Source organism: Procambarus clarkii, chromosome 67, assembly GCF_040958095.1.
Source record: "Procambarus clarkii isolate CNS0578487 chromosome 67, FALCON_Pclarkii_2.0, whole genome shotgun sequence".
In the NCBI taxonomy this organism is placed as follows: domain Eukaryota; kingdom Metazoa; phylum Arthropoda; class Malacostraca; order Decapoda; family Cambaridae; genus Procambarus; species Procambarus clarkii.
The window spans coordinates 29,557,580-29,701,758 of NC_091216.1; the positions used below are offsets into that span (position 1 = coordinate 29,557,580).

General features: G+C 38.9%; 10 protein-coding genes and 1 long non-coding RNA gene across 16 annotated transcripts in view; 4 read left to right on the top strand and 7 right to left on the bottom strand.

Moving 5' to 3' along the window:
• Positions 1-3,285, top strand: part of LOC138355473 (uncharacterized) — a 15,847-nt gene extending 12,562 nt beyond the window's left edge. The window contains exons 4-5 of the mRNA XM_069310588.1: positions 352-508; positions 1,804-3,285. Of these exons, the coding sequence (XP_069166689.1) occupies positions 352-494 (143 nt within the window). The 3' untranslated portion in view covers positions 495-508; positions 1,804-3,285. The remainder of the gene's footprint in view (positions 1-351; positions 509-1,803) is intronic.
• LOC138355475 (uncharacterized) overlaps positions 1-19,438 on the bottom strand; it is a 406,464-nt gene extending 387,026 nt beyond the window's left edge. The window contains exons 1-3 of one of the 3 annotated variants that reach the window (XR_011223943.1): positions 19,404-19,436; positions 17,569-18,167; positions 16,532-16,650 (exon numbers count right to left, since the gene is read on the bottom strand). This is a non-coding gene — a long non-coding RNA (uncharacterized lncRNA). Of the gene's footprint in view, positions 1-16,531; positions 18,168-19,403 lie in introns of all 3 variants that reach the window. The other 2 variants (XR_011223944.1, XR_011223942.1) reach the window with 2 other exon arrangements.
• On the top strand, positions 5,730-12,553 carry LOC138355474 (proteoglycan 4-like). Its single transcript, XM_069310589.1, has 3 exons — positions 5,730-8,066; positions 10,824-11,027; positions 11,406-12,553. Exons 1-3 carry the CDS (start codon positions 5,811-5,813, stop codon positions 11,685-11,687), a joined length of 2,742 nt encoding a protein of 913 aa, XP_069166690.1. The 5' UTR covers positions 5,730-5,810; the 3' UTR covers positions 11,688-12,553.
• An 877-nt stretch (positions 19,439-20,315) lies between the features above and the next one.
• On the bottom strand, positions 20,316-20,825 carry LOC123767489 (magnetosome-associated protein MamJ-like). Its single transcript, XM_045757172.2, has one exon. The coding sequence runs from the start codon at positions 20,823-20,825 to the stop codon at positions 20,316-20,318; it is 510 nt and encodes a 169-aa protein (XP_045613128.1).
• A 53-nt stretch (positions 20,826-20,878) lies between these two features.
• On the top strand, positions 20,879-23,448 carry LOC138355423 (uncharacterized). Its single transcript, XM_069310315.1, has 4 exons — positions 20,879-21,426; positions 21,992-22,162; positions 22,536-22,746; positions 22,852-23,448. Exons 1-4 carry the CDS (start codon positions 21,244-21,246, stop codon positions 23,004-23,006), a joined length of 720 nt encoding a protein of 239 aa, XP_069166416.1. The 5' UTR covers positions 20,879-21,243; the 3' UTR covers positions 23,007-23,448.
• A 236-nt stretch (positions 23,449-23,684) lies between these two features.
• LOC138355476 (uncharacterized) lies at positions 23,685-31,278 on the bottom strand. Its single transcript, XM_069310591.1, has 6 exons — positions 31,153-31,278; positions 30,696-30,784; positions 29,468-29,638; positions 28,376-28,486; positions 28,046-28,226; positions 23,685-27,111 (listed from the first exon to the last, which is right to left on the bottom strand). Exons 1-6 carry the CDS (start codon positions 31,262-31,264, stop codon positions 26,939-26,941), a joined length of 837 nt encoding a protein of 278 aa, XP_069166692.1. The 5' UTR covers positions 31,265-31,278; the 3' UTR covers positions 23,685-26,938.
• A 4,033-nt stretch (positions 31,279-35,311) lies between these two features.
• LOC123767567 (TBC1 domain family member 16) lies at positions 35,312-58,575 on the bottom strand. Of its 2 annotated transcripts, none has more exons than XM_045757309.2 (14): positions 58,432-58,575; positions 56,237-56,415; positions 55,913-56,093; positions 55,714-55,819; positions 53,782-54,457; positions 53,044-53,205; positions 51,731-51,950; positions 49,463-49,550; positions 48,983-49,158; positions 47,416-47,601; positions 46,510-46,654; positions 46,174-46,280; positions 44,458-44,674; positions 35,312-43,697 (listed from the first exon to the last, which is right to left on the bottom strand). In XM_045757309.2, exons 2-14 carry the CDS (start codon positions 56,334-56,336, stop codon positions 43,497-43,499), a joined length of 2,565 nt encoding a protein of 854 aa, XP_045613265.1. In that variant the 5' UTR covers positions 56,337-56,415; positions 58,432-58,575; the 3' UTR covers positions 35,312-43,496. The 2 variants fall into 2 exon arrangements, with proteins under 2 accessions (XP_045613265.1, XP_069166693.1); XM_069310592.1 differs by having other exon boundaries at positions 58,472-58,553.
• A 16,771-nt stretch (positions 58,576-75,346) lies between these two features.
• Positions 75,347-84,040, bottom strand: LOC138355478 (target of rapamycin complex subunit lst8-like). The gene is made up of 6 exons (XM_069310595.1): positions 83,778-84,040; positions 82,952-83,166; positions 81,214-81,364; positions 80,285-80,487; positions 78,983-79,125; positions 75,347-75,851 (listed from the first exon to the last, which is right to left on the bottom strand). The coding sequence occupies exons 1-6, from the start codon at positions 83,895-83,897 to the stop codon at positions 75,730-75,732; spliced, it is 954 nt and encodes a 317-aa protein (XP_069166696.1). The 5' UTR covers positions 83,898-84,040; the 3' UTR covers positions 75,347-75,729.
• A 2,078-nt stretch (positions 84,041-86,118) lies between these two features.
• Positions 86,119-93,326, bottom strand: LOC138355477 (BUD13 homolog). Of its 2 annotated transcripts, none has more exons than XM_069310593.1 (3): positions 93,198-93,326; positions 90,012-90,127; positions 86,119-89,156 (listed from the first exon to the last, which is right to left on the bottom strand). In XM_069310593.1, exons 1-3 carry the CDS (start codon positions 93,243-93,245, stop codon positions 87,059-87,061), a joined length of 2,262 nt encoding a protein of 753 aa, XP_069166694.1. In that variant the 5' UTR covers positions 93,246-93,326; the 3' UTR covers positions 86,119-87,058. The 2 variants fall into 2 exon arrangements, with proteins under 2 accessions (XP_069166694.1, XP_069166695.1); XM_069310594.1 differs by lacking the exon at positions 93,198-93,326 and adding an exon at positions 92,979-93,101.
• Positions 93,327-98,283: 4,957 nt separating this feature from the next.
• Positions 98,284-109,896, bottom strand: LOC138355479 (nitric oxide-associated protein 1-like). 2 transcript variants are annotated; one of them, XM_069310596.1, is made up of 10 exons: positions 109,774-109,896; positions 108,695-109,590; positions 107,493-107,726; positions 106,695-106,913; positions 104,738-104,889; positions 103,250-103,385; positions 101,560-101,741; positions 100,913-101,061; positions 100,044-100,261; positions 98,284-98,680 (listed from the first exon to the last, which is right to left on the bottom strand). In XM_069310596.1, exons 2-10 carry the CDS (start codon positions 109,554-109,556, stop codon positions 98,502-98,504), a joined length of 2,331 nt encoding a protein of 776 aa, XP_069166697.1. In that variant the 5' UTR covers positions 109,557-109,590; positions 109,774-109,896; the 3' UTR covers positions 98,284-98,501. The 2 variants fall into 2 exon arrangements, with proteins under 2 accessions (XP_069166697.1, XP_069166698.1); XM_069310597.1 differs by lacking the exon at positions 98,284-98,680 and having other exon boundaries at positions 100,042-100,154.
• A 20,735-nt stretch (positions 109,897-130,631) lies between these two features.
• The window catches only part of cysu (Curly Su), a 95,912-nt gene continuing 82,364 nt past the window's right edge, over positions 130,632-144,179 (top strand). The window contains exon 1 of the mRNA XM_069310601.1: positions 130,632-130,743. The gene's annotated coding sequence lies outside the window, so the exon portion shown is untranslated. The remainder of the gene's footprint in view (positions 130,744-144,179) is intronic.

The window sequence follows — 144,179 nt, forward strand, 5'->3', positions numbered from 1 at the left end:
ATGTAAGATCTATGCCCCCTGCCTTCATGTAAGATCTATGCCCCCTGCCTTCATGTAAGATCTATGCCCCCTGCCTTCATGTAAGATCTATGCCCCCTGCCTTCATGTAAGATATATACCCCCTGCCTTCATGTAAGATCTATGCCCCCTGCCTTCATGTAAGATCTATGCCCCCTGCCTTCATGTAAAATCTATGCCCCCCTGCCTTCATGTAAGATCTATGCCCCCTGCCTTCATGCATAAATTATTAACAATAATTCTTGAGCAATAGTCACAATGTAGTTGAGTACCAGACGCTCAACTCTATATATTGCAACAATTCTTATACCTAATTACCATCAATCATCGCAGGTATTCAAATTCCGGACGACAACGCGCTGGCGAAGATGATAAAGTGTTGTGATGATGATCTATGTAACTCTGCCGTGAGCAAGCTCATAAACCCTCTCCTCCTCCTCCTCGTGCCTCTCATCATGTACTCCTTGCAGTACTAAGAGTACATCTAGAGGTAAAACATTACAAAGATTGTATTGCATTATTTTTGTCAGGGGCACGCTACCCACTTGCTAGCGTAGGGGGGCAGTATTTAGCTAACACTTTGTTTTTACAAGCCTACCCTTGTTTTCTTGTTATAAATGGTAAACACGAGGATCGTTATTAGATTTTTTTTGTTTTTGAAGATGATGTATTTAAGGATTATATAAATAAATGTCCATTTGCATTTCAATTAAAGCAGTGTTAAGGAATAAAATAAGATACTACTTAATGTGGGAGGGGAGGGGGCGGTGGAGACAAATACCGAACTATATTAGGTTATAATTATTAAACGGGTTGAATTATTGATGCGATGATTATTTATTGACTAATTTTTTTTATGATAGACCTATCCTTCTTCACAATACAAAACCACCACATGGAAGCCATAAGAGTTAACATATGGAAATACACTGAAACCATAGTAAGCAGTGAAATAGGCAGAAACAAAAACTGGGAAAATGAACTCTTCTATAGAGAGTTCAAAGCATCTTTTCCTGGAACATTTCAGTTTGCTTACCCAGTCACTTGCCATAGTTAGTGATGGATCTAAATCCGTGGCTGGCGTGGAATTTTGGGTTGTTGTTCCCCCCCCCAGACACAACACATAAATCATATCTCTTTAGTATCATCGCACATGATATAGACATCCTCAAGTAAGTAGGACAAGAGGACATGGGTGCACGCTGCAAACACAAAGGAATCGAAGAAATGCAAGGGAAATACTTGTGAACTGTGCGGGTCGTAAACAAGTGGAATGCACTGAAAGACAACGTCGTGGAAGCCACTTCTTATCTTCAACTTTGAAGGCCAGAATCGGGAAAGAACTCGAACAGCAGTAAACTTAAACAAATAAAAATCAGGTGCATCAGTGCTAGTCGATGGGTATGAAGCGCTATACCTGATTCCCCCCGCAGTTACTGTTATAAAAGTACGCTATACACCTCATTTCCATGTAGCCTAGTACAATACAGTGGCTACGTAATACCTTATACACAGGGCGCCTACCTATAGACCCACCTGCACAAATAACCCCCACATACCACCATACTTTCCACCATACACTCCTCATTCTCCTCTCGCTGCCCAGCTTGCACAATACTCTATATACACAGAGTAGAATCTTAGTTTTATAAATTTTATGTTCGTATTAATAGATCGTCTATTAATAGATCGTGTGTTCATAGCGTGGGTGTATTAATAGCTCGTGTGTATTTCACAAATCCTTATTAACATTATCATTCTTAAAACAATTAATTGATTTTGCAGAACCAAGGTGTGCCCAGGTGATTAACTGCTGCGATACAAACTCTTGCAAGGTTGAAGCTGCTCACGCCTTCATTTCTTCTCTTAATAATTCATATTAGATTTCGAAACTGTCTGGTCACCCAATTCCAGGAGTGATTAAAGGTTTTACTATACTATCATTTATAGGGAATTGCAGAAATTATATAAGACTGCATATGGGAAAATGCGTACTTTTAAGCGTATTTAAAGTCATTGCTGGAGAAATAATAGTCTTTTTTATTATTATTAAGCGTATCATAAAGGTTAAGACTTGATTCTTTTACTGATTTTCAATACTGTATTCCAAATTTAATAAAGTGCTTGTACGAAACTATGATGAGCAATTTGTTCATGAAGTATGGGATTTAAACAAATATATATAATGTAAGTAAATACTTTTATGTTATTTTTGTATAGCACAATGAGCCATTTCATAGAGTTCTATTGTAGCAAATATTATGTATATCTAGAAAACTATATAACTAGCTTCCAAATTAATGTATTAACCTGTACATATAATAAAAAAGTGTATTATAAAATAACTGAATAGAGAGTTTTGTGCCTATTGTCAAGCTTACAGCAGCAATTACTTTCTAACATACAAGTTTGTACCTCCATTAACCACTTAATGGTAAGAGATGTTGTTAGTGCTGTAATCTGGTAAGCGATGATGTCAATGTTATAATTACTGTATTTTCCACCTAGAGATGTCACAGGATAGACTGTGTACTTGGTGAGCTTCATGTGGGTTCAACCAGTTAATGTGCCGTTGGTTGCATCATTCCTCTATTCTCTAAACCAAATTTATCGAAGTACACCAGAAATATTTTCCTTTGAAGAATATAGTAAAAGGTGTACATCAATTCTTGACAAATTGTAGCAGTTTAGTTGATTGTTTGTTAATTAAAATTTCAAATAATTTCTAGCGCGGAACTGGCAAGCAAATTTACCCATTTTTTTAGTATAAATAACTCAGTGCATATGACCGCAGAAAGTGTTTATAAACAATTTGTAGAAGAACGGTTTACAAACCACCTATTACAAGCTGTTGCTTGCATTGTTCATTCGCATTCTTTGAAAGGTCATCATGAACCATTAGACACCCAGCCCACAAATCTGAAAATAAAAGAACTGGCGACATTTCGGCCCGTTGTCGATCACTACACGACTTGATAATGGTCTTCCTTTATCTTCAGATGTATGGGTTAGGTGTTTAATTTTCAGCCACATTAGTGTGACTGTCTGCCATGAACAACAATCATCTGGACTAAGTTTGTGCTGGTTCCTCTTCTAACCTAATGTTATCATAAATTGCCAGTTAGAGTTTAAGTGTGATAATTTAGTCCTTCAAGACAAAGATGCTCCTGACACAGCAATGTGTATAAAATTATTTCAAAATTTATACTAATTTCTTATTGTAATTCTCATGTCTGTGTTTCAAAAGCATTTAAATATTAAATTCTATGTATTTGTTTGATTCTCCTAGTTGAAACAGCTGACCAGCTATTATTAAAGGTGGGCGTGTTATTCAGTGCTAGTGGACTACTGCTGTTCACTGTTTAACTCCTGTTGTCGAAGGCAAAAAGCCTAACACTGGGTTATCAAGGTATCCCTTTAGCCTCAGCCAAATACTGACCATCTCCAGGATGCAACCCACAAAGGTTTACTAAATTCCGAGTACCAATTTACAGCTAGGTGAGGGAGCAGCATCAGGTGAAGGAAACGTGCCCAACCATTTCTGTCCTGTCCAAATTTTAACCTAGATCCCTCGATTATTAGTAAAGGTCGAAGACCACCGTATAATAATAATTATATTATTATAATAATAATAATTATATATATATATATATATATATAATATATAAATAATATATACTGTATATAAAATGCACACATTTGAAGCATAATACAGTGAAGTTTTCGAAGGTACATAATGTAAATTATATAAAGCCACTAATAATTTCATTATTAGCTTGTATTTCATGCACAAATAGGTGAGTATACACACGCGCACACACACACACACACACCTCACGTGATGAGCTAGAAACCTCAATATCGCAAAGATTTTTTTATTGATAGAAGAGATCCCTCAACCTCAATGATAATATGGGGTTCAGATGTTATATTAAAACGTATTTCAACCTCTCGCCAATTAAATAATTGCTGCAGTTAAATCTAATGCTTCAGTATTTTAGAATTCCTGAGTCTTTCCCCCCCCCCTTGTGTAGCAAGCCAGAACACCATAAAATATACTGCAATAATCAGTAAGTTTGCTTCATAAATTGTGGAGGAAATTACCTGTCCTACCTTTAGGTTACCCTTATGTAGTTTTGAGGATAAATGTTTTATCGGCCCGGTCTCTGATCAGGTCTCCTTGTTTGTGGTTTGGCTAACCAGACTGTTAGACGCCGCTTCTCGCAGTTATATTTTTTTCATCCATGATACATACACGAATGGTAACCACAATACCATCAACATACACGCAGTGACAGCAACTACAATAACCTCAATATCCATGCACTAACAGCAACTACAATACCCAAAACCATCATCGCGAGCTCCAAAACGTTACACCTCCACTAAACGTTCAGAAACATCACACAGCCATATTCTTAGAAACATTGTTACTGCACATACAACATCTGGTGTGAACCCGAATCCTACCACCTACAAACATTTCAGGCTAAAGTGCCTGAAACTATTGAGAAAAAATAAGCTCGTTTGCTATCTTCAAGAAAAAGTATTCTCAACTCCTAATTTGTATTGATGTTTACATCTCGCTTCTACGAAAATTGTGTTATCGGAAACATATAAGAAGTAATCGGAAAATATCGTATTTCTCAGTGGCCACAATATCCACAAGTAACCTTAATTCAACGTTATAATTTAACGTACAGTTAACGATATAATTCAACGTTAAAATCAACGTTATAGTTCAACGTTGAATCCACGTAACTCATGCATGTTTTGCCACCTGGTTTGCCGGCTTATAACAAGCACCTAATTTACCAGGTTATTTTGTGGACAAAATTTGTATCATAGTATCATTCATAGTTCTCGATTCGCAATCGGGGATCCAGGGTTCGATTCTCATTGGGAACTAATGGTTTTATACAACTGATGCCTCTGTTCACCTACCAGTAAATAGGTGCCCGGGAGTTAGGCAACTGTTGTTCGACTCTGGGGAAATCTCAATATAAACCTAAAGTACATATTTACACAGGCTTCCAATCCCTGACAAAACGAATTATACATTTATTAAACATTGATGATCAACTGATTTTGTAAAGGAAATTTATGATTTTGAGCATGTAAATATATTTTCTTCTTTACGATGAAGGTGCAGTTTGCGTGAAGGTTCCTAGTCACAGTGATTACACGAGTGGTAATGTTGAGAGGCGCGTCAAAATGGCACGTCAGTGTATATTTGGCAAGGCAGGAATGTAGTAGTTGTTTTCAGGTGATGCATGACGACTAAACGAGACGTGTTTTAGAGTTAGACTTGACATGCTTGGCGGCGATTTATTGTCCCAGTGGTTTGAGTTATATGAACTAGTCATATACATTATATATATATAAGGTTGATGGTGGACCATAGACACGCGTCCTGTCCGCCCGCAAATACGGTTAGCTTTCTCTACCACTTTCATTCAAAGATCGGTCGCTTTCCAAGCATTCTCATTTCAGTCTGAAATGGCACGAACGAAGACTGAACAGTCACAACTGTTAGACGCATCATGATGGCCCCGCGCTATCAGTTTGACAGGTATGATAACGAGACTGATCATATGATAGTTGTATGATCAGGCTAATGGCTATTGCACCTCCTATCTCTTTATCTAGTGGAGCGATCTCACATCACAAAAAGTACCACGATAAGGCTGCACTCCCACTACGAGACACCATGACACAGTAGTCTCATTCATTCAGTGTCCGCGACAGTCTCTCTCTCTCTCTCACACTTTGACTCTGGGAAGTTAGCCGTGATGTTGTCCAAATCAAAGAATGCTTCACATTCAGCGACATTTATGACACCAAAGAATCTAGAAATCATCACAATACAGAAGTCTCCAGTGGCTACCAGGACACGGAACGGCACAGCGATCACCGGTACACAGAAGGCCCTATGGACCACCACAACACAGAAGGGCCAATGGACCACCACGACACAAACGACCAAATTGGCCATCACAACGCAGAAGGCTCCGGTGATAACTGATACACAAAAGGCCGCATGGACCGTCACGACACAGAAGGCCACAGTGGCCATCGCACCACAGAAGGCATCGACGAACACTTGTACACAGAAGGCGCCGGTGATCATCGACACGCAGAAGGCCCCATGGACCACCGCAGCACAGAAAGCACCAGTAATCTTCGACACACAGAAGGCCCCATGGACCACCACAGCACAGAAAGCACCAGTAATCTTCGACACACAGAAGGCCCCATGGACCACCACAGCACAGAAAGCACCAGTAATCCTCGACACACAGAAGGCCCCATGGTCCACCACAGCACAGAAGGCGCCAGTAATCCTCGACACACAGAAGGCCCCATGGACCACCACAGCACAGAAAGCACCAGTAATCCTCGACACACAGAAGGCCCCATGGACCACCACAGCACAGAAAGCACCAGTAATCCTCGACACACAGAAGGCCCCATGGACCACCACAGCACAGAAAGCACCAGTAATCCTCGACACACAGAAGGCCCCATGGACCACCACAGCACAGAAAGCACCAGTAATCCTCGACACACAGAAGGCCCCATGGTCCACCACAGCACAGAAGGCGCCAGTGATCATTGATCCACACAAGACCCCATGGATCACTAAGACACAGAAAGTCCCAGTGATTAATGATAAACAGAAGGCCCCATGGAGCACAAAAACAGAGAAGGCTCCAGTGACCACCACGACACAGAAGGCGCCAGTGACCACCACGACACAGAAGGCGCCAGTGACCACCACGACACAGAAGGCGCCAGTGACCACCACGACACAGAAGGCGCCAGTGACCACCACGACACAGAAGGCGCCAGTGACCACCACGACACAGAAGGCGCCAGTGACCACCACGACACAAGAGGTCCCAGCGACCAATATGCCACAAGAGGCCCCAGGAACCACTATGCCACAAGAGGCCCCTGGGACCATTACGCCACAAGAGGCCCCAGGAACCACTATGCCACAAGAGGCCCCAACGACCACTATGCCACAAGAGGCCCCACCGACCACTATGCCACAAGGGGCCCCACCGACCACTATGCCACTGGAGGCCCCACCGACCACTATGCCACAGGAGGTCCCAACGACCACTATGCCACAAGAGGCCCCACCGACCACTATGCCACTGGAGGCCCCAACGACCACTATGCCACAGGAGGTCCCAACGACCACTATGCCACAAGAGGCCCCACCGACCACTATGCCACAAGAGGCCCCACCGACCACTATGCCACAAGAGGCCCCACCGACCACTATGCCACTGGAGGACCCAACGACCACTATGCCACAGGAGGTCCCAGCGACCACTATGCCACAAAAGGCCCCAGCGACCACTATTCCACAAGAGGGCCCAACGACCACTATTCCACAAGAGGGCCCAACGACCACTATGCCACAAGAGACCCCAACGACCACTATTCCACAGGAGGCCCCAGGAACCACTATTCCACAAGAGGCCCCACCGACCACTATGCCACAAGAGGCCCCACCGACCACTATGCCACAAGAGGCCCCAGCGACCACTACGACAAAGACCTTGGTCGCCACCATGACACAAAAGAAACAAGAGAGAACAACAGGAAGTGTCCCAACAACCACTCGTTTAGTCAAATCGACCACAACACGGCGGGTCCCAAGGACCAAGGTACGAAGGGCCTCAACGACCACGGCAAGGAAGACCCCAGTCACCACCAAGGTACGAAGAGCCCAGACGACCATTACAACTAGGTCAACGACCACCACGATACTGAGGGCCCCATCGACAATCGCACCAACACGAAAAGCCTCTACGAGGCAGACACTTCGTAAGTCTTCCACAAAATCCAAGCGAAAGAAGTCTTCGAGAAAGCCTCCAGTAGTTTGGAGGAGACTGCTGGCTGTAGGCGAAGAAGGGAGTGGGAGGATCAGCTTGCTGGAGGGCATAACTCGTTGCCACACCAACGACAACAGCAGCGCCCATAACAACGGCAGCTCCGACAAACAGGCTCCGCTCAGCGTCAACGGTACACAGGTACAGTGATGTCTGATTTCTATAAGTTATTTTTTTTTAATATTCCGTTAATACAATGGGCAAATATATAGATTCTTAACCCTTAGGCAGTGATTCGCGTCCCCGAGCGTTAAGAATAGATTAGATTCACAATGTGGCTAGTGTTTGTGTTCTAATACTTAAGTTAATGAAGATTAAGTCAGCTGATATATCGTGAGTACCCGGAATCAATACTGAGAAGTAAAGATAACCTCTTGTAATCATGCTGATCTCCCAGTAAATGATTGCAGAGGAGAGCAATCGAACGGCGCACTGGTTAAGATGAGATAGAACCATGAAGGGAAGGTCCATACCAAGTAAAGAAGGCGACCCTGCTCGCGGTCGTACACATACAAATCCCGGATTGGTAGATTGGAGAATTAAAAAGGAGGGCTTCTGAATTAAGGAGCATGACAGTATTGATCACTACGGTCCTGCAACGATGAGGCGCATGACAGTATTGATCACTACGGTCCTCCAACGACGGAACACCAGTTTACACATACAAACTCTGGATTGTGAAAAACAGAACGTTCCGTAACTGAGGCGCGAGCCGTATGGTGCAGAGTATCATAACAGTTAAGGGTCAAGACAACAGCTGATATATACCAAGGACACACATGATACACACTTGACAGTACCAGGGACGAGGGTAATTTGTTATGTGTTTTTCTATTTGAATCCTAGGATGACAAGATTTTGAGTGAAGCAAAAGCTTTCCTTTCTTGAGATTCTTGAGATAATTTCGGGGCTTTAGTGTCCCCGCGGCCCGGTCCTCGACCAGGCCTCCACCCCCAGGAAGCAGCCCGTGACAGCTGACTAACTCCCAGGTACCTATTTACTGCTAGGTAACAGGGGCATTCAGGGTGAAAGAAACTTTGCCCATTTGTTTCTGCCTCGTGAGGGAATCGAACCCGCGCCACAGAATTACGAGTCCTGCGCGCTATCCACCAGGCTACGAGGCCCCCTTTACTCAAAATGAGCCTAAATCACATTAACTTATATGGTTTGGCTTCCCATTGTTGGGACCAAGAAGCCAGTTAGGCTAATCTAGGTCCCCCTAAGTCACCTGCTGACCTTCCTCAACATGTAACCCACAACAGTTGCCTAACTCCCGAGTACCTACCAACTGCTAGGAGAATAGAAGCATCAGGTGACAGGAAACATGCAGAAAGTTTTCGAGAGTGAAGACTTTAAAGCCGTTCTTTGGTAGCCCAGGATGATTTAGTAAATTACAAGGTAGAACGAGTGTTGAATAACGGGAAATCGACACTACAAGAGCAAGTAATGAGGCGATGAACAATGATTAAGGCAGTGCTTAAAACACTGCCTTACTCCCTCATGTTGTCAACAGGTCGAGTGTTGCTCCTTGAAGGTATGGCCTGAGAAGAAGCTTTAAAGAAGTGAACAAAGCGAAATAGAGACCAGAATGAGTAATAGATAATTTGAGGCGGATTGGCAGAGTGGAAAGTCCAAAGGGCATGACTCAGCATGGGCTTTATGGGCCAAGCAAGCAAGTAATTATCATAAGAAAGTGCCAAAGACAGGAAGGTTATATAGTACCATCTGTGTCTGAGAATATTCAACAGTTTCTAGATGTTATTCAGGACACCAATACGAGAACAGAAATACATAAGAACATAAGAATAAAGGTAACTGCAGAAGGCCTATTGGCCCATATTGGCAGCTCCTATTTATAATCACCCAATCACACTCATATATATGTCCAAACCCACGCTTGAAACAATCGAGGGACCCCAACTCCACTACGTTACGCGGAAATTGGTTCCACAAATCAACAACCCAAATCCCGTGAAGAGTGATGTCACAGGAATCGGATTCACAGAGAATGTTATCGAGAGATAAAATTCTCTCGTGAACAATATATATCCCGTGGTTCTTTACCGGAAGCAAAACTTCAGATCATCCTGAAAATCAGGAACAATTTCCGAGGAAGTAAAAAGCTATTAGATGACAGGTCGTAGCAGTATTACTAGTCCAAATTTACAAATTTATAATCATTTCCTTTTTCATGCATAACGGGGGTGGGGGGTGGTTGGGGCGGGGGGGAAAAAAAGAGAGAGAGAGAGAGAGAGAGAGAGAGAGAGAGAGAGAGAGAGAGAGAGAGAGAGAGAGAGAGAGAGAGAGAGAGAGAGAGAGAGAGAGAGAGAGAGAGACAAAGAGAGAGAGACAAAGAGAGAGAGACAAAGAGAGAGAGACAAAGAGAGAGAGACAAAGAGAGAGAGAGAGAGAGAGAGAGAGAGAGAGAGAGAGAGAGAGAGAGAGAGAGAGAGAGAGAGAGAGAGAGAGAGAGAGAGAGAGAGAGAGAGAGAGAGAGAGAAGAAATAAAGGGAAGAAGAGAGAGAGAAGAAATAAAGGGAAGAAGAGAGAGAAGAAATAAAGGGAAGAAGAGAGAGAGGGAAGGAGAGAGAGAGAGAGAGGGGGAAGGAGAGAGAGGGAGAGAGAGAGGAGAGAGGGAAGGAGAGAGAGGGGAAAGGAGAGGGAGAAGGAAAGAGAGAGGGAAGGAGAGAGGGAGAGAGTAAAAAAAGATGCATTATTTTGCATCAATTAATATTACATTTTGTGCCTAAGTTTACGAGGTGTAGATATAAGAAAACAAAAACAAACAGAGAACCAGTGAACTGTCTGGAAAAATCTACATACATCAGCTGTACAAATGTAAACATAAGAGTTATATAAATACAATGCTGATATTACGGCCATTGTCCTTCGCCACAGGTGCAACTCTGGTGCAGTCGAGGGTATTTCGCCAGAGATCAGGACAAGAGGCTCGATTCCTACAGCTACCTAGGCCACCACGTGGTGTTAATCTGCTTCTCCATTGCCTGCCCCGAGTCGCTACGCATGGCTAAAGAGAGGTGGGCGCCTGAAGTTGCCTGGTTCATCCCTGACACGCCCGTCATCCTTGTTGGCTGCCACAAGGTAAGTCTTTGGCAGATAAATGTTTCGTAAGAACATTTTAAGAAACTGTCATTTTTACCAAATAAATTATCCTAGTTATCAATAAATTATGTTGCAAGAGTTTAGCCATGTTTATTCAGCCGGCATGATACTAATTACCCTTAACTATTCACAGCCAATTCCTCTTAAATATTTATGCCACTCAGTAATTGACGAGTATTGTCTTCTACACACACAGAGAGATCACACTAACGTGATGCATCAAATGAACAAATCCACAAGGGATTTGGGATCTGGGATGCTCCCGGACGCAGGTTCGAATCCTCGTCACGGCCCTTGTGGATTTGTTCATTGTCTTCTACATTACCCAAAAGCCTTTACTTTTTCCATTACCCACAGGAAGTCCGAGAGGCCACAACGACCACGAAGAAACACAAGCAAAAGAAGCAGAAGGCAGTTGCGTACGAGGAGGGTGTGGCCGCGGCTCAAGATGTGGGTGCGGTGGCCTATCTGGAGTACAACTCGTGTACTGGAGACGGCATGGCAGAGATCATCGAGATGGCCGCCGCGCACGCCCTAAAGAACAACAGTCTCGAATACTCTCCTCTCAAGCGTTGCCGACACGCAAATTGTGCACCAGAAACCTGTCCACACCGTAGGGACAGGTGCACTATCCTGTAAACCTGTCCACACCGTAGAGACAGGTGCACTATCCTGTAAACCTGTCCACACCGTAGAGACAGGTGTACTATCCTGTAAACCTGTCCACACCGTAGAGACAGGCGCACCTCTATCCTGTAGCACTTTTATCTACATCATCGACTCATAATCGAGGGACAATCCACGGGCAGGACAGAACGGTAGGACACGTTTCCTCTCACCTGATGCTTATATTCACCTAGCAATGAAATAACTACCCGGGAGTTAGACAACTTGGGGAAGGTCAATAGTTGCCCTCAGAGATCTCACAGCCAAGGTACAGGCTTCCTGTACCTTGGCTGTGACAGGCCTTGGTACAGGCCTCGATAAGCCAAGGTACAGGCTTCCTGTCCCAGAATAAGAGAATTATGCTCTACTGACATGTGTACTCTCACAGAAGGCGTGTCCACGCCCGTAAACACAGGTGTATCTTTAGTAGACGTGTCCAAGCCGTGGACAGAGACATGCTCTCCTCCATAACAGACCAAACCGAAGGCAGACATAATCTCACGTAGAACCGTCCACATCACAGGGAAAGATGTACACAACCCACTTGAGCTATTTAGTGCATCATAAAATGCCATCTCATTAATTTACACATCACACAGGAATCCCACTAACGGAAAATATATCAGCTCCAATCGATTGGCGCAATGGATTCAGTGGAATCCCCAGGTTGTATAACTTGCCATGTCATGGTACAGGGGTAAGGTGCGCGGTTAGAGTACCTTGATCGCTGGTTCAAGTCACCTCATTGCTCCAATTGATTTCTCAATCTCCTCATTATTTCATCATATTCTATCAGAGTAAACAAAAATCATAAATATATCTAAAACTCACTAAACCTAGTCCTGTGTTTTTGTTATTCCCGTATATCTAGTCCTTAAAATTGTTTGGTATTAAAAAACGCAGAAATTGATACATTAACACAAACTATAATATACACTGAGTATACTGAGAAGTAACTTGGTCTCCCTCAGATATCAGACTAGTTCTCAAAACCAGATATCAATATAAAGAAATTTAGGTGGTCCCTAAGGATACCAATACTCTATAATATATATATATTTTACTTGTATTGGTTGAGTTGTGTATGTGTCAAGGCCACATTTGTAATCAAGTAATCTTGTAAATATATATATATATATATATATATATATATATATATATATATATATATATATATATATATATATATATATATATATATATAAACAAATTATTCATTTAATTTTTGTACTTGTGCTCTTGTTTGTATCATTATTTTAACATATATATATATATATATATATATATATATATATATATATATATATATATGTTAAAGTAATGATACAAACAAGAGCACAAGTACAAAAAATAAATGAATAATTTGTACAAGGCAGTTATTTAAGTGCCTCTGATCTTATCAGTATAGATAGCCCAGTAGGTCACTTAATGGTGTTTATTGGTGACGTTACATAAATACTGCTGCTATTATGTAAAATTATATTTTATCGCATTTCTTTAAAATGTTATATGCATGTCATTGCATCTACTCAGCCAGAGACCAAAGAGTGGACGATTATAGTGCCCTAAGGTTTCAAGTTTGCATCCAGAGTAATATTTCTTAGGCTTCTTACGCAGTATTATGAATTCAGTGATAATTTGAATCGAAAATATAACAAACGGCATCTGCTCCACGCTACGAATACTTAGGCCAATGATTTTCCTATAGATATAAATCGTTGTGATTTCTTTGTGTACACAACTATGTAGCACTTGGAAAGGAAATGAGGACAAATATAGGATGGGATGGGATAGGATAGAGGGAAAGAACGGTGCCCAACCACTTGGACCATTAGGGATCATATGCCAACCTGCAAGAAGCGAGGCCGTGACTACCAACTAGTCCAAATAGATGGGCCCCAGCACCAGTAACTTGCTTTACATAATCTTATGTACTTGTAAGGCTGACGTGGATGACTCTAAAGGTACTTGTACAGGCCGCCGAAACTGTTTTGAATTTTACGATGTGTAATATCTACATTGGAAAAGAATACACAGATACATTCCAAGCATTAGTGGCAGTAAAGACTGACTAACTTGCTTTTGTTATACTGTAAACTACGTTTGTGCCTAAAACCAATCTAAAAATTGTATATAGAAAAAATTCCCCGCACTTGACAACGAAAAAATCAAATTGAATTGGCAACTGTATAACAATTGTCAAAATTTCTTCATTTTAAAGGACGTACTTTTTATTTATTGTATCATATAGCGATAAATATGATATTTTCGACAAATTTAATAAAGGTTAATATAGATCTTCTCGCTTTCACCTGTATATATTATCCCAAATATTATCCAAGTAAAATTATATATGTAGAAATTAATATTAGGTAAAAAGGGCTTTAATAAGTTTATAATGACTCTTACTATTTAGGTTATGCATCCGGTCACGCTAATCTTATCCAATCCTAGATAGATGTCTTCAAATCATACCACAAGTGAAAAATGTGTTTGCAAGATTCATCTCGAGAAATCAAAGATTAAGAGATGCCTCTACATGTGGCTTTGTATCTGCCTAATTATGATTGTTATTATTTTTAGACATCAGCCTGATTATTACATTTCAAATATTAAATTTTCTGACAATTTATATAATATATAAATTTATATAATTATATAAATTTATATATTATATAAATATATAATTATAATAAATATATATAATTATATATAATTATAATAAATATATATAATTATATATAATTATAATTATATAAATTTATATATTATATAATATATAATTTATATAATATATATATATATATATATATATATATATATATATTAACATTCGTGTCCATTGACAAGGAAATGTTACTATTTATTAGCTTATTAGATATTAAAAAATATTTTCACAAAATGGCTAATTAATAAAAATGAACATAGGAGACTGCAATTGTTGACCCATGCGTGACTCACTGTGGTCCAAACACGACCTATTAAGTAGGTTAGAGGACAGGTTGCAGAGCGTATCAAGAGGAAGTATATGGCTTTCTCAGAGCAAGGGGGCTCCCCCATGCCTACCTGGCTATGAAAACCATCCCGCGGATATTACAAGCACAGGATGTGCCTAGATACATATTAAACTGTACCGGTACGACGACAAATCAAGTTATATACTGTATATCGTTTTCTGTTAAATAATGTCATTTTATAATTAATAAGACAAATTAAGCTAAACGGGGTGAGAATAGCTTGAGATACCTCATCCCTTTGTGTGTATTTTACCTCAATAAACTTATTTCAATTTCAAATTAAGCTATTCAGAAACGTTTAGTTTCGAACTAAAGCTCCTGAAGTTCTAAACGCTGTACTATTTAATAATACTTAAGCCAAATTCAAGAACAATAAGTTACGGAAAGAAATTGGAAGGAAATAAAAAATTAACCAATCGTCTTCACGATGATAATTTGTGGTTCCCTAAACAAACCGCGTTTAATTACCAAACGCATCCAGTTCAGTCTGGTATATTACGTGTGAAGTAGTCAATAGCATGAAGAAGTTGTTAGTGAGGTTTGTTGTTAACGTGAGTAGTTGTCAGTGTGAAGTAGTAGTCAGTGAAATACTTGTTAGCGTGAAGCCGTTGTTAGCGTAAAGCCGTTGTCAGCGTGAAGCCCTTATTAGCGTGAATTGGCTGGTAATATGCAATAGTTGGCTTCGGGAATTAGTGTCCCTGCGGCCCAACCCAGGTCACCATGATCGGTAAACTTCGTTGATGCTGCGACATAGCTTCATGTGAGTTGGTAAACTCAGCAATGGCTACAACAGGCTAGTGCAGTTAAACAATAAAGGTTGGTAAACCTGGGTCGGTAAACTGCTGAATCTTCGGCGTGCAGATACTAACTTCGGTAAACTCCCGGATGGCTACGATGTGCAGGCGCCAAAGTCGAAAAACACGGGATGGGCAAGGCGGTATCCTCCCCTGGGTTGGTAAACCCCGGATGGGTACTGGGGCGGCACCGACCCTCGGTAAACCAAAGATAGCAAATAATTGCCCACGGCCTAAAAAACAAAAACTGGAGGTTCCAGTCACTCTCCCTACTAAGTGAGGCTGGTATCTGGCGCTATTGGAAATTGGTATCATTTGTTGTTACATGTAAAGTGGTACATGGTAGGGGGGATGTGAACCCCAACCTGCCTATGACCATTCCCTAACAAAGGCCAGTTAGCCTGCAAAGTTTGGTGAGGCTTGCACCTAGCGTCTGGCCTCCAACCTCGAACAGAAACATATAAATTCTCTTTTACATATATAATGGTGTACGAGGTTTGCAGGAAAGAATAAAACAAGTCAAAAGAGAAAGAAGAGATATCCAATGCTGGACATTTGGATTTTAACAAGAATCTATTGTCACAAAAAGACTGCTTATTGACAAGCATTTTATATCCTATTGAAATAAGATCTATGTTGTATGAGCTGTTCTAAGTAACTTTGATCCAAGCTAGTCCCTAAATTCTGTATGTAAAATGGTTTGTAAAGGTTTGTAAATTTCTGTAACTTCATTGTATAATTAGTTTAAATTAACTATCCATTAATTTGTCTTAATCAACACAGGTCTGGACATAGTCGTTTTTTCATCGCACACAATATTTCCCTAATTCCAATATCAAAACTTCTTTCAACTAAGTAATTTCTCTCGTGATTTTCCATAGACTATCCGCTGAATCATCAATCACGAAGTTTATATGAATGGCTGAAAATAATATAATTAAATCTACAAGCACATTGACGACTCAATTACCTGAAATGTCTACAGCAATGTTAGGCTTCCACCTACCTTACTGACGAGATGTTGGCAGTCCGAGCACACGACTTCACTATATTCACTATTTCCTAACTTCTTCCATTTTCATCCGAAAACTTTAAAACACTTGGGCGTTCCCACACACTTAGTACCTAGGAAGGCAATTGCAATTAATAACACTTAGATTATACAACAGATTAGATATACACAAATTAAACCTCAGACTGGCCTACAAGTTTTATATAATTCATGTTATATATGAATGACAACACTCTGGTCTCTGTCTTCTTAAGATATATCGTTACAGTTATACAATATGACAATCCATTCTCCTGTTTAGATAGTAGTTTTTGTAATTATATGCATTATAGTACAAAGATTGCCGTTCAGAAATTAGATAGTAGTAGCAGGAGTAAGCATGCATCAGTCTCAGGACAATATGGAGTTGTGCTCTGGTTGTCGGTCTGGAGTGGCCTCTCCAGTGCGCAAAGCCAGGGTAGGTTGATACGGAGGAGAAGCTGTCACCCAAGCAGCAGGTCTGTATGGTTTGTACGAGGTTTGCAGGAAAGAATAAAACAAGAGTCAAAAGAGAAAGAAGAGATATCCAATGCTGGACATTTGGATTTTATCAAGAATCTATTGTCACAAAAAGACGGCTTATTGACAAGCATTTTATATCCTATTGAAATAAGATCTATGTTGCATGAGCTGTTCTAAGTAACTTTGATCCAAGCTAGTCCCTAAATTCTGTATGTAAAATGGTTTGTAAAGGTTTGTAAATTTCTGTAACTTCATTGTATAATTAGTTTAAATTAACTATCCATAAATTTGTCTTAATCAACACAGGTCTGGACATAAGTCGTTCTTTCATCGCACACAATATTTCCCTAAGTCCAATATCAAAACTTCTTTCAACTAAGTAATTTCTCTCGTGATTTTCCATAGACTATCCGCTGAATCATCAATCACGAAGTTGATATGAATGGCTGAAAATAATATAATTAAATCTACAAGCACATTGACGACTCAATTACCTGAAATGTCTACAGCAATGTTAGGCTTCCACCTACCTTACTGGCGAGATGTTGGCAGTCCGAGCACACGACTTCACTATATTCACTATTTCCTAACTTCTTCCATTTTCATCCGAAAACTTTAAAACACTTGGGCGTTCCCACACACTTAGTACCTAGGAAGGCAATTGCAATTAATAACACTTAGATTATACAACAGATTAGATATACACAAATTAAACCTCTCAGACTGGCCTACAAGTTTTATATAATTCATGTTATATATGAATGACAACACTCTGGTCTCTGTCTTCTTAAGACATATTGTTACAGTTATACAATATGACAACCCATTCTCCTGTTTAGATAGTAGTTTTTGTAATTATATGCATTATAGTACAAAGATTGCCGTTCAGAAATTAGATAGTAGTAATAGTAGTAGCAGTAAGCATGCATCAGTCTCAGGACACTATGGAGTTGCGCTCTGGTTGTCGGTCTGGAGTGGCCTCTCCAGTGCGAAAAGCCAGGGTAGGTTGATAAGGAGGAGAAGCTGTCCCCCAAGTAGCAGGTCCCCCCCTCTCCACGGCGCCGAAAGTCTCCAATGGAAAGGCAAGCGCCAATACGATTGGTTCCAGCGCCGTCGCAGGAACTGTGAGCTGCGGAGGTGACCTTGAAGTTGGTGAAAGAAGGCACAGGGACTCCAATAGATAGTAGACATTAGATAATAGAACTTTGTACTAGTCACTTCAGTCGGGAAAAAATGAAGATAAAAAAGACTTAAATATTCCTTGGCCTAGTATAGCACACATATGTACTATATTAGGCTTCAGATAGCGTGTCTTAGGTCTAGGAAGGTTAAGTTAGTTTAGTTTCTTTGCAACATAAGTAGAAAATAGGTTTCCAGTCTGTCCAACTCAATAGTGCCGATTTGTACCTTATAATTTCATTGTACATCGGCATAAATATATATACTATGGTATGAGTGTCAGACCACGGAGGAAAATTGAAACAGGAATTTCCTTAAGTACTTTCGTATATTAATACAGCTTCAGAAGGAGTCCTTCTGAAGATGTATTAATATACGAAAGTACTTAAGGAAATTCCTGTTTCAATTTTCCTCCGTGGTCTGTCACTGTCACATTTTTAATCACGTGTTTATTTTTCGTGATTTACATACATACTATGGTATATCCTGGTATATATTCTGGTATAACCTGACCTGACCTATACAAATACAACATTAATTAAAACGATATAATTCATTTAATTTATCAACATCAATGCATTTCCTTCAAGTAAGTAGTTGTACACATATTAATATACTTATAAATGTCAAGTATCATTGGGCCAGTCCACAGTTGATCATCCACCAGACTTTCAAATTTTTACTGATATTATTGATAATAACTAATAATTTACTGATAATTATATATTTAAATTACCGAATGCAGACGATGAGTCACAATAACGTGACTGAAGACATGATGACCAAACCACATAACATTAGACAGAGAAAAGACGTTTCGGTCCGTGCTGGACCATTACCAAGCACAAACGGCTTTATAATGGTTCAAGACGGACCGAAACGTCGTCTTTCCTCCGTCTTCTGTTGTGTGGTTTGGTTGTCATAAATTACCAAATGTTATCTTTAAATCTAGCAGCATAAAGCAAAAAAGTGAGGCAAAATAGCAGTAATTGTGGACCAACATGCTAGCATGAATCCATGTGGCTGCCGTCCGTGGCGTCTAGATCAGTGCCTCCCTCATTACAGAAGGCACGAAAGGTCTTAAATCAGACCTCAGAGGATATTTTACATTAGCCTTCACAATATATCTTCACTCTATATAATTAATTGTAATGATAACTAGTAAAAACCTTGGATCGCAACTTACAGAAACTTCCGCGTCCGTCTCGTCCGGCCGCCGCTGGGCCACTGACACGCACAAGTTTCCCTCCAATTTTTTGCTCTCATCTCAGGGATTACAATTGTGTACCAACCACGTCTATTCTAGGCTTTTCCAACAAGTAATGGCACTGATAATTATAGGATCTAATTTAAAATGCATTATTAATCGTTATTCAAATCAACTGGTGACAATTAGTAGCAAATGAAAGACTTTGGTCCGAAAACAAGTTGACTCGCTGCGTCCTCCGACATTGGCGCGCTTTGGCCAACTGTTAAATAGGAAATATTTCATTATTCCATTGCCTCATACTGCCATATATGAGTATACTGCGAAGTCATACTTATGTTCAGACTTCGCAGAATGTTATAGATTCTATCTAATACCTTATTTACAATGTTAACATCTCCTGCTGTCCTTAAAAATAGATTGAACTGAGTCTCCAGATCCAGCCTATTCTGAGGCTAGGCTACTTACCGAGGGGGCCGAACATTGAGACTTCATCTTAAGATTAAGATGTTCAGACTTCGCAGAATGCTATACATTCTATCTAATACCTTATTAACAATGTTAACATCTCCTGCTGTCCTTAAAAATAGATTGAACTGAGCCTCCAGATCCATCCTATTCTGAGGCTAGGCTACTTACCGAGGCGGCCGAACATTTAAGACATTTTAATAAATTTTAGCGTATTGTATACTAAAAATACGTTTTTGTCATGTATAAGTTAATATTATTATATATTAGAGTTGTACACATAGTCGTAGGCTAGATTAGAGTAGATGTGGTACATTCTTGTTGGATAAAGGTAGTACAAGTGTGGTGTGTTGTAAGTGTGGTATAGGTGTGGTGTGGTACAGTTGTGGTGGTGTGTTCCAGCTGTGGTACAGGTGTGGCGTCTTACAACTGTGGTGCAGGTGTGGTGTCTTGCAACTGTGGTACAGGTGTGGCGTCTTGTAACTGTGGTACAGGTGTGGCGTCTTGCAACTGTGGAACAGGTGTGGCGTCTTGCAACTGTGGTACAGGTGTGGCGTCTTGCAACTGTGGTACAGGTGTGGCGTCTTGTAACTGTGGTACAGGTGTGGCGTCTTGCAACTGTGGAACAGGTGTGGCGTCTTGCAACTGTGGAACAGGTGTGGCGTCTTGCAACTGTGGAACAGGTGTGGCGTCTTGCAACTGTGGTACAGGTGTGGCGTCTTGCAACTGTGGAACAGGTGTGGCGTCTTGCAACTGTGGAACAGGTGTGGCGTCTTGCAACTGTGGAACCGGTGTGGCGTCTTGCAACTGTGGTACAGGTGTGGCGTCTTGCAACTGTCGTACATGTGTGGCATCGTGCAACTGTGTTACAGGTGTGGCATCTTGCAACTGTGATACAGATGAGGCATTATGTGTGATGTAAGTGCTATACATGTTAAAATATATTTTTTAATCTTTCTGGTCTGTTCTTATTGAGAGGAACAAAGTAGTGTCTCATCCTACACTTGAAATCCTCAAGGTTCGATACTGACCCGCATTTGGGGATATCTGGTTATGTTTCGTCACTTGCCCTATATACTGGCCACACTTCCCTGCCTCTTTGGTATAACACAGAAATTTCTTAGTAGATTTTCTTCAAGAAACGCCACAATTAGGCAACAATGTCAATCCGGCATTTCAGTTCCGAGGATTAAGACAATTGTAGGTCACACCCCGGAAATCTTACCAACCCTTGGACAAGGTGTGTACCGGGTGTATATATACTCGAGGTGTAGGGCCTCTGACCATCAGTCTACACCACTACACTTGACGTTCCCCATACAGCTAGTAGTCACGCTTAACTCCGTCCACCATGAATGGCTTGATATCAAAGATAATATTAGTGGTGATGGCGGGTGTAGGCGCCGTGCACGCCCACGGGTACATGTCTTCACCCGCCGCCCGCAACTCCGCCTGGAGGTTTGGCTTCAGGACGCCCACCAACTACAACGACAATGAGCTTTTCTGTGGAGGTCGAGAGGTCAGTGTTGATGTGGTATTGCAGTTCGTCTCAATCAGCTACAATAACTCTAGGTGGCTAGTTTGGTGTTGAGTCTGTCAAACGCAGGAAGGATAATAAAGTCACCTCAAGAGATTGCAGACCAGTCAGTAAGTTTACTTTAGCCCTGAACATAATCAAAACCAGAAGTAAACTCAGTGTATGTATATCGAGAAGCAGAGTTATCTTGAGATGATTTCGGGGCTTTAGTGTCCCCGCGGCCCGGTCCTCGACCAGGCCTCCACCCCCAGGAAGCAGCCCGTGACAGCTGACTAACACCCAGGTACCTATTTTACTGCTAGGTAACAGGGGCATAGGGTGAAAGAAACTCTGCCCATTGTTTCTCGCCGGCGCCTGGGATCGAACCCAGGATCACAAGTCCAGCGTGCTGTCCGCTCGGCCGACCGGCTCCCCTCAAGAGTACACACTCTTGGTTTATATATCTCTTGTCAGTAACTGATATCTTCTGAAAATGGCCACTTCGTGCCAGGCCTTTTTCCCCTATAAATTGTCGGCCTCTCAGTATAACAAACATGTCAGTATGACGCATCTGCACTGACAGGTGCAGCACAGGAGGAACGGGGGCCAGTGCGGCGTGTGCGGGGACAACTGGCGGGCGCCGGAGCCGAGGCTTCACGAACGGGGAGGACAGTATGGCGGCGGCGTCATCACCGCCAGCTACACTGAGGGTCAGGTCGTCCCCGTCACCATACACATCTCTGCCAACCACCGGGTAAGTCCTCCTTCGCTTCGTGCTGCTCACGTCCAGCATTCGTCAACCATTTCCACAACCACTTTAGAAACATGTATATCTTTCAACAATCACGGCGGTTATGTTCACATTTATTAAACATTTTACGAATTCGAAACAAGGTTATTGTTGTTATAAACAACTTCGTGTTGTTTCGCAACTCATAAACTGTTTAATAAATGTAAACAAAGCCGTCATGATTATTGAAGGATGCACAGGTTTCGTAAGTGGTTGTGTTAATAGTTGAATCCTGGCCTAGGTTCGCATCCACAGGCAGGTGTTGTTAACATACCATGTTATAATCATTGTTGAATGAAACTGAGAGGCATCCAAGACGGCAAACTGCGTGTTGCAGGGATGGTACGAGTTCAGGCTGTGCAACAACAACAACCCCATGGCGCGGGACTCTCAACACTGCCTCAACAAGCAGTTGCTGTCCTTGGCTGATGGCTCCGGCACCCGCTACACCCTGAACGGTTCAGTCCACGGCGACCACCTCGTCTACGTCCAGCTGCCGCCTCGCCTCTCATGCACCCACTGCGTACTCCAGTGGACTTGGGTCGCAGGTAAGAAGCACTTCGCCTCGCGATTTACTCCTTGGTTTTTGTCGTTATATTTATTTAGCTTCGTTGTTCCGAAATTTATACCTTGCATTATATATATATTTAAAGGAAACTCTTGGGGTACCTGTCCGGACGGTTCTGGGAAAACTGGCTGCGGACCTCAAGAAACATTCGTTAACTGCGCCGACATCAGCATCCTTCCTAAACACTACAGCGTGAAGCCTCACTTGAGCGTCAAGCCCACCTGGAGCAGGTGGGGGTAATGGCCGACCTGGTATGCTTCTTGCCCTTGTCTCCAGCACCCTCTCTGTATTCCACCTGTAGCAGTCGCAAACTAGCCCCACCTTCACGCCTTCAAGGCGTCCTACACATCTCCAAGACGTCCTCCACATCTCCAAGGCGTCCTTTACATCTCCAAGGCGTCCTCCACATCTCCAAAGACGCCTTCACGCCCTCAAGGTCGTCCTCCACATCTCCAAGACGTTGTGTGTGCTCTTCTTGTAACTTATTTTAGCCGGTCATGAATATTAGCACTTTAACTCCCAAGTTTGTTTTCTTATAATTGCTGAGCTTTGGAAAACTGCACTTACTGCCTTCGAGTGAGTATGATCATTACTGAGGGCTGCCCTCTGTGACTGTCACTCCTGATATATACCCCATGTTAATGTTATGTACTATACTGTTAATGTGATTAGTTCTATTATTTAAATTTGTATGGCATTATTTATCTATATATTTATGTTATACATATGTTGTGTTAAATAAATTATTTAAAATATATATTTCCTTTAATTTATCATGAGAGCATCACTTGCAGTGAGGAGTGTGGCTGTGGGATTTGTTGTTAAGAAACTCAATGATTGTGTGTAACTTTGTTTACTGATAAAACAAATTTTCAACAATATATAAGATAGGCTACCTTATTAAATATCATCGAATTTTAGTAATATGTTAGAAATACACGTGTTATTTTAACGCCAAAAAATAAACTCGAGAGAATACTTCGCTTTCGCTTTGATGTCCAAAGGGATTGGAAAGGATGGGGGAGGTAGAGGGATGGGGAGATGAAATTCAGGAAGAGGAGAGAATACTTACGAATGCAAATATTTTAGTTTATATTTACATTAAAGATTTGGTATTCGTGGATTCGATTCTCTTTCTCTAAACATATCCTTCAACATCATGTGCAATTTGCAAGAGCAAAATATAAGTAAGAAAGTCTGTGTTCGTCTTTTTTTTTTTTACGGTGTGAAGCTTACTGTGTTCAAGTTTATCACTCGAGATAAACTTGAACACAAGTTCATTCTATTTTTTATTTTTTTTTGAGATATATACAAGAGTTGTTACATTCTTGCACATTCGAAACAGAACTGTAATACCAGCCTGTCTATTTACAACAGGCCGTCCTCATCAACAAAACGCATATGCTCGTTGATCCAGCTGCCAATCCTCGTGTTTATGGTTTAGTTTAGTTTATTTATTATGCACCCCATACTCTTCTTGTGGGCGGTAGTGGAAAGGGTTACAGAGGCACATAATGGGCTCAGGGACTGAACCCCACAATTCATTAAGCTAAGCAAGTTACAATCTTGATGAGCTAGTTACAAAATTAAATATAAGTCGTCACATCAACAATGGGTTGATGTGACGACTTATATTCAAGAGGCCAGGGATGTCAGGCTCGTTTAAGTCGCGGCCGTCCCTCAAGATGCATTCTTCAGTTTGAACGTATTGTGTATTAACAATAGGTTTATTCTGATTTATATATTAATATGATTAAATATTAAAGTTCTGTGTATAGTTATGCGTAGGTTAGGTGCTTAGGTTCTGTTGCCGATTATTTGTATTTGAAGCACGTGGGGTTTAATTCCCGTAGTCTCTCCTCGTAGCTCATACCCCTCAGTTCGGGTACTAGTCTAGTGGCAAGTTCTGATAGTGTGTATTCACCTAATTGTTCTTGCGGGGGTTGAGCTCTCAACTGTTAATCAACCGTAACTAACTACTATTTTTTCCACGCACACACCCAGGAAGCTGCTCCGTAACGGCTGTCTAACTTTCAGGTATCTATATACTGCTAGGTAACAGGGGCATTAGGGTGAATGAAACTTTGCCCATTTGTTTCTGCCTGGTCCGGGAATCGAACCCGGGCCACAGAATTACGAGTCCTGTGCACTGTCCGCTCACCTACTAGACCCCTAAACTTTTGATTTTTGGTGTGTGTGTGTGTGTGTAGAGTCCAGGACGCCCTTGAGGGCTGTGAGGTGACGCCTCTACACCGAAGACTGTACTCCCTGCCGTGACCAGTGCCAACACGGGACTCGCCGTCTGGAGAGCGCGTACCCCCACCGACCTCCTGGTTATCGACGTCACTCGCTGAGGATCTCATGAGCCACGTCAATGAGTGTGTGGGTCACTCGCTGTGTTCTCCAGGACTTGGAGGTTGATGTGGGCGTTGACGGGGTGGATTGGGACACAATAGGGCTTGCCATCGTTGACTATTTCCTACTGCTGCAGTAATAACATGTTCGGCAAAATATATATACCCTTAATGTTCCATTTTTGGTTTGCCAGGTAGTTGAGGCTTCTCATGTTCTTGTCTATCTTGAGGTAGAGCGCATTCTTTACACATTATTTTAAGCCAAGTCGTTATACTTTGTCTATGTTAATTGTTGTAACTCATGATGACTATGTTCTAACTCCATCTATCGTCCAGATGTTATTGTTCCCACTTGAGGGCTAAATCCCCTATGCTAACACTACCTTAAGTTAACGTGTCTTTGTTTTCTCATTATTCAAAGCCCAGGCATTTTCCCTTCCAACTTTTCTTAAACTAATGCATTTGTTTTATTGCCTGTTCGTTAGCCATCTCTTACATGAACTTAGTTTCGTACACTTAAAGTAGGAAGCCAGATGCTTAGGTCCAGCTTCACTCAACTTTTCAAGATGAAACATGTAGGGTATGAGATTGTCGTAGGTTAGAGAGAGAGAGAGTGGGGGGGGAGGGGGGACATACAGACATATATGGACCCCGCCGGTTAACCCAGCGGGGTTATACATTATACTATATATATATAAGGATTCCACCTCTGGTGCAAGTGTAGGGACCCATAGCATCGGAGAAGAAAATAATGAGTACTCAGAGAAGACCTTGTGGATCCTCACTGAACACTTTGATATTTTCTTCTCCTACCACCCCTATTCTTTTAGTGTGTGTGTATATATATCTAACTTTATTTTAAAATTTCATTCCACAAAAAGGGTTACAACATTGGTTACATGCAAGGTACAAGACTACTTGTCACAGGTTGTATAGCTCCTCCAGTTCCTCAGATGGCGGGCAGGAACCATGGATGCAGTGAGCATTTCCTCTCTGGATCGCCACACTAAGGCGCTGATATACAAAAATATTGTACTGTATATTGTATTGTATTCATTATAATTTTTCAGAACGTGTCGAAGCCTACAAGGTTCATTCTCAAGTGAGGAGTGACAAGGCATTGATTGATGAAGATTGACACGGCATATGTTGTTTTAGATTCAACTTCTCAGAACATAAAGTTACAAGAAGTTCCGTCTTATGTGAAATTTGACCACCATACCCTGGTGGCGTTCTCCGGACAAGCCGCCGCACCCAATAGTTTCTTGGATGTTCTGAACCACCATCACCGTCTCCACCAGGCGTGCCCAACAGCTTCCAGCTATCCATAATTAAAGACACGTAGCTGACTGCGACTCTATGCGCTTGGGTTTCCAGGAGCGAGGAAGTGTTGCATCAGCTTGAAGACGATGTTACGGGTGGGATATCGGCGTGGGAGGTCGCTTGCCCTCCATCATGAGGTCAATAACACATAAGTCCAGAGGAAATTACGCTGCGTTTATGACCACACCTCTCAATGCCTCACAACTTTTGATACCTCACCCTACACCTCTTGTTATAGTCCTGTGTACATTTTGACCAGCCTCTACACCTCGTAGCTCTTGACGTCATACCCTACACCCCATGACCGCTTCTGTATCCATTCTACAAGCCCCTTACATAGCCTTCCCGGCTTGGTGCCTTCTTTTCATAATTACTTTCACTACAAGCCCCCTACACCTCTTCACAGCCTTACATCTGGTTATTCTCACTTCCAACTGCCTTCGCACTCACAGCTTCCCTACACCTTTTTCTCACCAGTAGTGACCTCTGGGAGACTCACCAGTAGTGGTGACGGGCCCACACCACCTCGTAACAGCAAGACCGCACCTGGCCTCTGAGAACGAACCGCAGGTGAATGACGGGATTTATTTCACTAAAGATAACCTTGAACCCAAAACAATCCAGAAGCTGGAAATACTTCCAGAGTTTCTCCCTCACAACAGGCATTACTGAAAAGATAATATATATGATTAAATTATATCTAAGTACATAAAGTATATATATAAAACTGCAGAAAGTAAGATAACGACTATAAATATATTTCATTTAAATTATTTTTAATTTTTTAATTATCAATTTCATTATATATATGTTCACAGCGTTACATATAATTAAATACTGTATTAGTCATTTAAATGTTTCTGGTCTTTATCATATCCCTGTCCTCCACCAACCTATAACTTCCCTGTGACACTGTCCTCCACCAGCCTATAACTTCCCCTGTGACACTGTCCTCCACCAGCCTATAACTTCCCTGTGACACTGTCCTCCACCAGCCTATAACTTCCCTGTGACACTGTCCTCCACCAACCTATAACTTCCCTGTGACACTGTCCTCCACCAACCTATAACTTCCCTGTGACACTGTCCTCCACCAGCCTATAACTTCCCTGTGACACTGTCCTCCACCAGCCTATAACTTCCCTGTGACACTGTCCTCCACCAGCCTATAACTTCCCTGTGACACTGTCCTCCACCAACCTATAACTTCCCTGTGACACTGTCCTCCACCAACCTATAACTTCCCTGTGACACTGTCCTCCACCAGCCTATAACTTCCCTGTGACACTGTCCTCCACCAACCTATAACTTCCCTGTGACACTGTCCTCCACCAACCTATAACTTCCCTGTGACACTGTCCTCCACCAACCTATAACTTCCCTGTGACACTGTCCTCCACCAACCTATAACTTCCCTGTGACACTGTCCTCCACCAACCTATAACTTCCCTGTGACACTGTCCTCCACCAGCCCTCTGACCTCCAAGAAAGAATCCAAGAGCACAATATATATGATAGCTCTAGAGTGCAGCTGGACCGTATGGCGAGAATTATCCTTTCAGAACTGTTTTGTAGAAAGTTTCATGATAATTAGAGACTCACACACAGATTCACTATTGTGGATCTCCATGCCGATCTGCTTGACATTCTTGAGCAAGTTTGGGGTGTTGGCGAAGACGTCGTGGAAGAAGTTGAGTTCAGCTCCCTCCACGTCGATCTTGAGGTAGTCTATGGTGGCGTTCTCCAGACCCAACATCTTCAGAATGGTCTCGTACCTGGCCATCTGTGGCGGGTGATTATGCAGCAGGATACAGCTTTAACAAAATACAGCATCACTATACTGCAGGGCACTAAGAAAAATATATACACTGTATCTCTGTGATCTGTCTTGGTTATGTTACAGGAGGAAGTATCGTCACTGTAAAGACATACCTTGGTGCTGTTGATGTGAGCGTCGGTATCAGAAATGCCCAAGTCGTAGAACATGATGTTGTCGGAGCGCCGGTGAGTCGCCTTGTTAATGGTCGGGTCGAATGCGAACACCTGCAACAGTTTGTTAGTTTACATGTCGGTGTACGCCGCCGGTAATGTACAGTTGTAATGTACTTCATAGTGCCAACACTCGTGTACTTCTGACACATTTACTCGAGCCGTCTGTTCCACCTCAGCAACTGTGCTTGACTGTTCTACACACTGGAACTCACTATTTAAGTCTCAACTATTATTAGTTCGTTAGTACATTTCTTTATTGCTATTAACACATCTTTGTGCCGAAACTTGTTATATGGTGTGAGAAATAACGCAAGAGATCCACAACGGAGACTGGTTGAAGGAGGCGACAAGGAGAGACAACTTGAGAAACATATGAAGTTTGACAATAACATTCAGCACGAGACCTCTGCTGAACAAGTCGCTGGACAGTTTACTGAGAGTTTACCTTTGTCACGAACTCTGCTCCGGACTAAAGTATACTTGTTGATTGATCAGTAAGCTATTAATATCCCTCCCGCGGTTGACAGGCCTAAATTATACCCAACAACAAACCAGTTTCAACAACTCTGCTTTTGTTTCTGCATATTCTCTAACACTCTACTTGTGTTTCTCTGTTAGCTTCAGAAGCCTAGACTGGTCGATTATTATTGCAATTTATATAACAGAGATGACGAGAACACATTGTGCATTCTATTAACGTTGTCAGATTGACCAAGGAAGTAAATTTATAACACTTGTATAACCATTTCTCACGACTCAGACCACAACGTGCAATGGGAAACCGTCAGATATCTGTTGCATGAACTTTACAGCAGTTATAGTACACAACTGCAGGGACGGTTGACCGCCATAGGAGAAACAAGGCTGTAAGTCACACATAACAAGGCTGATATCGAGATTGCAAAATACCGAACAAGTTGGAGGGTATTAATCCAGACACCTTATTTAAAAAGTCATATGTAACACCTACAAGGAGTAATGGCTTCAAGCTCAACAAGCCACAATATAGGGCCGAAAACAGCCAGCCCTCACCTTACAGTTGAAGCGCTTATCCAAGTCGTCATCGAAAGAGAAGTCTCGCTCGATGCCGAAGGAGAGCGCGATGCAGTTGCCCGGGACAATGTTGTATTCCTTGCTCATACACATCCACTTCTCCCCAACCATGTATGGAGGATGAGTGCCCAGCTGCCCGCCCAACATCACCTGTGGAGGTAAGCGGGCCCCTCTGGTATTACATGCTCTCCTTCCCTTATCACTTAGGTAATACTATCGATTGTTTAATAGCAAAGAAGAAAGGGTGACTAATTATATTATTCACAATTAAGGACCTGCCCGAAACGCTGCGCGTACTAGTGGCTTTACAAGAATGTAATTACTATGCTATGTATCCTCACAATCCCAATGTACCTTCTTGTATATAAATAAATAAATAAATAAATAAATAAATAAATAAATAAATAAATAAATTAACATAATTTTTTATAAACTGTGGCACTATGTATTAGATGCCATATAAATCAAGTGCAGACAATCCTAGTAATGACAGTTTTCAATTAATTAAATAACGTTATTAAAAATACAATTATAGTGTTCTGACCTTTCTAATAAGCTGTGTTACGAGGCTTTAATTTTATATTATAACGTAAATTTTAGCGTAATTATTAAAGAAACAGATAACTGTCAAAGGACATCAGTCTCATCAATACAAGACTATGCTAATTATGTAATCCTTTTCTAGTGTTTGTTGAAAATGGCGTTTTGACTCTGAACCTGAGGCTCTACCCAAACCTAACACAGGTGGTTCTAAACCAAGGCTTCTACCAAAGCCTAACAGGAGTTTATAAACCGGGGCTTCTACACAAGCTTAACAGGTGGTTATAAGCTGGGGTTTCTACACAAGCCTAACAGGTGGTTATAAACTGGGGCTTCTACACAAGCCTAACAGGTGGTTATAAACCGGGGCTTCTACCCAAGCCTAACAGGTGGTTATAAACCGGGGCTTCTACCCAAGCCTAACAGGTGGTTATAAACCGGGGCTTCTACCCAAGCCTAGCACAGGTGGATAGAAACCCTGAGTACTACACCCAGCCTAGTGATGATGGCTTAGTAGCTCCTGGACCTTCCAGCCACCAGCACTTCTATAGAGACTTTTAGCAAGATAGGACATATTGTCAATGTCAAAAGAGCCTTGCATGATCCAAAACTAGTTTATAAAATTAAGTTTCTTAAACTTAGATTTTAAACAATATGGAGCACTTACCAGCTTGTCGCAATGGAGTTTGCGGTGATCGATGTAGTTGTAAAAGTCGTCCGCGTTTTTCATCTTCTTAACGGGGCATGTCACCTTTTCTGGGAATAAAAGATAAAATAAAGATTAAACTCCTTATATAAAGATAGATTATATTAGGTTCTGTGAGACGAGGTTAAGTTAGATCATGTTAGGCTACAGTTAGGCAAATCAATGAAAAGGAATTTAATATGATTTTTTTTTTTTTTTAAATATGATCCGACAGGCGTAGATAAAGGTAAACCAAGCTCGCGAAATTAGGGGGTAAAGCGTCAGCTCTGGTCAGACTTACTGAGGGGTAATAATACGTCAGCTAGAGTCAGACTCATAATTTCATAGCGAATAATGCGTGTTCACCAGGTTTATTTTATTTTATTTATTATGTGTTCACCACCCGTATAAAATGTTACAATTTGCCCAGAAGTCTTACCCCAGTCTTGGTCTTGGCGAGCCACTTCCTTCCATCCGTCATCGGAGGCACTTTCTATTGCTGTCTCAGAATTTTCATCCAAGTTAACTGGTTTACTCGTTTCTAGCCACATATTAGAGTAAAAGATCCTGAAATAAACGTCATATTTTTTAAAATATATATTATATATCTGACCACACCACACTACATAAGGGACAGTATATTTTAAATAAAATCGCCAATAACTTTCTCAGAAAGTTGAGTTCTAGCCTAATCAACTTGATCAGAGACTAAAGAACTTCTTATTCCCTTTTTAAAAGTATACATTTGCAAAAGGGACAAACACATTTCCTTTGAATTATACTCTCTTCTCTGAAGCTGTGGGTCGTCAGCTGGCTTTAGTATGATGTAGAGCATGAAGCTCAACCTCTGTGATGAGCTCAGCAAGTGTGCTTTAGTCCCAAAGCAGACATTCATGTGGACACATGCTATATATATATATATATATATATATATATATATATATATATATATATATATATATATATATATATATATATATATATATATAGATATATATATATATATATATATATATATATATATATAGATATATATATATATATATATATATAGATATATATATATATATATATATATATATATATATATATATATATATATATATATATATATATATATATATATATATATATATATATATATATATAAAGCATAAAGAGAGGTGTGGAGTTATCCTGTCGAGGGGACCGGATAATCTTGCGCTGCAATCTCATTGGACTTTGAAATTAAAATGATATTTCTCTTTGTCCTGGACCCTTATACACATCATTCAACATCTTGAAATTTTACCATTTTACAGGTACTGGTATTTGCACAAACATGAGCAGCAATTAGACAAATTCTTACCCGACGATCACCAGAAGACCAACAATCACTGCAATGATGGTCTTCTGCGGTGAGACGCAAGTATGTATCTTCATGGTCCTGAGAGTCGCTCTAGACCCTTCCTGATAGACTCGGTGTGCCGTGGGTCTACTTTCAGTGGAACAAAATAGATAAAACAAATATATATAATTGGGTACACTATTTACATACCACTGAAATATCAAGCTGGCAGGTCATGTTGCCACATTTGCACTTAATGAAGGTATGTAAAAATAAAATAAATATTGTCCAATGCTCTATTATTAATTATTTGGGATACAATTAATATTATAATACTCTAATTAACATATAGAAATAGCATGAATTATGCTACATTTAAATAACCCATGCTTACGAGAGCTTAACCAGAGCTCAACCTTAACTGACGAACTTTAATAAGAGAAGGATGTACTCCTTGAGCAGAGGCTGACCAGCTACAGTAAGAGGATGTATTTCTCGAGCAGAGGCTGACCAGCTACAGTAAGAGGGGGACTTACTCCTCGAGCAGAGGGTGACCAACGCAGATATGACACGGTCGAAGACAATATCAACAGGCGAGTTCCAACTCTCACACCAGTTGCTCCAAGCCTCTCTACGGATCAGACAGCCAATCTCACCCTCATCCAAGCTCTCCACCCCGGCTTCGTTCAAGCTCTGTTCGCGGCTCCAGGCCTCTCTCCAGCTCTCTGCTCGCGTCTTCAGGCTTCTCTCAAGCTCTTTTCTCGAGAACTCTCTCAAGCTCTCTGCTCGCGGTTCCAGAACTCTCTCAAGCTCTCTACTCGCGGCTCTAGAACTCTCTTAAGCTCTCTGCTTGCAGCTCCAGGCCTCTCTCAAGCTCTCTGTTCGCGGCTCCGGGCCTCTTTCAAACGCTCTGTTAGCAGCTCCATGCCTCTCTCTCAAGCTCTCTGCTTCCGGCCACCTGCATCACTTTGTCCTGCCTGACCCCGCCAACAGCAAGTAGGAAGCATCCTCGTCTCAACCTATCAAGACACCGTAGCACCATTTCCAACATTCAACTACTGTAACCAAACTGTTTACAATAAACATAAAAAACACCGTACTCTTTGAATATTGTCACCCAAGAACTTATGGATATGATCTTGTACCGCATATTTACTATGCTACTCTTAACAAGTGCGGCCTTATGAAATCCTCGCTCAGTAAAATATGACATTCGTATGACAAATGGTTCTCCACCCCTAGTGTAGAGGGACCGCGATAAGCACAACAGGCTTCCTCTCTAATAAGGGAAATTATATCACATACGTCAGACCAATCCTGGAATACAATGTACGGAGAGGTTGAAGGTTCGGAGATATACCATTAGATTAATCTCAGAACTAAGAGGAAAGATTAAAGAAATAAAAATCTTTTCTAGTAATTTTGGGGATCATTTGAGTACTCAGTTTCAATTTGTCTCCTTGCTCGAGTACCATCTGTGCTTAATAGTCTACCCTAACAATTCCTCTTAATAATTCTGAATGTGGTAATCACGCCTTCGATAATTCCATTGACATAAGGTCTAATTCCTGTAGCCTTTCTTTATAAGTTATACCTCTTAGTTCTGGAACTATTTTGGTGGTATATCTCTGAGCTCTGTATGTAAAGTTCAGATTGGGGGACAAATGGTGAGTACATACTGAAGATAGTGCCAACCTCACTACGGCAGTAGCACACCCAAGAGCAGTATTACACATTCTACAATAGTACCAAACTCACTACATCAGTACTACATACTCCTCTATATAGTGCCAAAATAATGACGACTCTACCACGAGCTCTACGATATTGCATAACTCACTACCATAATATAAGAAAAGGAGTCGCGGTCGCACCACGCCCACCAGGAAACTGCCACTTATATCTATGTGGACCGAACTAAGCGTACTGGCAGTCAGTCGATGGAGGACGCGAGCGTGGCAAGCAGATATGCACACCTTTTCCTTGTCAATACAATTTGTTTTTCACTTCCTTAAACCACCTCTTCCTTGTAAATATAATAAGTTTTTTACTTCCTTGATCCACGTTCAAACATTCCTCGAGCGGGGCTTCGTTGACGTCATTGACCAGCAGTTGTATGGTGCCCAAATCTCAAGCAGCACATAAAGAAACTGGAAAAGGTGCAAAAGCTACAAAATGGCATCCGGCGCTGAAAAACAAGTTAAGAGGAGAAACTAGAGGCGTTAAACATGCCATAACTAGAAGATAGAATAAAAAAAAGAGGCAATATGATCACTACTTACAAAATACTAACAGGAAATGACCGAATTGACAAAGAGGCATTCCTGAAACCAGCAACTACAATTGCAAACCACCTAAAACCAGCAACTACTGAGGTGGAGGCTGAAATTGTCAGTAGTTTCAAAGCGTTATACTACAAAAAGTACTGGGAAGACAGGACACCACGAACGTAGCTCTCATCCTAAAACTACACTTAAGTACATAGAATGCAAATATGTCATCAAAACATATATGGTACATGAATACATGAATATTTAAACAAATGTTAAAATCTAGAGACTCTGGGTAAAAAAAAATTATATCCAACTATGTGAAGGGGAAGCATAGAGGCTGACTTCCCTTCAAGGGTGCAAGAGGGGGGGGGGAAGGGAGGGAATTTTCAGGGAAAAGCACTAAGCCATTATGACTAGCACTGGGAAGGGGTCAGGATAAAGATTAGGGATGGGACGGGGGGGGGGGGAGGAAGGATGGTGCCCAACCACTCGGACGTTCGGGGATTGAACGCCGACCTGCATGAAGCGAGACCGTCGCTCTACCATCCAGCCCAGGTGGTTTGGTGGTGGTGGTGGTGGGGGAACCACAACTCTATGACATTCCATACAATCACCAGTAATACTGCGAAATTTAATGAGCCTTACCAAAAGAGTCTGGCCTTCAACTATAGACAGACATTCTATGCAACATGTTTTTATCTTTAACAAATATGACTAGTTTATTGTGAACCTAATATTCATTCTGTAATTAGCAGCTTATTGTGAATTCTATGCTTATCCAATGAGCAGTAGTATATTGTGCACTCCAAGCACTCATCCAGTGAAAAGCTGTACAAGACAATTACTTTTGGTCATCAAATCACTCGAGCCCAAATCCAAGTTATACACTGACCATGAGAGGGGGGCTTTCTGTGATGAACAATACTGTACTGTAGTTACAATACAATATTACCAATGTTTCTGAATTTCACTCCTTAATAAAATGGAAAATTAAAAGATTTTTCCATGTAATTCTTAGTTTATTGATATACTGTAGTAACAGAACCTTCAGAACATTCCAGACAACACACAAGAAATCATGTTTTCATCTATTCCAATATGTAGGGTATTTTCTATTTTAAACAATGCCTACATACAGTGTATTATAAATGTAAGGAAGTGCATAATACAACTGCACAAATAATAACTTAAATTGCACCCAATAATAGTTTCAACAATTCTGATGAAATTCTTAAGAGTACTGTACTTTTAAATATTGCTAGGATTAATTTTCTTCGGTAGTTTAGTAGATTGATATTCTCGTAGTTTTGGAAACCAAACCCTCTTTATACAGTTGAAATGCAAGTTCAACATAGGTTTAAGAAAAACACTACTTTTATAAAGACTGTATATACAACTTTCCTTGTGAAAGGTTCCAAAAATACTTTAAAAACTACATTCAAAACCATTGGTAAATTGAAATCTTTGAAATATTTTCTATCAGTTATGAAGCTTTCTAAGCTTACACTTTAGACTGAATTGTGTGTTACTATATTATGCTGTATAGTCTCAAAATTAACAAAAATAGTACAATAATGTGAGGAAACAAAATTGATATAAAATATGAAGCACCTTAAATGATATTGGTTGCACTCCAATAGTAGTAATGACTAACTTAAATTCAACCAAGTGAGATCTCTACCTTTATAAAGACTTGTGTAATACCGTAACTGAAGGTATTTAGGTGTACCAAAAACGTTTAGTCAGTGCATGTCTTTTCTCTAACAATGCTTTTTATTTTAATTTGTTAAACTTTTTCTATGACAAATTAGTACTAAACTTGAAATAGTTGAAAAAATGACAAAATACATGAAATTAAGAAAAACATATAATTATAAAAGAGCACAATACAGTAAGTACTAAAGTTGCAGTACTGTCATATATCTGCATCATTATACAAACTGCTGGGGAATGATATGAAAGTGGAATGTTGAACTGTACCATAAGATCACCAATACCAAATTAATCATTTGTATGTAACAATGGCATGGCTATGTAATTTTATTAAAATAATGTATCTAATTATGTACAGCTTAAGCATAATACAACATATTGGCTAATAGTGTCTAGATCAAACAACTTGCTAAGAAGCATTCTAAATTACATTCTCAAACCATAATAGAAAACTGACAATCAAATTTATCACAAGCTGCAAATACAAAGGGCACCAATATGCTGATTATCTATTAGAATTATTCAAATATAACAAATTTTGTATTATTTTATAAACTCGAAGGAACAATTCTTTAAGGATTAAAATATTATATTAAAAAATAAATAACATTTTAATGACTTAAGAAGATATCTATTAAACAAATTTCTCGGTCACTTTAAGATATTTTCATGGCACCAAAGAGTTGGCATTCTGACAAGCAAATTGGGTTAACCAAGTCTAGAGCCTTCACATGGTAAACATGACCAGGGTTATGCATACAGTACTATAGTAAGTAACATTCCGTTACTTGCCTTGCTCTAGATTGATACTTGGGATTGATGGGCTATGAATGTGAAGCATTACCACCTTCACCTTGATGAACTACTGCTACCACAATTCATCATTTCAACATCACCTAAGTACCCTGATGAATGATAAAATTTAACAAATTTATAAATAAGCCCCACAGTTGTGCTTATCCATCAGTTGCTGTCTATACCACCAATCATAAACCTAGACCTACAAAATCACATTTATGAAAGCAAGTTTACTGCAAAATATGACATTAGTAATACATTGATCTTTGGCTACAATTACAATGTTAAAAATTGTTCTTTGGCTAAGATAATTGGTGGTTATATAAATCGCTGCATTGTCTGAATAATGACATGTGTTCAGTATCCATATTTTGTTCAAATATTGAAAGGCATCCAACATTACATTTTTTCTATTGAAATGAAGTACTGGTATATAATAACTGTGAAGTGATTCTTAGTTGTATGCAACAATCGATTTTCATTTCACTTAAATTGGAAGACTGAAGCACTTCATGACAAAACTATTAATCTGCTAATGTTGCTAACAGCCATGTTCATATTTTTGTTTACTTTTTATGCTATATACCATGTCTAACTCTTACTGTACTTAAAAATAATTTAACATTTTCAACACAGAATACAGTGGAACCTCTATATTTGTCATTAATTCATTCCTGATGAATATTGAAACCCGACGAATATTGAAATAAATTTTTCACGTTCAAACTTGGTAACAAGTCCTTTTTCAACTCTATTGCAATTCTCACAGCTTTTTTTTTTTCAATACACTGTTGGAGCCATAGTCACTTATTTTTACAAAGATAACTGCAAAAAATTGCAAAAAGAACACAAATTTCCAAGAGAAATTAGAAGGAGATGCGAGCTTCATGACTGCACAAGGCTGACTGGGTGAGCTAACCGACCACGTGATGATCCTGTACTGGGCAGTGGGCGACTAATATGGAAAATTTGATGAATATCGAATCTGATGAATATAAGGCTGACAAATATAGAGGTTCCACTGTATCATAAAAGAATGTGTTGTACATACAAATAACACTGTCTTCTTGTTTGTGCAACATATTACCCATTAAAAACAACACTACTGTTTGTGTAGAATCTACCTCTAGTAAATAGCTAAATTACTACAATATAAATTAAAATACAGTACTGTAAATACTGTATATGAAATATTTACTTCATATGAATTAAATTAGAAAAAATAACTAACATTTTGTTTTCTGTACAACGAGAAGTTATATTGTCATTTCAGGACCGAATACAAAATTAAAAAAAAAATGTCTAGTGTAAAACAGCTTATATGTACAGGATGTCGACATAAAAAAATTCAAACTTTAAAAATGCAAAACAATTTATGGTATTTACTATCATACATGTACTTTATTATTACTCTGCACTAAGTAATTTGTTTTATGTTACTTTCCATGAAAATTACAATGATGAGTTATTATACAATAGTTATACAACTGGAGCAGCAGCTTATTTACTGAGCAGCAGCTCCCCACTTCACGAGAGCATCAAGTCTTCATGGATACCGAGACACCACTGCAGACAATGCAATATGCTAGATAATGAGTTTTGTACTTTTAATACAACCAGACAAGTGTTGCGAGCCATCTTTCTTTTTGTCTGAACACTGATTCTGAGTGTATTTATGTTACTATTATAAACAAAATGCCAAAAGCTAATGACTAGAATTTAAATACATTTGGAACAATCACTTATAAAACTTGTCTTTGCAGTTGCCACCACCAAAAACAGACCATAAGCCGAGGTTAGACTTACATGGCTCCAGTGAGTGCATAAATGCCAAGGATAAAACAGCAAACCTTGTTTGAATAGAAGAAAACTTAAAACAAGATCACTTTTATTCCTACAAGACAAACAGTGCCAGTTTTAAGTGTCTCGGAGTAGGGACAAATTATCACGATCATTTATTTACTGTACAGTATGCTCCTAATATTTCACTGATGCTGACAGTTAAATAATTTCAAAATGCTGAAACTAAATAAAAAATTGTATGTACTAGAGTGTATATATGTAAGGCTCAGTAAGTTCATTAAAATAATATACTGTATTAGCCAAAAATAATGTAAACAATTCTTAAAATAATTCAAGTTATCCGATTCACACATTAATAAAAGTACCTGGCACATCATTAATAAGGTTTATAATAAAAACAGCTTCACAAAAATGCGCATATTTTAAAATGTATATATCTAGTATTCAAATAAATTCAAACTAGACCCATTACAACTTTTGAGCCTTGCATAATAAAATGGATTCATAGTTGAAAATTTACAAAACCTTTCTAAAGTATATGTGAGCAAAATAAAATTAATATGTAATGTCAAACACACTGAGAAAATAAAAACATTTGAGATGGAATCATTTGATTGCAAAAGTGTACATAGCAATTTATAGATGAAACTAAGCTTCAACTGTTTTCAATGTAATAACCATGCCATATAAAGCTGTCCACAATATTGTCAAAATCTCAGTCTTGGTATTATTGCTCATGCAAGTGTTGCAAATGTTACATTTGTAATTTTATTAAAGACATACATACTCTACTACCTATTTCTAATTGCAACATGATGCACTAATTAATTAATCAATATGTGCCATGTGCAGTCTGTCCACTGTACATTTCAAGTTTACTTATTCCCCCTAAACTCTCATTCATGTAAACACCTTCCTTACTCTGTCATCTGGGGAAACTTCCGAGCAACTGTTTTTCCTGCTAGCTAATAATGCACTAAAAGACGACTTCATTCCAATTTGTGTTAATCATTCTTTTACTATATTTAGCATTGATAATTTCCTGATCTGTATTTTGAACTTTTGAATTTAAATATAACAAAATTCCAATATTTGGCATGTTTCAATAGGTACTGCTACATGTCCATATACAATGTTCCTGCATCTAATTTGTTACATAATGACAATAAATACAGCCATAATGGAATAAAATATTTATGCTTTTTGTAACTTTCTTTAATCATCAATAATTTCCTCACAATTTCATACTCAACAACTATATCAAGTATCCATTTCCCTTGCATTCACTAAAATTCCTCCAAGTAACAGTTTAATTTCCTAAAATTTAAAAATTTTCCAATCTGATTTCCATATAATTTTACAGCAATGCTCTTGTAATGATTGACATACTTCTACTAACTAGTCTCTCCAGAGTACAGCAATCATCACGTACAGGAGCACTCTAAGGATATACAATACTCATCTGTTCTTTTCCCCAGTGTTTCTCTTCATACATCTATAACAGCTTTCCTTTCTGCCTCATTCTGTTTGAACTTCTCACTCATCACACTCAAGCCTTGACTTACAATTACACAGCTAATCATAATATAGAAGATTATCTCAAGTACTATTCATTTTCAAACTTTACATACCTGTACATTTATTTAAATTATATGAGACAGATAGATATACAGTATATATATATATATATCTTTAGTTTTGTTTCAAGTAACTTTAAGATACATGTATGCTTACTATATTTTTGAAAGATTTCTTCTGCTATTGCCCATTACATAAATCTGCTTTAGTTACTGGCTACAGTATACACCTTAAAATCTGTATTGTACCTGTGACAACTGTAATCTTCAATCAATCTTCAATCGATCTTCAATCTCCATGGTGAATCCTCACCACCCTCTGCATGGACTTTATTGGCTATGGATGATAAAAATGGAACTCTTAATTTCAAGTGCAAAATCTCTCCCAAATACTTTAAACTACTGTAAATCCAAATCTTTCTCCACAGTCAAGTTGAAAATTAAAACTTCTCACACAGGAAACAAAGGTGCTGAAAAAATATAAGAAAGATTTCTTTTGCAAACAGAGTGGTAGACAGTTGGAACAAGCTAAGCGAGGTGGTGGTGGAAGCCAAAACCGTCAGTAGTTTCAAAGTGTTATACGACAAAGAGTACTGGGAAGACAGGACACCACGAGCATAGCTCTCATCCTGTAATTACACAGCTAATTACATAACTTACAACAGTGAGAATACTAACAATGCTCATCCTATCTCTTGCACGCATCACCTGATGTCTGCACGAGTTCAATAATTTTGCTCCACATTACCTTTCGCTAAATATTATGGTACAGTACTTAACAGAATTATATTACTCTTATGATCCACTGTAAAGGAGATATGACAAATGTGTAAAGCTTTTTAGTAAACATAATGAGCATTTTTTGGTCCAACTTGTATCATCATAAAAGTTTTGGCCAAATATTGTTCAAAGAAAGTTTTTACTTTAAAACGGTGATTAGACATAATACGTGAAACCTTAAATGAAGTTTCCAAAGTAAATGACTAGTACAATTTTCACTCACTGCCACAAGGCTCCCATAAAATTAACTCCACTCACACAAATCAAAAATTAAAAAGTTATACTGTGATAGACACAATGTGTTTTATTGTCACAATCAAGAAAGCAATATAGTAAAGCCTCTAAAATTTTTGCGTTCATAATCTAAGTTGATGAATGTCCAGTACATGAATTGCTTTTTAGTGTTGGCCATGTCGATAAATATTATTTCTTGCTAATAAGAAGAAACTTTTTAAAGTGTCTTTTTAAGGTAAATTTTCTTAACTATACTATGATAGATATCCATGAGCAACAGAACAAACACCACTAGGCCCAGTGGTATTATCACACTAGTGTATACAAGAGAAAGATGAAATGGTTAAAACACCATTTACACTGGTCATAATGCACACTTATTCCATAGTAGCAGTGTCAAACAATGCCATTATAGACAGTGCATACAGTATTTTCTTTACCCTTGTCAAACTAGAGATTTAAAACTTGTTGGAAAGTGTGTTAAAATATAATAATATGCTATAGATGATGCCCAGTACAATGTTTAAGAGTAGCATGTCACTGCAAAGACATCCTGAGTCAAGACACAATGAAGGTTAACTCCACAAAAAGGCCTCGACACCTAACGATACTTTACCGAGTGCAATGACACAGAAGGAATAGCATGAACAGGTGCCCAATTTTGATCCATAAGTAAAAGATTTGCAGTATTGAGGTAAGCATGTCTGTATTTTGGATTTTCCAGTAAATTTACCATCACCTTGCTAAAAGGATGCCTTTTAAAGGCATAGTTTCAGGCACAACAATTTAAAAGGTCTGCCTATGACATGCCGAGATCATGTCCACCTTTATGATAATTGATGCTTCACTCCCTGATTAAGCAGAATTGAATGAATAAAATCTACGGCAATTTTGCCAAAATGAATTAGGGTTCAGCAGCTGCTTCAAGGCTCAAAGTGAAAATCTATGACGAGATGAACACACTGTATATCCAGTGCAAGTTACCTTAAGACTAGTACATCATCCAAGGAAGTATTATAAAATGGTAATTCAAAGAAGATATGGTTGACATCAACATGAATACAAATGCAAAAAATAAATCCTTATTAAGAAATTAAAAACTTTAATTTAAGTTTTACTTAAAAAAAATCCACTAAAAATATAACTTATTGTTTGGTATTATGTGAAAAATTTCAGAAGCTTTACTACACTGCAATAAAAATATCACAACACAAAAACGTTTCAGCGAAACAGTGCTCAACATTAGTGGAATTTCCATAACTAATTTAATGAGCGCCAATTCACTTATAACCATAGTTCCATAAATTATGTTTTGATCACAATTATAAGTTAGTATCAGGTGCTGTATCCAGCATGTTTATTGTTTCATAAATCATATTTTCAGCCAGAATACTGCTGTACTAAAAGATATTTATTCCTTTTGGAACAGTTTTGGAAAGTGTCATTACACCATTCTTTAAAAAAAAAAAAAAATACTTACCATTCTTCAGGAATTTTGCACTGCATAACATTCATATAGGCTCTTTCCAACAATATTACATTAACTACATTAACCAAATCAGCTTATGTAATTCTTGTTAAAACTCAAAATCCATCTCTGTAACCGACACTTTACTAAACTGATCATTACCTCACACAATACAATTCAAGTATCTTGACTTTCCAAAAGCAGCCGACTGCATACCAAAACACCGGTTTAATTATTTTCAGTTCTTCACAATACACTATTACACTAACTGGTCTGATGACCATTTAGTCTGTTAGCATATCTATGTACAACATAAAGGAAAAAGAACATGAAAATCAACACTATTTTATCATATTCAGTACATAAATTATCCCTTATACCATACAGTATTATCATTCTCTCTCTCAATTATGGATTTCTATAAAACTCTCTAAAAGCCTATTTTACTTATGTATCAAATGCTAATTGCAAGCCAAGTTTTTACAATGCTCTAATTATCTAACTTTAACTTGTGCTCATCAGGACAGTATGAATGAACTTGATAGCAAAATTAAACGACATTAATGTTGTGTTCAACGACGACAAGTATTTCATTTGCATAATTTATGAATCAATGTTCCTAATTTTGTATTAAATTTTTAAAATTCTGCCTCGTGAATCTCGTTCGGTCCCAATACCTCTTTTGTTAAATAAGCTTAACGTTCCCCTTATCTTATAAACTGGTTTCTGCCACTCATACTAAATCATGTTTTAGTATCCTCTATCTCATTTGCACAAAACCAGTTGATGGAGAACTTTCCTGGTGGTGTGTCAAGAAGCAGTGCTGGAAGGATTATTTGCAGTGGTAGATGACTGGTTAAGGGGGCATGGTTTATCATCTGGATGCCCAACACATGCCACAACTGGAACATGACCAGAGTCCCACATTCCTGGGCCACAGAGCTCACAGAGTCCCACCAGCGTGCAAGGCAAGTGGCTCATACTGCGATACTGATGTAGAAGTCCTCGAGCCTGTGAATAAACCAATAGAGCTATGTGACAACTAGAAGTACACACTTCCATCACACGACTAACGCTTTAAAGCTTAAGAGCCAGATATTTCTTGGCCAAAATGAAGAGTGGAAGGCACCTTTCCTGATATCCACAAATCCTATTTTTGCCACTGACTTTACTCCATTATACTATTCCTCTATATCCTGTGTGAAAACTATGATACCTGGTTGATACCTGGTTGATGGGGTTCTGGGAGTTCTTCTACTCCCCAAGCCCGGCCCAAGGCCAGGCTTGACTTGTGAGAGTTTGGTCCACTAGGCTGTTGTTAGGAGCGGCCCGCAGGCCCACATACCCACCACAGCCCGGTTGGTCCGGCACTCCTTGGAGGAATAAATCTAGTTTCCTCTTGAAGATGTCCACGGTTGTTCCGGCAATATTTCTTATGCTCGCTGAGAGGGTGTTGAACAACCGTGGACCTCTGATGAGCCTCTGATAATGCCGTGGACCTCTGATGAAAATACATCCCCTGTCTATACACTGCCTGTTCTCTTAAATAGCCACTCTATAAAAAAAATCCAACCACACAACCTAACCAGAAAGGTATGAACCCAAGCAACCAACCTAACCTATCATGCCTGTTGTATAGAAAATGTAGATATTTGTATTTGTAACATTGGTTGCCATAATGTATGTACAAACTGCAACCTATTATTTGAGAGGAAAGGTTGCATTATAAAATATTATCATCAAAGAACATACATAAAATAGCATAACTCACTTTTTTCAGTGCCATCTGGCCATCCATATGATTGGCTAATGAGGTGAAATAAAGCAAGGTCTCGTCTGGTCGCAAATTCTGGTCCACAACATCATTTCCATACATGCTAACAATGGCAACCACCAGGAAGAGATGGAAATAATCTGTCTGATAGTTGCTCCAGCATGCCTCCCACATAGACAGGGCCTGATCCTCTGTGAATTCTCGCTTGAAGCAGCTTCAGTAGGCCGGTGATGATGGGGTGAGCAAAGAAAAGAATACTAAATCATCATATGCAATAACCTTAGGGATGTAATATAACTCGTAAGTATTATTATTTATCAAATATTATGTTTATTGTCATTCTTATGTTACATTTAAAGCCAGACTAAAGGGAGTTTACTTAAATTCTTTTGCTGTAATTACTGATAATGGAAGTAAAAGTCATCCTCCTGTGGTAATTAGCCTGTATTTAGGTACCTTGAAAATGTTTCCAATTCATGTAATGTTCTACTAGATCCTCTCACTGACCTTCATAAATTGTGTGTGGACCCAGTATTGTATGTACTGTACTGCACTGCCATTTATTGGCAGCAGAATCAAATCTTACCCCAGGCGTCTGAATTAAGAACTACTAAAAATGTCTCCCTCAAACCCTACACTTACACCTCTTGCCTATCTGGGCTAAACACATGCAATATGGTTGGAACTAAGCACAATCATGAAATGTAAATTAGAACAAAAACAAAATAGTCCTCCCACAGAGCTGTAATTTCAACATTGCTAACACCATTTAGCTGATTTAAGAGCAATTCAGAAGAACCCATAAAGAGAGATGCACCCTTAACGTTCACCAAGTGAGTGAGTAATGTGGGTGGCTGGAAATATTCCAGGGTAACTTGGCTGACCATCTGATCTATTTTAGGATAACACAAGTCACTTAGTTGAACAGTTCTGCCCATATAACCTACTGCTGGGACCAGTCATGTAAGAATAAAAAGAGGTAATTATGGGGCTATTGTTGTGGTGGCAGTCAGTGAAAGTGTCCTAGCAGGGTATTCAGTAGTTAGCTAGGGCACTGCTTGGCATAGTTTCAGTAATGCTAAGTAGCAACTGAAAAGACCGAGTTTCATGAAAATGCACTTTATGGTTAAATTCTGGATTGAACCGAGTAATTCTCCAGCATCTCCCTAGCATCAGTATGAAACAGTGGGGGACAGTTTGAAAAATTTTCTGTTGAATGTCAACCCGGCATAACTGCACTAAATTTTAACCAGGGATCAGTACAACACTGGCTTAGGGAGCAACTGAGTAGGATATCTCAGAAACAGTATTTATTAAAGAAGAAATGTAGTGGAGGAAATAATACCACCCACTTGTGACACTGTGAAAGGGTATCTACCTTTTTTTTTCCAAAGGCAAAGCATTCAAATATTATAAAAAACAACTTGTCTGCTAACCAAAATGTCCCAGTAATATACATTTATAACAAAATGCCTTGATACAGGTACTGAATTTACCAGAAATCCTTTGTACCAGTGATTTCTACAGAGGTTCTTGAAATCCCATTTTTTCCAAACTTGATTTATGTTTTACCCAAATATTAAGTTCTTTTATCATTTACTCTCCACCTTATTAAGCTACCCTTCTCAGCCTATTCCAATTTCACCACCATTATATGTATTATTAATTGTCTTTAAAGCATGTAAATAAAAAAGTTGTCAAATAATAACATACAGGAGTATCCAACGATGACAGAAGAGCAGATCCATCCCATCTTGTTGTTTGGTCATGTGACTGAAGAAGCGTGGCGTCATTAGCCGTAATAACTCTCTCAAGTAACTCTGTAAAATGTTCGTGGTCAAGTCATTAACCTTGTATACAATTTGTTGCTCTAGGGAAAAACACAATTATATACATGTATTAAAATTAAAAGCCATATTGATTAGTATGGTATTAATAAGAATGCAAGATTAAAGTAAACAGAAGAAGGCCTATTTATGCATACACAAGCATACATACAAATAAATATACATATATATATAGAATAGCCATCATTTAATAATAATTTACCAAGTTCTTTTCCATGTCTTCATCCTTGGGTGATGTGACGAAGATGGTCTTACTCATAAGACCAGTGAAGCACCAAAATACGTCGGCTTCATTACGCACTTCAGCCAATATTGGAGCCAGAATATCTGACATTCCTTGTGTATACCTGCAAGAAAAAATAAAGTTAATGCAATGACTGGAAATATATATATAAATGTACTGTACACAGTATTGTATAATGAAAATAAACTCATTCATTGAAATTTAATCTGATAAAACCGAGATAATTCATAGACTAAAATCACATATAAAATGAAAATAAGATTAGAAATAAATTCTTTCCTAAAAGCAAATTTAAAAGGCTCAGATAATTTGTTATGAAACGTGTTATAAAGAATATAGTAGTCAGCCTTGATATCTCTTCTAATTTTAGAAAAATAGTAAATGAATATAAATCAAGCATTGAAACACCGTTTTGTTGGCCTCCCAGTAGTTCCTTGAGCATAGTTCTCATACCACCAAGCATTACCTAATGAGAACCATCAGGCATCTACAGAAAGCCAGAACCAGAGTCTGGTTAACTCAATAGCGCAAGAGGAGCAAGAAATTGGAGATTGAAACAATAATACAAGTGACTACTTGTAGGAAATTTGGTACCCCTAGGTCAACATGACAAACACGTGTTGCCATGAGGTAAATACCCAAATGATGATATGTCTGCCACCATAGGCCTAGAGGAGTCTCAAGAGGCCTGGTGTGTTGGGCTATGGCTTGGTAGTATCACAGTTAAGTTTGAGGAGTTACCAATGTGTCTCTCCCTGAAGAAAAACTTACTTGGCAACATTTGCACGTAGTCTGAAAGGTATCAAGAAAATTTCTTGTAAACTCTAAACTTGCAAATCATTTAATCATTCTGGGTACACCTACCCCATGACTGGATTGTGTACAGCAAAGTTTAAAAGAATCCTCTTCATCTTGTCCAAGTTTGGGTTATCATTGCCAGCAAAGCAAGGGTTGGAGCGGTCTGTACGCACTACATCTTTCTCCACGGTGCATTGAACATTTCTCCTAAACCAGTCCAATTCTTCACCAGACATGTTTTCTCTCATTGTACTGAAAATGTATTAATAAATAAAAGTAAGTAAGTTTACTGCTGTATAAATGCAGCACATAGTACATTCAAATAAAGTAGCACTGAAATTACTACATCACAAACTGAAACCAACAAAAGTTATGTGCTGGAAACTCATCATCACTGTTACCCAATGTTGTGGGAAGGTATTTATCTGGAGAAAATTAGAGATCATTATTGGGAAACAAGTTTAAAAGGTGTTTTAAATGACATTACTTAAAAATAAATCTTGGAGCCAATTGTGAAACCCTCCAATTTTCTCAACTTACTGTTGTGCAGTGGTCTACTTTGTTGGCACACTTGGGGAAGACATGTGTGGGAATGAGAATATCTGAGGGATCACTCGGAAAGAATCTTTTTACAACAGTGAACACAATTTCCAAGATGAAGTTCCTCAGATCCTGCCTCAGGCAGCTCCCATATTGAGTAAGGCAAAATGAGACAAAATAGACAGGGTATTTACTCAAGCTGGAGGCATGTAGAGGCAGGAAAATATGAAATTGGAGTGAAAGCAGGAAAACAAGTCAACATACCTAAGCACCCCACCATCTCGGAAAGAATTCATGTGGCTCAGAGAAACATATTGGTGTTCCTCCCCAGTTTATCAAGATAAACTGGGGAGGAGTCGGGCAGCAGATGTCATATTCAATGTCCAAAATACACAGGTCCAAATGTCAGAGCAGAACATGACAGAAAAGAAATCAGTGAGGATGTAGTATTTCACGAGATTAAGCATCCAAGAAGTCACTTTGTGATTAACTCGAATTAACGGTCCAGTGGTTAAGCTGGGACATATTTTATAACAAGGCACCATGGCCCATGAGTTCAAGTGCAGAGTAGCAGTGCAATGAGTACGAGTCAGCTTGACATACAGAGGCAATGCAGCTGCTGGACTGAGGGTATGATGAATGATCTAGCCTCCTAATCTGATACAAAAAACATGAGGCCCTCAATGAAAAACAGACACTTCATTCTTAGAAAGGAATGAAGGACAAGGCTAAAGCCGATCAAACTTATTGCCTGCAGGATGCCGAAAATGGTAGTGAAGCTTACCTACACAATGACTACTAGCTACACCCTTATTTGGGAAGGGGTATGATGCATTAAAAGCAATTACTAATTTTCTGTTATTTACCGTTGAATAATAATTATTTGTCATTTTATTTTGTTACTGTATTGTTTGAATATTTTAAAATCTATTTTCAATGCAAATTATCCAGATTCACAAGACACTTGGGAAACCCTAACTTATTATCCAAATCAGCTTCACATTTGATGATCCAGCTTCTGATACATTAGCATCTACTGTACAGTATAGCATATATCATGAGCAAAGTAAATAACCGAGGACAACAGGAGTACTTGATTTTGTAGTAGAGCTGATGTTTTTCCTCCATGATAGCTTGGCGCTGCTCAAATGAGGTACGAAAGTCATAATAGTGGAGAAGGAAGGGCCACACATTAGCTCTTAGTTCAGGTTCCACACCACCGAAGAAAATAGCTTGTCGAAGTGCAAGATCATCTTCTATTTGCCCTTCCTGCATGAAAAAGGAAAGAGATTTGTACATAACTTAGGTAAGAAAAAATACAATTAACTCAACCCATGCAAGATATGAAAGGAAATACAATTACTATAAATATTAAAATTATTATTATCATTATTATATTATTACTGTATCATAAAATGTTTAAATATATTCCTATAAATAACACTGTCTTTAATTCTAATCAACTTTGTGTGGTTTGTCTTTGATAATTCTCACAAACATCTCTATTTCTACTACCATTCAAAGTAATTTCACAAAAGCCTTTATTTCTAGTAACTTTTCTAGCATGACTCACCTCATTAAAATAGGTGATCCAAGAATCAGGATCTAAGCACTTGTATTGCCCTTCTTCTGGATGAAGCTCGGATTCACTCACGTGTGGCCTTGAATACAGATCACCACATCAGAAGTTTGATACCTCATTAACACAATGTTTGGAGACCAAATGATATATACAATTATATAGTTCCACAAAATCATATAATTTTCTCTTGAAAAACCCACTTTAAAAAAAATGTATAATGAACCATACTATAAGATATTTTTATCCATAAAAAGAGTAGCAGTGAACTAATGAATACATTAATGGAACAAGATAGGAACAATTAATAATAAAATTATGTCAGGTTTACTAAATATTTAGGGTACCAAGTGTATATCCTTTGCATGCTCCCAGAGCCAAAGTCATGATAATCCACCCAGGACTTGTATCACCAACCAAACATCAGGAGAGTAGAAAATACCCCATTTAGGAAAATATGAAAGGACACAGGATGCACTCTGTAAGGCCTGCAAACCATTGCTAGTGGCCGGGAAACAGTCACATAGACAGTACTATATCTCCTAGTCATGTAAAAGTGCACAGTTGCATCTTTTTGTTGGCTATGTTACAAATTCTTCTTCTTACCTCCAACAAACTGTTATTTGGGGTTCCCCATATGTTGCTGTCTCAACTGAGATCACTCTCTGCTCAAATTATGATTCTGGTCTCTGAGTGGGATTTTAAGCATGTGATGATTTAGACTGAGCACAGAGCACCAGACAGTGAACATCTTCACTCCATAAATTTAGACAACCAAGTGACATTTCTCGGCTCAGTTGCCTGAGGAATGTTGGTTCATGGCGCTGTTGTGATGACAAGTATCACAAACTTGTAGCAGTTAGGGAAAAATGTTATGTACTAACTAGTAGTCAGAAGTGATACTGAACTTAATTTCCCTTTGCTTTCCTAATTATTGCTTACAGAAGGTGTCAAGGTTAATCTCTATCTTGTCTTACAGTGAGATGATGTTGAGTTAGACTTGCTATTGTCTCCTTTCCCTAATCATGTGATAAGACCGTTTTAAAAGTTCCTAGCCATGGCATGGGAGTGATGTTGACAAGATCCTAGCAGGTGACAGAAGTCATGGTTAGACCATGTTGGCTGGTGCAAACAGCATTCAAGTGGCCTTAGCTCAAAAACTGTCTTTATAAAAAAACCTTTACCCGAATTTTACACTGGGTTTGGGAATACAGTAATTATCTGCAGACAAGGAGTCATAATAATGTGGCTGAAATATGTCGACCAAACCACACACTAGAAAGTGAAGGGATGACGATGTTTCGGTCCGTCCTTTACCATTCACAATCGACTTGAGAATGGTACAGGATGGACCGAAACGTTGTCGTCCCTTCACTTTCTAGTATGTGGTTTGGTCAACAGTAATTATCTTTTAACATACATCAAAGTAACTGTTTTATGAAAAGTTAATAAATGGAAAAAAACTACATATGATTTGTTTTATAAATTACATCATCTCATACTCACTAAAGCAAAGAAAAGAGTGGCAGCTCACCATGCATGTCTAGCAATAGTCATGTCTGTTGGATGACATAATATACTTCAATGTAAGAGGGCAAATAATAAATGTGTGCGTGCGAGACAAATCTATTTATTAGCGGTAGGTGTAATAAGGTAATGAACGGCATATCCATATGTTTTGGAAATATGGAGATATGCTAGAGGATTTATGCTAATAAAAGCTATGAATAAATGAGTGTGATCAGAGAAGTTGAAAGGAAATCAAGGTTCATAGAGTTAGGTTCCAGTGAAAACACAGGACGATGGAGAAAATATAAAGATCTATTTAGAGGGAGCACCAAGGAGGAATTTGTTTCAGGTTAACCTCTCAAGGAGAGTTGCCAAACGTGACGTCAGAGATATAAATTTATCGATGATCCACAAGTCAACCGTTTTTAAAACAAGAGTAATACCATATCTGCACGCTGAAATTACAAGAATCTGATATATCAATGTGAAAATATTGAAGGTGTACAAACGACCGAGCCTAAATATCTGAACCCCTCAAACACACACACACACACACACTACTGACTGGACCAAGACAGGTTAAATGTATCTCAACCTGAACTACTACTTGGCTTACATGGAGTTTGGAAGGAGCCATCCATGCAGCTTCAATATTTCCTCATGTAATATATTTTAACTAGACATTAAATTTGCCAATTTCTCCAAATCCCTTCATTCAAAAATAAAAAGTACACTATTATTGACAATGCTTACATGCAGACAAGAAACTGCTTAAGTGCTGCATCTGGTGTTGAGCACTCTTCATCCCTGGGTTTGACTAAAAAGTTCCAGTCCTCAAATACCGCTGCCAGCTTGTCTAGACCTCCATAATGAAAGTGAAAGATCTTGTATTGGCTCTCCCGGCTTGCAATTACCAGTTGGCCACATGTATGATCTTGGTCGCTGAAGAAAAGTCGAAGAGACTTGCTCTGTCCTAAGAAGTATAATTCATATGTAAATACAGGTATTGTATTATGATATGTTCAGAACAAAATTTAACAATTAATAAAATAATGATAACTATTGACCGTAGGAAGCAAACCAAAACTAGTACAGTACAGTGTAACTTATTTACAGTACAGTACAGTATAACTTATTAGCTGTATGTGCATTTTCATGCTGTTGAGACCAAGCAGAATCTTACCAAAATATTCTAACTTGGTGGGTATTCCATAAGTTGTGCATTGTAAAGCAGCCACAACCCCTTTTTCCTCTTTCTATTACCACAAAATATGATTTTCCAAGGCTGCAATCCACAACAGTTGCCCAACTCCCAGGAACCTATTACTACTAGGTGAACAGAGCCATTAGGCAAAAGAAAATATCCCCAAACATCTCCATCATATCCAACAACCCCATTACTGCAAAGTAATGGAGATTCTTCTCCCCCCCCCCCTTTACCAAATTAACATGTAATTATTCAACTTTATTTTTAATAGTAACCTTTAAACACAGCAAGTTTCCTACATTTCATCATTATCTATGACATTTCCGCTTAAGTAAAAGCCTGCGAGTGCACAAGAATCCTTTCCAACGCAAAATTGTTACTCTACCTCGGACTTTTGATTGTAATTGCCTTTATATTTCAACTGTACAATTGTGTTTGTAGAATATAATATGAAGCCTGACATAAATAAAAATGTATCACCTTTAAATATCTACCAGCTTACACGGTGTGCAACAGCAAACACTACCAAATTCAATGAACATATAACAAAATATTTATATGTTCAAATTCTCAATCTTCTGTTTACTTAATTAGGTTTTGCTCCTTTATTCTGGACACATTCATTTATTCTTAAAATCTGTATTCAGGTTTTCATTTTCCATGCAGATTACAAAAGATATACTGTATAGACAAACATACTACTGTATATTTATTTAAGCATTACATGTACAAGCATCTACTGTATTTTGAAATGTCATTAATTATACCAATATCAACCAAATATTTTACAACATCTCCATTTATGAAAATAAATTTGGTAAATGACAGCTAAATAGATAAGATATATTGTGCTACTCACTGACATCAATGCTGAAAATACCACACTTGTGTTCTCTTCTAACAGGAGAAGAGCCTCCATCAACAGGAGTTGGGCAGAAGGAGGATAAAGATGAATCTGGGAAAGCTAAGTTGGCAGAATAGGCCATAGATTCTGCACTTCTTTCAAACCAGTATTGTTCTCCTGAGGGTGGCAAAGGAAATTTCAACAAAATGTCAGACACACACACATGCACAGAAATTTCCTTATTTTCAATGTAAAAGCCAAGAAATCTCATAAATGTTACGACTTGATAAGGGTACAAGATAGACCGAGACGTCATCACTCCTATTTAATTTCATCTGTGGATTGGGTTATTTATTTTCAGGCAGTTTAACTCATTCTATTCAAAAGGACACTTGTTGCTTTAATAATGCTTATTCCACACAATACAAAATGTATCAATAATACAGTACAAACTGTAATCTCTTCAAGTGTAGTAAACTTTTTAATTTATTGGGAAAAAAGTGAGCTTAGGCAATCTAAGCAACTCTAGAATAATCAAACATATGGCATTGAAACACATGGTAACAATCAACAATACATATTCTCTAATAAACTAGAAGGTAGTCAGTAATTTGTGAAAGAAAGCTACAGCCAAGAGTTGAAGTTGAAGATGATGTTCAGAGAGTAAGGGTGGCAAGCAGTTATAGTTATGGTATTGGTGATATTGGTGCTTTACTCTAATTTTTTTATTAAGACATACTGAAAGTTACTTACCATTACCTGAAGAGAAGAAGTGAGGTGGAGGAGACAACTGGGGTTCAGGAGATGACTCCAAGCTATCTTCTCTTTCACTGGCGAGTTGTCCCAGAGAACTTGAACTTTGTATCGTCTCTGTGATGGTTAAACTTTCTCCAAGTTTATCCCCATCCGAGCTGCTGTCCGAAGAGGATATATATCTGCACTTTTTGCCTTCAATAACCTTATCAACATCCTCTTCTGTTTCTTCATGAGCAACAGATTCAAGAGGAGCAGATTCTGTATTTATCTTAGCTTCAATTAACTTATCTTTGTCAATTTTAACAACAGTGATTTCTGCAACTTCTTCTTCAACTGAAATTGCCTCATTCTGTCCACTTTCTGGTAGCTGCCACTCTTTCTGTAATTCCTGTGTACTTTGATTACATAGGTCATCATTACCCTCACTTGTAATTTCATTACTTTCCTTTGTATCATTAGTTACTTCATCAATCACTTCCTTTATTTCATTAACCATCTCTTGTGTTTCTTCCTTTGCTTCTTCACATTCTTCTTCAACATATTTCTGGTGAGCATCACTACTGCTTCCATCACTATTGGGGCTAGCTTCTCCCTTGGACTGTGTAACCTCACTGGCTGTATCCAAGGTGGAGATGCCAGAAGTAGACATTGTGGCAGCATCATCAACTGATGTCTTGATTAGAATAATAATAATAATATTATTATTATTGAAAAACAAAATACCTAGTCATTACATGCTAATACAGTATCATAGATAATAAAAGTTAACACAAGTTAAAATCTAGAGCTACTGAGAAGCCCATCTCAGAAAGAATATGCAAAACCCCAAATGAATACTGTATATGCAGAGTTAGTCTGTACAGATCAATATACAGTACAGATGAGTACATGTTTTCTGAATGCCTCTCAACCAACACTCTCCTAAAAACTTGTTGTGCCCATAATATCATTGTCATGGCTGAATTTTATTTTATATTTATTTTTTTAACCAACCACAGAAATTAGTTGTAACCAAGTATTTTTTTTAATGGTGCACACATCCACAAAAATCCTGAAAAACTTAATCTGAGCAATATTAACACATAACATTCATACCCATTATTTCCCTACTCTATCAGCAAATTTAACTTTTTTTTTTTTTATTTAATGATTATCTACCAGGAGAACTTGACTAACGTTTTCACTTGCATGTACTTTTATTTTTCAAAGGCAGCACCGTAACTTTAGGTTATAAATTGTACAACTCAAAATGAAAACCAACCATACAATTATATTTCAGTCATGCACAATAGCTTCCCCATAGTATCAAGTACTTCTTTTAATATTGTGCCTATCTGCACAAATCTTTAAAAACTTAATGAAATAACATTCATACCCTTCTTTTCCCATGCTTTATGAGCAAAGTTTTCAGGTTGAACACTTTGTGTTTATTAATTAAGTTTGGCTTGGTAAACACCAGGTCCAGGACCTGTGCCACCAGGCTAACTATACCCCTCCCTCTGGCCATACCTCCCTGATGCTTACAGTAATCTCACAACCTTATCACAAAATTTATTTAGATCTGCTCTTACAACTTTATCTGCAATTTTAGTCAGACTGCCCCAAAGCAGAGAAACTGACATTTCTGTGTAAGTCATATCCAGAAAGCATGTTTTCACCTATACTAGAAAAATACTGCTTATTCATTGGAATTGATGGCCAATTTTGCTGAAAAAGATATACCGTAAATGGAACAAAGTTGGAACTGTGTTTATATTCTGTGGACTTTACAAAATGTCTGCTATACAAACAAGAGCAGAGGAATAACTTTTTTAGGTTAGACTGAATATTATATACAGGCCATCTGTTCAACAGCAATAAGTTGATTTTTAATAATCAGGGAAATAACTTTGATTCAAAATTTTAGAAAGAATTGTGCTGTTTACATACCTTTCTTAATGTTCCACTGCTATCATGTAATACCAAAGACGAGACAGACAATGATTCAGAGTCTGATGTTGGGTATGGAGAATTACTGCGGCTGCTTCCGTCCGTGCTGATAATAAATAGAAGAAGTTGTATACAGAGTATTATAGTGTAAGACCTTAAGGTAGCTTTCATGATATGAGAAATCAACTGGCCTACTTACTTTATTTGAGATACAAGTTCATGGTTCCGACGAAGGCGCTCATTGGGTATCCAGTTCAGGTGTAGTGTGGTTCCAAAAGTCATATCTGCTTGGCACTTAATAACCAAATAGCCGGGATGATGCACCCTTTCCCCATCTCCACGGTAACGTGATGGTGGGTGGACACAAACATTGTTCTTGCCTAACAAAGAAAGGTTAATGGCTTAGACAGTATAATAATAGATTTTAGAGTACAAATAACGTACAAATTTTATGTTACTTAATATCAATCTGAAAACACGTGCGTTTTCTAATAACTGAAAACTATTTTGTGACTTGACTTACAGAAAACAATATCTCCATCTTCATAGGCTGGCTTGGAAGTATCAGAGTATGAAATACCCAAGAAGCTTGATGCTCGTCGCAGGATACCGTTGAACGACATCGTGACTGGCAAAAGTAACCTTGCGGAGACACCCAACTAAGTGCTTATAGCTTCCTTATCTTTAACACCATCTTGAAAACTGTAATAAATGAACATTGTACATGAATATGCATTTCTTGAATTTCTCTATACTTTCCTATTCAATTGCATTTATTAAATCTCATTACATACTTTTAAAGTAACATTTTGGCATTGGTTTTCTATTAATTTTAAATTATCCTTTACCTTATATTACAATACCAAGTACAGTAATGTATACTTTTGTTAGACATTTTTTTGGACAATATGCTTGGTCACAGTGAACCTCTTTAGAGTGGCATCAAGCATAGCAACAACACAGTACTGTAATTAACAAATATAGTAGTGGGGGAAAAGACAAGGATGGATGGATGGATTACTATTGTTTTGTTGTTCAAATGCATTTAATGCAAATGATCTAGAAAGAACAATTGAATGGAACTAATTAGGGTATACAAGAAGAATGCTTGATGCTGGGATATATGTAAACACTTACATAAATTAAGGAAATATGAAAAAGAACTGAAAGAAAAGGTTAAAAAAGGTGTTGCATGTGTGAGTGTGTGTGCAGGGAAAGTAGTAGTGGCCCTTTTGTTATCCCTACGGTCAATTTGGGGAGTTATTTGGCTCTTTGGACTTTTGTCTATTGCATTTTTCTGTATAAATAATAAATAAATAATAAATGATTTGTGTATGATCATGTATGAAACCATTTGTGCATCCCCAACCCAGGCCTCAGTTGGAGGTGCACAAATTTTGGGGGGTCCATGTGGCCCCCAAAGATTAGTGGCAACATATGTGATATTAATATCTAGTACAGTACCTACAAACTAAAACTATATCTTCTGTAGTAATAATTACAACTTAAAATTTGCTATTAACAACAGACCATCAACTGTTATTCAGTGCACCACTGTATATACAACAGTCCTAGAGTACAGTTCTGTGGTACTGTCACACCACCTAGTAGTAGCAGTACGTGAAGCTGTGGCATTATTGCAGTATGCAAGAGTTGGGTTACAGTCCTCTCTTAATACTGAAGCAGCTGAGTGTAATTATATGGTACTAGCACAGCTGAGTGTAATTATATGGTACTAGCACAGCTGAGAGTATAATTATATGGCACTAGTATAGCTGAGAGTATAATTGTGTGACACTAGCACAACAGCCGAGTGTAAAATTCTATTCTACTATTGCAGCAGTTTGGACAGCCTTGCAGTACTATCACAGCCACAGGTATTAAGTGGCATCACTGCAACAGCTATGAGCACAGTCCTGTGGTAGTACAGCAGCAGCCAAGAGTACAGTACTGTGGCTGTAAAACAGCAGCAGCTGAGAGTACAGTATTGGGGCAGCAGCCGAGAGTACAGTACTGTGGCAGTAGCCGAGAGTACAGTACTGTGGCAGCAGCCGAGAGTACAGTACTGTGGCAGCAGCCGAGAGTACAGTACTGTGGCAGCAGCCGAGAGTACAGTACTGTGGCAGCAGCCGAGAGTACAGTACTGTGGCAGCAGCCGAGAGTACAGTACTGTGGCAGCAGCCGAGAGTACAGTACTGTGGCAGCAGCCGAGAGTACAGTACTGTGGCAGCAGCCGAGAGTACAGTACTGTGGCAGTACAACAGCAGCAGCTGAGAGTACAGTACTGTGACACAACAACAGCAGCAGCTGAGAGTACAGTACTGGGACACAACAACAGCAGCAGCTGAGAGTACAGTACTGTGGCAGCAGCCGAGAGTACAGTACTGTGACACAACAACAGCAGCAGCTGAGAGTACAGTACTGGGACACAACAACAGCAGCAGCTGAGAGTACAGTACTGGGACACAACAGCAGCAGCTAAGAGTACAGTACTGTGGCGGTACAGCAGCAGTAGCTGAGAGAGTACAGTACTGGGACACAACAACAGCAGCTGAGAGTACAGTACTGGGACACAACAGCAGCAGCAGCAGCTGAGATTACAGTACTGGGACACAACAACAGCAGCTGAGAGTACAGTACTGGGACACAACAACAGCAGCTGAGAGCTGAGAATACAGTACTGGGACACAACAACAACAGCAGCTGAGAGTACAGTACCGTGGCGGTACAGCAGCAGCAGCAGCTGAGAGTACAGTACCGTGGCGGTACAGCAGCAGCTGAGAGAGTACAGTACTGGGACACAGCAGGTAAGTGTTGTCCTTGGCTCACGTCACTACGCGCGAGGCGCACAATTGCCAGATCAACAACACAGCTGTGGAGCCAAACATCACTTCTAAACTGACCCAAAACTTGCCCAATTTTTTTTTCTTATCGAGACTTGACTGGCCAATAAAGGCACATGTAAAAAAAAGAACTTAAATCTCAAATAAAAAAGATACCATTATACATTTCGTAAAAAGAACCATTCTAGCAGATAATACAGCCTAAATTAATGCTACCTTGGTCGACGTGTATTATATCAGCATATACATTCAATATTTTTCTTAATTTTGTCAGGGACAGACAGCCTGTATATATATATATTTAGTTTTTGTGCTTGGTCTCGAAGCATTGTTGATTTAACAATATACATTAAATATTATTACTAGCTCTTCAAGATTGTAACTTGCTTAGCTAAATAAATCTGGGGGTTTAGTCTCTGAACCAATTATGCTTCTCTATAACCCTTTACACTACTGCCCATAAGGCTGGGTATGGGGTCCACTACTGCCCACAGGATGGGTATGGGGTCCACTACTGCCCACAGGATGGATATGGGGTCCATTATCGCCCACAGGATGAGTAAGAGTGCATAATTTATAGTCTCCGTGGTGTAGTGGTAAGACACTCGCCTGGCGTTCCGCGAGCGCTATGTCATGGGTTCGTATCCTGGCCGGGGAGGATTTACTGGGCGCAATTCCTTAACTGTAGCCTCTGTTTAACGCAACAGTAAAATGTGTACTTGGATGAAAAAACGATTCTTCGCGGCAGGGGATCGTATTCCAGGGACCATAGGATTAAGGACTTGCCCGAAACGCTACGCGTACTATAGCGGGCTGACGGTCTGAAAGTAGCGAATTTATAATAAGACACACCCAATTGTCTGTTTACTGATACGGTATTGAATTTTGTAACTAGCTCATCAAGATTGTAACTTTAGCTGAATGAATTGTGGGGTTCAGTCCCTGAGCCCATTATGTGCCTCTGTAACCCTTTCCACTACCGCCCACAAGTTGGGTATGGGGTGCATAATAAATTAACTAAACTAACTAATTGATACGGGTTTCAAAGTAATATATTTTGATATATAGAGTACACTACACGATGTTAATTGTTTTATTAATATTATTTCTGCACATACACAATATATATTTATATTTATATATATTTACATTTATATTTTACAAATAGGATAAGTTACCAATATTTACTGTACGAAGCATGTGGAGGGTGTATTGAAATTGAAATTGAAATTGAAATAAGTTTATTGAGGTAAAATACACACAAAGGGATGAGGTAGCTCAAGCTATTCTCACCCCATTCAGTACAACGTGTTAATACATACATAGACACACATCACAAATAAACATATTACCAAACATCCTGAGAGATAAACATACATTTCCTCCTTCATAAGTAGTATGTTATCAGACGTACACACAAATACTTTTATGACCTAGGTATACTGTATAGACAATATGCAAGACACCTGCAGATAATTCAACAAAATATTACAATCTTGGTGCAAAATTCTTATATCTCTCAAGAATATCATCAACCTTTCCGTTGTGACACATCCAGGCTATTTGTTCAGGAACAGTCCTTATCTCATGGAGGGTGTAGGGTCCTTCCACGTCTTCACAGTTGTAGATTATCAAGAAGATCTTCGATCAAAACTGCAAATATAAAACACATATATTAGTTTAAGATGACAACTAAGTACTACCTAATTAACTCCATGTAACCTACCTTACCCTTAAATAATTACCCCTTACCGCATGTTATTTATTTATTTATATATATATATACAAGAAGGTACATTGGGATTGTGAGGATACGTACATAGCATAGTAATTACATTCTTGTAAAACCACTAGTACGCACAACGTTTCGGGCAGGACCTTAATCTAAGAAAATTATAAGTAGGTAAATACTTGCAAAATTGATAAAAATGCCCGAAACGCTTTGCGTAATAGTGGCTTTAGGCATTGTATGTACTAGCTATACCTATAAGTTAAACAATCCTTGTAAATATTTATTGTATGTATGTACCTTACCTAAATAAAATTGTATTGTATTGTATTGTATTGATAACAGTTACATAGCATGAAAAAAAATAAAAGGAGAGAAAAATTGTAGGTATATTAAAGCCCATAGGTAGCTCAGAATGATTGCAATGACAGCTTGAATGGTAGTTTAACAAAACTTAGCAGGCACAATACAGCATATGGCTAGCACTATTACTATTAGCACTACTACATGTCTACTATTAACAAATGGTCTTAGTATTTGTCTATTAGTGTTATTAGTCTATTAATTAGTATTTGTCTATTAGTATTATTAGTCTATTAATTAGTATTTGTCTATTAGTATTAGTTTGTAGTATTTGTCTATACAAATGCTGTTTGTTGACCAAATTTTATTTTTGCTGTTTTTTTGCCATGTTCCTCCCTTTTTCTCCTTTTATTTTTTTTCTTTCAATGCAATTTATACTCTAAGCTCAATTAATTAAGTTCTAGTCTAAGTGGTTTTTTCCCACCTCACCATGCCCGAAACGCTATGCATACTAGTGGCTTTAAGTATTGTATGTACTATCTCTATCTAGAAGTCCAACATTCTGCTTGTAACTTTTTGAATGTATTTACTTTTACCTGAATAAACATTATTATTATTATTACTGTATATAGATATTACATGTGGGTTGATGTGCTTAGCGCACTGCTTATATTGTTGTACTTATTATTATTATCTATCAACGAGGGCTTTGTCTTATTACAGAACGAATAGACTCAAGATGGTGCAAACAATACAACTGCAATAATCCATTGGATTATTGCATGTTTGCAACTAGACCGTAGTTGCACACTTTACAGATTTTTTGCCGCCAGAGGTGGATAGTTCATTAAGCATCCCTTATTCAACCAGCGAGTGGAAGTTTATTGTCCACCCAGAAGCCCGACCAGTTGTGTAACCGCAAGACTAGAATGATCGAACCGAACAAACACCATCCAGAGCACAAACATACACGAACCGAAGCCCGACTATGCACAACCCGAACCCCAAGTGACACCCACGGAGCCTGCCTGACCAGTTGTGTAACCAGAGCCCGACCAGTTATGCAATCGTAACCCCACCAGTTGTGTAACCGAATTCCAACCAGTTGTGTAACAGCAAGCCTAGCAAGCAATCATCTCATCCAATCCACACCAAGCCAAATAACCAGCCCCAGAGCCCAACCAAACTCCCTTCCTAGCTCTACCAAACAAATCCTTCCTTAGCCCTACCTAACAACCCCCCCCCCCCTGTCTTGCCTTAACAATTAACTTTGGAGCCAACGTAAACAAACAATTGAGCTCTATACAAAAAAAGAAACCTGGAACTCTTGCAAAAATACAACAATGAAGCCCTAGGAAATAAACATGGGCTTAGTCATAGTAAAGAAACAACCATGATTATCTAGCAAAGACACATGAGGCACTAGCACACAACCCCTGGAGCACAACTATGCATGAACCGAAGCCTGATCATGCACAACCCGAGGCCCAAGTGACACCCCCGGAGCCCGACCAGTTAAGTAACCGGAGCCCGCCAGTTAATTAAGTAACCGGAGCCCGACCAGTTATTAACCGGAGCCCGACCAGTTGTGTAACAAGAGCCCGACCAGTTGTGTAACCGGACCTCGACCAGTTGTGTAACCGCAAGCCTATCATGAACTGACCAAACAAACAACCTCTGGATCATAACCAAGAACGAACCGAAGCCCGACCATGCACAACCCGAAGCCCAAGTGATGACACCCCCAGAGCCCGACCAGTTGTGTAACCGAAGCCCGACCAGTTGTGTAACCGGACCCCAACTAGTTGTGTTATTGCAAGCCTAGCAAGCAAACATCTCATCCAACACACACAAAGCCAAACAAACAGCCCCAAAGCCCAACCAAACTCACTCCCTAGCTCTACCAAACAAACACTTCCTTAGCCCTACCTAACAACCCCCTCCCCTCCTGTCTTGTCTTAACAACTAACTTTGGAGCCAAAGTAAACATTTGAGCCCTATACAAAAAAAAGAGACCTGGAACTCCTGCAAAAAATGCAACAATGAAGCCTTAGGAAATAAACATGCACTTAATCATAGTAAAGAAACAACCATGATTATCTAGCAAAGACACATGAGGCACTAGCACACAACCCCTGGAGCACAACTATGCATGAACCGAAGCCTGATCATGCACAACCCGAGGCCCAAGTGACACCCCCGGAGCCCGACCAGTTAAGTAACCGGAGCCCGCCAGTTAATTAAGTAACCGGAGCCCGACCAGTTATTAACCGGAGCCCGACCAGTTGTGTTACCAGAACCCGACCAGTTGTGTAACCGGACCTCGACCAGTTGTGTAACCGCAAGCCTATCATGAACGGACCAAACAAACAACCTCTGGATCACAACCAAGCACGAACCGAAGCCCGACCATGCACAACCCGAAGCCAAAGTGATGACACCCAAAGAGTACGACCAGCTGTGTAACCGAAGCCCGACCAGTTGTGTAACCGGACCCCAACTAGTGTTACTGCAAGCCTAGCAAGCAAACATCTCATCCAACCCACACAAAGCCAAACAAACAGCCCCAAAGCCCAACCAAACTCCCTCCCTAGCTCTACCAAACAAACCCTTCCTTAGCCCTACCTAAACCCCCCCCCCCCTGTCTTGCCTTAACAATTAACTTTGGAGCCAAAGTAAACAAACAATTGAGCCCTATACAAATAAAGAAACCTGGAACTTCTGTAAAAATACAACAATGAAGCCCTAGGAAATAAACATGGACTTAGTCATAGTAAAGAAACAACCATGATTATCTAGCAAAGACACATGAGGCACTAGCACACAACCCCTGGAGCACAACTATGCACAAACCGAAGCCTGATCATGCACAACCCGAGGCCCAAGTGACACCCCCGGAGCCCGACCAGTTAAGTAACCGGAGCCCGCCAGTTAATTAAGTAACCGGAGCCCGACCAGTTATTAACCGGAGCCCGACCAGTTGTGTTACCAGAACCCGACCAGTTGTGTAAACGGACCCCGACCAGTTGTGTAACCGCAAGCCTAGCAATTATACATCTCATCCCACCCCCACCAAGCTAAACAAACAGCCCCGGAGCCCAACCAACCAAACTCCATTCCTAGCTCTACCAAACAAACACTTCCTTAGCCCTACCTAAAACCCTCCACTTGCCCTAGAAACGAACTATGGAGCCATAGCAAACAAAAATTGAGCTCTGTACGAAAAAATAAACCCAGATTTCTAGCAAACATACAACCATGGAGGCCTAGCAAACAAACCTGGAGCACGAGTACACAATCAACCATTGGTGTAAAACCATGCACGAACCGGAACCCGACCAAGAACAACTAGAAGTCCAACCAGCTGTGTAATCGCAAGCCTACCGAGCAAATATCTCATCCAATCCCCTACTAATGTGCTAAGTTGGGCGCCAACGGGTCCAATTTAATGCCAACCCTTTTTGTCATATACATCAACGACATCGATGAGAATATTACAAATCACATAAAATTTGCAGATGACACTACAATCTATAGTAAAGTGGGAAGTGAAAGCTATATTGAAACCTTACAAAGAAATCTACATGAACTCCACAAATGGTCAGATGACTTTTTAATGTCGATAAATGGAAGCCCTTGCAAGTGGGGCATAACAGTCCACGTCACAATCACTAAATTGACAGCACTACCTTTCAACAGATAGATGAAGACAAGGACCTTGGAGTTAGAATCCATCACGTGAGGCATAACAATACACAACACAACTACCAAATCATCAACATTATCTTGGAGTCAGAGTCCACCAGTCACTGTCAGTTGTACAACAAGTGGGAGCGGCAGTAAAAAAGCTAACCATAGGCAAGCCTGGCCTGAGGACAGGCAACTGTAAATGCTTCACCCTCCACATACTTCAAGTGAAAATAATTGCCAACAGAACCTAAATACCGAACCTACTATACGCCTAATTAAACATAAAATATAAAATTAATTTATACAAGATAAAAACTTTTTATCACACATTTACTTTACTTAACACAGTACATGAAAGTCATGTACTTTCATGATGATAATAAATGCATGTAATAAATGCATCTTGGGAGGTGGCGAGGGGTGGGGGGGTGTCGACCGCCGCGTTAACGAGCCTAGCCTAACGACGGGGTGGTTTAACACTATAGGGAAGTGTATTCTACATAATATCCTACCCATATAATGTTGGCAAATCATAATCCTCAAAAATCTTCCACAATACCCGAGAGAGGATAGACTATTTAGCATTAGTGGAATACAAACATTTGAATATTGCAGAACCCAGATGAAAAAAAAAACACGGAAACATTACAAAAACTCAATATTATAATAACGAACAAATGTATAATGCATTAAGCATTTGTTGGTGGAGGTATACTATATATATTCATGCGTACCTCCCAACTGTTCACATATATTAACCAAAAAAAATAAAATTATCAGCCTTACCTAGAGGGGGAACGACGATGCTGACGCCGCCGCTGCTGCCTGACGACTGACGGGGGTCGCAGTCAATGAACCGTTAGCCTCCCACCGACCCAGAGACCCTCTGCCTAAAATTATTTGAACGCCATATTGAAATTCCTAGCGTATATAGCGCCAGGAGTGTGTAAAATTAATATTTATATGCATTATAGGCCTTTCTAAAGCAATTTATAGATCTGAATATCATATATTGTCTAACAAACGAATTATTTAAGTTAAGATTGTAATTCTGCCAAATACAAGTCTCATCGCACACAAGACGATTCGTCAACGGATTTTTTTATTTATTGTTTTATTTATATATATATATATAAAAAAAGAGTTCTTAAATTCTTGTAAAACCACTACCTTGCATAGCGTTTCGAGCAGGTTCTTAATCCTATTTTTTTCCGCGGAATACTACCCGCCAAATCGCTTAACAACCTATTCACTGCTGGGTGAACAGTTAAGGATTGGCGCCTGGTCAATCCTTCCCAGATAGGATACGAACCTAGGTCAAAGCGCTGGCGAATACTTGTGTACCCACAGTACACAATATATATATATATAATCATGGCATTTGGTCTAAAAATCAATGAATCAAAAGATATATTGAGTTCGGAAGTAGCGTGGATGTAAACAAAGTGTTTACATCAGAATATGCATACAATTAACTATGCACGAACATTAACACAGGATGAAAAATGTGACAGTGTGAGACCACGAAGGAAGAATTGAAACAGGAATGTCCTTAAGTACTTTCGTATTTAATAATACATCCTTCTGAAGATGTATTATTAAATACGAAAGTAATTAAGAAATTCCTGTTTCAATTCTTCCTTCGTGGTCTATGGCACTGTCATATGCATATATGGAGAGTGTCACACCATATTAATAACCTGCTGCTTATGCAATGAGATTGAAGGTGAATTTCAAGCTTGACCTATACTCTTACAGGTTCACCATAGCCCGTGCTGCTTGGAACTTTTTGTTCAGCTGAAGCTAAAACAACAAGAAGCTACATACTCTGTCACTCCTATATAGCACATCTGTAACTATAGCACATCTGAGGCACCATTAAAGAGGCACTTCAGGATGCGGGCAACTGGAGTCGAACAGCAACTGTAAGCTATGGAGACACACACACACTGGGCCAACTTGTATTGATTATTGTTATTGTTTTAGATTCAGCTACTCAGAACAAAAGTTCCAAGTAGCACGGGCTATGGTGAGCCCGTAGTGGACTTACCTGGCACAGGAGCGGGGCTGTGTGTCGTATTGATTGATTGATTCTATTCTTATACGGGAAGATATAATTGGTTGTTAAAGTACATATATGGTGGATGAGTAGTACATTAAAACATAAATATAAACATTTAGGCAAACGTACATATATATAGGAGGATTATCAAGAGGTACAATGTAGTATAATTTGAGGATTATTTTTAGGTATAATGTAGTAAAATATGCGTTCAATAACTATGATATAAGATGATAGCAGTGATTACAAAGGTGAAGTTGTATGACTTAGGCACATATACAGTACTGGGGGAGTGGGTACAGTAGCACAAGATATAGTGCGAGTTTAAGGCAATAGATATAATGATGTTCGGTCTCAGGGTAAAGTAATTAGACAGTCTCTAACCTATTTTCTTCTCACACCACTTGCATTGTTATTTATATATTTGTGATGGTCTCAGAACAAATTACAGTTCCAATTAGAGTCTAATTGTAAACTATTAAGTGAACCTTTGTCTTAAACAGAGCATATAATCGTTATAATTGCATTATAAATCGATGGATTAAAATAGAAAATGTCCACGTCAAGCTCGTTTTCTTTAATATGCCTTAAGGCTTTGGTTTTCTTTTATTGTTAAATTTTAGGGGATACTTAAACAGTTTTCGACGTTCCTTATTTCAACTATTCGAGCATTAACCTGCCCTCTTACAAAGAACGTAACTTAATCAACCCTAACCTTATTATTAGTATTATTGACTTATTTACAATAAGGTACAATGGGTTTGTGATATTACAAAATATTGGCATTTTTACATTCTTGCAAAGCCACTAACTCCCATAGCATTTCAGGCAGAGACCGAAACCTAACCTAATCTAATCTAAACAGAGGGGCTGTGTGTTGTCTTAAGTTGCAATGAAAGAAGTTTGTTACTACATGTCATTGCAATTATAAGGTGCGCAGATTAGTTGTGATGGATAATATAAAAATATCTGCTGAGCAGCCGAGATCTGATCAAGATTTGTTGTGTCCTCTGCATGTAAACCTCAGAGGCCAGGGAGAATGGACTATAGACTCCAGACCTTAATTGCTCGCCTCTCTTCACCCATCAGTAATTGAGTACCTGGTTGCTAACCAATGGGCGGGTTGTGTTCCAGGGAATACCAGCAGGTAAAGCGTACCATGAGCTATGGTAAGGGGATGCTGTAATTAAGCGTGATAATAGGAGTTATAAGTCGTCTATTCCTGCTTCTGGTTGCAACAATAAAAAAACTAACCCGGGTCCCCCTCGGTTGTGAGCCGAGGACGTAGACTACTTTGCTACAGAACTCATGTAAGTTGAGCATATATCTTCTCTTCTCTATATCTAATAACTATATGTGGTACCCACTGCACCCAGTCTCTCTCCTCCCTACCTCCCTTCTCTCCCATTCCTCTCTCATCTCTCTTTCCTCTATCCATCTTTCTCTTCCAACATCTTCGCCCTCCACCCACTCCCCTCCTCCATCCCCATGAAAACTACGGTTTTCTCAACCCATGATTTTCTTCAGACTTCTTCAGACAAAAATCTGCTATTAGAACAGAGAACAAACTCTTCTTCAGACAACACACAGCCCCTCTGTTTAAGTCCCTTAACATGCTAAACATACACTCACTCCACACATTCTCATGTGCTATCTACATGTCTACAGGCCTTTCTGGGCCTGTACCCGGGCCCTTTCTGGGCCTGTACCCGGGCCTGTACCCGGGCCCTTTCTGGGCCAGTACCCGGGCCCTTTCTGGGCCTGTACCCGGGCCCTTTCTGGGCCTGTACCCGGGCTCATTCTGGGCCTGTACCCGGGCCCCTTCTGGGCCTGTACCCGGGCCCTTTCCGGGCCTGTACCCGGGCTCTTTCCGGGCCTGTACCCGGGCCCTTTCCGGGCCTGTACCCGGGCCCTTTCTGGGCCTGTACCCGGGCCCTTTCTGGGCCTGTACCCAGGCCCTTTCTGGGCCTGTACCCGGGCCCTTTCTGGGCCTGTACCCGGGCCCTTTCTGGGCCTGTACCCGGGCTCATTCTGGGCCTGTACCCGGGCCCCTTCTGGGCCTGTACCCGGGCCCTTTCTTGGCCTGTACCCAGGCCCTTTCTGGGCCTGTACCCGGGCCCTTTCTGGGCCTGTACCCGGGCCCTTTCTGGGCCTGTACCCGGGCCCTTTCTGGGCCTGTACCCGGGCCCTTTCTGGGCCTGTACCCGGGCCATTTCCGGGCCTGTACCCGGGCCATTTCCGGGCCTGTACCCGGGCCCTTTCTGGGCCTGTACCCGGGCCCTTTCTGGGCCTATACCCGGGCCCTTTCTGGGCCTGTACCCGGGCCCTTTCTGGGCCTGTACCCGGGCCCTTTCTGGGCCTGAGATAGGCTGACACAGAGAATGGCAGAAACGAGGAGAGGCAGAGACAGAGGGACAGGGACAGACGGACAGGGCCAGAGGAGGGACGGGGGAACAGAGGGGGGGGGGCAGTGGGACAGAGAGGGAGACAGGGACAGAGAAGGGGACAGGGACAGAGACAGAGGGACAGGAACAGAGGGACAGAGACAGAGGGACAGGGTTAGAGAGGGGGACCGGGGGACAGAGGGAGGAGAGGGGGGCAGGAGACCAAGAGAGAAGGGACAGAGGAGAGACAGGGGATAGAAAGAGTGGGCAGGGGGACAGAGGGAGGGACAGGGACAGACAGAGAAAGACAGGAACAGGGGGGCAGAAAGGGCGGACAGGGGGACAGAGAGAGGGACAGGGGGCAGAGATAGGGACAGGGGAACAGAGACAGGGACAAGGGGACAGAGATGGATAGGGAGCCTGGAGGAAAGGGAGGAGGACAGATGAAGGACAGCGGACAGAAAGAGTGGGCAGGGGGACAGAGAGAAGGACAGGGGGACAGAGATGGACAGGGGGACATAGAGGAACAGGGGGACAGAGAGTGACAGGGGGACAGAGAGAGGAACAGGAGGACAGAGAGGAACAGGGGGACAGAGAGAGACTGGGGAACAGAGAGAGGGACAATGGGATAGAGAGGGACAGGGGGACAGAGAGATGGAAAGGGGGGACAGGGGGAAAGAGATCGGGGACAGAGGACAGAAAATGTGGGCAAGGGGACAAAGTGAGGGACAGGGGGACAAAGATGGACAGGGGGACAGGAGGAAAGGGGGGAGATGTATGAGGGGGAATGTTTGCGAGAGATGGAGAAGGGGTATTTAGAACGGTAAGTTAGAGAGGGGACAACTAAGGCGCATCATTGAAAAGCAAAGCAAATGAGCATCATTGCAGTAGCAGGAGCCACGCACATCTTCAGCCTGCGTTGTTGAGACATTGTCAATTAAGCGGTGTCCAATAGCAGTATCTTCGGTATTTAAGCGATACCTTAAAAAATACTGGAAATATTGAAAGATATTAATCCAGATATTAATCCCCTTGTGCAACGCACACAAGAGGCAACAGCTTCTAGCTCTACAAGCGGCAATATAAAATAGAGAATAGGCGATTGTTTTCACTCATAGTGTAATAAACCCACGGACCCACCCACCCGCTGAAGCCGGAAATGCCAAGACATTACTTCCGTTTAAAATTAAGCCGGAATAATCCTCAGGTATGTGGAGGATGTGGGAGGCCTTTGATCAACCGCCGACTTCCTGCCCCGTCGACGGGGCCACCAGCCCTCAGCCAAATTCTTGTGAAACACGTATGTGTGTGTATTAAATATTTTAATTTATTATTTCCAAGATTTAGCTGTTAGCTCTTGGACCCCGCCTTTCTAAGCGTCGGTTGTCTAATGTACCGACTCTCGGCCTCTTTTCCTCCATCATATCTGTAGCGAGTAGATTATCCCAATAATATACTCGCTCCAAATATAGTGTTAATATTCCTGTCAACCTTTGGAGATGAATGAGGTGAGGCGTTGCCCGGGCAACACGGTGAGGTGTTGCCCGAGCAATATAAGCAGCAAGAATAGCAAACATTAACTAGTCTACTTTCAAGTGTGGTCTAGAGCAGACACTTGCGAGATACTGTACCAACGCTCAGTGCGCTCAACTCACACCAACGTATCACCTGTGTACTTCTGTATATTCGACCAAATATATATATAGTATCTTAGTGTCTGTGTTTATTTGTCACCATACTTTACGTAACAATAGAACCGTTACATATCTAAACAACATATATTTTTATCTAACACACACACACATCCCCAAGATGCAGCCTATAGCAGCTTCCTGACTTTCAGGTTCCTATTTACTGCAAGGTGAATAGAGGCATTAGTATGTGTATGTTTGTGTGTGTGTGTGTACGTGTGTGTGCGCGTGTGTGTGTTTGTGTGTATACTCACCTAGTTGTGGTTGCGGGGGTTGAGCTCTGGCTCTTTGGTCCCACCTCTGAACTGGCAATCAACTGATGTACAGATTCCTGAGCCTACTGGGCTCTATCATATCTGCATTTGAAACTGTGTATGGAGTCAGCCTCCACCACATCACTGCCTAATGCATTCCATCTATTAACTACTCTGACACTGAAAAAGTTCTTTCTAACATCCCAGTGGCTCATTTAGGTACTAAGTTCCACCTGTGTCCCCTTGTTCGCCTACCACCCGTGTTAAACAGTTTATCTTTATGTACCCTATCAATTGCTCTGAGAATTTTGTAGGTAGTGATCATGTCTACCCTTACTCTTCTGTCTTCCAGTGTCATGAGGTGCATTTCTCGCAGCCTGTCCTCGTAACTCATGCCTCTTAGTCCTGGGACTAGCCTATTGGCATACCATTAAACTTTTTCAAGCTTCGTCCTGTGCTTGACAAGGTGTGTGTGTGTGTGTGTGTACGTGTATAACACACACGTACTTATGTGGTACGTATGTACTACATAATTGTAAGGCGTTTGCTGAATTAGAAAAGTCGGCTAGCAGTCCACCCTTAACGACACAATTAACTCATTACATAAAAAAAATACGTGGCTGTGCAACAGTGTGTGGGAATTGGGGAACTGGCGTGCATTTAGACGACTGGTGAGGACCAACAATGACGTAGAAGGATGGCACCAGCGTCTGAATCAATGGGCAGTGAGGGACAACTTGGCTTTATATATTTTAATCCCCTTACTGTACCGTGAGGCGTCCCTGGTAACCTTGCAATACCAACTGGTTTCTGATCAAAAGCTAAAGTCCAGTCGCCGCAAGAGCAATGAAGAGAAACAGGAACATTTGTGGAAGCTTTGGGACCGTTACGAGGAAAAACAGATAAGCACCTCACAGTTCCTCAAGGAATGTTCGCGTTTTATCCCAGGAAGTGCCTGAACTAGAATTAGAAAACAGCAGTCTGTTTACTGGTTGTTATTTAACTTAAGTTAGTTGTAAATGATAATGTAAAAATAGCCACTGAGAACTGATGAGTTGCCCAAGACTTTTGCTCGTAAAGAGGGAATTGATTACAAACTTGGACTGCCTTTGAGCAGCCTGAGGGCAGCAATATCCCAGGAACATCAGCTAAATTTCGGAGACTTGAAGCAAAGTGAAATTCACACCAGTTACTCCATCTATCATCATTCTATTATGCAGGAAGAACCGCACGTCTATGGGTCATCCAATAATGTTAGCAGACTTCTAGATGTTACCACTGCTAGGCTTAGGTTCGGCTACAAGTACCTCTGGGAGTTTGTAACATCTGCTGATGTAGATTTGACTAAATGTAAACTCTGTCAGCAGAACTATTCGCTTACTTTGCGCCATTATATAATGGAATGTGAAAAAATCGCGGAATTTAGGGATAACACCATCAATAGTGTCCAAGAAATGTGTAAGTACTTCATTCATAATGATGTGCTGCTCGAAATCTTAGCGAAGTATCCAAAATTTGCTTACTGTAGGTAATGCTGCACATAACTGTAAAGCTGCCGCCCAGTTGGATGGGTGTGGAGCAAATGACTGTAAAGCTGCCGCCCAGTTGGGTGGGTGTGCAGCAAGACTAGTAACTGTGTGACTCACCATAGATGTAAAGTGCCTTGTATAGTGACTGTTGTGAGCCTCTTATTGATCACTTGTGACACAAAGATTATTGATGTGTGTATTTGTGTAGGTGATTAGATATGTATGTGCATGTATATATGTATACGTATATATATGTATACGTATATATATATATGTACATGTATGTATGAGAGTGTGTACATGTATATATATAATATTAATAATTTTGTAACTAGCGTCACAAATTGTTATTTGCTTAGCTAAACGAACTAGAGGGTTCAGTTCCTGAACCGATTATGTGCCTCTGTAATCCTTTACACCACCGCCCACGGTATAGGTATGGGGTGCATAATAAAGAAAGAAATAGAATTGAATTGGTCTGATTAAGACTTTATGACTATGTAATCTATGTTTTGCTCCACTACTTACTGGTTGAGTATGGGGTGCATAACAAATAATAGCCTCCTTCGGGGGCGCCTTGTTTCTAAACGTGTTAGTCTTAAATCCTTTAATCTCAAATCTTGCTACAATGTACCTCTTAATATATGTTATGTACTCTCGCAACCCAATGTACCTTCTTGTATATAAATAGATTTCAACTGTAAGGGGGTATGGTTTGCACCTTGTTATTCTAATAATGGATAAATAATTCTAATAATGGAAGCGCTAATTATATGAACAAATGCCATGTATTTATTCAGATGATAACAACAGCGAACACAAACCAGCGCATATACGAACGGAATGGTTTGTATGTACAAACTTCTCAGTGAACGAAGTTGTTTCTAGCCCGGTATCCGAAATTGCAGTATACGACTTGACCAGTCCCCGTTTCCTAGGGGCTGGCGGGCGCGGGCCGGGGTTCAGAGCCCGCGCGCGCCATTCACTCTTCCCGCTCTGCGCCCACAAGTCGCTCACCCTCTGGGCGGGAAGGTTATAGGCACCTTACCTTTCACCTAGCTGTAAGTATCCGGGAGTTAGTCAATTGTTGTGGAGTTGTAACATGAGGAGGGGTTAGTAGGCCCTTGGTAAATCCAATGCCTTTTATGTTTGATGCCTCCAATATTGTGTTTTGTAACCGATTTTCAATGTATGTATCTTTACCTGAATCAACATGTTATCTGTCTTATGTTGTTCATTTTATCTTGTGCTGTAATACAGTATTGGCATCCTAATTGATGGTTAGGACCCTTTGTATATTCTGCGACACAGATGGTGCTAAATAGTCTTCCGGGTTTGGTGCCGTCTTTTGATAATTACTTGTTTCAATATGAATTTTTGTTTTTGGGGTATTAAATTTAATTTTCATGTTTTATAGTTGTTATTCTCTTCGTTTCTCATCATCATTCCCAAACTTTTGTATTAAGATTGTCTTGATGATGCTTCTTCGTTGGAACTTGAGTGGCAAAGTATTTCTCACCTTTGGTTTTCGTCTAATTTTGTTATAAGCTTCCAGTGTAACTATTAGCAAGGACATACAACCAAAATAGTGCGTTCATGTAAACAATTAGGCAGACTGGATGCATTACTATCCTTCATCTAAGCTTTAGTCTTAGAATACCAGTGTTATCATCACCACTACCATCTTCTCTGACCACTAGTAAAACCTCACTTATTGCTACCAAAATGTATTTGCTTCCACTGCACCTTAACTACTACTACTACATCTTTCTACCCCTGTACATCTACTTAATGCTTCCATTTATCCATACTTCCACTTCTTTGCTTAGTTTCTAAGCTTCCCACTAACTTTTGTCACTATCAGTGATGGCTAGGATATTCAACAGTTATACAAAAGGATTGTGTTGGCACACTGTCAGTTTAGTGATGTTGTGAATGCTCTAGAGAACAAGCTGCTTAATGAAAACCTCATTGGGTTTTAATTATTAAAAATATCTTAAATGCCTACTAAATTAATTACTATATTGCTCATTGATGCATAATATTGCCAAACCTCCTATTTAGTTTAATAAATACTTTGTGACAATTTCAATAGTTCTTCTAACACAACCTTCCCAGTTGATTGCCTCGTCTATGAAGCCTTTTTGTGTTTGTATCCCACAGAGCCATCACAGCCAGGCTGATTCAATAACTAAAGAGGAAACTTGTCAAGCTCTCTTGAAAGCTCCTAATCTTTGTATGGTAAGCCTGTCATTCTTCTAGTATGAGATTGCAAGGTAGAGTTTATAGGGCCCAAAACAAGTGTACGTGTTACAGCATGGTACAGTACAAGCATCTAAATGATATACTAAAATGTGTATTTTTAGATTATTTTGCCTGAAAGATTGTGCATTCTAGGGGAGCCCACAATTAATGCCACAGAATACTGTAGCTTCCTAATATTTATAATCCCATGTACTGTGCTAATAATTTTAAGTCGAAGAAGGCAGGACAGTTTCATAGTACTAAATCATAATAGCATATTCTGTAACTTGTTTCATGACTTTACCAACTGGGTTGTAGCAGATATGTGGACCTGTGGCCCACTCCAAGTAACAGCCGGTTGGAACAAGTTATCAGGAGTTGAGCCTGGCCCCAGGCTGGCCTCGGGGAGTAGAACAACTCTGGGAACCCTCTCCAGGTATGCTCCAGGTATAACTTGTTAATATGTAACTATTGCACCTAATCAATTTTAAACTACTTGTATGTTCCTAACAATTTTGTACCTATCTGAGTAACTATTAGTATCAAGTGAAAACTAAAAAGTTTAAATTGTAATTTTGCAGAATTAAATATTCGATGTAATTATATTACAGTACAGTAATATGAAAACAATCATTCCAAAGGATGTAACACTCACTTATTCTTAGATTTATTTGATATTTAATTTGTCTGATAAGCTTAGCATATTGCAGGGTATAAGTATGGGTAATACACGTCAAATTTTTATATTGTGTACTGTATTGCATCTTTTATGACTGCATTATTATAGTAAACAGTAGGAGGATACACCATAACCATAAAATATATAGTATAATAAGATGGATAACCTGAAAGGCCAAGCATTTGAGCTAAGTATGTGTAACAGGTTTAATTTTCAAAGGACCAGTTTATTGAGGTAATGATATATTTGTGACAGATAAGTTTGTAATACAGTACTAAATTATAATCCTCTTCATAATGCAGCCAATAAACAGTTTTTAAAGAGGTGTTTGTAAAATGCAAAGAATCATTTTTATTTAATTAAATATTGAAATATGTTACAGCCAAGCAGAGAATATCGTTGGACACATTGAATACTGTATAAAAAAAGTTCATTAAATGTGGTACACTATATACAAACTATGAATAAAAATTGTATGGAAGGTCTTTAATTAAGATAATCTTACAGAATTGATTACGGTACCAAATATCTTCAGTAAGATTTAAATCACATCCATTTTAATGCTGGCAAATTGATATAACTATTTCACAACATAAATCTAACCAATGTTAACTTTGATACAAAACATCTTTAAATGCTATTGCAGAAATAGTTTTTTGGTGACCAGAGTATTCACGCTTAATTTCGCCAGTTTCTACAGACCACAGTCTTGCAGTGTTATCAGATGAGCCTGTAAAAAAAAATATTTTTAAACGGGCAAAGCAATTTACTGTTTTACTTTCTACTTTTGTTTTAGCAATTTACTTTCTACTCACTAGAAAATTCTTACTGCATATGAACGTCACAAACTAAGAGCATTTATAAGGATAGCTCATTTCTGAGCAAGGTATTCTACTGCTCCTACATGTATGTCAGCCTAGACGTATTTGGATTTCAGAATTCCTGCAGGATCATGCAACTATTTTGATGCAACAGTCTTGTTTCAGCTATATTTCCTCAGGAAAAAAATGGGACAACAAAATAATAGAAATTTTTATATATTTTTTACATTATTAGTAGCTCAGGCACTGACAAAGACAGGACTTGCTAGATATTCCAGGCACACGGGAGGCTAAACTCTGGAGACTAGAACCCTTGTAAGTATTCCTTGTCCCCCCCTCCCTAGATGAGGAGTTCCCAGTGGTAAATTAAAATATAAATTGGATAAGTTTAAATTCAGAAAAGACCTGGGAAATACCGTACTGGTTTGGAAATAGCGTTGAAGATTTATGGAACAAATTACTCAGTAACATAATATTGTAGACATGGGATTGTTTAATATTTTTTGTTTTGTTTTGTTTTGTTGGGGACATGAAGCCTGTGTGTATATATACTTTAAGCTTGCATCAAGGTCCCCTGAATGTTTAATTATTAACCCTCCCCAAGATGCAACCCCACAACAGTGCCTATTTACTGCTAGGTGAAAGGAAACATGCCCAACCATTTCTGTTTCCCCCAAGATTTCTAAATGTGAGTCGAGAACGAAGCCATCTGAACTACGAGACCCTTGTAGACATTAGAAGAAACCTGAAAACCCTGCCTAAAATGCTATGCATGTTAGTGGCTTTACATGAATGTAAAAACACCGATGTTATGTACTCTCAACAAACCCAATGTACCTTCTTGTATATAAATAAATAAATATACATGAATGAGTATGTAAAGGAGCTGCCACACAAAAATCTCATTGAAAAGCAATGATCTAGAATCATAAAATACTCAACCTCTGCAGAAAAATATTTTGACGAGTGCCAAACTATCAAAACAAAACTCTGGCAAGCAGTTAATTATTCCATTAAACAACTCTCTCAACCATCAACTGGCAGCCCGGTCCACCCCACTAACATGGGGAAACGAATAGGGTAAGGAGGGGGTGGAGCTACTAAGGTGCCACCCTGAAAGTGTCAATTTCATTACACTATACCATTTCTGGCCATCATTTACCTCCCAGTAATTCTCTTCAGTTTCACAACAATGTCTCATAAGGAAACTAATTTTATAATCAACGCAGAAATACAAGCAGTAAGGGATTTATCCATTGGAGGAGTAGGCATAACAGGACCCAGGCAAAGGTGCACTGTGTTCAGATGTGCATTACATGGTCCATCATTACACAGTCTATGGGGATGAGCCAGAACTGAGGTGACAGGCTTCAAGGATCCAATTGGAATGCCAGAAGCTCTGATTTTGGTGGAGAACATAGAAAAAGAATGCTGTCAGTGCAGTACACCTCTGTAGATTATGTACACTAGGATAGGTAATGGGTTGGCTGGCTAAAACAACCCAGCATACTCAGAAATACAAATTTAAGAGCATGGAAACCCAGAGCAAAACTGGAGGAAAAGAAGACAATAGCTATAGAACCTAGGGCAGTCCCAGAAAGCATCCCTTTGTAGTCACCAGGTACATTGTACTATGAATCCCTGGCTGAACAAACTAGGCTTCAATGTTCAGAGGACATTGATGACACGGTGTGCAGCTTACCAACATGATCACCTGGAGCAAGAACCAGCAAAAAATGCAGCCTACAGTGTACAATTATCAGAGGATGCTTGTAAGACTATCTTGCAGCCTTACGCTTATGGGGCATGAGAACACAGCATGTGATTGTATTGAATCCCTAGCTCTGTGCCACTGAGGAGGCCAGGTTCTGGCTCTGGTCTCCAGTAGGCCAACAGGACTCCTATGGTTGATGTGACTCAGCATGGGAACCCTTCTCAGTAAGAAGGCTTCAGGGAGCCACTGGGGATTTCTTCAGAGAAAACTACAGTATATACAATACATACACAATATACTATATTAAAGCAAAAAAATATAAATAAACCTTTATATATGGTTACTTTAAATTACCAGCTCCAGGAGTTGGAACTGAACACTATACATACCCAAGCTTATTGTCAGCCTCCAACTTTACAGGTCTCACTTGGCAAGTACGTTACATAGCACTACAGTACTTGCACATGGCTGACTTGAAACACATCGTCTCAAGAGGAACAACCTATAGAGGAAGATAATTCTGAAGGGAAGCAGCCTTTACCAATAGAACCATGGAAGAAAAATAATCCCCGGTGGGGCAGTGATAACACAATCATCAGTCTAGGTTCCATATCTTGCCTGGGAAAGATTGAATAGGTGCCAATCCTTAACAGTATGCCTCTGTTCATCCAGCAGTGATTGGGTACCTGGTTATTAAATGATTGGCAGGTCGTGTTCCAGGGAAACTAGGCTTACCACGAGCTATGGGACGGGAAAGCTCTCGGTCTGGGGTACAGGAGCCAGCAGTTGTCTGTTCCTGTACCCCTGTGTAAAAACACAAAAAAAAAAAAAAAAAAAAAAAAGAAAAAAAAAAGAAAGAGAAAGGGGGGTCATCCTTAACTAAGACTAAGGTAGTAGATGGTAGCAAGAGGCACACAAGATGAATAGTATACTGTACATGTTTGTGAAGCAATAAGTATAAGCTCCAACACTGAACAAATAAGTCCAAAGAAAACTGAACACTTTTATACAGCAGTTGGTTTACACAGGAACAAGACACAACCCTACTTGCCAAACTGAATGGCTAAAATGTGTAAACTTAAAGCAGCATTTAGTAAAATGTTTGAAGACAAACAAGTAAAAAAAAGGTCTTTAAACCCCATTTTTTTCCCTTTTCCCCCATTATCACGGAGATCTGAACCTTTTCATCCTTGGCACTCAAACCAACAGTTCATTTACCTGTACTGAAATAATGTAGAGTCCTCATGTTGAACATGTGACAAGATCCTTGTGTCAGATCATGCTACAATTACAACACTAGTTAAGAAACTTACTCCTGCTACCTACCTGTTATAACATGCTGTGAATCAGCAGAAAAAGCAACATCCCACACCCATCTTTGGCTGCTGTCACTCAACTCTGTCATCTGAGAGAAATCTGCTGTCTTCCATATACGAGCGGTGTGGTCAGCTGATGTTGTTACCATCATACTATAAAAAGTGATTCAGTCAATTTAAGATCCATACTTTATTCATCACAAGTTAAGGGGCTTTGTGCTAGAAAAATGTTTTCAGATTTACAGTTCTTTGAACTTTAGCCTTAACACATAAACATGGTTACTAAAAACTGTTTTAAACCTATCATATAACAAATAGGTAATATACAGAATACTGTAATTAAATCTGTTTCAGATTTACAAATATTGTTGCAGAACTATTCTGATGGTATCACTGCAAAGGCCAGACACAGTTCCATACATGTACAGTATTTGGGCAAATTTCTAATTTGTGTATAATATGTGAAAATGTCATAAAAATTGGATGAAAACTAACAAACAGAAATGGAAATTCTAGAAAGTTGACAGTTTGAAATTGTAATTTTCCGGCCAAACATACAGTGTCACAAATCCTCAAGATCCATTTTAATTATATAACTTATTTTGTAAATACTTTTTAATGACTTGTATTTAGTTACCGGATACAAGACTTTTTTCTACTAAAATAAAAATAAATATGTATCCAAGCAATTTAAGGACCTCTGATTTAGCATCCTGCTGCAATTAACAGCAGGTTTCTAGACAAGTATTTGGATCCTCATTTACCAAGTCAAGATCCAGTAAAGGTGGATTATGGTTGCTATTAAATTTACCGAGCTTGCTACTAGGTAAATAGGCAGCCATTATCATGTTTGTTGTGATACAACTTTGCCCCTGCTAGGCCAAGGCTTTCCATACTTTTTTTTTTGGAGGAGGGGGGGGGGGAATGTACCAATATTTTCCTGGAATGACTATGGGAAACTACATTTCTTTTCCTGCAGCCATTTGTGGGACAGAGGAATGTGTGTGTGTTGGTGGTGAGAGAATGAATGTGCCTATGTTAGGGACAAGAGTAGGGGGGGGGAGGGAGAGAGAAATTTTGATGAGTGCAAGTACTCTAACTTAGTACAGTGCCCAACATTGTATTCACACACCTCAGAGACAACCTCATTCAAATAACATAAGTGGATTTGTGTGAATGAAAGGATTTCTCTCCATAAATACCCAACAAAGCCATCATTGTTGTTCTACATGATTTCCAGCATATCAAATATAAACAAAGAAATTAATGAACCAAGTTTTACAGTATTTATAACTGGCAATAAGGATCTTACGTGGAATCGGGGCTAAACTTGACTTTGAGAGCATAGTTGTTATGAGCTAGAAGTGATCTTGTTGGTGTCAGGTGGATGGGCGTATCACCAGTGCCTCCAGAAAGTCGCCACACGTACACTTTTCCTTTATTATTGACAGCAGCCATGTACGTTCCTTCAGGGTCTATGGCAATGCTCTGAATACTACCATCAGGCTCTGGTATCTGTAAAATAAATATTGAACAGTTTTTAATATAAATTTCTGCATTTCATTACAGTATTTCTTCTTTCACTAGTGTTATGACCCATTGTATGCTATAACTCAGTAGCCAAGGTTAAGAGTGTAAATTCTTGGCCTCTTAAACATCATTTTTAAGTTGAATAAAAATAAAGCACTGAATGAAATAAAATGCCGTTTTCTGGTTGGCCTCTCGGTAGCTCCCCAAGCTTAAGTATTGTTGCTGCTGAGCCTTAGGATATTGCACTATGCTAGTACCTCCAGGTCTCGCTCAAGTGATTGCTCAAGCACACTGGAAGTCACAACAAGAATCTGGATATCTCACCTCAACATGGTAAGGGTAGCTTGGGGATCAGAGATCAACTCAAGACCATGAACAAATACATGTGAAAGAATAACTGCAATAAAGTAAGCAACTGATTGAAGGAAAATAGTAACTGAAGTAAACAAGACAAAGGATTTTGTCACTGGGTAAGTTCCCTTCCCATAAGGTGCTCTACTCCCACCAGACTGCAACACAGGTCACCCATACTCCCACCAAGCCATGCACCTCATTCACCTTCAATATTTTTATAACATTACCTTCAAAGATAGTTTTTAAGAGCCAGTTGAACTCTTAGTGGATTAATATCAACCTCATAAATTACCTGCAAGTCTGAAAAACACTAAAATGGCAGTGAATTTAAAACATACATGAATTTAAAACACCTACCAATTGTTCATTGTGTTCAGTTTTCACATCCCAAATATGGATGACTCCTGACTGGTCTCCAACAAATAGCTCTGCCTGGTTGGGGTGAAGGCAGGCACAGTTGACAGGGGTGCTTACTTGAAAAATTCTAGACACATTCAGGTTATATGACCTGAAAAAATAACATGCTAAATATTAAATATTATAAAACATTATCTCTTATAAAAATATTATCTCCTCTAACTCATCCATGACAACTTAGAGTTGAGAATTATTCCAAAATATAATACTGTACTCATGTTAATGCACAAACATTTATTTTGTATAGTCAGCCCTAGCTATTCACTAGTCTGGCATCTGTAAAAATGTGCTATCCATAAAGTGTTTATTTTGTACAAAATCTCACAAAACAGGAGAGGTGGTTGACCAAACCACACACTAGAAAGTGAAAAGATGGCGACGTTTCGGTCCGTCCTGGACCATTCTCAAGTCGATTGTGGACCCACCAGGTCCACAATCCAGCAGTGAAACCGTCAGTGACTCCAAGGTGTATTAACAGGATTATAGGAAGTAGTCACATGTGGTAAAAATGCTTGCTTCTTTATTGACAGTAGAGGAGCGTTAGTCTTTAAATAGCAGACGCCCAGTTTACTAGAATATGTATTGTTAAAGAGTGTAGAGAGAATGTTAAGAAATTAGAAAAAACTTGGTATAAAGTAAGATTCATGTAGATCCCTTCACATGTGGGAATACTGTTGAATGAGGTAGTTGATGAGATAGTGAAGAGAGCCACAGAAAAACTCTTGTTGATGTTGTATGTCAGATAATCTTGAAACAAATAAATACAAGAATCAAGATGATCCAAGAGGGTGAAGAAATGGTAAAGAGCATGGCAATGGTGGACAGTAGTAATACACTTAAGAATTATTCAATAATAAATACAAATTCGTCCTTCACCTATGGTACAGGAAAGTCTACTTGGAACGATTCAATTTACATGAGATTAAGATTAGGAAACAAATATATTTGGCAATATGGTGTTGATGTCAGTGAAAAAGATTAGGAGTATTAATTATGTATGCTGCACACCCACACCTTAGAACATTATGTATTAGTGTGTCAACTTATTGATAACTATAGAAATAAGGAAATAAGTAGTGTACCGCATCAAATTTTTTGGATGTGTGATAATGGTATGACAGATAGTATACTTAGAAGCTACAAGAATTTTGCCCCAAGAGTCTAACACTTATATGCTGTGCTTACTATATTAACCTACAATGTTAAATGAGATTCTTGAACTGTGATTTGTGTATTTGTACTCGCTGAATTTGTGCACCCCTTGAGGGACTTGAAGTAGAGGGGGGTAGAAATAGTCTAAGCTACTCTATCCCTTTGAGATGTATTTTTTTCTTGTCTCAATAAACATACTTGAACTTGAATATAACACAAAATTTATTTTAATTTTATTTTGTAATATGTACAAAATATACTTAAATTTGTAGCTCAGCTCCCAGGTTACCTATCTACACCTACATGTTCACCTACCTCATTTTTGATAAATAGGTCTTGACAAGAAACCTCTGTGTTACATTAATATAAAATTAATGCAACATGTCATGCATAAAAGATTTTTCTCTATTCATTTACCAATTCTTACAGATCTTTTACTAATTCTTAATCTAGGTCTTACACTACTGCAAAAAGAATTTAACAATTTAAATCTTTAGTGACAAGCTTTTAATGCAGATTTCATTACCTCAAGTCCCAAATTTTTGCAGTACAATCTTCGCCTCCTGTGAACATCCACTTTCCATCTTCCTGAAATCCAAGTGCTGTAACATTCTTACTCACTCCTTCATAGTTGACAACAGGGTCCTCATTTAATGTTTTAAGGTCATACATGCGGATGTGTTGGTAACCAGCTGCTGCTAACATGTGACGGTCAGGGGATATCTCCAGGGCATTTACTTGCTAAACATGTGGGTTAAGGAGTAATACAGTACTATATTACTTAAAATCGAGTAATGTTATCCCTTTAACATCTGGGAAACGGTACGAGGTGTAAACAGTGTGAGCATATAATGCAAGATTTTCAGATAATTTCAGATACACCATGTGTACAGGGTATCTGAAATTATTTAGAAGCAATCCAGAGCACATAAAACAACAATTATTTGTAAGAAAAGCAAGACAGTTTCATGAATCTAAGATAGTGTCAGATAAAATATAACATGTAAAAAAAAAAAAAGTCCTTGTCAAGGCCACTAGAGAAAGAGAGTGGCCTTCAGGTAAATTCAGTTCCAATCCATTTAGGAAAATGGGCCATATTGGAAAACTTTAGCACTGAGGAACAATTTATTTATATATATATTATATATAAAAAAAGGTACATTGGGGGTTAAGAGAGTACATAGTAATGATGAATTTACATTCTTGTAAAGCCACTAGCATGCATAGCATTTCGGGCAGTCTCTAATTTTAAGTCTGAAATATAAGCCCCTTGCTAACCTAAGGAATATGAATGGTGGATACAAGCCCACAAATTGCCTACGAGTAACTATTAAAGTAGTCATAAAGGATACAGATTCAGGATGTTTGAGGGTTCGTTGACAAATCCCACTGTGGGCCTGCCATAACTTGATGGTGTGATCGTAGCTGGCGGTTGCCAAAATAACTTGGCTTGACGGGTCATTGGCAGACATTGTTCATGAGAGCTCCCAAGATATTGTAAAAACCGCACCAAAGTAGGCGGAGAATGGTCCCGTTGAGGTTTGTTTACTTCTTCTATTTACAGTCTTGCGGCTCTACAGCCAGTCAGCTGGAGCGGCTGGATTCAATCTCTCAAAATCCGGATTGATAATAGTTTAATAATTACCACCTCATGGCTAGAAGAAGGGAACCCTTAGTCTCGGAGAAAAGCACACACAACGCATTAGAGGGGATTTTTAAGTCCCCTCTAATACTGTTTCAATGTTTTATTATTATTACAGTATATATTTTATTATTATTATAATTTATTTTATTATTATTATTATATTTTATTATTAAATATTTTATTATAATTATTATTATTTACTAATATTATTTATTGTTATAATTATTTAATATTATTATTTATTATTTATTCTTATTATTATTATAACATCAGGGCATATGGGGGCTTTGACAAGCCGCCGGCTTCCTATCCTCGTCGAGGCCATTATAGTGTGTTAGTGACCCTTCAGGTAAATATATGACTTCATTTGCAATTCACAATTGAGAACCCCAGGTTCGATTCCCAGGCGAAACAGAAATGGCTGGGCACGTTTAAAATTTAATAATTAATTCCTTTCACCTAATACAAATCTAAGGCTACAAATTTAAGTATATTTTGTACATATTACAAAATAAATTAAAATAAATTGTTATATTCTTGGTGCCAAGTGTTAAACCTCCTAAAAATTGCCTCTACCATTCCATTGTCACACATCGATACAATTTAATGTGGTACACTACCTGACTTGTGGGTTGCATATGGGGGAAGGTCACTAGTTCGACCGAGGGTAAACCTAGACACAGTTGGGTTCGTTCTCGACTCGCAATTCAACCCGGCTTCAGACCAAGTCCATTCCATCCAGTGATCAACCCCAAAGATGCATTCAACAATTTTAACATGCTGTTCATTCAAAACAGGAATTTTCTCAAATATAAATTAATATTATATATTAGCATATTTAGGCACTGATTAGGTTAGGTGTTTAGGTTATGTTGGAAATTATTTGTATTTGTAGTATGTTGGTGAAGCATTTACAGCATTGTGGTTGGAACAAGTCATCAGCGAAGCACTTGTTCCGGAAGTGCTCGGACGTCATCAGTTATGAGTCGTGTGTAAACTGTTTTTCATTTATAAACAGGGGGTTTGGTTGGTGCATGGAATGAACTTTGACCTTTGTTTATGAGGACAGGCTGTGCAATTGGGAATTCCATGTTCGAATCCCTAGCGGGACAGGGACAGAAATGGTTTGGCGTGTTTCCTATCACCTAATATATCTGTTCATTTAGCAGTAAATAGGTACCTAGAAGTTAGCCAGCTTGTTGTGGAGTTACTTCCTGAGGACGGTCAGTTCGATCTTGGGGTGGAGGTGACTTCGGTATAATCCCAACATGTATATACATAGTGGCTGTCTGTCCCCCGACACAATGAATTATTACTGTTATTATTATTATGTATATGCACACAATTCCTGTTCTAGAGGAGAATTATTAATTAAATTCTTTAATTTTTTCACGTTCAATTACAGTAGCGTAAGGTATGTGAATAGTTCGGCTGGCAGAGTTTACATTTGGTCAGATCTACTTAAGCAGGTGGTGAAAACTCCATGAGGTATGTGTTTATTTTCTCGTACTCTTGAAGTGATATCCAACTTCTTTAGAATCAACAGATGGGCATTGTTCTGCATTGAAACTGCAGAGACAGGTGGTTGAGCAACAAGTCCATAGCATCTCTGGCATCTGGTGCTGCTGGAATCTGTGGTACATGTGAAATATTCTTCTGATGCTAGTCCGTGGCTGAATAATTCTTAACTTTGTTGTCTTTGGCATATCGACTATAGTAGGCTCATTAAGGCCATGACAAGTTACAAATTTTTGTAATGTTTGAAATGATGAAGGAATTAAAACTATTTTAATGCATTACATTCCAAATTGAGTCATTTAATGTTGACAATGATGAAAACTCTATATGAGGTATGCAACCGATAGACATTGGAAGACTGAAATCAAAACTTACCCGATAATTAAATGAGATTAGTTCTCAAACCATTGTGTACTAACTTTATATTATACTAGCATGGTGCTACTTTATTTTCCAGCAACTGATGCTCTTGTATTGTCAGATAAATCAATTTTAAAATGCAAAACTAATCAATGGATAACAAACAAATATGCTGTCACATTTTATTCTCACTAGCAAAGTAGACATAGGCAGTGTAATTTAATTTCAAGATATGTAGGGAAATGTACATGCTGAAATTCTTTTGCCATGTGCACCCATAGACAGTGGGACAGACTGATTAATATGCTAATGCCACCTGTAGACAGGAGCTTGGTTCACCTATGATAAAGAATTTATATGGGAAATGTTTTAAAACAACCAAAGACAAGATTTAAGCAATCATTCGGGCAAATACTGTTCAAATTTCCTCAAAAGAAATGTATACCACATGAACTAGACAAATTATTATTTACAACTAAAACTAAGATTTTTTTAATACAAGATAAATATTTAAATTATATTGCAATAATTAAATTACTGAATGTGCTTTAAATACACAAATAAAGTTAACAAGTGACTGTCTAATCCTGTTTGGATGTAGATATCAGAGCTCACAAAATTGCATATGGAAGATTTTAAATTAATTGCAGGTATCACACTTCCACAGTACAGTAATTAACAAAATTTATTCAGACGTACTGAAGATCATTTTGGCTTTAACTTAAAAATATAATGCTTTATAAACAATCCTCCCTATTTTAACATTGTGTAATGGTTAACCTGACATATAAGTTGAACACTAAATATAACAAGGAGACACTAATTTAACATGCATCAGACAAAACTCGTCTTGTGTACTCAGGTTAGAAGGATGAAACTACATTTCTTAATCAAATTTCTTTACATAACTTTTTAATAATGGAGAAAATACCAATAGAGCTACAATGCTTCATATCTTTCCCTTTCATTAAAAATTCATGAAAACTAATTAAAAGCAAAATGTTGAATTGATCATTATGAAAGTGTTTAATGAAAAAAATGTGATCTAACACAAAAAAATTTTACCACTGACATAAAATCTCTCAATGATTTTGTACTTGCATTACAGATCTACATGTCAGCTACACTCCACTTGTATGCTTCTTCATCCTGAGCCTTCCTACTGTTCTGACGCTCAAACCACTGTTTCTCAAAGCCATTTGACCTGTCTACTCCATCCCACCTATAGCCAGGTCGAATATTTAGTCTGTTTGGAGGAAATGAGCCTTTATATATTGGTTTAACTGCCTGTTTATTTGATTTAACTTCCTTCTGCATAATATAGTCTAACATCGGATCTTCTTTTCGAGCTACAACTTTCAATCGATCATTCATGTCGACATCATCTGCAGTTCTTGCAAAGGCTTTACCCATTTCATGCATTTCGTCAGCTACCTTTTGTTGATACTCCTGAACCTGCTTTACACCATGTTTCCACTGTTGGTGCTTTTCTTCAGCCTGACGCTGCAACACTGCCTCTCTTTCCTTCCTGGCAATATCTTCTGGAGTGTCTTTCTTTAGTTGACCCCTCTTCCTGGCTAGGAGATATTCTTGAGTGGTCATTTTGCGTTCTGGATGCTGCCCACTTTCTCTCTGTGAATGATTATGTGAATCATCCATTTTCTTTCTGGGCGGAGAGCAATCCGAGTCATTTCTTTTTCTCCTTGGTGGTGAGGAGTCTGAATCATTTCTTTTTTTTCGAGGTGGTGAGGCATCAGAATCATTCCTTTTTCTCCTTGGAGGAGAGGATTGAGAATCATTCTTTTTCCTTCTTGGAGGTGAAGAGTCAGAATCATTCCTTTTACTCCTTGGTGAGGAAGGGCGAGATTCAGTTCTTTTTTTCCTAGGAGGTGAGGTATCAGAATCATTCCTCCTCCTGGGTGGTGGTGAATCAGATTCAAACTTCCTTCTTCCAGGAGATGAAGAGTCTGAGTCATTCCTTTTTCTCCGTGGGGAAGATGTGTCAGAATCACTACTTTTATTTCTAGGTGGTGATAAATCTGATTCAATTTCCTCCTTTCTAAGAGGAGACATTTCAGAATCACTTCTTTTCCTCCTAGGCCTATAAGATAGAGCCTCATGCCCTTTTCTTGGAGGTGAAGTATCTGAGTCATGTTTACCTCTTAAGGGTGACATGCTGGATTCGTCTTTGACTGTTCTCTGAGGTGAGGCATTTGAATCTTCTCTCTTTTTTCGTTGTGGTGGCGTGTGCGAATCATGCCTGTTCATCTGTGAGTGTGATGCATCTGAATCACGAATTCTTTGAGGTGAAATACCTGAATTATGTTTATTTCTACCAGGAGGTATAGTTTCCAAATCATGCCCTCTTCCAGAAGGTGATGTGTCTGAATCATGCTGTTTTCTGTCAGGAGATGCAGTGCTTGAATCATGTCTCTTTCTTGAAAGTGAGGTCTCTGAATCATGTCTTTTTCTTTCAGGTGAAAGGTCAGAATCATGTCTTTTTCTCCTTGATGACAATTCAGAAGAATTTGTATTTTGTTTATTTTCCATATTTCCTAATGGATATGAATCTGAATCATGTCTTGGTCTCTTTACTGAAGAAATCTTTGCATCACCTGACTGAGGTGATTTGTCAGAACTCTGATCCTGTTTTCTCACTCGAGGGGATTTGGACTCACTTCTGATAACGAGTAGTGGTGAACCAGAATCTTGTCTCCTCCGTTGCGGAGATCCAGAGTCCTGTCTTGTCCTCAGTGGTGGAGATCGAGATTCATGCCTTGCTCTAGGTGGTGGAGAGCCAGAGTCATGTCTTTCCCTCCAGGGTGGAGATCTTGAGTTATGCTTTGCTCTTCTTGGAGGTGATCCAGAATCATGTCTTCTCCTTCGTGGAGATTTTGAGTCATACCTGGTTTTTCGTGGTGGAGATTCAGAGTCATGTCTTTTTTTCCTTGGTGGAGATCCAGAACCATGTCTTGCTCTTCGTGATGGAGAATCTTTTGTTTTTCTCTGGGCATGCTGGTAATCATGATCCTCCTCCTTACCCTCTTTGTCAATTATCTTCTTCCACCTTCTGTTTTCTTGAAATTCCTCCATAAATTTCATTTTTTCATCATCATATGTAACTTCAGCTACTGTAGGTTTATCATCATCATTTACACATCCATAGGGTACATTTTTCAAATCGAGAGAATCTTCAATTATCCGCATTCTGCAAATGTAAAAGGTGTAATTATTAAGTACTGTACAGTATAGTACAATGCTGATGTACTTCACCACTACACATACTGATGTAATTCACTATCTTTTATCAACCCTAAAATTATTGAAGAGCAAAATTTGATATCCGAGAACCTGTGTCTAAAATTGTTATATTAAGAACACTCTTTAGGTATTAATAGTTTATAGTGAATACAATAATCTACTACACATCAGATTTATTTGTATGAAATAAGTCGATTTGGAATACCACATACATTACAAAAAAGGAAACAGTTAAGAAATTCTCAGCTTGCCTGAGGTCATTATTTTATGAATAATGTTACAAATCCCTTTGGTTTAGAACAGACATATTGCTAAGGAAATCTAAATGATATTGAAAAGCAAGTGACCTTCAGGGTTATACATGCCAAGAGGAGCATTTCTCAGCACATGTATGCAGAATTAACTTCAGGGCTTGACAGAGATTTCCCCAGTACCAGTCAGATTTGGCTGTCCATCTCTGGTACTATTACTTTGGCTACCACAAGAGGGTATTGAGGTACAGCTAGGGAGGCAGCCTTGATATCTCAGGCTGTCCCTATCCCTAACCAGATCAGAACCTAAAACGGCATCAATTGTGACTTCGGTCAATTGACCAAAAAGCTGTTTAACTAGCATCTTTTTATAATTTAGAAATTTTAGTGACTTTTTGAAACAACAAATATATCTGTATTGAATAAGCTCTTAAGAGAAAATCTTGTGATTCTTCCTTTAATGTAATAATTTTGTCTGAGGAAATCGAAGAATTAACCATTCTAACTGAAATTATATCTACTTGACAAAATGATTCAGAGAAAATATTTACCCTTTGCTAGAACCAGAGAGTTTATCCTTCTTTTTCTTTTTCTTCTTTTTCTTTTCAGGATCATTACCACTCAGGTACTTCTTTAGATATTCTTTCTGGCTTAATGGGGCAGCCATCTGTCAAAATAAAAGCATATTGTATTAATGATGGACACAAAATACTGAACTACTGATAATCTTGCTAAACAAAACCAACTGGTGGGCCCCCTTCGATAGTTCCCTCGAGTTTAGGCACTAGCAACTTATTTTCTTATGCATATTTGGGATCTTTTCTTGGAGTATCTTTGATGTATATGTTAGGGTTAGGTCACCAGTCTTCAGACACTTAAAGAAGTTCTTCATGTCAGTGGGTTAAAAAACTGAAATCTTTTTTGTTTAAGGTTTTAAACTTATAGTATGAATATATACATAAAAAACTAGCAGTGTCCAATGAACAGGTGTAAGCCAAAGTGATCACACAGACGTGCTGATATTCAGACAAACAGGTCTTTTACTTATTTCCCATATAGTTATGGTAGTATATACATGAACACTACCACTGTATATCACATTACCGACCATAATCATACTATTGCAGAGCAAAAACATAATGTACATAGTAAACCGAATGAATCTGGCAACATTTTCTAAACGATTTCCAAAGCAAACACATTTACAAACATTAATGTTGCCTGTGTTTGCAAAATTGATCATAGCTTTGTTTTCTTTTGTAATTTAACATATTAGCTGGATAATGTTGCAAGTGCCAAATCTGAATGTAAAAAAATAAAGTTCTTGGATGGGTAAGCATGGATTTTAAGCCAAAAAACCAGCATTGAATGTAATGAAACGCCATTTTCTGGGTGAGCCCCGGAGGTTACCTGGAGCTTACCGGGCTTATATAATTGTATTAGACCGTGGCATCAGTAAATTCGATTGGAGTTCTATGCCTACCGGGGACCACGAGCCAGAACCTAGTCCCCTCAGAGAGGTACAAGGAGTGATGGCCTATAAAAAAAAACCCATTCCCCCTCCCGGGGAGGGGGGAGATGTGCAGACAGCGTCTCAGCAGTGATGGTGATGTCATGCTTGTTTACGGTTTAGGGAGTTCTGCTTGCTAGTTCGGCTTTCGGTCGCAATTTTTAACCAGCTGTAGTTTGTTTTGGGACCCCCTACCTTTCTGGGTGCCTAACCCGGTAGATACAGAATGCTTCCAACCACATGGTTTTTTTTATAGGCCACTGCTCCTCATGCCTCTCTGAGGAGGCCAGGGTTTGGCTCGTGGTCCCCAACAGGCATAGAACTCCAATCGAATTTACTGATGCCACGGTCTAATGCATACATATCAGCCTTCAGCCTGGTAAGAGCCGGAGGGGCTCTCCATAGAAAAATTGATGAATATACATTATTTTCAAAATCAGGCATATAAAATACTGTACTGGGATTTGTATCTATAAGTGTCGGCAATTAAGATATTAAATGTTATTCTTCAGCTTTAACTTGCCCTTGTACATCCTCATTTAGATAATGCTATTCCGTTTTGGTCACTGTACTACAAGAATGGACATAAATTCACTTCAATGTACACAGCGAAGGACGACAAAATTAATCTCAGAACTTAGAAACATTCATTATGAAAATATATTAAGAAAGCTTAATTTATATTCTCTAAAAAAGGCAGAGAGTAAAGAGATTTGAACAAAGTAGACATACAGTATTGCTGAAAGTGTATAACAACTGGGATATTAATACTAAGTTAAAAATAAGTCAACACAAAATAAAATGTGAAGCAATGAATACAAATTGTACGTTTACATTTAAAAAAGACCTGAGTAAATATTGGTTTAGAAATAGTGTTGTTGATGTACACAAATTTTGTACACTATCTTTTTGGGTAATTACTAAAAATATTAAGTACTGTAATAAATTTGAGCCTTAAAGGTATATTTTAATTTAAGCCAAATTGCTTGTGCAGTAAACCTAATTATGATTTGGACACTATCCTAAATTACCCAGATTTACTAAAATATTCTTCAACCCGAGTAGAAATTAGTAAATAAAGTATGTACACAAGTACAAGAAAATGTTAAGCTCAGGTTATACTGTATAGCACTTAAATTTGAAGATTAATTATTACAGTATATTGTCAATGTAGGAGAATATAAACAAAAAAAACTTCTAGATACAGATTAAAGCAGCAGCAGTGTCGAATTCTTGCCCATTTGACACTAGCCCACAGAACCATTGAACCTTGTGCTGCTCCCAATGAGAAGTTACCCAAACAACATAACAGTTCAGGGCCCTATTGGCCTACAGATAGTTTAACAATCCTTAAGCCAATTAAAAGTTCTCTACGTTCATATTTCTTTAACTTGGGAATTTATTTATACAAATCAACTTGCATTTGGATACATTTGATCACCTGAAAGTTTCTGGACTGCCAAGATGCTTGTTATTTAGTGACTATATTGCTCATATTGAGCCATCATCAAAATCATCCAAAAGAAACAAGATTTTTGTATATACCCCTGCCAAGTAACTTGATTTGAAATTGGGCTTAAAGCCTATCGTCATCTGGAGAGTTATTAGTAGGGTCTAAGACCTGATAAAGGTTTCACCTGTCTTCATCATCACTACTCTTTAAATAAACCTAACCTAACCCAACTCAACCCAGGTTATGGTGAACTTATGCACAAAACTGTTTGACAAAACTAATTTTCAGAGTTTCAAAACCATATCATTATGCTAGGATGTATTAACTCTTGTTTGTATGTGTTAGAAAAGTTACATTAAGTTGGTAGGGTTAGGGAAGTTTTAAAATTCGCTGACAAACCAACTTGTGTATGATGTGACTTGTATCTATTACACCCAAAACAATCCAACTTATCCTAACCTAAAGAAAATAACCGATAAAGGTTTGTTTTTTATACATGATGTGCACAAGGTTTGTGATAACACTATGAGTAATAATTTTAATGCCGGTACGTACAAGTTTTGGATCCTACTGGGGTTACTAAGGCCACCACAAGAACTTACTGATCAACCAGCAAGTATACGTTAGTCTTGAACATAGGATAGACCTAAAGTAAACTGTGTATATACACTGAACAAATGGGTACACTTCTCAGTATATGTATCCACTGCCCGATTGTGATTACAAGAGACATTTAAAGATGAGAGAGAGAAAGAGGAGGACGAGTAGCCATACCTTGTGGAAGAGTTGTTTACATGGTCCCCCGCCGGGCCTCCTTCTCATCCCCCACCATACAAACCCTCATCTTCTCATCCTTCTACCAATCTTACACTTATACAACTTGAAAACTAATTTCTTATAATATGAATTGAATTAAGTTTGCTAATAAATATAAGTCAAAATTTCTTATCATAGAAATGAGGCTAATTATGCTGGTATCTTTAGCCGGATAAAAACGAAATGTCATTAAACGGTGCTTATTTTAAGAAACCAAAGCCTTTATTATAAAAATTAATTGAAAAATTAGTTTTGTCGGTGACAATAAGCCTGTTTATATATAAATATACTTTATGCTTGTATCGAATTACCCCCAAGGTCGAACTACTGCCCCTCCCCAGGACACAACCCCCACAACAGTTACACTAATTCCAGGTTACCTATTTACTGCTAAACCATCACACAAACCATATCTATAGTGTAAGAGAAAATGTATGTCTGTTCAAAGTTGGAGGCCATATGCTTAGGTCTAGGCTCACCCAAATTGTCAGAGGAAATGATCTGGGGTATAGGATGAACATAGGCTGCCTGAGGTCGCCAGAATTCAAAAGGAAGAGTCAGCGAGTTAAACTTATACTCGCACCATTATCTCATCATCTTAATGGGATAACTAATTAGCACTAACTACACAAGCTATAATCCTATCCCTATTTACAGGTAACGGTTTTCCACCCTCTTATCTTATTGTGAGGTGTAGTCACCGTATATAAGCAAGCGATTTGAGAATAGCAAACGACGGGAGCAGGGTTGCCAGATTGGGCTATAAGTAGCGAATTGGGCTACTTTTGCGACTTTTTGGGCTAGTTTAAACGCAAGTTGCGCTACTTTGGGCTTTAAATATTAAGAAACTCAATGATGATTTTTTATGCTTTAATAATATAATCTGTACAAATCACAGCCGAGTCCAACAACCTGATTGACTAGACCACTTACCGCAGGAGAGCCCTGGTCAGAGACCGGCCCCTGGGGACGTTGATCCTAGGAACCTTTGAAAGAAAAAGTAACCGCAAGGCAAGGTAATCCTCCCCAGGGGCAATAGATTTCCCAACCTTAATTGTTAATAATACTTCATCCCAAAAGCTACACCTGGTTCCACAGATCTTCATTAAGGGGAGAAAGTTATCTAGAAATTTACAGATTGATAAATGATGGGAAAGATCCCTTACAGTTAATACCTTTGTCAGGAAGACGATGGTTGGCAAGGAGCGGTAGTGTAAAGCGGCCGTTTGATCAGTGGGGTTCTCTAACAACTCATTACCAAATAGCTTTTTCCTCTTGTGATAAATATGTTGCATGGCAACTATTTTCAATGTACGCTGATCCCTCCAATAAGCTATATTTCACATGTCTCAAACCAATCCTAAATGATTTTGAAAGGATGAATTTACTTTATCAAAAGATGAAGCAGATCAGAATAGCCTTCACACTGTCTTAGAAAACTTCACTCTTGGAATACTCAGAAGAATCTTTCGTCCTCATCATGCAAAGCTTCATGTTAATTTGAACTACAATTCTATGTATCTGCCCCTGGAGAAAGTGGACTTTGGTTACGAATTTTCAACACTTCTGGCCACTAACAGACAAAACAATTTTACAACCCAGGAAAAGTTTCAAAATGTTCAAGAAAGATGCGATAATTTTTTAATGAAAGATTGGAAATAGCTTCTTTCTCGTATTATAAGTAATGTTGAAACTATAAAAAAAGGTGAAAAATCTGTTACCTATCATATGCCTTAGCTTACATGGCCACAATTTTCGGAACTTCCGTTAGTATTAGCTGACCAATCTAAGCTTAGTGAAATTGAAAGTCAGTGGCGCCTACTGTTAACCATTGACTAGTCCAACATTTGTAAGGGACAAATTCCGACATCTGAATCGTCATTTTAGACCAAGACAATAACTGTCAAGAACACTGCTGGCGATCCCATATTAATTGACCTCGCTGAGTTTGTGTTGAAAATATACAGCTTGTCAAATCAGTAATGCCCTGGTTGACCGGATATTTTCGAGAGTAACGTCTGTGAAAACTAAACTGAGAAATCTTGAATGGGAATGGGACTTGAGCTTTTGACATCAGTCTTGAGAATCAAAACATATATTGAAGAAAATGTAACTTGTTGCTCGTCATTTGAACCACTCATGTCAATGCTTAAATATGAGTCTGCAATATAAAAGAACGAGGTTGTGGATGCAGATCAAGATCTTGGTAATCTTCAACTGTAAAGACGTGGAAGGACTTCACACCTATTATGCTTCATACAGTAAATATTGGTAAGTTATCCTATTATCATATTGGTTAAATATATATATGCAGAGATAATGTTAATAAAACAATTAAAATCGTTTAATGTACTCTATATATCATAATAGACTACTTTGAAACCCGTATCAGTCACTAAACAAAAAATTGGGCTACTCTTATTACAAATTCGCTACTTTTAAACCATCAGCTCGCTACTTTTAGCAATTTGAATCTGGCAACCCTGAGTCAGAATTCGGCTCAAAAATCACACTCAGGAGTCAAATTTCCAACATTTCAGATATTTTGAAAACTGCAGGGGGATTTGGGCAAAAACACCCATCGCCGTTTTCAGTAATTGGCATATTTTCGGTGTAAAAAGTCGTAATTTAAAAATGAAAATAGGTGCAGAGAGTCAGAATTCGGCTCAAAAATCACGCTCAGGAGTCAAATTTAGGACATTTACGATATTTTGAAAACTGCAGGAGGGTTTGGGCAAAATATGACCCATCGCCGTTTTCAGTAATTGGCATATTTTTGGTATAAAAAGTCGTAATTTGAAAATGAAAATAGGTGCAGAGATTCAGAATTCGGCTCAAAAATCACGCTCAGGAGTCAAATTTCGGACACTTACGATATTTTGAAAACTGCAGGGGGGTTTGGGCAAAATATGACCCATCGCCGTTTTCAGTATTTGGCATATTTTGGGTGTAAAAAGTCGTAATTTGAAAATAAAAATAGGTGCAGAGTCAGAATTCGGCTCAAAAATCACACTCAGGAGTCAAATTTCCGACATTTCAGATATTTTGAAAACTGCAGGGGGGTTTGGGCAAAATATGACCCATCGCCGTTTTCAGTAATTGGCATATTTTCGGTATAAAAACTCGTAATTTGAAAATGAAAATAGGTGCAGAGAGTCAGAATTCGGCTCAAAAATCACGCTCAGGAGTCAAATTTCCGACATTTCAGATATTTTGAAAACTGCAGGGGGGTTTGGGCAAAATATGACCCATCGCAGTTTTCAGTAATTGGCATATTTTCGGTGTAAAAAGTCGTAATTTGAAAATGAAAATAGGTGCAGAGAGTCAGAATTCGGCTCAAAAATCACAATCAGGAGTCAAATTTCCGACATTTCAGATATTTTGAAAACTGCAGGGGGGTTTGGGCAAAATATGACCCATCGCCGTTTTCAGTAATTGGCATATTTTCGGTATAAAAACTCGTAATTTGAAAATGAAAATAGGTGCAGAGTCAGAATTCGGCTCAAAAATCACACTCAGGAGTCAAATTTCCAACATTTCAGATATTTTGAAAACTGCAGGGGGGTTTGGGCAAAAACACCCATCGCCGTTTTCAGTAATTGGCATATTTTCGGTGTAAAAAGTCGTAATTTAAAAATGAAAATAGGTGAAGAGAGTCAGAATTCGGCTCAAAAATCACAATCGGGAGTCAAATTTCCGATATTTCAGATATTTTGAAAACCGCAGGGGGGTTTGGGCAAAATATGACCCATCGCCGTTTTCAGTAATTGGTATATTTTCGGTGTAAAAAGTCGTAATTTAAAAATGGAAATAGGTGCAGAGATTCAGAATTCGGCTCAAAAATCACGCTCAGGAGTCAAATTTCGGACACTTACGATATTTTGAAAACTGCAGGGGAGTTTGGGCAAAATATAACCCATCGCCGTTTTCCAACAGTACAATTTCCAATCAACAATGTAGCACTCGGCGTGTACAGTTCTAATCGACCCAAGACACTACAGCTTCGACATAGAGCAGACAGCAGACTATGACCTCATCGAGCTACAACGCTCTCGCTCCCCGAGTTCAGACACTCGCAATTCCCAATCGAGCCACCATGCTTTCCCACATAGAGCTCCGCGACTCCGGCCTCACTCAGCTCTCTGCTCTGCTCCAAGCTCCGTCTGAACGTTTACGACAATGCCACCAACCGACTACTGTAATCAAGACTACTAAATAAATATGAAAACTCACTAAACAATGTGTATCTAATCTACCCAACAACGTAACATAATCGTATGTTACAACAGTCAGACCCCCACCATGATTTTTAGCACTGCCTGCCTGAATACCTACAAAAATATTTTGTAAACAAACATTTCAGCAAAGATTATTTCTTATTGATATAGTAAATTTTGAAGTACTTCACATAACAGATAATTTTCATAAAGTTGCAGTATAAAAGGCATCATCATCAAGGCAAATGGGGGGGGGGACCTTTGACAAGCTGCCAGCTTCCTGTCCTCATTGAGGCCACTAGTGTTAGTGGCCCTCAGGTAAAAATTTCCTGAGGCAACAATGTTTGTTGGGAGTTTCATTGTAAGTCAGCCTAACCCTGGCTGACTGGGTTTAAATCCTTTAGGGGTCAAGAGTTTTCCGTTGTACTGTATATTGGCCTGGGGACCATTCAAGCTTTACGCACACTTGATACTCATGCGGCCCCTAGCATGTTGAAGTGATTTGATGAAATGTCTGTGCCCCAAATGCCAAGAGTGTTGTCGGGTGTTGGGTGCTTGAAGGTCTCAAGATTTCCCAACACTTGTGACAATTGCTGTGTGAGTCGGTATAGTACTGGATTGCCAGGGACATGGGAGACCCTGGCTGACCAGGTTCGAATCATTCAGTGGATCAAAAGTTTTCAATTTACAGGCATAGGAAATACACTCATTCTTGAGTTGTATTTCCTGACAAGTTGAAGTGGTCAGTGAAAAGCAAATGCCTGAAAAAAGAATTGATTGAGATTGCTCAATTCCTCTCAGACAAAAGGATAGAGTACTGTACACTGTTTATGCTTCCAGAAAAACTTTATTCATAGAAATACTACAACAAAATCATCATTGTCTTATTTTTAACAGAGACTTCACATATCAAGCATTTTCTGGATGTCACAACTATAATCATTGACAATTCAACAAGGGTTCTATTTACATGTTGTGTATTAAATATGAGCAAGCAGAACTATATTAAGTGGAAAATCACTTTGACAATACAGTACATAATTTCTCATTTAGGAACAAAAATTCTGTGGGCTTTGTGTGCTGGTGATTTTTCTATGCGAGGACCCCTTAGTTTTATTGACAGAGGAAGTATTGGTGGGTCCCTCAGATATATGCCACGTCCTCCTGGAGTCCAGCCTCGCAGCTCAATAACATGTTTCCATATTCCAGTAATAGCAACCCAACCTGTGTGGAGGTTATATATAAATACATTAAGATAAAACTGACTCTCAGAATGTCTGCTGCTGAATGAGCAATGGTAATTAAATTATAAGATGTTCAGGAGAACTCACTAAATGCACTTAATCCAGAAATAGCAGATATTTCATTATACTATGCATATAGTATCATGAAATATCTTATTCTAACTCTTATAACTATACTGTATCTTATAACCATGCTGAAGCACAGTTGTAGGAACAAACTGCCACATGTTATTTTTGCAGGATAACTATAAAGGCTGCACAATACTGTACTCCAATGTTGTTACAAATAACTATTAGTGAGTTAATTTTTTTTTATAGATTTTATAATTTTGGTCGCCAAGATAATAGTGTTAATGACTCATTGATAATACCCGGAAGTTGCCAAAAACCCAACAAATTAGGTACCATGAGGGTACATCCAGATGCAACACTCTCCCACTTCCTCTTTTGGTTATACAGTACTGTATGATGAAGGCCAGTGGAATAAGTCATGTTCGATAGTACGTAAATTCATAAACAATCACCCAACCCTGCAATAACTATAACAGTGCAAGGCAAGAATAACACTCAGTCAAATGGAAAAACAAAAGCCACAATGATGCACCAAGACATAAGTGAATAACACTTAGTGGGCCAATTAGAGGCTTAGGGCCCATGCGGGTGTATTTCCTCCTCCCAGAGGCTTAGAACCCATACAGGTATATCCCTGTAGGTGGCTTAGGGCCCTTGCAAGTATATTCTTGCCAGAGACTTAGGGCCCTTGCATGTATATTCCTGAAAAAATGTCTATAGCTATGGGGAGCTACCAAGGGAAGCCAAGCTCAGAATCAAAAACATTACTTATTAACACTTGTATTAATTAAACACAACATATTTCTTTTCATTTCATAATTTTTAGCAATCTTAAATTTATCTATAATAATGTTACAGTACAGTATATGGATTATTCAGTTCTATCTCTGATATTCTCCTGTAACCTACAAACTTGCTAAAATGTTAATATGACAATGAAAACTTGCTAACAGAGTTCCTACAGATGAAGTGGCACGATATGTGCATAAAAGCTGTAAGAAAAGTATAAACAAAAATGATAAATGGAGATACACTAGGGAATCATAATACATAGTGGTTAAAGTGTGTGGAGTGACCCATGATACTGGTTTGATCCCCATCCTTTTCCAATGGTTTTCGTTTTGATAAATGTAGAGGAGTGACTAAGTCTGCTAGTTTTTGTACACTTGTATGATCCAATTATAAAGGCTACTAGACACAGAGAACAAACTTTAATTTAAAATCAAGCAAGTTATTAAACATAAGAAAAATTATTTAAATTTTCGACGCACCTGCAGATGATAGTACCACATCAGCACAACTTCTGTCTTTACTAATAGTGAATGTTCGCATGTTCTTTGGAGTAATTGCTGGCCAATGACGAAGGCGCTCCTCATCTCCCACTGGAACACCAAGAAGTGTAGACCCAAGATAGTTACGATAAAATGATGATGCATCAACTGTCTTTACCACTGTTATTGGAAGATGTTCTGATCTGAAGACTGTAAACCTACAAAACAAAATAAGACATATCCTCGTGTAACATTTTTCATTATTATATTACATACCGGTATTTATTTCTACTCAAACCAATTGTCTCCTTTGCCACTTTATACATTTAATGTCTCATTCCTCCTGGTAGCTGAGAGTGGCTACAAAAGAAAAGTTTTCAGGCAGGCAGCCTCACCACAACTTTCATGTGGTGGTGAGGTCTTAGTCCAGAGAAGTCGAGAAAGTAGTATGTTGGGTTTCCATAACTATTCAACAGTACAAGGTGATACAATCACCATAAACAAAATCATGACGGGAATCGACAAAGTTGAAGGATCAAATTTTTTAATTTGCTACTTCAAGAAAAAAAAAGAGGCCATAAATTCAAGCTAAGATAACAAATTTAGCAAAAATATGTACACATTCTCCCTTATGAACAGAGTGGCAGGTGGGTGGAATAAATGAAATGAGAGGAAGGTGGATGTAATGGAACTAGAAGCTTCAAAACTTTATATAAGAAAGATTATAAGATTACCATTAGCAAACAAGAAAGAAACACCACTTGCATGCTCTCATCCTGTAACTGAACTTACATCATTACAAATATGTAATTCTGGACTAAGAGTTCTGGACTAATCCAAGATTACATGAAAACATTAAAGCCTCGTACCTGACTGGCTGTGGGCTATAAACAAGATCAAGACGAGCCAACCCTCCAATGAAGAGGCTATGGCCAGTATGAAGACAGAATGTGCTGGGTTGTATGAGCCTACTAGGCAGCACCTTCATCAGTTCATCATGGGTGAGTAAGTTGATTAACTGAAAAAGGTAAAACTTTCACTGATTACATGTGATATATACAGTTCTAAGTCATTCTCTTTGTCATACAATATACTATAGTCAATCAAGAGCAATAAATTAATTTCATCCTACTGTATATATATATATCAAATGATTAGGATTATGTACAATGCAGACTTGTGATTAAGTGGAGGAAATAATGGCTTTAGTATTGCAAAGTACAGTAACAGCATCCATATAATAACATATTTACCATGCTATTACTTTAAACTGTACATGCATACCAATGGAGAAAGGGAGCAATTGATCCATAACATGAGACCAACAGTGTACGGTAGCATTTTGCATAAGTAATAATAAATGGATGTATACAATACTGAATGCACAATACTGAATGATATGTACATACATATCAATACCACCTCCACTACCATGTTTCACATTTCTGATAGGTGAAGAAGTTATTTAAAAAAAAAGTCAGGAAAGTAGAAGAAAGTAAGGTATTACTAACTTTACCTGGTCTGGTTGTACTGTTCCTGGCGTATCAAAACACCACTTGCCAAGGGAGTATTTTGGATCATTTGTATTGATACCAAGAATTTTCCTCTGCTCCTTTCCTATATTTCTCATATTTGTTGAGAAGGGATCAAACCTCTCATCAGGCTCTTCTAAATTTTCAAATGTTCTTCCAATGTGACCTGAAAGACACAATTATAATTATTTATATTTATTTATACATACATACATACATACATACATACATACATACATACATACATACACACACACACACACACACACACACACACACACACACACACACACACACACACACACACACCGGGAGGTCCGGAGCTAATGCGGAAGATTAACGCGCAGATATTAGGTGAGTACACACACACACACACACAGTGGTACCTTTGTTTTCAAATTTAATCCGTTCTCAGAGAAGGTTCATGAACCAAAAATTTGTAAAACGAAACAAATTTTTCCATAAGAAATAACGTTAAATTGAATTAATCCATTCCACACCCCCAAAAATATTAACTTAAAAATACATTTTCTACATGCTGTAATACTACTTATATTTTGTACTACAGTACAGTATGTACAAGTATACCTTACCTCTAATAAGGACGCTTGCTGGCATATGGAAGATGGCGAGGAGGGAGGGAGGGAGGGAGGAGATCCCTTTCATTATAACATCAGGCAGTGATGACTTTTCTTGGGTACTTTCTCTCCTACGTTTTGCAGGCATACATCTAGGACCTGGTTGTGGCACACTGCTTGCTTGTCTTACTAAGAATCTGTCTAAAGACACTTGTTTTTCCTTACATTTAACACTTGTCGGTAGTGAGACATCACAACGTCATTAGAAAGGTCAATGCAACGGCCTGCTGCAGTTTCATCTGTCCGAGTCCTTTCAGCAAAACGTTTGCAGTTCTTCCCATACTTTACAAATTTTCTTATTGAGGAAGGGACATCCTTTACTGCCTCTACTCACAAGTATTTTTCTTAGGTTGAACTTTACCACTGACTTTCTTGAGACCCATGGTATGATATATAATAATTACAGTACAGTACTTTTATGTTCAGAAACCAAAAAAAAGCACAAAAACAATGAAATTCTTCAAAATGAATTCAAGCGCGATCATCACTAGGCAGGAGACGCTGGTAAACTGCAGCGTATCTTGCCGTGCCACCAGGAACCACAAGCTCGGTCAACCCATACATGTATCAACAAACTCACCAAGCAAGGCAAAGCTTGTATACCGAGTCAAATTTGACAAAGAAATTGAGCTCATAAACCAAAAAATTCGTAAAGAAGAGCATTTGTCAAACAAGGTTCCACTGTACAGTATATATGTATAATATTTATTTATTTATTTTAACCCTTGGTAGCTCCTAGAAGCCCTGGTGCTGCCTGGCCTTAGGGAGCCACATCTGGCCTCAAGACCCAATAGAGCAAATTGAAAGCCAGAATCAGAATCTGGCTCTCTCTACAAGGCAAGGGTAGCTTAGCGACCACAGAGCAACCCAAAACCACAAAACCAACCAGAATGCATAAGGGCATCAAAACAAGCCTAGCCTAGTGTGAGTCTCAAGAGGCAGGGTATACATCTCAAAGCTTGGCTTTACTAGTAGTGCAAACTACAGGAAGCTACAAAAGGAGAATCCCAAAACATAAAGACTAATCTGAACTTACCAGACAATGTTCCAACTGAGATACTTTTGGTGTAATCAGGTTTTAATTTTGCAGTCATAGATTGAACTTTCTGTTGCTCTTTCATTCTCTGAACTCTAAGATACAGCCGATATCTTGATGGACGAAGAATGGGGAACTGTGAGGAATAGACAAAATGACTTTTCTCAAAATCTAGATAAAAATCCTGAACACCACAAAGTTTCTAAAATACAGTATATATACAGTAAAATAAATGCTGATATGAAGTAGTATTTTAATTTTACTTCATTAAGAATTTATAATCATGATTATATGTGGCCCATTTCACATTGTCCTACATTTGGGAGGCACCATACACAAATATTTATACCGTTTCATAAAATACATGTAAATACAGTACAGTGGATTACTTCATGGGAAATATTACAAAAACTAGTTATCGTTTAATCATTTCCAAATACAACTTTGTTCCTCTTTAATTACGTTTTTAATAATTTTTAGACTACAGGTATTTAAATTCCTAAAATTAATGGAATTTTAAAAAGAAAAAATTCTGCATAAAATTCAAGCAACCAACTATTACACGCACACATTAAAAGAGAACTGCACTTCTGAGAGATACAGTATTAGTGTTTAGGTGTAACATTATTCTGTACTCTAATATTTACTCTGCATATTGTAATATCTGTAAACTTCAACAATACATCCATCAACATTGCCACATTCTCACTTTCATGGGGATATGGAGAACAAAAACTGCCAAAGAAAAAACTGTATTAAAAATCATAAAACACCTTTTCTGTAGTACTGTAGTAGTAGCTGCACCTACTACACTTTAAGTAGCTGCACGACCACTGAGCCACTGTTTACAGTGTGGTTCTATTAACCCTTAGTTCAGAAATCTAAAAACATTAAAAAAAAAAAAAAAAAAGAGTAATTTCACAAGTTTCTTCTTTTCAAAGGATAAATTAAAATATGGAAGCAATGTATTTGGAAAAAAATATTTAACAAAATTTCATATATTGTATTTCCTTGGAATACAGTACAAAATATCAAATTAGTTAAATTTTAATAATATCAGATCCTTGACATTAATCCTAATATTTTCTTTTCTCTTAGAATTTCAGGGAAATTGTTAATAAGTACTGTATAAGTGATTGAAAAAAATACAAATATTTATCTCAAAATTAATATTTTGCTTAAATAATTCTGGATGCAATGATGCCATAAGCTTCAAAATTATTATCTGGAAATTATAGGCAGGAAAATATTCCAGTATCTTAATTTATATGTAGAAAGCAATTCTCGTATTTTTCTAGTATAAAAAATTAAATTGACTCGAAACATTGTCTAAGGTCTAAGGTACAGTGGAACACTGTAACTACAGGAGAGGCAAAACAATGAGGCACAGAAATTTACATTTTATGGCAGAGTTAATAAAGAAAAACCTTTCAGGATTTTTTAGACAAATCCTGTGGCCATTAAACTAAATGTAATCATAAATATTACCTTAAGCATATTAAGAGTTGTTCCTGGCCAGCAAGATGTAGTGGCACGTTGAATAAGACTTGACGCACTTGTCTTGCAGAGATCAGATCCAAGCAGGGTATTGAAGAGAGTTGACTTGCCAGAGTTGGTACATCCAAGAATATATATATCTCCTGAATGTTAACAAAATTGGATTAGTTAGCAAACAAAAGTTTCAAATATTAGAAGTATTATAATATAATTATATAATAAGCAACTTTGTACAGCAGTTTGTTTCATATAAAAGATTTAAGTGTTGAATGTAATGAAACAACTTTACAGTCTGCCCCTCAGTAGCTCCCTGGAGTAGGGGGAGAAGGGGAATCAAAGATTGACTCAAGAAACAACTTAAACCTGTCTGTAAATTCCAAGCAAAATAAAATAAAGCACTCCTTGCTACCTGGATAGCTATACATGTATATCACATCAGGCCCTTGCAAGTCATAAAAAGCTTACTGGAGACAGGACCTGGTCTACTCAAACTGACTTGGGGAGTCTGGGGAATTACTCAACCTAGAGCTAAGAGGAATTACCACCATTAAGGTAGAGCACTCCAAAAAACACAATCGCAGGGGAATTATTAGCAACCCTGACAAATAGGAACATAGTACAGTAGTTAGGTAATTACTATCAAGGGAAGTACAAGCACACCCCATCTACTGCCAGTTGGCAGCCTCGGCCACTCGGGGTCCAGCCGATGACCGACAACAGAACCACCACCCAACGTCTCTGTACTTGCTAACTCCTATGCAGGAGAAAATGATGTTGCTTGGGTTCCACTGCCAAGTGTTTGACAGTGGAAACCAATGCCAAAGCAACCTAAAGACAAGCCCTAATGAATGCTCTTATAATTTTGAAGTCTAAACACACAAACAGAAAAGCTTGCTCAAGAGTAGGAAAAGGAGAATCTGGAAATGTAAGTGTTTTGGCACATGGGTTGTGAGACTGGCAGCTAAGCAGTCAGCCAAGAATAGGGATTCAACAGAGCAGAAACCTAAACAAGGCACACATTGTATATACAAGAGTGAAAGCAACCCAGTGATTAACATTGAGACTGTAGGAGCCATAAAAGGTTCATGAACTTTATCTCATCTCCTAGCACATTGCACCATGCAATGTTAGACTACATTAATTATTATAGTGCTGCACCATGATGCCCACACTATGCAAGCATGCTAAGCCACTATTAACATAATTATTTTCACCCTGCTGACAAAAGGTTCAAGGTTCCGGTGACCAACAAAATCCCCTCACTTTGCCAAGTCGAGATTTGGAGGTACACAGAATTAAATGTCAACACATGAACCTTAATACATAGCTACAAATACCTAAACCCCAAGAACAATGTCTTAAGGACCAATGAAATGGTATAAATCAAAGAAGAACCTCAGATGGGCACACCTAGTACTAAGCTAAAAGCATAGGCACAACTGAAGTGAACATATATAGAAATAACATAGACCAATGCAAATCAAAATTATTTCAACATATGAAAACAAGCAACTTAACTTATTGAGAACAGCACCTGTTGCCAGTTCATAGGCACAGTAAGAAAGAATGTGACATAATCTAGGTCAGTAAACACTGGCTAGACAAAGGTGCAGCTACCTATTGATAGATGGAAGGTTTGGCTAGACAGGCAAAGAGCCATTTCAAAGCCTCACTTCTTATACAATGTGAGAGTTTAGAAGGGATTTTTAACCTTTATGGAAAATCTCTGATGGATATAAGGGCTGGAGTGAGCTTTTATCCACTCCCTCTCTACCCTTTATATGGCCCTGTCTCCATGTTTGAAGAGATCCTCGTGGCAGCAGAGTGTGAATGTCGTCCTGTCATGATGTTCATGAATCCTGTGTATGGCAAAACAGATTCTTAACCTTAGAGAGTAAGAATACAATAGTTCAGAAAATATAATTAAAATTTTCATTATATGACAAACCTTTTGTGTCCCATGTATTATGAATTTTTGTGATAAGATCTTCAATCCCAAAACCTGTTTGTGCAGAGACAAGAACTGTATGACGAATATTTGCTCGACCTAAGTCAGTCTTGTCAATTGCAGCGGCAAGAGAATCTTCAATTCTCCGAAGGTGATTTTTCCCATCAGCTGGTAAAAGGTCGACTTTGTTTCCCACCACTACAACTGGCCTGCGTGTGCCTACAAAATAGATAAACAGTGGCCAATTAAGTATTAACTTTTATGATAATTTACAATCATTCATATACTGGTACAATATAGTACAATCATGCGTTTACTGGAACAATATAGTACACGCATGCATATACTGGTACAATATAGTCAAATTTCTATCATAGAAATACCTGCCTCAATTATATTAATATGATGGATTTTGAAGAGGCTACTAAAAGAGGAATATTTAATACCAATCAGAATGACCTCAAGAAAGCTCATTCCTCTACAGTATATTCAAGGTACCTCTCCAGCAAAAGCCCTGATGCCTTAGCCCTTTCCAGGTCCTGTAGTACAATGGTCTACATCCTTCACATAATTCAGAATTCTGTGTTCAATTAACAAGGAGAACAGAAGCTGGATGAGAAACATCACCACTGTACTTAGAGAAATAACCCAAAATCTGCAGCGAAGAATTCTTCATGCCTTCACCAGAGTGCATCAGATTGTACAGCTGAAAAAAGCTCTTAGTTGCATAAAAAATCTATGGTTCTTTAATCTTCAAAACTGAAATATCCATACAGTACTAAATGCTCATACACATACCTATGATATCTATGAAGTTAGGCCAAATGGAGCATGGTACATCTAGAAGATCTACCACCACCAATATCAATGCCTTCACATTCTTGATGGGTTCTAGGATTTTGGGGTATACTGATGGTGAGACACGTACATTTAGAGCCATTTTGTGGTATCTCAGAAAATAGCAACGCTGGCAGAGAACACTACGCAGCTCACCACGATTTAGGCCCTCAAAATCCTCTTTTGGTACGAAGCCTAGAGATAGAAAATTAAATAATTATGCATGAATACTTCTTGGAGATACTGTATCCCACTCAGTTACTTCAAGAAGCACCTTCCTTTCTGATACCACTGGAAAGATCATAGGCAGACAGGCAAGCTGATATTCTGCACAAGAGTAGGGAAAAACTGAGTGACCTGGCTTAGAATATAACAAAAATCTTTGAGTCTTTCACAGGAATTATTTAATGATAGTATTAGTTTAATGTGATGACCAAACCACACATCAGAAAATGATATGTGATTTGGTCATCATATCTTCAGCCACATTATTATGACTCCTTATCTGTACATTAGTATCCCTCCTCTGTACACTCTCAAAGTTTCCTTTAATTTTATGATTAGAAGTCCAAAATTGTACAGTATACTCTAGGTGTGGTCTGACCAATGAATTATGGAGAGTGATGGGATGGTCTTTTATGAACACAGGTGAACATGTCATACTGTGAGAAAATAGTGAAGCCTCTTGATGGGATCAAACCCACTTCCCTGCACTCCTCAGGCACATACACCACCAACTATACCACTTGATCACATTGAATGGTTACAACACTTTCTCATAGATATATCACATCCTTGTGATTTTGTTTGTGTGTGTGTGTGTTTATACTGTAGTTGTCCACAGCCTTAATGTTGAATAAATTACCACAGTTACCTTCCTGGGTATTTTCCTGGATGATCTGCAAACATCCAGGACACATGAATTAATTCAGTAAGTTTCATGGGCTACAAGCCCAGAACACCCAAAAATACATATAATTTAGGAAATACATATATATTCCATCAGTATCACATACAGTATAGATTACAATTTATCATACTATTGTGTATCAATTGTTGTCAACTGTCTCTGTTGTCAACTAATTGTTATCAAGAATATCTAACATTTTAGTGAATGTCAAATTATTATTATTTTTTTTTACTAAATCTACTCAGTATATTACCTGGGAAAGCAGGAGCCTGACAGTGAAGGTGAGCCCCACATCCACCACAAGGTACATCACTTACAGGAATGGTGGGATCTGCTGTACCATGTTCTTTAATTAGTGGAGATGATTCTGTATTGATGTCTTTTACAAAGTCTTCACTTATAGAGTCATTAAAAAAATATTCATCTTTAAAGTTAGTTAATGTATTTTTGGAAGAATCTTTTTTGGATGTGCTTTCTAGCTTCTGCAGAATTCCCTCTTCATAGGCAAGCATTCGACAAGCTATGTCCTCTCTCACGGTCATGGCAATATTATCATCATTTAGTTCTGACTCTGCTACTTCTGTATGTGATTTCAAAGTAATATTCTCTAAATTTATATCGTGTGTGTGAGAGTATGGGTATGCTACAGTAGAACTTGCACTTGAAACACTCTCCAATTCAAATTCATCACTAGTTTTCTCATCCACTGCCAGCATTTTTTCAATAATAAGAGGAGTTGCAGCAGCCTTTATTTTTCTATCTTTTGCAACTTTAAATTTCTTTGCTAATCTATTCCTAGTGCCATAATTCAAATGAACACTTTGATCAGCTATATGAGAGCTGTAGATAATTCGTTTATCATTTACATATTTAACAATTTCTGGTAATTTGTCTTGATCAATATTTTCTTCTTTTATATCTTTCTGTAATACTGTTATAGCGTTTAACGTCCTTTTCATGTGAATAAACCTTAGGTTATGTTGGTTAGGCACATTGCATAGCACGGTAAACTTAGGTAAGATTGGAATGTGTGTTATTACAAAACAGTAATTATGAATCCTGGTTGTTTCTAGCATGCTAGAAAAATTCAAGACTTTTCCAATGTGGGCCATCATTCAGTTCAATGGAAGATGTATGTTACAGCACAATCTGCAAGTTAAAAAAATATATATATATATTAATACAAAAAGAATATGATACCGTAGTTTCATATGGGAGAAACATTTGTGAGGAACTATTAACCTTCAATTTTCATTTGTGCATTATGGTTGATGACTACACAAACAATGTTGTTGAGTGATACACCATTGTTAATTGTTAGGTATTGCTTACGTGTTGTTTGTTGGAGTTTAGGACTTTTTCTTTTGCAATTCGTACAGTTTTAGACTTCACGAGAGCACAAAGTGGTGCTCGTGGTGGCCTACAGTAATGTTTGTTGATGGTCTAAGGTGGTCGTTTCTGGTACTATTGTAATGTTTACGTTTTCTATGGTTTTGAAAGCTAGCTATTGTTCTTATATAATTTATAGATGTGTGTGTGTATTCCTATATTGAAAATCAAAATATAATGTACTTAATTTTCTCATGCAACAGCTTATCCCAAACCCAGATCAGTGGTAAGTTTATATATAAAAAATAAGCAACTCGCAAGAAATTATATGTTTAAGATTGGGGGACACTTATACTTAGGCTATAATACATATTGACTGTACAGCCAAAATTGTAACGATATTTTAAAGTTATTACGAACAGAGCCTCTGGTTCTGATTATGAATAACGTCTTTTTCTCATTTTTGGTTACAAATATAAAGCCTTTAGTAGTTACGAATGAAGCTTCTGATTTCTGAGATGAGAATCAGGCTTCAAGACGTCTTCCCTAAACTATCCGAGGCAGTGATCAAATCAAAGTTTGGGGAAATAATAAAAAAAAAATTATACCATGGAAGCACTAGTAATTAGAAAATAACACCTACTACCCAGGAACAAAAATTGCGTCACATTGTTTAATAGGAACAGAAACAGAGATGGAACCCAGGAGGCGAAGCTGAGCCCCGGCAAACCACAGTTAGGAAAATAGTGCATAAATAGATATACAGTACATCAGAAATAGAATCATCGATGACAGTGCAGATGATTCCTTATAAGGTATACTCTACCTCATATATCAAATACCTTCCCTGGACCATGAATGACAACACCCGTACAGCTGAGAATGGTTTCCTTTTGGCCATAAATTGTCCCACATGCAAATCCTGTCAAACCATCCATGCCACTACATGGTTCCTGAGATGATGACATTCACGGAGCCACGCCACCAAGCATGGTATTCGAGTTCTGCATCATGCGTATTGCAATTCATTGACCATTTTACGCAAAACATGTTGATAAATCAGTATTTGTCGAATAACAGGAGAGAAGTTAGTTTTATACTAAACTAAGATCGCCATATCACAAGATAATTTGTGAAAGAGTTGTGAAGTCTGTTAGAGAAAAGCACTAAGCTAATATGACGCATTTGGAAGGGATATGAAGACAGTTCATTTTCATACAGAGTTTACACTTGCAGGGCTTAGGATTTAGAGATTCGTTATCAGCTCACATGGTACATCATTATTTCAGTCATGGCATTTTGAACACCCACAGTACTGTAGTTTAAAGCCAGATGAAATATTATATAATTTGAATTAAGTTATATAATATCTCATCTGACTTCAATCTATGGTACTGTGGGTGTTCAAAAAGCCATGTCTGAACTAACGATGTACCATATGAACAAGATGGCCTCGAAGTACTTCATGAGCTTCAGTTGGAGGGAAGATACAAATTCATGTGGTTAAATTTTAATGACAACGAAATTATATAGCAGACACAAAATCTTGAAACAAACTGAACAGGGAGCCTAGGTGTCACTATTATACTATTGTACTATTAATGTACAATGGTAATTAGTACATTATTAATTTTAATACCAACATATGGTATTTTAATATCAACATATGGTACCACACTCTATAGTGAAATATATTATTGGCATATTAGTACCACATGTTGCATTACTAGTTCAACTAGCCTTGGTGCCATACTTCATTACTAATTGCTCAACTATCCTTAGTATAATACTTCATTACTAATTGTTCAACTAGCCTTAATGCCATACTTTATTACTAATTGTTCAACTATCCTTGGTGCCACACTTCATTACTAATTGCTCAACTAGCCTTGGTGCCATACTTCATTACTAATTAAAGGACTGTTGTTGTATTACAAATGATCACCCATAATAATACCAACACGTCAGTGCTGATGTAATTGTAAATCGTGTTAATGCAATAATCAAAAGAAGGCACCATGCAGGGAACAAAGTGCGTCAAAGACTCTACTCGGCTGGCATTGCAGGCTAAAAAAAAGGCCATGTCTGCAGTCTATTGTTTAAGAGTAAAAGGATCAATCTATGTTTATGTTGCGCAAACATAATGGCCTTGTCACATTTAAACTGAAACACTCCTTCACATCCGACCATTTCAAAACTATAAATGCACAAATTGTGCTTTAAATGCCTTATTATTGTTATTATTATTTAATTGTTATAGAAGATGATTTGAAATCGTTTCAATATATCTGGCGTCGCTACATTAATTTCACTGACGCCCATTAAGCATGTCATGTTCAATTTAGAATATATATTGGATCAAAATTATGAACATTATGGAAAGCCGGCTGTTATTAGTATTATTAACAAAAGTAAACAGTAGTAATAATTAGAAGTCGTAGTATTAGTAACAGTAGTTGTGCTGTTAAGCAATAGCAATTGTGGTAATGTAGCAGTGCTAAATGCAGTAGTAATTTCTTTATTGTTTTTACTGTTTTTGTATAATTAAGCATTATTGTTGTATATTTCGATCCAGCTAGTCACGTATATGCAAAATTAGTCCTAGAGTACACCAGTATTTAAGCCTATAATTCCTGTGTCCCACATACCTAATTCTCACACATGGGAGCGTGGTGGACTACACACTTCCGCGCACCTGTGAACACCCAACACGCTCAAGCGCAACGTTACTCGCGCAGTTCGTGTCCCTCGAGCGCTCCCGGTATACAAGTTCTTACCAGAACTACAAAGGAATTTTTGATTATTCATCTAATTACAGAAACCATAGCAACTTGACGCATTCCCACACTAGCTGAACTGTTGATAAGCTGCGTTTATTTTTTGTTTAGTCTGTCATTGGTTTATTGATTCTAGACATTTAGTTAAGGCTTTTTTTGTATTTTAGGCTTCTTTTTATTTTACCTGAATTTACCTGAGGGACACCATCTCTCGTGATATCGACGGGAACAGGAAATTTGTTGAAGATCCTCTTTATTCACTAAGATAATTTTTCAAGAATTTTAAGCTAAAGTACTGTCTTGGCTTCGGTGGGTAAGACACCGAATAAGACAGTACAAGACAAGTACTGTCTTGGCTTCGGTGGGTAAGACACCGAATAAGACAGTACAAGACAAGTACTGTCTTGGCTTTGTTTTTACCTTATGGAAAAAGCATCTCCTCTTTTGTCCTACCTTCTGGCTTGTTGAGTTACAAGCTGTTGCCTCCTGAGTGCGTTACATTGGATCTTTAAAGAAGTGCTCTGTCTTCCAGTTTGTTAATTTGTGTGTCTCTATAAAATCATTCTTAGCATGTCTGGTTTGTAATGTTGTTAGTCCTGTGGCCCCCAACCGTTCCTGGTATGAGAGTTGAATTAGCTCTGAGACAACTAGTTGTTCTACATTGTATTTTCCCTTATGCAGAAATATGTCCTTTTAAAGGTGAGGTCTCCATGCTTGTACAGTATACAGTACTGTGAAACACAGTTTTGCTGCCGAATGTTATACAGTAGTTTCATGTTAATAACATCCTCATGTAGCCTGTAATAAGAAGCTCTTCGTGCTGGCTGGCTGTTGTGAAGCTCCAAAAGTCCACTACGACTCACCTTAAGGTTTACTTGCTAAGAATATATCCTAATGGTCAGGCTCTCGCGCTAACACATATTATTCTCGACCTAACTAAAGTTTCTGTTATTGTTCGTTCGTTCTCCCGATTTGTTAGATTTTAGATTTAGATTTTTTTTTCAGGTAAAGGTACATACATTGAAGATGAGTTACAAACATAATGTTGGATTTAACGATAGAGTTAGTACATACAATACCTAAAGCCACTAATACGCATAGCGTTCCGGGCAAACTGTTCTTGTTTTCGTTCCCTAACTATGTCTCTGTGTCTCTCCACCCCGTCATGAATCATTGATTCTTGTTCCTTTGTTCACATCATTTTCAGAATTATGGCAGTTCTGAGTTCTTTGTCATGACTCTCTGCATTTGCTGCACTCGATCACATTCCTCACTCGCTGTATTTTTCGCTGTTTTATTTCCCTGTCAGCGAGGCGTGGGTCGGTGTTGTCTGGGGTTCAGAGGGTCAGGGATTCGGGAACCACATATAAACAGTGATTAATATATATATATATATATAGTAGGCTCCTTTGTGTTGTATTTCCCCATGATAATTGCTCGCTACGGCCGCTGTTTCTTTCATTGTTTTTGGCTAACATTACTTCTTCTCTTTCATTGGTGGCATTTGATTTTATTTTTTCTGATTCGCCTTGTTTTCTCGCGTATTTGTAGGCGTCTCTTATGGCTTTTTATTTTATACATTGAATATCTTATCCATTATGTACTATTTTTGTACAGTATATAATGAACTGTACCATTATGTACAGTTCATTATATTGAACTGAAAAGTCATTATTATTATTATTATTAACATCTTTATTGACAAAATTAATTACAATTTTGCCTACCCATGAAATACGTTGAGCTTTTCCGGCGAATGTTATGACTGAAAAGAAACAATTTCATAAAATTAGTACAGTTGTAATATATAAACATTAATGAATCAATGGAACTTGTAGATAAGTAAAGGAATCTAGAGTAATATTTGATAATAGGCTTCCTGTCCTCGACAAAGGGAATCTACACACACACACACACACACACACACACACCACACACACACATATATACACATAGATTCTGTACCTACCTGCAAAGCTCCAGGTACCTCATACCGGCAGGTCTGAGGGGTCTTATGACAGGACGTATTATATAACAGTGTACTAGATCAGTTATTAAATTATAAGCATAGTGTACTGACGTCGGGTTGCAGTTTGCGGCCATAGGGTTAAGGCTTACTTAGAGGAAAATAAACGTGAAATTGATCCTTCGTCGTAATGATACAATCAAGGACACCCTTTGCCCCTCCATCTTTCTGATACATACATTACTTTCCTCTTTCATTTGTCTGATATCCACCCACCCCCTCTCTATCTCATCTACCAGACAACCTGTCCTCCCGAATACTACATAGCATTTTGATGGGAAAAAAATCTCCAACGGACAAAATATAAATCATAGCGGTTCACATTTATATTTTCTATAGGTGGGTCGCTCGGTTAGGTTGAAATAAGTTTATTGAGGTAAAATACACACAAAGGGATGAGGTAGCTTTAGGTTCCCATTATCTCTCTGACCTCCCCCACTACCACCCCCTCCTTACAGCTCCACCCAGTGTTTACCCCGCCACTCCCCAAGACAATAGTATATTGAAACCATTATTAATTAATTGTTGTCAAATAAATTTTATTCGACAATATTTTCACTTATATTTAGTTCAACCTTTCTTCCTTTGGAAAGACTTTCTTTCACGTATTCTGACTTCATCCTTATAATACAGTATCCTCTAAATATTTATGTTAAGAACTCATACCCCCCTCACCCATAAGGACTGTTCCTGAACAAATAGCCTGGATGTATCATTACGAAAAGATTGATGATATTCTGGAGAGAAATAATAATTTTGCACTAATATTGTAACCTTTTGGTGAATTGCCTAGATGTCTATTACAACTTATGTTTATGTACCTAGTCATAAAAGTATTTGTGTGTACGTCTGGTGTCATACTGTATGTGTACAGGAAGAAATGTATATGCTTATTAACCAGAATGTTCAGTAATATGTAGATTGTGATGTGTGTATATATAAACACGTACTGAACGGGGTGAGAATAGTTTGAGCTACCTCATCCCTTTGTGTGTATTTATACCTCAATAAACTTAATACAGTTTCAATTTTAAGAGGTATATATAATATCTATAAAAAAGGATGTTTGAGCTTGAACAACAGACGCTTGGGGCTAGCCCCACCTAATTTTGTACAATAATTCTTCTGGTGTAGGTGCTCAAAATGGGATGGTCGGGGGTTGGCATTATTGAAAAGAGCGCCACGCAACAAGGTGCTACAACAAACCCCATGATGAATCTTGCTATTCACATTCTAGCAAGAACCACTTTTTTATTATTTATTTGTGTATCACAAAAGATAATGTGATGATTGCTCAAAGATTTTAATAAATCCTATTATAATACTTCCCCTGTAGAAGCAAAATATACTTGGTCTGACGCTGACAAGTCGACCCTCTTCATCACCACATATGTAGGTTGCTTCGCTTAAGAAACTACTTGTGGTCGTTCTTGAACCCATTCTTGGTATAATCTCAAATCCATTGTTTGTATAATCTCGAATCCATTGTTGCTATAATAATTCTCTAAAAACTGTGTTACTTGCTTAGCAAAATGGATTTTGGGATTGAGTATCTGAGTACCTGAGCCTATTATGTGGGAATGTGTAACATTTTTCCAATATCGTCTACAGGAAGGTTATGATGTGCATCAAAACTAACTCCTTCGCTCATCACCGAGCGTTTAGTGCTCTTGGGCGCCTCAATACACCCCCCTTTCCTCCCACTGAATCACACATCAACACGTCTTGAAGTCTCGCACGTGTCAAGGCCTTAACTCCATCAAACCCCTCCCACCTTCAACACACACACACACACACACACACACACACACACACACACACACACACACACACACACACACACACACACACACACACACACACACACACACACACAGGATAACAAACAAATGTGATGTGCTCGGGTCGACCTGGGCTAAATCAATATAAAACCTTTCCCCAAAAAAACTAATAATTTTTCGATTAGGCTTCTTGATTGTATATGCAATAATATTGTGTCCTGTAAATGCCTCTAGCCTGGTACTGAGTTACTTGAGAAATCTGGACTATATTTTATATTACACAATGGACACTCAAAAACTGTATTTTTAGATTATTTATTGAACAAAGAAAATAGTTTTAAATTGCACATCTATAAATAACAAGTCCAATTCTTAATATAAATGTAATAATACACGCGAATGCAATATATACGTTTTATGTAGCCCCATTTTGACCTAGGCTTGTCACGGCTAAGACCACTTGCGCCAGAGAAAGTGAGACGGATGGAAGACAAAGCTTTCAATCATCTTGAAACATAATATTTTAGGAACAACAGGAGGCCTATTGGCCCATACAAGTCAGTTTCTATTGATATCCACTCAAACTCATTTACACTTATGTCTAACATATACTTGCAACAATCCACTAATACCACGTCCATTATGTTGCCTCGTAATTTGTTACATAAATCAACTACAGTTTCCAAACCAGTATTTATCCAGGTCTTTACTAAATCTGCACTTCCCCCAGCCCCTGTAAAGCTGGCCTGCTTTTTTTCGTAGGTTAGTATCTCTCAAAATGGATTACTGTAAACGAAATTACACTCAAAATGTATCAAAAACATGTTAGCAAGATAATGATTGTAACGGGACTTACCTGCCATTGGTACCTCTGGGAATGTGCACCACCTGCTGAAGCAGATCTGACCAAATGTAAACTTTATCAGCAAAACTAATCACATATTTTACGCCATTATGTAGTTAAATATGAAAAAATCTATGAGTTTAGTGACAACTCTATCACTAATGTTTACGAAATGTTCATGCATTTCATCCGGGGTGACAAATTACCCCAATCAGTGGACAGATATCCCAAATTTGGTCATTGAAGACAGTGCACACTGTGTTTGCCAGCTTACACTGCCTGCACGTTTCACGACCTCGTGACCACCAAGCTTAAATTAAAGCTAACTAGTTATAGTCGTCAGGACCGCTGTCACAAACGCTTTCCAGGGAAGACCAGACATATCAGAAGCAAACCGGTACACTCGAGGGACATTCTTTGTTATACACGAAGGCGAGACATTGTTGCTCTTACAGCTTCTCTGTCTCGTAGTAGTGTCTTTTCATATGTTTAAAACTGGTTCGCGGTAGTTATATGCACACCATCATATCCACCGGTTCCTGGTAGTTATATCCATCGGTTCCCGGTATTTATATCCACACAATGATATCTAGCGGTTCCCGGTAGTTATATCCACACAATGATATCTAGCGGTTCCCGGTAGTTATATCTACACAATGATATCTAGCGGTTCCCGGTAGTTATATCTACACAATGATATCTAGCGGTTCCCGGTAGTTATATCCACACAATGATATCTAGCGGTTCCCGGTAGTTATATCTACACAATGATATCTAGCGGTTCCCGGTAGTTATATCCACACAATGATATCTAGCGGTTCCCGGTAGTAATATCCACACCATGATATCCAGCGAGTTGAGCCTCGCCTCTCAACATTGTCCTTCTCAAACACTGGCATTTCCTGTCAGCAAGGACGGTCTTCACTTAGTGTTATCCTGGTCAATTCCAGATGGTTCTCGCTATCACTGTGTCATTGGTTTCTGGCCTCACCATGATCCTCAATGGCTGCGGACTTAACATGAGCCTCAATGGCTGCGGACTTACCATGTAGCCTCCATGGCTGCGGACTTACCATGTAGCCTCCATGGCTGCGGACTTAGCAGCCTACTTCAATGGGTGCAGGAATTATCATGAATCTCAGTGGTAATGTTAGCGTAATTATAATGTGTGGACACATAATTTTTCTTGTGTTCGCTAAATACATTTGTGATCAATGTAGGAGAACACGTGATAGCGATTGTATCTATAAGTTGTTCTATTCCTGGAACTATGCTCTATTGTAAGATAAATTTGTGTGAATTGTTCTGAACCGGTTATGATTAGATAGGCTGTTAAAAAACAGCTGCAACTGAGAGCGTAAAGCACGTACGCTGTTGACACTTACAGCTGTCAGCACCAGGCACGTACACCACCTGACCATTATGTGCTTCAGGTGTTGGTATTATCTTTCTATATTTGTATCTGCCCTGTGTTACGTGTATCTTTGTCGTGGTGCTACGTGTATCTTTGTCTGTCGTGGTGCTACGTGTATCTTTGTCTGTCGTGGTGCTGCGTGTATCTTTGTCTGTCGTGGTGCTACGTGTATCTTTGTCTGTCGTGGTGCTACGTGTATTTTTGAGTGCGGGAGTAATTCTCCTTGTTCATGTGTATTTTAATACTTGACCTTGGCACTGCCTGCAAGTGTCATTAGTGGTGCCCTTCAGGCTCCAAGGAGACGCTTCAGAAATGCCGCACATTCTTACTGATAAACAATGCTATACACCGAAGGACAAGCACTGACCTCAGCGCTGACCAGAGCTCTGTCATTTTGGTCAGGTTAGGTAATGCTGCTAATTTACAGTAGCCAAGGGCTTAAAAAATGAAGATAAATATAAGCGACCAAGTATTTAAAACGTTCCTGACGCAGTGGGTAATGTGTGTGTTATGCTCGGTCAGTCACACTAAGCTCCACTTGGTGCGGCCAGTACCTGGGTGGGTGACCGCGTGGACAGCCTTGCTTGTGGCTAAGAAGACCTCGATAAGTAACAAGTCGCTAGTTTATGGTGGGTGTAGAGTGCTGTCATAAGCACATCCTCAAACACTCGCGAAGTGTACCACACCCTCCATCTCCACCCAGCAACACCACCACCACCCAGTGTTCTCACCCACGCACTAATTTACCCCCTCCGCCCCCCCTCGCATCACCACAACAATCACACTCTTTCCTCTGGCCCCCCAACACTCACCATCCCCACCACGTCCTTTCCAGAACCACGCCCTTTACTCCACCACACTCACCACACCCTCTTGTCTACCTCAACATACTCATTCCTCTCCTCACCGTAACGCCCCATCAGTACACCACACCCTCCCTCACCACACTCTCCCACACACCACACCCTCACGTCGGATCATACATAACATGGAGGTTCAATACACGACAATTAGGTGTTTTCATTACAATGGAAGTAACAGGTACAGCCAACATAAATAACAACGCCGGACGCACTAAGATCGAGCGTCCACGACGACTTACTGTCCACAATACCCGAGAGCAACGCAGAATTCACGTCATCAACGTTCAAAATTAAAATTGGTAACGTTGGTTCAACGTGGAACCAATGCAACTCTTGTACCAACTGAATATGGAAACACACCACTGAAAAACAAACTGATGTCCTCTACTCTGTATTTGATATGGGTCCCAGTATGTTACTGGGAATGTTACTGGTTCCAGTAACATACTAGGACCCCTTCAAGTAACACTCGCTGAAACAGAGGCGAGAACGTTATCTTATGACCCATACATGGGAAATACCAGGTCAGAAGCCCTAATATGTATAGTCAAAAAACTTATTAGAGTGAGTTACAGTAGAGAGTGTAGAATAAATCTAGTAAAGAAAAAAGGTATAAAAAAGAAGCTGCCTTTTGCAGTTTTTTGTATTCTTCATAAGCAAAAGAGAAAGCACTTTGAAAAATCAAAGGTCCATGACTCCTCAACCTGCAACTAGAGTATATAAGAAGTGTTCAAGTGGGAAGTGGACAAGTCCCTCCGGGAATCACGTCATCAACCGGATTGAGATCGACTCCATGACGGGAATAAAAGTAGAAAAACTCATAAAACCGGCCACAGGTACAAATTCATCACTACCCACAACTCCTTTTACTAAATCCATTTTTCTAACTCCTCTAATTTTTAACTAAATCCATTTTTATAACCAAGAGGAAGCTCTTAGAACGTCCTCTTGGTTAGGCTATGTATGAAATGAATATGAATAGTAAAACTAAATGATAAAATAAAATGAATACTCATTATGATAATAATTTAAGTAGATTATAAACTTTATGGTAGATAGTTAATGAAAAAAATAGGATAGGACAGGAAACCTACTGATATTCCTATATTTTATTTTAATTTGCAATTACTAGAATTTGTAAATAGGGGAATTTTACAACAATGAATTTTGTTTAAACCTACATGGTATTTAATAGCGTTCAAATGTCGAATTTATCAATAGAACATAATAAGTTACTACAGTAGGCTTATTGGCCCATAGGAGGCAGCTCCTATTTATATCCACCCAAACACTTATGTCAAACCTTCGCTTGAAACAATCCAGTGTGAATTTGATATCGTTATTTCCTCCTTTCATACCTCAGTATTTGGAAAAATATATATTAATTACAAGTGCTGATATTCATTATTTTTTTTTTTTTAGCTGTAGTTTACGGAGATGTTTCGCAGTTGTGGTTACAAAAAGCAAAAGTTGTTTATAATAATAACGAGCAGAAATTCATAGTATTTATTTTGAAACAGCACTGATTTGAAGCACAGTAAGTACCCTTCCTCCCCTCCACCGCTCCCTCCGTGACCTCCACCACACCCTTCGGTCCTGCGGAACCAAAGAGCCAAAGCTCAACTCCCGCATACACAACTAGGTGAGTACACTCCCTCCCCAAACACTCTACAGTAATACTGTGCGGAACTAGAGTGCGCGACAAAGTTGGCAGTCACCACTGACTTCACAACCGGTCCTCTCACTTCATACGTCCCATTTTTGACGGAGTCGACCAAATCATTAAATATGCGACGTATTAGTACAAATTAAAGCACAGAAATGTTGGTTTTTCTTTTGCATTGGTCTCGATAGGTTAGGTGTATTGCTTGGGTGTGTACGTTTCAGGTTCAGCAAAAATGGTTGCATTTTTTTACGAAGTGGCAGACAGAGAACGGGCTGGACTTCGAGTACTTGAGCTACAGGGAGCCAGCGGTGACGAGGCACGAAAGAGGCAGCGATCGAGGCCATAATGAAAGTGATGACTTGCTATTACCCGCCGTAGTTGTCTTTCTGCCCGGTTGAGGCCGCTACCGACTGGTTGCCACGAATAATGTGGTCCAAACAAAAGGTTACTGGTGGTTGGCAGTGCTTCAACTTCCACGCCTTCGCGGGTTAAATGACTTGCCAGTAGCAAGTCATCTGGTGGCCCAGAGACTGCTGCAGCAGGTGAAGGAAATCGTGATAATATTATACCGTTCAGCTTCATCAAATCACAGTAGAGAGTATTCAGTAGCTGCTCGGTGTTCTCCATAAGAAAAATTTCCATTCCATTGCAACGCCTTCGCGGATGATATCTCTTTCGAATTTCGATTTTCACATTCATTATTTTACTGGTTATGTGTACTTTCTAATGCCACACCGGTGGGATGGATGTCATAGGCTTCCCCGTCAGTTTGACAGCAAAATATGATATACAGAATATGTACATAAATCCAAATATATGTCTGTCTGTTATGCGTTTGAATAACGTTAAACGGAACTCGGTCAAACATTGTCTATTCACTGTACATTTGAATAGCGATGAACGGAACTCAGCCGAGCTTTTGTCCATTCACTTGCACTTGAAGGTACAGCGGAGCCATAGCTTCTTGCAGATCGGCTTCTGATTCCCGATTGTCGAAGTGGTTGGGCACCATCCTTTCTCTCCACACAATCCTCCTTGACGAAGTGGTTGGGCACCGTCCCTTCTCTCCACACAATCCTCCCTTGTCCTCACATCCCTTCCAAGTGCTATATTATCAATCTGGCTTACACTTTCTCTTTTCTTTCTGTCCCTATTACATTTGGACACTGTTGAACAGAACCCGGCTAAGTCAAGATTGTCATGCCTTATGATCTTAATTACTTGTATTAAATCATATATTTACTTCTTTCAAGACAATTATTTAAATTCTATTTAAACGGGTTTCCTATTATTTATTTTTTGATCATGGTATATTTTTTTATTGAGCGACGCTGTACACGTATGTTTGTTATCTTTATTTAAGAAAATACAATATAAATCATATATAAATTTTACAAGGCAATACTACATTACATATACAGTAGTATAATTCTCAGTAAACAAGTGTTTCATATTATCACAGAGCATGAACTTTAAACCCCTAAATGTTATATTTATTTTTATTTAAATGCGCACCGTTCTTGTGCCAGGTAAGTCCACTACGGGCTCACCATAGCCTGTGCTACTTGGAACTTGTTCCGAGTAGCTGAATCTATATTCAACAACATTTAAATGATTTACAATTTTAGAGATTATATTTACATTAATTTACAGGGGAAATTATTACACTCAGTAAACAAATTTCCCATATCATCACCGAGCCAACATCCGTTCTCAAATCCCGCAACCAAAACTGTGTAATATTCCTATACAGGACGTTCTAGTGAACAGTTCAGTGAGAATGACTTTGATGGAAACTCCAAAGTTTTCCCAATGAAGGCTAAGCTTCACCCGTCCGTCCCTACAGCCTAGTATGATACCTCCTTGGCCCGGCTTTATTTTTCCTGCACACAGTGAACAAGAGTGAACAAGAACCTGTAGTTGTATGCTCGACCTGACAGTCGTTATTGTACTTATCTAATCAGGTTTATGGTATGCCTGTAGCTATAGACCCAAGCGTAACATATCCTAGGCCAAGCGTAACATATCCTAGGCCAAGCGTAACATATCCTAGGCCAAGCGTAACATATCCTAGGCCAAGCGTAACGTATCCTAGTACGCTGCGCGTACTAGTGGCTTTACAAGATTGTAATTACCATATTATGTATCCTCACAATCCCAATGTACCTTCTTGTATATATATAAATAAATAAATAGGCCTAAATAAGGAATCCGAAGCTTAGTATTTGCCATCTCAGGTGTAATTAGACTATTTACTAAGCTCATCCGTTTCAGTATTTTCCTGAATCACAATGGTTTACCTACCCGATTCATAATTTAAAGTCCCGGGTTCAATCCCCGGGCAGGACGGAAACAGTTGGGCATGTTTTCTCATTTTCCTAGGAGCAAAACTGGTATTCGTGAGTTAGGCACTTGTTGTGGGTTGCATCTTGGGGAAGGTTAGTAGTTGGTTGAGCCTAGAGGAACCTGTTAAGACTAAGTGCAGGCTGCCTGTTCCCTACAAAGTGAATTATTATTATAATTATAATAATAATAATTATTTTTATTATTATTATTATATTTAAACTAATTGCAAATTTGGATCTGGTTAACAAAAGTTAAATTTTAAAATTTTCTATATCATATGAAGGGAAATTCTTTGATCAGTCATTTTTTTTAACCAAAATAAAATTTTGCTTCACCACTGAACAATACAAGAGTTGTGCGGGTCCAGAAATGACAAAGAAGTGACTGACACCAGCCCCGCCAGCCCCACTGCCCACTGCACTCTGGCTTCTGTTTCTTACCTGAGTCTTCTCAAGGTTCATATACTCAATGGCTTCATAACAAAAAAAAGTCTTCGGAAATTTCTGAGGGAAATGTTCCTCTTAATGCTGCAATCCGAATTTCCCACAAGGATATCCCAGCCAGTGTACTATTTTGTCTTGTCATAGTGTCTGTCACCAGCCAGTGTGTTATTATGTCATGTCATAGCTTCTATGTCACGAGTCAGTGCACTATTATGTCATGTCATAGCTTCTATGTCACGAGTCAGTGTACTATTATGTCATGTCATGGCTTCTATGTCACGAGTCAGTGTACTATTATGTCATGCCATAGCTTCTATGTCACGAGTCAGTCTACTATTATGTCATGTCATAGCTTCTATGTCACGAGCCAGTGTACTATTATGTCATGTCATAGCTTCTATGTCACCAGCCAGTGTACTATTATGTCATGCCATAGCTTTTATGTCACGAGTCAGTGTACTATTATGTCATGTCATAGCGTCTACGTCACCAGTATAGTACAGTCCTACACCAAACTAACAATTTCACTTTCACTTTCACCAAATTTTGACTAATCATTTTAGAGTCTCAAGTCAATAGTGAAAATATGAAAGTGAGGTGTACCTTTCTCGCGGGAAATCGTTAAGTGGATCTATACATAATCATTGCTCTCATAAACGAATTTCCGTCTTAGACAGTAGCGCCCTCTGCTCTCATGACCGACCGACCGTCTTAGACAGTAGCGCCCTCTGCCCTCTTGAAGGACTTTCCGTCTAGACAGTAGCGCCCTCTGCCCTCTTGAAGGACTTTCCGTCTAGACAGTAGCGCCCTCTGCCCTCTTGAAGGACTTTCCGTCTAGACAGTAGCGCCCTCTGCCCTCTTGAGCGACTGACCGTTGCTGGTCACCTGGGATATGCCATGGCGTGGGTTAGTTGGCTGGTACTTCTGAGACTTTGGTTATGTTGACGTAATTCATGTACTGTGTGAATATTTCAGAGAGATAGAAAGAGTCACTGTTAACCTTCTGGAACACAAAAAATGAATGAATTGCCACGTTTTTTGTTACTAAAGAAAAGGTCAGTCGGTCGGAAAGAAAATGTAGTGTTATATAACGAACACTTTCACTGCAGGTGCAGTGAGAGGTTTGGGACTGACTGACGGCTACTTTGTACCGCATCACTACTTCAAATATTCCTTCACAGTATTTTGAGGCTTAAGTCAATACGGTATCACTTCTTCCGCCCCATACCACCCCCCCCCTCTTCCATGAATGCCCCCTTACAAACCCTACCCCAACTCGACATTAGGGTTTTGAGAAAGCTGCCAGATACATCTATATCCCAGGCGTATTCTGACCACTATAACATCACATTGCCGAGTTCTTGCTCTATTAGATCCACATATGACTGTCTCCTCGCGAGTAGACATACACATATTAGTGTGATGTAGGAGGGTGGGTTAGAGAGAGGGAGGGATGGAGGGGAAGGATAAAGACCAGTATAGAGTGATTTCGTGGGAGATGAGGCTAGCAAGCCTCGCTGTCTACACACAAAATTTTAGATCAAGGCCAGATGTCTGAAATCTAAATATGATTATTCATACAACACTAAACAAAATCAATAAAAATGTTGACGTAATTCTGTTTCGTACTTTTGCTACGAGAATACAAATGAATGAGTTTTACATAAATACACATACTAAATTCGAATAAAATATATTCAACCCTACTATAAAAATATTACTAAATCCCCTGGCTACTGCAAAACTTCCGGGAGTATTATTTGCAAAAAGAGACACCTGGCAGCGGAGAATGTGTATTGAAATGTCGGCGCTCCTCCACTTTCTCGCTATCCAGATATCTTTCAAGGTTTAACCCCCCTCAAGCCCGATAATGCGTTACGACGGTTCTAAAACCTGACACCAGGGAGCCACTTGACTCGATAACAATAGTGATATTCCTTGGGCCTCCCATCACAGGTATTTAAAGTTTCTGTACATAAAAGCGTTCTCCAAATATCACATGAACAATGAAACCAAACAAACACAAAAATTTAAGGAAACAAAAAATAAGACTCATTTGAAAGCCATATTTCAGTTGGAACTATGATATTAGGCTTCTCAGAGTATGCATTCACAAACTCGTTTCGTTATACCATAATAATTCGGTCGGTAGCGTGTGGAGAGCAGCAATATTTACCTTGGGAGGAGTGACAAGCAGCTTCCTGGACCCCTTCTCGAGGAGGGAGACGGAAGGATTAAGGAGAGAGAGAGAGAGAGAGAGAGAGAGAGAGAGAGAGAGAGAGAGAGAGAGAGAGAGAGAGAGAGAGAGAGAGAGAGAGCAAGAGAGAGAGCAAGAGAGAGAGTAAGAGAGAGAGAGAAAGAGAGGGGGGGAGAGGTGTGACAGGGAGAGCAGAAATAAAGATCAAACCTGGAATAATATTCTCACTTTAGGGTGATACCAAAGTAGAAACCTGGAGTGTTACTCAAAGTAGAAACGTGGATATAATACTGCAAATTGAAACCTGGGGGATAACACTAAGTGGAAACCTGATGGTAAAATGAAAACCTAGGGGGTAACAAACCAAGTTGAAACCTGATTAACTCTGCCTCACCTTGGTACCAGCAGAGCCATGCCCTCCGGTCTGTCGAAAACCTAAGACGAGTAGGGTCTAAGACCTGAGAAAAGTATGTATCAGTCCTATGTCATCGCTGTTCTATAAACAGACCTAACCTATCAGAAGCCAACTGATAACCTCTGGGAACGCCATCTGACATTCCTTTGTAGTCAATTCCATTCCCCTGGACAAGCTAAGCCTCAAACCGCCAACCACATAGACAGTAGGCCAGCCGCTCTACCTACTGAGCCACAAACATCCCTAAATAAAAGATAAGCTTCCAAAGGCACCAATCTGCTGCCCAGCTGGAACTTTAGGCTTTCTGGTGGGGTGCCACTTTGGCATGTAGGTTTTAGGCGATCCACATCATAATTATACAAACTGTTAACCACCACATCGTGGATAATAACATTTCATTATCTTGGACAATCGGAGCCTCGAACCGTCGATCACATAGACAGTAGCAACCTGCAGGATTGGTTCTACAAATAACTAGTAGAGTTCAAACCCAGCACGTGTGATGATGAACGACAGGAGAGAAAAAATAAGTTACCAAAATCACTGCAACGTTAACGACAGTTACAGGAGTCAGAAATTCCTGTAACTCACAGTCACATTGCTCAGAATCACCCTTTTTCATTCTAAACCATGGTAAATGAATACGAGGTGGTGTGGTTCGTCGTCTCCTCGGGGATGAACAGTTCCGCTTCCCATGACATGGAACGAAGTTATATCACCCAAGGCGCACAAAAACAAGAATATCACTGGCAGCTTATGCGAAACAAGGGAAAATCTAACATGGAATATCGCAAGATCAATTCTAGAATATGCTGCGTCATCAAAAAGTAAATTACAAGAATATTGACTAAATCCAATCAAGAAAGATACTTACCACACATCCGGTTCCAAAAACATTGGAATTAAATCGTAGGATAGCTAAATTGTTTCAAGAGTAGATTAGACATATATGAATGAGTTTGGATGGATATAAATAGGAGGTGCCTCACGTGGAAAATTACTCCACTGTTCATATTAATTGACTTTCATATTTAATAAATTATTAAATATAAATCTATTTTCTTGGTGATTATTAGATACGAGTCCATCGGAACTTCCAGGAAAAGTATATAGGACTCTAAATCAGGGAAACCAAATCAAGATAACTTTGAAGTTTACATTTGTCACCAAACTATTATTAAAACGTGTAATATAGTAGTTTAACTGTAGTTTTTACCAGAGAAGCCATCTAGTGTGTTAGATATTGCAACAAGTATAATACCAATACACAGATGAGTATAAAATATTATCTACCTTAAAATTTTGCAAATTCGCGCCTGATATCGCCTCCGTCACTAACCTTTGGGTAGAAATATGTGTTTATCTACTTTGTGTCCACTCTACATCATCAGGAACAATAACATTAATAATATGAAGTAATGGCAATGTTTACTCACAGACATAATAGCATAGGATAAAAACTTACACAAGTGTGGGTTTTTATTCTAAATTAATAAATTTAATAAATAACTAAGCCTCAATTTCATAAATAAGAACGCAACAGAATTAATAACACAATTAATAATTAAATGATAATGATGGAAGGCAGCCATGATGGCAGATGCCCCCACACGCCGCCCGGACAGACGCACGCTGCACGCTCTGAGACGGACAGCTCGCGCACAAAACTTGCATCGTACAGCCTTTTACGACGGTTTTTCTGGCCCAAGAGTGTCTGATAGTTCCTGTTTTGTACATCAGAAGATGGCTAAAACGGCGAGAGTTAACAAAGGTGCAGATAGGACCTCTCTGGTCTAATTCCCCGGGGATGGATGAGGGTAAGTCTGGTCCTGGTCCGTTGGCAGCCATTATTCCACACATTCCGGCGTCGGTCTGGTAATACCTGAACCCGTTTGGCACCTGGCTGTTTAACACACGCCTTCAGACATCATCAGCACAAGGAATTCAGATAAGTGTCTGTAACTAACCTGTTGTTACCTTGACGCCAAGTGTATATAGGCACCATATCTAAATGTCCAGTTAAAGAGGCTTGATACCACCATGACGGGTCAGGAATTATGATAGATATTTTTTGTTTATTTGATGCAAAATTATTTGATTTTTTGATCATTTGATGCATCACGTTATTGTGATTTCTGTGTGTTATGATAGATATTTTTTCTCTGTTCTTGTGGATTTAAAATCTCATATGTGTGTCAATTTTACTAAACTTACCAGTGGCTTATAGCAGCAAATAATTTGTTGTATTTATAAGGCAATTCTTTGCAGGGCTCTGGGAAGCAGCTCCTTGTATACAAAACTTCAGTTCAGGTGGATCATATTCTCGTGTCGTAACGGACTTATATAGTCTTACGTTCATCACTACATAACTACGTTAAAGCTAAGTGATTATAATTACATTTAAGGTGAATTATTTATCAACAATATTGCCTATTCTGGATTCTTACTACAGTAGATGTTTAACCTGAAACCCGAAGTTATAATTCATTAAACTTGCAGCCTATAATTTCTACACCTCACATGGGCCAATACATTTTTTGCAGTTCCCTTTATTCTTAATCTTAGACGATGTGGTCAGAAATTAGGAGTTACCTTGGGGAACTAACGGTTGGACAGAGCAACCCGTTCTCTCCAGCGTTCCCAACGTCACTAAACTGATGTATTAAATTGTCCAAACCTAACCTAACCTAACCGAGGGCCAACTAATAGACGTATTAAATTGTCCAAACCTAACCTAACCTAACCGAGGACCAACTAATAGATGTATTAAATTGTCCAAACCTAAACTAACCTATCCTAACCGAGGACCAACTAATAGAAAACGGGACATCACGTCAATTTTGCGAATCCCTTGTGATTTTTAGTACATCAGTTTTTAGCCTTTGAAGATTTATACGTCAGAATGTGATGTGCTAGTCAAGAGGACGGGTGATTCGCCGATCCATAGAAAACGGATATTTGTGAGCCGCTACTTAACACTTGTTACTGTGGTGACCACAACATACAAAATGAGACGTGCTAATTGAGAGGACGAGAGAGTGCCTGTTCCAGCAGACACGTCGGATGGAACTGGAAACACAGATGAGTCAGAAAGGTGTAATTCATTTCCCCATGCAGACAGGCATGCCCAGTTCCCAGGACACAGCTGACGGAGTACAGTGTGCCCAAATGATATGGTGATCAACGTGACGAGAGAGGGGCCAGCCGTGAGGAGTGGGGGTGCAGTATGAGGTGAGAGGTGGAACATGAGGTAAGAGGTGGAGCATGAGGTGAGAGGTGAGAGTGCCACAGACAAAGAGAGTGTGGAAGGCCGGAACTGCTCGTGCCAGTGGCAGGGAGAGCGAACACCGGTGTCCAGACTAGAACAATAGATCCTGGCAGTGACCCTGCTCAGAAAGTGCCACTCTTATTCTTAAATATTTGTCTCGAATACGTTTTATTTTCCCTCAATAAAATCACCAATAACATAAGACGACAAAAGCTTTGTACAGTGCCTACTCATGTTCACAGTACAGTATTGGCCTTCATGTTCACAGTGCAGTATTAGCCTTCATGGTCACCGTATATTATTAACCATGTTCACAGTGCAATATTGCCCTTCGTGTTCACAGTACAATATTGCCCTTCATGTTTTTGGTATATTATTGGCCTTGTGCATAGTACATCATTGATCTTCATGTTCACAGTACATCATTGATCTTCATGTTTACAGTACATCATCATTGGTCTTCATGTTCACAGTACATCATTGGTCTTGGTCTTCATGTTCACAGTACATCATTGGTCTTATGTTCACAGTATAGTATTGTATTCGTTCTCACAGTACATACTTAACCTTCATGTTCACAGTATAGTATTGTATTCGTTCTCACAGTACATACTTAACCTTCATGTTCACAGTATAGTATTGTATTCGTTCTCACAGTACATACTTAACCTTCATGTTCACAGTATATACTGTTCTTGATCTTTATATTCAGCATATTATTAGCGTGATGTTCACAGTATATTATTTCCTTCAATGTTAGACTAACCAAACTAACATTGTTGCAGAGAACGGGTGGCCAGCAAGACAAATGTTCAATAAGAAGCTGTGGATGGCGTCTACCTCCACAAGTTTCAAGAGCAAGTATGACAGTGAAGACTGGGATTGAGGATGGGGGCTTAAGAACAAGATCTCGCACGTCGTATACACTTACAGGTAAGAAATATAAGGAAATACATGTATCTTGTACAGGTGGTCAACAAGTGAAATGCCATGAAAGAAGCATTTGTGGGAGCCACCTCCATTCACAACTTTAAGGTCATTTCCCAGTCTCCGCCGTATTAGATACAACAGTCCTATAAGCTAAAGCCGAAAGTAACGGTGTAAAAAGGTAGCCACCTCGGCCTTGGAGAAGGCGTGTACATATGGTCGAGTGGGGGGACCCTTCACTAACCATCAGTGACTCGTAATGTTTAGTTTTAGCGTGTCAAGAGTTGCTACGTAATACTGACGTGTTCACAGGCCAAGCAGCTTTACTCAACCACCTGTCTGAAAATTTCTAAATTATTAGGCAACATGTTGACTCGCGTGGCGGTGAAAGCCTAGTTTTGTGTCGACGGCTACTCCAGAAAACAATACGGCCGTCTGTTTATCGCTTTTCAGGCTACAATACATATCTGTTTTATCACCGTTCAGACTACAATACGTATCTGTTTATCACTGTTTACTCTACAGTACATATATGTTTATTTCCCTTCAGATTATCTGTTTATCACTGTTTACACTACAATACACGTATGTTTATTACTGTTCAGACTACAATACATACCTGTTTATCACCGTTCAGACTACAATACATATATGTTTATCACTATTCAGACTACAATACATATCTGTTTATCACTGTTCAGACTACAATACATAACTGTTTATCACTGTTCAGACTACAATGCATATCTTTATCACTGTTCAGACCACAATACATAACTGTTTATCACTGCTCAGAGTACAATACCGACTACTGTGATAAAAGGGGAAATACATTTAGAAAAGTCGAATAATGACTCGCGTGAAGCTCTAGAGTGAGAATTGAAGAACACGTGAGACGTATACCTGAAAGATCAAAAAAATAAATGCACATATTTGTTTTAAGAATTGTAAGTTGGGTACCGAAATGAGGTCTGTTGCAGAACGAGTCTTGCTTGCCTCCACCTTACGTGCTGTGGGCATTTTATCGAAATTGTAAGTCTTAAATATTGTGGCACCAGTATAAGCCTTAAATACTGGGGCACTAGAGTAAGTTTTAAATGCTGGGACACTAAACTCTTAAATACTGGGGCTCTAGAGTAAGTCTTAAATACTGGGGCACAAATGAAAATCTTAAATATTGAGGCAGCATAGTAAGTCTTAAATACTGAGGCACCAGCATAAGTTTCAAGTACTGGGGCACCAGAGTAAGTCTTAAATAACTAGGCACCTGCATAAGTCTTGAATAATGAGGTACCAGGGGTAAGTCTTAAATATTAAGAGAACGATGTAAGTCATAAGATTAAAATACAGGAAAACATGGAAAATAAACTTCAACAAAATACAAGTTACAAAAGTTACACACACACAGTTTATATTGTAACTACGTGACGAGAACAGAATATATTTGTTTGGAAAGAATAATACGAGATTGTTTCAAAATTTGATAGTCACTGATGTAATCTTAATAATTCTTTTTTTTAGTTTTGTCAGGGACAGGAAGCCTGTGTAAATGTATTGTATCGAGGTTCCTCTCCCCACAAGGTCGAACTAATGACCCTACCTAGGATGCAACCCCCACAACAGTTGCCTGACTCCCGGGTACTTATTTACTGCTAGGAGAATAGAGGTAGTAGATGAAAGGAAACGTACCCAACTTGTTCTGTCCCGCCTGGGAGTCGAAACCGGGATCCCAATTGTAAGTCGAAAACGAAGCCAACTGTACTACAAGACTCTTTAATTTGGTGACATGAAGGGGGATCAAATTAGATAATCCCCGGTCTCCTATGAAATATTCTTAACCTAACAGTTTTACTCCTTTTTTTAAATAAAGTGGATACAGGAGTAAACGACTTCTGACTCCCGTTAGCAGGCTGAGAGGTTTCCCTTCCCATAGCTCATATAAGCCTTGCTTTACTGGTTTTCCCTGAAACACGACCTTTCAATCGATTTTACTACCAGGTCTGTGTGTGTGTGTGTGTCTGTCTCTCTCTCTCTCTCTCTCTCTCTCTCTCTCTCTCTCTCTCTCTCTCTCTCTCTCTCTCTCTCTCTCTCTCTCTCTCTCCACAATAAACATGATGTTAGTGATGATTATTTATAACTCCAGAGAACTAAATAAGGTCACTTACGCAAACGTTTTATCTAGGTATTATACAGTCCAAGTTAATGTCAGAGGGCCAACTATTGTTATCACATGAAAGCCAATACAAAAAGGCACATTGAATACATCACTCACAAGAGTGTTGTACACAACACCCAATAACACCCACCAGGGTGTTGTGTGTAACACCCACCAGGATGTTGTTTATAACACCCACCAGGGTGTTGTCTATAACACCCACCAGGGTGTTGTCTATAACACCCAGTAATTGTGAAGTACAGTATTGCATTGCCCAGTGTGGGAATCAATACTTCTACTAACAATGTTATTGTATTTTGTAATAAACACATTTGTCGTAGATTAATTGGTTCTAGGTTGAGGTACTCTAACTTTAATACATGTTTGATTTTACACGGGTTGTACCAGCTAATATAATTATAATAACTATAACGTAAAACAAGGAAGTAAAACGGACAGACATTCTAATATATATATATATATATATATATATATATATATATATATATATATATATATATATATATATATATATATATATATATATATATATATATATACATACATACATTATATATATTATATTTATTTATATTGATAGGGATCCCCCTAGGCTGCGAAGCCGCAGCAGTGCGAGAATACGCTGCCATTTTCACAGACCCCAAAGGCACTGGTTAAGCTTCCTTTCATCAAGTCACGCTAAAGCGGCGACTTAGAGCTTATCACTGTAAAACACAAAATTGAGTCGTGTGAAGGTGCTCAATAAAGTGAGCCCTTAACCTGCCCCTCCCCCCCCCCCCCAAATAAAGCACGTTCGATATCAGTTTTATGGAAGTTGGCAGTCTCACCAGTACCTTAGAGGTACTCCGGAAAGGCATTAGCCAGATTCAAGAGTAAGGAGACAATTTAGGTCTCATTTTTAAGTCAATTAAGTGTGAGACACTTTCCTCCAACTCACATTACTAAATGAGTAAAACATGTTTTGCTAGACATACACATAATTTATCCTGTGGCTGTTACCCGCTTGGGTGACCTCCATGTATTGTATGTTATACAGAGATTCTAGGTACAATCTACCTTCTTGCAAAACGTCTATTCCTTCTTGAGCTAACTTACCTTCTAAGGTGTTTTTCATACCACAGTCGCACTAAACTAAGTAAGCTTGACACCTTGACATCCTCTTGAAATCCTTACTAGAAAAAGTCCTCGACCGTCTTCTAGGGCGACTCACTGTAGAAACAAGCTATTACCCTCCGGACCACACTAGAAAGTGAAGGGACAACGACCTTCCGGTCCGTCCTGGACCATTCACAATCCTCTTGAGAATGGTTCAGGACGGACCGAAACGTCGTCGTCCCTTCACTTTGTAGTGTGTGGTCTGGTGAACATACTTCAGCCACGTTATTGTGACTCATCGCCTGCATATTACCATCCGATTAGATGGCCGTAGTGTCCCTCCGGACAGCCTACCGGATTGCTTATGCCAGCCTCCCTTTCCTTTTTCTTTACATCTAATAATCTTGAACAAGAAATTCTATCAGGTCGCCTGGGTGACACGGCGGAGATACACGATACAGCTTTGATCGAAAGTTCCAATCAACGGGATGTTCTTGCAGCCCCAGCACTCAGACCAGCCCCGTAAAAAAGTTCACCTGGGACAGCCCATTGGCGGAGAGAGTAACTGCCTCGAGCTGCAACGTCACAACAGGATATAGCTCGCTTCTCAGCCATATCCCCCTCCCATCCCTCCCCCTTTCCCTGGTCCATGCAGGAGACTTTCCTTGAGCAGTACCTATGTCTGCAACAGGCACACCTCAAGACATACACATACACCTGACCAAAGAGCCGAAGCTCAACCCCCGCAAGCAAAACTAGGTGAGTACACCCTCCGAATTGCAATGACCCTTTACCTTGGTGGTCCAGTTCACACTTGAGTGCAAATGTATTAGCAACACTAGAAATCGACAAGTATATCTTGCAAGGTCTCCAGTGTGACGTTCCAAGGGTTTGCATGGAACATAAAATTTATTAAATGACATCAATTGCCTTGCCACATCCCAGCGTCCTGCACTGGGATGTGGCAAGATGATGCACTGTCTGCCATTCTTCCGTGGAAGAATGGCAGACAGTGTCCAGAACACTTCCTTATATCAGTGTCCAGTGTCCAGAGCACTTCCTTATATGAGTGTGAGTGAACAGCCGGTGGTGCAGTTAATCTTATTTCTTGTACAGACAACCTCACTCGATCAAAATTCCAATTCGTCCTTCAAACGTTCACTATATTCTAAAGTGACCCCTTTCATTAGGTTGCTCATCATATGATTGTGTACAAGTGCTGTAAGTTGCAAGTCAATACAACTAGGACTTCTCCAAATATCGCATGGAAATAAACGAAATGTATCCCAATAGACGAAAAATATAAATTATAAACCATTATTTACCTAAATGTACCTAAAGGCCAAAATTTCTCTAGTGCCCTCGACAGGGACAGGAGGCCGGAGATTTGTTGGTCATATCCCCCATTGGCGAAAAAAAATTAGAAACCATAATGTAACCTAATAGACTAAAAATACAAATTAAAAATCATAATTCAACCCAATAAACTAAAAATGCACATAAAAACCATACTGTATCCCAATAGACGAAAAATGCAAATTAGAACCCATACTGTACCCGAAAAGGCGGAAATTGCAAATTAGAAACCACAATGCATCCCAAATGACGAAAAACTAATTAGAAACCATAATGGATTCCAATAAACGAAAAATACAAATCAGAAAACAGTAAAAAATAAATGATAACCATCTAATTCTAATGTGGATTTACAAATGAATATAATAATTGCAATTGTATGATAATTTGTTAAAGTGTAAACAATTATATGATGGGTCCTTGTAGCATAGCTGTCTACGTCCTCGGCGCACAACCAAGGGATCCGGGTTCAATCCCCCGGCACAAACAGCTGGGCACCTTTCATTTTACCTGATGCCACTGTTCACCTAGTAGTGAAATAGGCACCCGGGAGCTAGGCGACTATTATGGCTTGCATCCTGGCATTTGACCTAAGTGCAGGCTTCCTGTCCTCCCAACAACTGGAATTACTGCATCACCACAGTTGCTCACGCATATCATTAGCAGTATGACTATAATAAATTCAAGTGTAAACTATAATCTCATTCAAGAACAATAACAAAGTCAGGGTTGTGTGACATACATCAATTTGTTTAAATAATAAATATATCAAATTCTATGGATTTTTTTAAAGATACATTTTGTGAGGAACCGTTTTTACAGTTAACGGTGTCGGCCCAGCCAACTGTTGTGTGTGTGGTCACACATGGCTGCTTGATGCACCATGTGACGTTACTGGTCCTGTGGTTGTTAATTGGTGGTCGTGTTGTATGTAAAGTGTGATGCTTTATTGATGTTGCCGGGTGGTGGTAGGGGCCTAAATCGTTGTGTGTTATATAACAGATGCCCTACATCAGTTGTAGTATCATATGGCTGTACATCGGTGGAGTGGTCGTGTTATCTTATAGTCGTACATCAGTTATCATTATCATGTAGTTGTACATTAATAAACATATTGCATGGTCGAAATGTATTATTTGTTCGTTATTTAATCGGTGTTGGTGTGGCCCTAATTCAGTATTAGTGTGGCCGTAATTAAGTGTTGAAGTGACTGTACTCCAGAGTTGGTGTGGCCCTAATCTAGTGTGCTGATATAATTCAGTGTTGGTGTGGCTGTAATCTAATGTTTGTGTGGATGTAATCCAGTGTTGCTGATGTTGTAATCCAGTGTTAATGTGGCTGAAATTTGGTGTTGGATTAGCCGTAATCCAGTGTCGATGTCTGTAATCGAATAACAACAATAAACGACCATATACGTTGGCTGGTCCACGTTAGAAAACATGACTACATCTGATTATCAAACAAAGACAAATACATCAAACCGAAGAATGTAAAATATATAAAATTTGACTGGGTTCCCAAGACATGGTCGACTGACAGGAGGGAAGGAGGAGAGACTTTATATCCTTGAGAAACGCCACAGCCGTGAGACCACACCCACCGCGGCCGTCATGACTATACGCCGGGGTTAAGGCCCGCCCTTGCTATGAAACCTCTCCAGTCACCACCACCTTTCTCCATCATAATCGAATTATTAAACTGTACAGGTGGGGGATGGGAAGGGGGGTAGAACTGGAGGGGGTGGGAGTGTACGGGGTAGAATGAGTGGAAAATTGATTTTTTCCCGCCCATTCCACAGGAAGAAGGATGGAATGAAGGGAGGTGTGGAGGAAATTTGAGGGGATAGATGTAATGAAAAGGGTGGGAATGGGTTCATATGGGGTTGATCTAGACAATCTACTAATAACCGCCTAGCCACAAGCCTGAGCAAGCTGCCCTCTTGTATTCGTGTATAACAGTTGAGGTAAGGAGTCACGCTGGCGCTGAGTTCTGAATGATAGCCTGCTTTAGGGACTTAAATGCACGAAACGGGCAAACATACAAATGGCTTTTAAACCATTTCTTACCTCAGTCCAAGCTCATTGTCATTGCTGGGCTCGAACTATATCTGTTTAGCTTTACTGTCTGTTTAGGCTCTCCTCAGTCCGTCATCCTAAGGTTTCCCAACGTCAAGAAACTGTCGTAAAAAAGTACCCCTTATCCTAACCTACCAGAGGACCCAAAATAGAAAACGGGACAATATGTCAATTCCCCGAGCCAAAGAAACTTTGCCCATTTTGTTTCTGCCATCACCGGGGATCGAACCCGGACCCTAGGATTACGAGTACAGAGCGCTGTCCACTCAACTATCAGGCCCCCATATGTGTGTGTGTATGTGTGTGCTTGCGTGCGTGCGCATGCGTTGGTGCGGGAAAGTCCTAATACATTATAGCAATATATTCATGCAAGATGTGTGTATTTTCTCTGAGACCTTTACATAAGAGTGTATATACTAACCCACATCCATGCGTACAGAAGCGTAGGGTGGTGTGTGATAATCCTTGTGTAATTCACGCCCTGGCTTAGCGTGTTAGGTGTAAGCGTGTGACAGTGCGTGTGCTTGCTACTGTATTCACTACACTGTATTCACTGTGCTGCATTCACCGTACTGTATTCGCTACACTATTCACTACTGTATTCGCTACAATATTCACTGTACAGTATTCACCGTACTGTATTTGCTACACTATTCCCTACTGTATTCACTGTACTGTATTCACTACACTCTATTCACTGTACTATATTCACTAGTTGGTACTAGGTTTAATCTCATGTTTTTAATCTTTAAGCTAGCTGGAATTATCTTGAATAATTCGTTATATTAACATGATATTAGTAACCTAGTGTGCATGTGACGCATAACTATCTTGTTAGTGTGTAACGTCAAATGAAGGCTGTGTGGTGTTTAACTCCAAAATTGTGTGCGGTGTCTCGTTAAATTGTGTAGCCTAGCGCATGACAGAAATTTCTATCAATATCCTTACTATACATCCATACAAAAGTACAAATTTTTTAAAATTAATAATCCAGGTTTTTGTAACAATGATTCATCACTGATCATCATGTGCAAACTATCTTATGAATTATTAAGCTGCCATGAGGAAACAGCAGTGACCTAGCTTTTGCGTGATCTTGCTCCGACATGAAGATTCTTCCGTTACTCACAAGAAACATGTCAAGTTGTTGGAAAGTAAGTGATGAACACTTTCAGGCGCCCGCGGGTAAACTTGCATACATATTTAACCCAGAGACCAACGCTCTTCAAATCTTGCACAGATATATATATATATATATATATATATATATATATATATATATATATATACACACACAGAGACACACACAGACAAAAACGGACACAGAGACAGAGCCAGCCTTGTGGATGGGTCACGATAGCCTCGGCGTCATATATCAGTGAGTCTGCAGACTTGCCAAATTTCATACATATGACGTGAAACTCACGCATCCTGCAAGTTCTCACGCCCTCGTGAAAATTCAAGTTTCTTCTCACGCAATAAATCCTTAAAGTTCACTTAACCTCAACATTAATTCATATCCAAAACAGTTAGAATTAATGCAACTTGCTCCTTTCCTTTGCCAGTGTCAAGCGGCATTGATTAATTAACTAGCCTGCAGCTTCCTGCTTACAGTTTCATCCTCTGGCGTTCTACATAATCCAATAATTATACTAATTATTGGATTAATAATTATACTAAATTCATGCAACTTTATATTAAAATATACTGAAGCTGACTTTAGAAGTCCCTTAGCCAAGAAACACCATCAATCCCGGAAACATTGCAAACACTGGACAGTGTTTACAATACGTCGTATCCGAAGACGTAGACGACTGTGCTGTAGCTGTTTACGTCTTCAGGTCACACCCGAGGGACCCGGGTTCAGTCCCCGGGTATGGCAGAAACCAATGAGCACGTTTCCTTTCACCCAATGCCGTTCTTCACTTAACAGTAAAATAGGTACCCCAGGACTTGGGAAATTGAGTAGTCAGTGGATGGCCAAGAGGGACCTGGATAAGTGCAGGCTTCCTGTCCCTGATAGCGGGGAAACAATATATATATTGGTAGTTATTATGTTGTTGAGGTGACCGGCGTAACTGACTGTCCAGTAAGAATTTGTTAACGTTTTATAACTGCGGGTACAGTGACATTAATGTTGTAAACAGAATGTTTTTACTGAATTATGAAATAACTGGAAATGTATGGTTTTGTAGAGTAGTCAACGTCGATTAGGTATATACGTTTTGATAGGATATGCTCAAGAATACTGGGTTGTATATTTGTCACAGAGTGAGGACAGGTCTAATGCACAAGCACAGAGCTTTGTCTTGAACTTGAGAACTATGATTATCCTGGATGTCCTTATGGAAGCACCATATTTAGTGATGGAACCTCGTGGTCTTTTTTTTGTATTTTGTAAACTATTACACCAATTTGCCGTTTTCTTACAGTTATATAAAGGTAGCAACATATGTAGTGGTTATAGGATGGAATCTGCATCTTATGTAAAGGACGAAAATACTGCAAAAGTTTGAAGTTATATTTATCTTTAGGATATATAATTAGGAAATAATGAATTATGAATTGGAATGTAAATAAGATTGAATATTGACACCAATAGTCGTAACGATATCGAGGATTTATTAGACAAAGCTACGGGTGAAAATACGAACTCTTATTCAATGGATGACTTCAGCCTTGGCTTACTAAAGGCTGATGAAGACGGGCCCTGCGGCCATTCCTTTCCTTGCAATACTCACACGAGTTCTCTCCAGTAATTACAAGACCCACCAGGGTCAACCCGTCAGCAAGTGCTTTATCATGCTTGAAAAAATAATATTTCTAATACATCACAGGGTGCCAGTCTTTTGTCCGATTTTACTCGGTATTTTCTAATGCTTTCTGTAACCAAACACTCTTAACTCAACCCCAGATACTGACACTATAACATACCGACTAAAAGAAAGAGAATATTATGATTTGTTTCGTTTTCTTGTTGAGGATGCCATCTGGCGGTCAATGACGTCCTCTTCACATGTTGATAAGTCTTTTACTGCATACGAAGGGATATTAATAAATTAGGTTTAATAGAACCATCAATTTCGCCGCGAAATATAGAATGTACAGAAATAATCTTTATACTAAGGGAAGCAGGAAGAAATTACTAAAAACAAAATATAGAATTGGTCTCTAGAAATAGCAGAGTAACATGGAATGTAATTACCAAAATTTACCTGAGGGCTATCATCATCTATCTAGTGGCCTCGACAGAGACAGGAAGCCGGCGGCTTGTCAAAGGTCCCCCCCCCCCTTCCCCATGAATGAAGTCCTCAAAGGGAACCAGGTGCAAATAAGAGCAGATCATACATAAATGCTTCCTCTACCATGACCCATAACCTGCCACCAGTTACTAACGCCGTCAACAACTGTTCCAGTCCATGACAACCGTGATCTCTGGCGTCCAATCTCACTGTGGCTTGGACACTTGTCCCCCGCATACCCACCTACAGTGACATCACCTGATTGATAGTGGCTCCATGGTGGTGGACAACATCTTGTGCAAAGATTGTGTTTAACTAATGTTTTCGTAAAATGCCCATCCAAAGTGCGTCTCACCCCTGCTTATTAGATGACATCATTAGCACTATTATGGCTCTTAAATGCAATTATAGTCCTGTACTGCACTGTATTCTATATATCGATATGTACACATTTCGATCTTAAATCGAATGTGTGTGTAGGTTCCCGATCCATTTGGGCTTTGTCATATCTACATTTAAACCTGTGTATGGAATCTGTCTTTACCACTTAATTTTTATCGCATTCAGCTATTCTCAATGACTGTAAAATCAGTTTCTAATACCTCGGTGGCTCATTTGGGTACTTTGTTTACACCTGTATTCCCTTGTTCGTGTACCGCTTATTCCAAATAACCTGTTATTGCTCTATTTCCCCTAGGTATTTTATATATGGTGCTTATATATCCCTATAACTCATACCTCTCAGCTCTGGGACTCGTCTAGTGACATACATCTGGACTCTCCAGCTATGTTTAGTAATTAACGCTATTAGAATTCCACGCTGATGCCGCATATTCCAGAACTGGTCTGACATGTGTGGCATATAAGGTCCTGAGCGATATCTTTTTTTCTGAAAGTAATTCTCATGTTGGCCAACCTTGTATATGTAATATGGTGATATCCAGTTGATGTGAGGTTCGGGTGACATGTTTGGTGTGATATCAACCTTGAGGTCTTTTTCGCCAACCGATTCCAATAGACTTTCTCCTTACAATTGATTCCTTATGCCTCTTAGACACCCAACCCACAAATCTGAAAATAATATTTTCAGATTTGACGACGTTTAAGAATTGACGACGTTTCGGTCCGTCCGGGTCCAGGATGGGCCGAAACGTTGTCAATTATTTTGTTTTCAGATTTGTGGGTTGAATATAAATTTTTCAGTCACGCTATTGTGACACTGTGTGTCAACGGCTTCTTATTTCCAACATCCAGCTTCATTACTTTTTCAATGTGTCAAAGATTTTCTGTAATTCCTTGTAGACATCCATCGTATTCAGTCTCTTCATTATGTTGATGTTACGTTATAAACATCTTCTCTCCAGATGTTCTATTAGTCTCATCCTTACAGTCTTTATATTGCCTTGCATAGCATGTAAGGAACACAACTGTAGATTAACGTCTCCTACCCATTTCCCTTTTTATTATGGGCACAGCATTGGCTGTCGTTCAACTTTCTAGAAGTTCTTCTACCTCCAGTTCCTTATACATCATAGTAAGTTGCCAGCACAGCTGTTCAGCTTCCTTTTTTAGGTATCCATGTTGAGATCTTATTTGATATCACTGCCCTAATCGTGTCCAGCTCCATCAGGTGCCTCTTTGCTGCATCTCTGGTAATCTGAATTCTGCAAGTTCTCCATGGTTTGGCATCTATTCTCTCAATTCAGACACTTCCCCTTTATTATCAAGACCTACTGGAATTATCGGTTGATTCACACATGATCTTGTCATTTTCCTATCCTCAGTTTGATCACAAGTTCCTTTACTGTAGTTTGTCTCGTAATGTGGTGGTAACACATTTTTGGATGAATCTTTGCATTATCCACAGTTTCTAAATTGTCTCTTTACTTCTCATTCTGAGGTACTCATTCGTTGTCCTCTGGTACCTCTTTTAGCTCTTTAGAAAATTTACAACTTTTTTCGGGTTGAAGGCTTTAAGTTCTTCATTACATTAGTATGGAAGTCTTAGGGGTGTATGCTTAATCTGAAGAAACTCAGTTTCCACGTGATGAGGGACAACGACCCGTGGACGGCGTATATTAACCTACAGACACACCGCAACACCTCCGTGACCTTGCGTGTCACGTCGCATCCACCAGGCATACGCACCCATTATAACCAAGTTCCCAGGAGTCTTGGCGTCCAGGAATGTTTGTAATTATTGCTCTCTCTCTCTCTCTCTCTCTCTCTCTCTCTCTCTCTCTCTCTCTCTCTCTCTCTCTCTCTCTCTCTCTCTCTCTCTCTCTCTCTCTCTCTCTCTCTCTCTCTCTCTGTATCCTGTTATAACTATTAGTTCAATAATTGTGTAAACTACTAGCTCAGTACCCTATTAGATCTGCTGCTCAGTATATTATTAGAACTATTTACTAGTTCAGTATCAGAAATAAAGCAAGGTATGCCACATCTGTGAATGTAATTTTTTTTATTCTGGTTTACGAGTTTTATTAAACTATAATGAGTATCTGACATGTATAATGCTGTATAGGAACATGTAGTGCAGTAGACTCGCAGCCGATTGGATCCGAGTTGGAGTCCTGGTCAGGGCGAGACGTTTGAGCACGTTCTCTTACACCTGGTGTTTCTATTCACCTAGTTGTAAGTAGGTATAGAGGAGATAGGTAACTGTTGTGGATCGCTTCTGGGGAAGGTTGGTCGTTGGCAGGGTGTACTCGATAAGACTAATAAGTTTCCTGTTCTAAGGGCTACATAGCCTTCCCGGCTTGGTGCCTTCTTTGGTAATTACTTACTTCCTGTTCTAAACAATTGAAAATCATAAAGAAAATTAAAGAATACACTTATTTCTTAGAATAAACTTATTTCTCATTTAGCTACCTAAATTAATACAACGAATGACTAAATATCTCTACATTAAATATCTAAATTATGCAGCGAAACTACTAGGCATCTTCACCTTAGATACGTAAATTAGCACATTATCACAACGAAACTACTAAGGATCTCTCTACCTTGAACATCTAAAAAAAAAAAAAATTGAAATTACAAATGTAATTAATTTTTAAGCTCCATAACTACTCTAGTTGACCACTTGTGTGTAGTGTGGTTTAGCGAACAACTAGAGGTGGCTACCATAATTGTAAATAAGTAATTTCTTTACTGTCCGTAATTCGCTGTCTGTGCTATATTTTGCTTCCTATAAGTATTTCGTAAGACATTCTTATATTAATTTTCCTTTCCACATGCTGTACACCATTGTTTCTGAAGAGAGGGTGATTGTGATGGTAAAATGCAGCTCAATGGGCGGCTATTTATGTTTCGTCTTTTTATTGGTCTTAGATATATTTCGAAGGAATCATATTTCGAATAAATCTCAATAACCAATTAGGAATTTTGGGTTAAGTTATAGGTAAGGATTTGTTATCTCTAACGATATGCAGGTAATTTTATTTATTTATAAATATTTGTATATTTAGAATTACTGATAAGCCTACATTAGCTTAC

Bases quoted from the DNA above. Each gene is read 5' to 3' on its own strand.
- LOC138355476 (XM_069310591.1), bottom strand. From the start codon at position 31,264: ATGTGGCTAGAAACGAGTAAACCAGTTAACTTGGATGAAAATTCTGAG. The intron at 30,785-31,152 runs GTAAGACTTCTG...TTTTATTCCCAG, and splicing joins TCGCCAAGACCAAGACTGGG to AAAAGGTGACATGCCCCGTT. The intron at 29,639-30,695 runs GTAAGTGCTCCA...TTACCTCCACAG, and splicing joins AACTCCATTGCGACAAGCTG to GTGATGTTGGGCGGGCAGCT.
- LOC138355474 (XM_069310589.1), top strand. From the start codon at position 5,811: ATGTTGTCCAAATCAAAGAATGCTTCACATTCAGCGACATTTATGACA. The intron at 8,067-10,823 runs GTACAGTGATGT...CCTTCGCCACAG, and splicing joins TCAGCGTCAACGGTACACAG to GTGCAACTCTGGTGCAGTCG. The intron at 11,028-11,405 runs GTAAGTCTTTGG...CATTACCCACAG, and splicing joins TCCTTGTTGGCTGCCACAAG to GAAGTCCGAGAGGCCACAAC.
- LOC138355477 (XM_069310593.1), bottom strand. From the start codon at position 93,245: ATGAGAAGGAGGCCCGGCGGGGGACCATGTAAACAACTCTTCCACAAG. The intron at 90,128-93,197 runs GTATGGCTACTC...TTATTTTGACAG, and splicing joins GTAAACAACTCTTCCACAAG to ATGGCTGCCCCATTAAGCCA. The intron at 89,157-90,011 runs GTAAATATTTTC...TTACATTTGCAG, and splicing joins CTCTCTGGTTCTAGCAAAGG to AATGCGGATAATTGAAGATT.
- LOC138355479 (XM_069310596.1), bottom strand. From the start codon at position 109,556: ATGATGGCCCACATTGGAAAAGTCTTGAATTTTTCTAGCATGCTAGAA. The intron at 103,386-104,737 runs GTAATATTTATG...TATTCCTCACAG, and splicing joins CAACTCTTAATATGCTTAAG to TTCCCCATTCTTCGTCCATC. The intron at 98,681-100,043 runs GTGCGTCGAAAA...ACCTCCACACAG, and splicing joins TGTGGTACTATCATCTGCAG to GTTGGGTTGCTATTACTGGA.
- LOC123767489 (XM_045757172.2), bottom strand. From the start codon at position 20,825: ATGTATAGCACTTACATCACACATAATGCCTCATCTGTATCACAGTTG.
- LOC138355423 (XM_069310315.1), top strand. From the start codon at position 21,244: ATGAATGGCTTGATATCAAAGATAATATTAGTGGTGATGGCGGGTGTA. The intron at 21,427-21,991 runs GTATTGCAGTTC...CTGCACTGACAG, and splicing joins GAGAGGTCAGTGTTGATGTG to GTGCAGCACAGGAGGAACGG. The intron at 22,747-22,851 runs GTAAGAAGCACT...ATATATTTAAAG, and splicing joins CCAGTGGACTTGGGTCGCAG to GAAACTCTTGGGGTACCTGT.
- LOC123767567 (XM_045757309.2), bottom strand. From the start codon at position 56,336: ATGTCGTTCAACGGTATCCTGCGACGAGCATCAAGCTTCTTGGGTATT. The intron at 49,551-51,730 runs GTAAGCATTGTC...TCTGTATTCAAG, and splicing joins AAGCAGTTTCTTGTCTGCAT to GCCACACGTGAGTGAATCCG. The intron at 47,602-48,982 runs GTACTCCTGTTG...ATACATTTTCAG, and splicing joins CAGCTCTACTACAAAATCAA to TACAATGAGAGAAAACATGT.
- LOC138355478 (XM_069310595.1), bottom strand. From the start codon at position 83,897: ATGTCTGCCAATGACCCGTCAAGCCAAGTTATTTTGGCAACCGCCAGC. The intron at 81,365-82,951 runs GTAATGAAATCT...TTATTTTTTCAG, and splicing joins GCAAAAATTTGGGACTTGAG to GTCATATAACCTGAATGTGT. The intron at 80,488-81,213 runs GTAGGTGTTTTA...TTTATTTTACAG, and splicing joins CTGAACACAATGAACAATTG to ATACCAGAGCCTGATGGTAG.